Genomic DNA, 144,179 nt, shown 5'->3' on the forward strand with positions numbered 1-144,179 from the left:
AAATCAAGTTTCAGAAAACATTAGTCAGATCCTGTCCTGTAACAAGGCACTTCAGCAAGGAAACTGGTCAAGGGCAGGCTGGGGGAGGCAGGTGTATGTCTCTGGTGTGGAGCTGTGGTACCCAACTACCCCAGGAAAAAACCCCTGGGCTTCTCAGCCTGCAGGATTAGCACTGTGCTCATCATTTAGCAGGCAGGATTAGCACTATGCTAATCGTTCTCTGGCTGACGAGCATGTATGTCCAATTTGCTCTGATGGCTGGTCAGGGTCATCTGCTTTTCACCCTTTGTTCGTGGCATATGTGTCCTTTAATTACCCCAAAGCATCCGGGTAAGAGTTGAGAATGCTGATAATTATTTTTGAAGCCATCAGAAAAAGCAGAAGAAACTGCTCCCAAACTAATCTGTCTATTATTCTATTAAAAGTAACAAGCACGTTAGCTTCCAGTGTACTCTAATGGAAACCTTTTCTGTGTATCTGATAGGATGTTTCCACAAAGAATTACTGTTACCTTGAACATTATCAAGGCAAAATGAACCCATCATTCCTTAGAGGAATTTACATAAAAATGAAGCTATTCCACCCCCATATTGTAAGTAATACAGTAATCTACTCTTTATACTCCCTTGGCTTTTTAAGCCTTTTCTAAAGTGTTGTACAATACAATGCACTTGATTTAAATAAACTGTTTCTTGGTAAAAACAAGGAGACTGGTAGAGCTCTTCTATAATTGCATGATGTCAGAAATAATGGGCAGAATATTCTGTACATGAAAAGTGGCACAACTCCGTTGGCTTCAGAACAGTTTTGTGAATGAATACCAGAATCTAACCACCGTGGGGGTGATTTGTGGCCAGTCTGGGAGGACTGGGCAGCACTGCTGAAGGTGTGGACTGGTTCAGGTTTAACTGGAGAAAACCAGTGAGAGCTTGATCCTCCCCAAACAGGAATAAATTCTTTCTGCTACAATCAATAAAAGTTACTTTTATCCAGGAGAGGTCCAGAATCTTTTAATATGCACACTTTCTCTGTGCCTCAAAACAGCAACAAACAAATGCAAAACAATTCAGGAGAGAAACAAAACAGAAAGGAGTCGTTAATTATGATTTATAAATGTATTAGCTTGCTGAATATTCTAATGAACCAAAGCAGGAATTTAATTTCAGTGCTATTCAGCTGAGGAATGTTGCCAAAACCAGCACCTACAGAAAGAAATACCTGTCAGATCATGTTTTGAGATCAATAAAACATGTAACCTTCTAACTTTGATGTCATTTGCTTACTTTTAGATAAGTGAGTAGAAATGACAGGTTACCAGCACAGTATAGCTGTACCTTGTAAAGAATCATTAATACTTAATCAGTAGGGGAAAAAAAAAGGGCCACAATTTAGGCTGGCAAAGGGGTTTGTTAGAGCTCTGTGGCTGGTGGGGAGCATCTGGGATGCTCCCACAAAATCACCTGCTGACCCTGCTGGTGGCTATCACACTGCTGTGCCACCGGGGATGAGGTGGTGCTGAGGTATGGAGCCAGAATCTCTCCTTCAACCGAGGTAGCACAGCCCCATTGTTTTCGTGACACAGATCTCAAAGCGAGTCTGTGTTGCTGCCTGGAACAGCAAAAAAAAAAAATCTCAATTTTCAGCTAATACTGCAGAATTTTGGAAGAATTCAGTGTATTTGCAGAATTGGGTGGGGATGTCAAAACACAGAGGAAAAGGGACGTTTTTTCACAAATGTTATTTTTGTTTTACACATTACACTTTTATTGTTTTACGTACCTGTATATATTTTGACTTTGGCACTCTCTGTGCAATATTCTTTAGAACAGCCCTTGCATGAGCCGAAGGGGCCAGTTCCTGTGTGTGGTGTCCTGGAGGAGGGGTGCTGCTGAGCTGGGGGTGCCGCTCGCCGAGGTAGATGCTGCATTGACAGCCATAGATAAAGGTGCCTGTGCTCTGCTCAGCTGGAATTCAGATGCAATTCCCTGTATAGCAATGACATCTCGGGGCTGGGAACACGAGGATATAGTCCTGAGAGTTTCCCCGCATCCAGGTTCAGCAACAGAAGCTTCACGTTGGAATAAGTGAGCTGTTAAAATCGCAAATTAATTCATGTGTAAAAGTGCCCTTTCCTAAGGCACTTTGTTTGATGGCAATGATAATACTACTTTGTATGATGATGATAATACTTTGCATTTCTTTGGCATCTTTCATCTCAGGATTTCAAAGGGCTTCGCAAACGTAATGAATCGTGCCTCACAACCCCCTTGTGAAGGGGATGAATGACAACTCTCACTACAATTGCTTTGTTACACAGACAAATTTTTAGTATTTCTGTCGAATGGAGTTATGGTATTTTGTTTGTTGAGAAGGCAGTACTTAAGTTTTTTATATATTGACAAGTCTGCAGATTGTTTAGACAAAATTTCATTTTGACTTAGTTATTCTTTGCTTTTCTTGATAGTGGATCATCGTTCTGTAGACTGGTGGGGTTAGGAATCTGATGAGATTTGCTGTTCTTGTTCTCTTTCCACTTGCCACTGCTAGTATTTCAAAATATTTCAAAAAATACATTGGAAACATTCTTTATTTTGAACGTAATGTCTTCATGTGGTGTTCACTTCAGTGGCCAGTTTGGCCCAAACCACAAGTGTCTTTAGAAAGAAGCCACATGAAATTCTTCTGGGCACTGAGGTGAAGTTCCTGCCCAGTTCTGAGACATCATCAGAAACTCTTCTATTTTCCCTCCCACTTTGAGCTGGTAGCATGAAACACAGAGCACCAGTGTATTGAATGGCTTTCCTGGGTTGTGCATCACTATTTCTGTAATCAGGGCAAGCGTCTATTTTTGACATACAGATCAAATATTTTTATTATTTTTCCTGAGTGTGCCTTACAAAGATTACAAAACACTAGAATGCTTTTGATTTCCATGGAAGAACCGTATTATGTAATTATAAGCAACATTTAATACACATATTTTCCTCTTGTTGTGTGCATTTCCATGATTTTCTAGTTATATAAGAGTTTATAACAATGGATTATCCAATCTTCTCTCTTGGCTCTTTGGATAGATTTTCAAATACGCGCTTTCGAGGACTTTGATTACAATGCAATATTTTGATAGTCAATGAGGCTTACCTGTTCATTCCATCCAGAAAATGCATAATGGTGTGATAACCTCGTTATCTTGAACACCACGCTGCTTTTAATAGAACTTCTCTAAACCATCTTCATCAATCTTCAGATGTCATGTCATCTGCACCACGAATAAGTTGAAGTTTGTGCTCAGACTTGATTATATCATTATAAGTGTTTGTTTTTACACATTTTAACTTCTGCCTTTTCACATTTCATTGCCTTTTACATATCTAATATGTATGAAGATTGATAAAAATAGGCTGTTCTTTTTTTTTTTTTTCTGGGAACATGTAAATTATAAAAAGATATTTATTCTGGATACGTTATCATGAGAACCCATCTATAAGCTCCTGGGGAACAAAGTCACAAACAAAGTGCTTTATTATCAAACCAGTGAACGTCATAATCTGAAAGTTCAGTGGAATGTTTCTGTGCACATCATTATCTTATAAATAGATACAAACAATGATAGGTGTTCTCATAAAACTTGTTTAAACAAAGTAGAGAACTGATTTTTTCCATTTTGCTAGCTGAATGAAACAATTTAAAACTTTAGTTTTTCTCATTGAAATGAAACTCTTAAATACTTTTGTAGTTGAGCTAAATGCTGTGTTCTGTTCAAAGAGGGCATTACAGGTAGGTTTTAACCATTAAGATTTGAAAATTTAATTTTAGCTACATTTCATTTTGGTTTACACTTATAAATAACATTTTCACATGTTTTGTTTACAAATTATGGAAACAATGTTTTGACTTTTCTGAAATGTTTCCCTTTCCCTGCACACTGGATTCAATATCAATTTAGCAATATTGTTAAACTATTGTTTTTAAAACTTCAATTTAGTATTTTGACTAATAACAAATAAAACTTGAAGTAAATCTGTTATGGAAATGAACATTCTAAACTGTGGCTGATAAAAAGACATGCAAATTAAGGCCCCTATTAAACAAGGCACTGAATATTTTGTGCTGAAAAGAAATAGTGTTTTTGTTAATTGGGATTTTAATTGGAGATTTGCAGAAGCTGAAGTGGCAAATGCTTTGGGAGGTGAGAGACTGGGTGCCACGAGGGCTATTTGATTTAGGACAGAGAGGTGAAATGCAGGGAGGCCAGGGATATAACTTCAAGCCACACAGACTAGGAATACTATACTGCAGAAATAATTTGTATTTCATGGACTGCTTAGGAATGTCATGTAGGACATGCTTCAGTACATGGTATAAATTTAGGCACTTTTTTATTGTAATGAATAAAAAATACCAGTATTATATTTCCTAGTGACAACTAGATTTCTAGAGAACGAAGTTATATTGAAATTTGAATACTTTCTCAGGTCTTTTATATCAGGCTCTGCAGCCTCTATGTCTGATTTCAGACCGTAATTGCTCTGAGCAATAAAAGTAAACTATTTTACTCTGTGTATGCATTTCGGTTCCATTTTATTTCAGAAAAACTGCTCCATCATTGTATGAAATGTGAACTGAAGCACCGTTGTTGCATCATATCATGCAAACAATAAAAAAAATAACTTCTCCAATAGAGAAGATGCTTTCTTTAAGGTTTTTCCTTGGACTAACTTAAGATCAGTAAAATTTGGAGACTTCCTCAAATTAGCCCATTATATAATGTTTTGTGTATATTATCTATATGTAGTTTAGATTATTTATAATTATTTTCTTGATATCTTTAAAATCTGCATACTTCAGTTACTGCAGCAGATCCCCTGAAGAGGATGATCTACAGTACTTGATATTCAGGGTTAAAGGTGCAAAAACATGTGTATTTATATTTTGGGGGGGGGGGGTTATTCAGTACTTTGTTGTACAGAACCATTATAGTTGTATTCAGAAAGAACACGTGTATCTGCTCAACCTCATAGTTAGTCATTTTGTACATTTATGCATAAATTAGCTTGAAAGGACACACCATACTCCAAATTGCACAAATCTCTTACCTATAGATGAGTACCAAACCAGAATTTGCTGTTTGTTAATCAGTTCTTTGGGATTCTCATTTATTCAGGAAAATTTATCAACCAAGCCCATGACTCTCAGAGTATGGGAAGATGGATATTGTGTCCTCTTGTGCCAGATGAGAAATTAATTTGAATGAGATGAAAATCATCGTCTGCCTCAGAAATTACAGATTAGATCGTTGCCCTCATCTCACTGATGCTCTTGGAGTATCCTGCAAATAACAGCTACAAAGATCTAAGAGCACAAACCTCCAGACAAAAATAATTTTTTCCTTTAAATTCTCTAGGAATGCTGTTTAATGACTGAAGGAAAGCAAGATGAGGCACCAGCACTGGAATCAATATTCAGACATGGAAGAGCTGAGTATTAGTCTTGTGCCCAGGAAGAAGCAATAGAACTCGCACCAAGATATTGAAATGGCTTCTGAGGTGATTTCAGGGTGAGTCTATCACGGGCGGGAATTAGGCAGCCGAACGTGAACTTTGATATCAAAATACATATATCTGTGCTTTAAATCAATAGTCCACCAATTTTACTGAATGAGTAGCTAGAGGAATGGCATAGATCTTACCTGGTAAGCGAAGCCCAATGAATCCAGTAAGGTAGGTGAGCTCTCAGCAATGCCCCGGGAGTTCCCTGCCGCTCGCTCGCAGCCTTGCTGCTTGTTACACTCTTCCATGATGCTCAGTTTCTCTGCCAACTTCCAGGTCCTTAAAACAGGTTCTTTTGGCAGCTGCAGATGCTCTTATCAGCAACTGCATTTGAAATTTATCCAACTCTCAGACAGTTGTAAAATCTTGCAAATTGAAAATCCTTGGATCCCCTGGGATATCGCTGTTTAAGATCATGTTTAATCTCCTTTTAATATCCTCTCAGCAGTTTGATCCTGATCTTACAGTGATGTAAATTCAAAGTAACTCTCCTGAAGCCAATGTAAAATCTAAGTAAGCCAATGGTGTTATTTTGGATTTATGGCAGAGAACAGAATCTGGCATAGCATCCTTGTGTTTTAGCTCATTGAAATAGCAAGCGTAAAAGTTTCTGAATCATGTACTCTTCCTTCTTCATCTTTGCTAGCCAAAAGGTTTGCTTGCTTGCTTTGAGCTTGATCTGAAGACTAATGACATTAATAATTAATCGATTATGGTCTCTAGCTTCTTTACCTCCTCCGTTTGCGTCTTTATTTTGCAATCCCTGTAGAGTTTTTGTTAACTTTTCAACAGAACAGATACTGAAATGGTACAGGAACAGTATTAATTTAATTGCCTGAATCACTGCAATAAAAGAAAAAAAAATCTCCCTTTTCTCTGCGTGATCAGGAACTTCAAACATTTGGCATATTTTTAATCTTGGTTTTGTAGGACACTTGTTGCCATCACTGCTACGAATTTTAGTATTCCAATTACACAGCTAAAAGGTCCATAGATCCAGTCTTTTTTAAAATGTGTGTGTAGCTCTTGGGAACATAAGGGTGTCATTTATCAATACTGATCTTAAATTTACTGGGTTTGATATTCCTGAATTGAAATTTTCAAGTACTGTGATCTACCACAAGCAGTGCAATCTGATTGAAACTTCGAAACAATGCCAACAACATTATCATGCTGAAAAAGAAAATGCCTAGGCCGGTATTATAGTGGCACATACTTTACATATGGCATCATAAAAATCAAGTTTTAAGAGGCAGGTCCATGACTTTATTCGTAGAAGGCTAGATGAAAATCCATTGAAATAGTTTCAAAATCTTAGGAGTCTACTAAGTTTCTCATTTTAACATCTTGTAGGTATTCTCTTGACATTTTAGACCAGTATCTCGATCTGTTCTGGACAGGTCTTGGTGCCTGGTGTGGGATCCAGAGTAGGCAGCAATGGAGGAGAATATCCACTTCTTTCCAAAATGCCACAGAAGGCAGCCCCTTTCCGGGGAGATGCTTAGAAAAGCTGGGAGAGGCAGAGTAATAAATACATCCCTAAAAGCAGAAAGCAACTACAGAGAACCTCTCAGAGGTTACTACACGGGAGAGGGATGCAGGTGCTGCTTTCCATGGAAATGAGTTCATCTAGATGCTAAACAATTTAGTGAGGGCTACTTGCACGTTCCTAGGCTGCAGTGGTGGAAAATGGAGAAAGATGAGGCTTTCTCTGAGTAGGTCTTTTGGAAATGAAAGCATTTTCCATGGATTAAGGGCTCTGCAGATCCAGAACATAGGTAATTTTCTCCAGTGCTCCTTGGAAAGAGCCATTCAGATGTGTTAAATTGTATGAAATGCTGATGTGAAGCATTTCTTTGTGTTGTATAAGCTGACCATAGGCTGAAGAGGCCCAGTCCATGTGGAAATTTGCATTAGTTTCTTTTTTAAATATGCAGTTTTTCTTCCTTTGTTGATTAAATGAATGGCAATGGTGTATTGGATTTTCAGATGGAATATGTTTTTCTCCTAGTTGTAGTTGACAGTGTGGCAGCATAGTTTGAGCAGGTTTTCCACGATTTCTTAGCACCCACAATATTTCACTCGGAAAAAACCCTGACATTGTTTGATGCATTAAGCATCTGTGTTAATCTACCTTCTGATTTTGAAAAATGAAAGGCAAACGGGAGCACATCTCAGCTATTGAATCAACAGGAGATTTGTGTGGGGTTTTTTTCTCAAAAACTGAAAAAACGATCACCAAATATACAGAACAAATAACTAAAAGCATCCAATGACCAAGCAACAGGAATGCATTATGAAAAGGTAGTTTTCTCATGAGTGTCATAAAATTCAGTCGGGACAGATTTTTTTAAATAGGGAAATATCAAAAATTAAACTGGCATTCAGGACGTAAGTCATATAAGAATTGTTTACATCAGTTTCCATGGCTGTTGCTGTGACGTGGTGCCTGTAGCAGGGGTGGTGTATTTGTAGTGGCTGTTTGACTGTACAGATATGTGGTGGATCCCTGTGAGGAGCTGAGCTGTGCACCTGGAGACTGAGCAGCCAACGCGTGTCTTCTCCTGGGCGCTGACTGGTCAGTCAGTGGGGAAAAGGAGCTCATTGAGCCCTTTCCTGCCTGGGGATGCTGGGGAGCTGTGGGGCCTGGTCTAAAGCTCACAGAACTCAATGCAAAGCCTTCTCCCCTTCTGTAGTCCTTGGACATGCCCCATTGGAACCTCCCATCTCATGTCCCTTCAGATGTAGGATCTTAATGTTTCTACTGGTTTCTAACAGGTGCCTTAAGGACACCACTTTTTTCATAGAAGCTTTTTAGGTTATCTATCTAGAGACGAATTAAAGATAAATATATGTCTGAGCTTTCTGAAGTAAAGCCTATCATTTTCAAGCATGTGTCTCATCACTTCTCTGAGTGTGATTTATAACCCTTGACCTACTTGGATGTGGAACTAAAAATGCTATGCAAGATTGAGTTTATTGGAAAATACAGGGAAAAAAAAATATTGCCAGATTCTTTAAATAATTATCTGGACTCAAACAGAATGATACCTTATTATGCGTAGGATTTAAACTAAAAAATCCTTTATTTAGTGATCAATGAAATTTTAAACCATGTGGCAGATTTATAGTAAAGCAGTGCCATTTCATTTTTCAACAAGTTTAATAACTGAGATTGTTTTCGTGTTTTGTGATTGATTATTGTGTGAATCATCTAATGTTTTTAGTTATGACTCATCTGACAAACTCTAAAGTCTGTTATATTTTTATCTTCTGATAAAAGCGATATTAAAGAATTATAATCTTGTGGACTTTAAATAGTCAAGAACACCTATATTTCTTTTTATAACTTTCTTACTCAAGCTCATTAGAGAAAAGTCACTTAGTGTTTCTTGTGCAGTAGCAGATAGATGTTAATGCAGTGATAGCATCTCACTTGGTTCAGTATTACACACGGCTTGAAGGAGAATTTATGGCTAAAGGTTTATAGCTTTGTCATTATTTTGCTGGTCTATATACAACAGCTCAATTTATAATTGTTTACCAAACTCTTGCAATCGTGATAGTGATTGATGTCCTGGGTCTGGGTAACGTGGTTATTCATACAGTGATGTAAAAATGCCTTTGATTATGGTCTTGTATGGCTAGATAAGTAGGTACCGCCTCATAGTGCCAGGCGTAGCGTGGGGACACACACAGAAATCACGAATAACAATCTGAAATACTTGAGGCACACGCTGGGCAAGATTGACTATCTCAAGCTGCGGGCATTAAATGAAGAAAGATCTTTGTGCTAGATAAGCATGACTGCCTGGTGTTCATCAGAACAGAAGGGTTAGCAGCTGAGATTACAGGAACATCATTCTCCTTTAAATCTTCTTGGGCACAGTTTGGGCTATTTGCAAACTGATGTTAGATATACTCAACGTACATGTAAAGAGCATTTGCAGCAGAGCGGAAGGACATTCTAACAAGTCAAATGTGTATTCTTTAAACAAAACACAGGAAAATGGGGAAAAAATGCAAAATTGTGAAAACAATGTAATTTTTCTCTTAGCTTTTAGAAGAAGCGTAATCATTAGTTGTACAGCACGTCCTGCACAAAATAAGGGACACTCAGAAATGGAATTAAGAGAACTAATTATTACCAGCTATTTAGCTATGCTATGTTACTATCAAGTGATGCGTGTACAAGCCATGCATGCTCTCTAGTAAGATGCAGTGATTTTTTTTCAGACTTTTTTCCTAATAAAATAAATTACATGAGCTATAAGTTGAATACATTTGGAGGCCTCATCCTGCTCGCCAGCCCATGCAGACGGTGCTGTACACACAGACGTGTGTGTATACGTGTATATATAAAAATGCTTTTCTTCCTCTTAATGCTCAGTGTCAGAAATAAATGTGTCGCAAGTTCCTAACTAAATAATACCTTGTCTAAATGAGAAATTTAATTTTCTGATCTGTATTTCTAAAAGCCATTAGCAAAAGACATTGATACATTAAAAAGTTTATGAGGTCTGTCTGACTCGCCATTTAGGCCTTTTTTCCCCCTGAATTCTTTTGAGCTGTAATTTTTGGATACTAGGTTGGAACTATAAATGAGTTTATAGTTGCAAATTTACATTGGTCAGCAGACCCTTTGCATGCAGCATTTTTCAGTTAATGTCCTTATGAGTACTAGTCTCTGATCATCTACTGCAGTATTGTAAAATTCACCCAGCTGGTCCTTGAGCCTTGGTTGCGTCAAATCTGTAACCCAAGACAACCAAAAAGACATCTCAGTGCCTCTGGAGATCTCTCAGGCTTGAGAGAACCCCTGAGAACGTAAATGTTGACTGGATCAGTCCTGCCTGGTCTTCAGTACATCTCAGTAGAGCTGAGGAAATGGGATAATGAGTAAAATAGTCCCAAAAGATTCTGGTGAATTTGTCGGGGTAAGGTTGTCTCAAAGCTCAGTGACAGAAGTGTCTAATTGTCCATACTCAGTACATGTCAAACCTCTTCCTTAGATTTTATAAAACAAGGTAGCTCCCCTCATCAAAGTCTTATTAAAAATAGACCTAACTTTAAAAGGTCTCTGAAAACTAGAGAAGAATAGCCTTCTATTGTACTGCAGCCTGAATGACATTGGACTCAGTTCTGTTGTCTTTTATGGATGGGCAGGTGCTTGTCCTGGGGCCTGGGTCTGGCCACTTGGGTCTGACTGAAAATGAGGATTTTCATCTTCATCACGAAAACGAGTTAAAATGTGAAATGCCATCAAGGCCAGACTCTGTCAGCAGATTGATGGGAAGAGCTTTGCTTCACTCTGCTATAGGAATGAGACCTCTGTTTGTAGGGAACAGGGAAAGGAGATAACCAAGCCCAAAGCTGGGTTCCTCCTTGGTACACCAGGCACATCGGTCCTGTACGGGAAAGTACTGCCCTGGGCATCCCTTGGAATAGGTCATTCAAGCTGGTGATTTCTCAGTGTAGCTCCTGCACTTACTAGAAGCTCCATGTGCACATCTGGTATTTAAAAACCAAACTCCTGCCTAGCACTGTTTATAAGATTGTCCTATTTCTGTAGTTTGGTTTGGTTTATGCTGTAATCCTCCTCCCACTTCAAAATTTTCTTTTTCTATCCAGGTGATTAATGCTTCAAATATAACCCACTGGTATAGACAAAGGAAGTTTTTTGCCTTGCTAACTTTTACGGAGATAGTTTCTGTATCAGTTGCTCTGTGTAGAATTTTTTTAACCTTGGTGTTTTTGCCTTTGTTTTAACCTTTCTCAAGTAAACACATGTTGTTATATTCTCACATTCGTACCAGACAGACATTTGTTATTGAAAAAAAACAGCTTTAGATACCGGTTGCTCTGAGCTGTCCATTCTTCATTGTGTAACAGCCTTCTTTCCTTGCCACACAACACCCAGTTTTCTTGAGTTTATACTCCTCTTATGCGCTCGTCTTCTCGCTGTGCTGGTATTGTGGCTTCTTTTAGTTTCCGGGTTTTTTTGTAATCATTAAGAGCAGTATTTTTCTTGCCTTCTATCCTTCACCCTTCACATTTTCACATAGGAAAGAAATTTTGCTTTGTTTAATTAGGAAAATGGCCCCAAAATCGAAGGGCATTTTGGACAAAACCTGTGTTCAGACTACGTGGAATATCCTTTATTATAAACCTCCTCTTCTCTTTCACTGTCTCTCTTGCATCTTCCTAAAATCCCAGCTCCTGCGGGTAGCAATATGCTGTTCCTGTGCCTTTCAAATCTCTGATACTTTCCAGGTGAGAAGAAAAGTGAAGGAAATTGCAGGTCTGTTAAAGGTGGCTGAGAAGGAAGAGAGGCTGTCGGGAGCCGTGTGGGGAAAGGGCCTGGAGGAGAAACAGGGTCAAAAGATGGGAAGCAGTTTCTTCTTTCGTACATACTGCTTAGATGTGCTCAAGCTATGGAGTAAATGGGACATTGATAAATTCTTTTGAATTATGAAAGGCTTTTTGGAGTTCAGTTTCCAAAGTTCACAGTTCAAGCTTTTTCATGTGCCCTAATAGACAGGTCCAGCTTAAACTTCTAATATACCTGCTTATGCTTATTTCATGAACTCCGCTGCATTGTTTCCTAGAAGAATGATTCAATTAGCAGAAGTGCATGTACCCCTTCAGATGCTTGGAAAACAAATCAGCCAGCTTATTTTCAAATGATAAATGGGTTAACTTGCCAAGCAATGAGCAGAATTTTAACAAACTTCATTCTGCAAGCCCACAGTAGATACAGAAACCTTTTTTTAGTTTTCGCAGATTTGTTATCACAGATGTTCTTAACCTAAATATACGGATATGCAAAAACAAATACTGTTTAAAATATGTATAAACTTCCTTTATTTATGTCTGACGCTGATTTCATTCTGACACCAGGTTTCGAGCAGCTGTAAGTGCGAACCCCAGCCCTCGCTGTACTCCCCCGCTGCTCCGCCATGACTTCCATGGCAGCAGGACATTGAGGGCCTTGCTTTTTTGGTTTACATCTAACATTTTGTGAAAAGAGGTGTGGCAACTCTATTTAGAAAGGTTTCCCACCAGTTAATCTGATACTGACCACATTGAATTTACGTTGGCTTCAACGCGCCACTCGTAAAGTGACCGTCTAGTGTAAGTCTGCATGGATGAGGAGTCACCAACCAGCAGAAATAGTCTGCAACAGTGGAAATTTGCAGTGGTGTGTCCTCTTTTCCTTGACTTTGTGTATGGTCGGAAGGTAGGAATAGTAAGGTTTCATTAATTACTCCCTTTTAACACGCTGTGAATGCTGGTGGGTGGGATTCAGTGGAGCCATTCTGCAGGTGTTCTGGGATGCCCTTCCTCCCTGCACCCTTCTCTGCTGTGTGACCCACCATCCTTTCTTGTGCAAGGACTCGCTGCAATAGTCCTCCCTAAATGATGGCAGGTTAGTTTGGAACTGCCTGAATGGAGGTATTTAAAAGATGGGTAGACATGGTGCTTAGAGACATGGTTTAGTGATGGTTTTTATCAGAGCTAGGTTGATGGTTGGACTGGATGATCCAACCTGGACAAGTCTATGATTCTATGAATTCTATGGCTAAAGGGAATATTACAAATGTCATCATTTATCAGCATCACATTCTGATTTTGGTTTGACCACTTCTCATTTTCTGTATCTAACATAAAAAGTAGGACTCCTCTCTGATTTGTCACTTGTTGTAGGTAGGTTTTCAGCCTGAGCAAGCTGTTAAGAACCCTTTGGTACATAGATAGCCATGGCCAGCTAGTGGAGCTAGTGGCCTGTCCCAGTTAGAGGGACTTCTTTTCATGGACCCTAAATGAACTTTTGCTATAGATAGCCTGTTAAATACTCAATTTTAAAATGGCTTATGGTAGGTGAAATTAATTCCACAGTGGTTATTAATGTAATCAGACTTGGGACTTAGCCAGAGGTGCAAACGTATGGATTTCAACAGGAGTTTTGCTTTAATTTTGTTTGCAGATAGGGACTGTCTATCTATAGATCCTATAGGAAGATGAACAAATGAGAAAAAATAATAGCAGAATCTGATTAATTTACACCGAGATTTCAATGCAGAAGGAAGGGAGGAAACAAGCCACTCACCAGATCAGATGTTACTACACCCATTTGTTAACGTGCCTCCTTGAATGGAATTAATGAAACCTTTCATTATAGATCAATATGCTCTTTGAGTAGAGAATATTATGGGTACCTATTGTATGTGCTTAATTAGATTGAAATTGCTTTCACATTTCCTTTATATTCAAAAAAATCTGATCTCAGCAGTTTGAAAAAGGGAATTGCAAAAGTCATCCCCTCCACTGTGCTGCTAAAGCCAGTAAGAGAAGGGAAAAAGGGAAAAAATCCTCAGCCAACTGCCCAGCTCTGGGCTTCAGCTTAGTGGGAATTTTGGCAGAGCTGCACTAAGTAGCACTCATTACCGTGTATCCATAAAGAAAACAAATGGTAATTCTCATACTGTCATCACGGGAGACTGATGGTGTCCATTAAAGGCAGTAAGTTTGGACTGGGACTGTATGGAACTGTTTTGAGACATATTTCCCTTTTTCTCATATTTTCTGTCCAAAACCGATTTCTTGACAAAACCGTTCCAAATTAACGTGCATCACCCTCCTTGCTCAGCTGCGCCTCCCCAAAAACATTGCTCGAGTGATCCTTTACATGTTTTATTTCTCAATGGCTGTTTATTACTCCTTGAGTTGTCTATCAAAAACCACTCCCCAAAGTAGCTTTCTTAGCACCACAGCCCTGGTCCCAACAAAACAAAGTCCTTGCTACTTCAGTACCAATTAATTAGCTGCCTGTTTCCTCACACTTTCAGCTCAGCCCAGGGCATTTCTGGGTTTCTTCACTAGTTTCTCTTGCCTGTCCCAAGGCTCTGAGTTTCCCCTCCTTGCTCAGCCAGCTGTGCCCAGGGGGTGGCCCTGGGTGCGGGTGTGGGCCACCTCACCCGTTCACCCTTCCATCCCATGGTACACACGGGGAGTTTGTGAACCCCATTGTGAACTCTCAACGTCTCTTTTAAGCAAATTCTAGCCTTAATTCTCCAAGGCTGTGGAGCCAGGAGGCTCCTGCTCTTTCCCTGGGGCAGGACATCAGGCAGGACTTGCTGCTCCACCGCTCTGGGAAGTTCAGTGTCCCCCGGCCTCCTTAGGATGCATTGTTTATCAGCTTTCCTCCTTCCAAATGCTTTGTTTGTACAGGGGCAGCTTTTGTGCCAATTTTTTTTTTTTTTCCTTTCGTTCTTTCCTTCTTTCTTTCTTTGCCTGGAGTTATTGGCAGAGCTAATTAACCACAGAATATAAAAGCCTTGTTCTTCGGGGCCTAGTGGCGTGGTGGCAGAGCAGCGTGAGTGCTGCCTTGTGGCGCAGGGGGATGGAGGCTCGGCTGGGTTGCCCGAGGATGGGCACATTCTCCTCACAAAGAGGCACCTCGTTACTTCCAGCAGCGAATGCAATCCCTAATTCTTGAGGGGCTGAACGTTCCATCCTTCCTTGCTCTGCTCTGCGCTGCTCCACAGCTACCCAGATGGCACCGACGGTGCTGGCAGCCACCTCGGGGCACACGGGTCGTGGTAACCGTGAAGAAAGCTGAGGGGTGAGAGGGGACTCGCAGGCCCGTGTGTGTCTGTGTGGGCATGGCGTCCAGCCTCTGGCCTCGGGTGGGTACGTTGACTCAGGGAGCTTCTCCCTGGGCTTGTAGAGCTCAGCCCCACCTGGGGTTTTCACCTGAGGTAGTGAGAACAGAGAGAGGGAGAGTGGTGGCCCTGGGGCCAGGTGTGTGTTTGAGAAGCAAAGGGTCACCCCACGGCCGCCATGGGCCTGGGCAGAGGGGCCTGGCCTCGGCCTCTGAGCTGCAGCAGACTGAGATTTTCCACATCCACAAATGCTTGGGGAACTTTTTCTATTTTTCTTTTTTTTTTTTTTTTTCTTTCCTAGACAAATGTCTGCTCATGACAGGAAACATGACTGGGTTGGGTATAAAACGCTCCTGCTGTGTGTCCAGCGCAGGCGGTTCCTCTCTCCGCGCTGCGGGGCAGGGGTAGCCCCCCGAGCAGGAGACCTCCAGCGGCGGGGGCCACTGCTGGCCCCGTCTGGCGTGGGTTCCAGCCCACCCGTGGTGTCACCGCCGCCTCCGTGGGGTGGTCCTGGGCTGCCTGCAGGGGGGTGGCGACAGGCAAGGGACAGGCAACAGGGATGGGTGTCCCGGTCCCGCTCACAGAGGTGCGTGTGGGGCTGTGGGGGGGGCAGAGCCCACCCGTGGGGTGGGGACAGGGCACCCTCCCTGTCCCCAGGGCTGGCCGGGCTGGGGGCAGAGGGTACCCTGGGCTCCTCGCCCCCTCGCTTTGCCCTTCCAGCCCCCGCAAGGCATCAGAGGGCAGGCAGGACGCGGCCCCCCGCCGGCTGCGGGGTCTGCTCTCCTCCGGGCTGGGGGGAAGGGAGGAGAAAATAGAGAAGAAGCAACAGCCTCCAGCTTTTCCCTTCCTCTAATCTTGCTTCACTCCCCCTTGCTCCCTCTCCCTCCCTCTCCCCTTTCCTCTCCCCTTTCCCCTCCCTCCCTCTTTCTAATTCCTGCCACTAGCTCGGAGCCTCATTCAGCCGCCGCCGCCAGTGGAGTGTAATAGGCTGGAAGATGCTGCCGTGTCTGCTCAGCGTCTACTTGTGAATGGGACTTGCCTCCTCTCCCTCCTCCGGAGGTGGCCACGGGAAGCAGCCAGCCCCGCTGGACCCGCAGGTAAGCGGCGGGGCCGGAGTTGCCCGGGGGGGCGAGCGGGGCGAGCGGGGTGCGCTGCCGCTGGGTGAGGAGGCGGCTCGGCGGAGGGGAGAGGGAAGGAGCCGGGGAAGCGGGGGGAATGGTGGTCTCCCGGAGCCGGAGGATACGTGTGTGTGCGCCAGAAACTTGACAGCAACGGCGGGGCTGGGGACAGCCAGGTGTCAGGAGCGGGCTGCCGGGCCAGCGGGGCTGCTGCCGGGCGAGGAGCGGGCTCTGCCGCAGCCCCCGCGCCGAGGGGACCGGCGGCTCCCCGAAGGGCTCCCCGAAGAAGGGGCGAGAGATTCTCTCCGAAGGGAGAGAGGAAAAACTGTGGCAAACGGTATTTTTTTATTTTATTTTATTATTTTTTTCCTGCAGCCCCCGCGCGGGGAGGGGGAGGGCGAGCGTTTGGCCGTTGTAAGATGTTCCTCCGGATAAGCAGATAGCGAAAGCCCCGAACTGAAAATCTTTTACTTGCGCTGTAGCTCCCAGGCATGAAATGGATATGCAGAAATTAGGAGTGCATGAAATGACGGATACTCTATCCAGAATAAAAAAGGGGAAGACTTTGATTTGTATCTTTTTTTTTTTTTTAATTTATTTTTCTTGCTGGCTTTCAAATGCATTACTATTCACAAGGTACCAAAATGGTATCTGTCTCTAATACGGGCTAGTCCAAAAAGCGTTAGACTCTTGGGTGATACGTGCATAAGCACATCCCTAAGAAGGGTAAAATAGATCAGGCTGCAGGTCCCCATAAATACCATTAACTTTTAGAATAAAAGTGCTTCCTGTGCAGTCCTTTGGGAGCACATATAGCAGTCTGACATCATGATACAAATGCCTTTACCTTCTATAGAAGTCCCCCTTTATTGTCTACTCTTTTAAATATTCATTTGGTGAGGAGAGAACCAGTATGTGCTAGGGGATCTTCTTTGTACCGTTGCTGCAAAGGACAGTGCGGCTGTGTAACACAGTATTTACCTACCAAGATATCTGTGACAAAGGAACCTCTTTAGCAAATGAGGTCACTAATTCAGAAATTGGCCCTTTATAAGGAGAATGCTCGTTTCTTTTTCACGTTCCAATTACTAGTAACTCCCTGGGAAAGACTTTCTTCCTGTTGATTTTGTGATGGTGATATGGTAAGAATTTCACAGACTCTGCACCCCTTTATTAAGAAATTAAATATTTTTAATTATTTATTAATGAAACTGTTGAATGAGAAAAGCACTAACAAATTGAGAAGCAGGGAGGCACGCGCTCAGACGTTACTGAATGTTCATCTCTTTTCCCCCTCCCTTGCTCCTATGCTTTTTCCAGTGCTTCCAAAGTCTGTGTGATTTCTCCAGGTAAATACTTTGTTCTCTTTTTCTACACTGCTTAACGTATGCCAATAAATAAATTTGCTTTCAGTGTAGAAGTTCTGCAATAATTAGTCTGACATCTGCCTCAGTCAGGTCGGTCCACCGAGATTTGGAACACAAATCGATGGCTGTACTCAGTGCTCTGGATGATTTCCTATGGAGAGATATATAGGAGTCTATGGAAGTGGAATTGCAGATGTTTGCTTATGAGCAGCGTTTTTGTAGCCGAGCGGCACAATCCATGTTGCTGGGAGATGGGCAGTGAGAACAGGAGCGGGGCTGAGAGCAGAAGGTTTGAGCTTCATACCTTCACACACAAAACATTCTTCTGGCTGATTTCTTAGTCTACTGCGCTCTAGAAAACAGAAGTGAAGGGCTGCACTTCTAAAGCTGTTCTCCTTCCTCTTGCAGAAGAAGAACAAAATAAAGTTACAGAACTAGGAACAAGATCTTCAATAAAAGAACTGGAAATTCTTTAGGAAAATTACCTCAAAGACATCTTTCTTCTGCAGGCTCTTGTTCTTAGGCCCTGAAATAGGACTCTTTTATTTATTTTTTTTCACCTCAGCCTTGCAGTAGAGCATCAAAGAATGAGCATGGCCAGAGAATGCTATTTATAGACTTGTCTCCATCAGCTTTAACTTTGCTAAAATTTTAAGTGTTGCCTGTCCAAAAAAAAAATCACTAGGAACTAGATTACTTCATTACCAGAAATGCTGCCATAATAGGGTGTAGCAAGAGATGAGATAAGTCACTGCAATTTATCGTCAGCAGTTTCACAAGGAAATATGGATGGAAATGGTTGCTGGAGAGACAGGACAGCTAAATTAATTTTTCTTTTGCATAACAATATGGGGAAACTACAAAGATCAGTGTGATTTCTGTGATTTATCTGATAAAATGCTTTAAAATAGATCACGTGATTTCAGCTTCAATTAATATGCTATTCTGACAACATTTGACATATTTAATTTAATTTAGTGGAAGAAGCATATGTGAAGTTCAGAGTTCCAGCAGACTGAGACTAACATTTTTTGCTTTCTGCAAATGCTGTAACGAAACAAAGCACAACTTGAGAAACAAATGTTTTATTGCTGAGATTTCCACAATAGAAGTTACTTCTATAGCTCAGAAGTCTTAGAAATTTAAAGTAATTTCAAACTTAAAACTGCTGTCTCCTCTCTTCGGTGGACCCCCTAAACCAGTTTTGAATCCATTTTGTGAGCTGGATGTTTAGCGAAATAACTTGTGTGTGAGAAACAGAGGTCTCATCTGGAATCAATTAATTTGAAACAGTTTAGCAACGTACTTTCTAGACTTTTTTTGTGTCTGAGATTTTCTACTAGCATTTAAAGCTCAAATGTGTAGAATTTTCTATGCTATCCTCATTTCTTTTTTTTTTTTTTTATATATGACACTTTGAACTATCATTAGATAAATCATGACTGTGCATATGCAAATACTGAGAGTGCATGTTCCAAGAAAGAGTGAAGGTATAAGAATACATGAGAACTATACCTGACAGTTTGCAATTTCATGTGCTGAACCAGATCTTCACCTACTGTAAATCAGTTCGTAAAAGGCTAAGTGGAAATTTTTTTACTTCTCTGACTTACAACTCATAAAGACCTGTCTTAATCACACCAATGGCTAATGACCAAACTGCATGACAAGTCAATCTATTTTTTTTTTTTTTTTTAATATATGACACTTCAGTTTTCATTGTCCCCTTGTTGGGGCCAACCCAAAGCTTAGGGAAATAGATGGAAAGATGGCCATTGATTTAAATGTTGTTTGGATCAGGCACTTTGACCATATGAATTAGGAAGACTTACTTTACGCTTCAGTATTCTCATTTTCTGTTGTATGTGTGTATATATATATATTACTTTATTGCTTAAGGAGCACAGAAGTTATATACTTAAACCCTTATATAGTAATATACTAAAACTCGTGTATACTATTTTAGGAGAAGAGGTAGTCCTGTGTTTGGGTTTTGATACTGGAGACTAGGATGCTCTTAGACTGTGAAATTATTGATTCATTTAAGTGCGAGCCGCCTATGCCGAATTATTAAACCCATTCATTTCCTTTTCCTGTGTAAGTAAGGACTTTAAAGTCATTTAAATATCACCGAAGGGTAGCACATTTGCAGGCGATGCTCCCAGAGGAGAGATGTGACTCCAGGAGCTGGGATTTGTGAAAGCCTCCTGCTGCTGAGCCTTGCCTTTCCTTCCCCCTCACTCAACAGGTCGGGTGGAGGTGGTGGGGCTCGGCTTGTGGCCATGGGGCTGCTGCTGCCGGCTCTTGGTAGCCGGGGGCCAGCGGGATGGCTCAGCCCGGGGCTCAATGGGTGGTTCAGCCCGGGCTGGCTGGCTGGCTCAGCCCCAGGGGTGGGTGGCTGAGCCCCAGGGGTGGGTGGCTCAGCCCAGGGCTGGCTGGGTGGCTCAGCTCGGTGCCGGTGGCTCAGCCCAAGGCTGGATGGCTCGTCCCGGTGCCGGTGGTTCATCCCGGGGCTGTATGGCTGGCCCATCCCGGTGCCAGTAGCTTGTCCCGGTGCCGGTGGCTTAGCCCGGGGCTGGCTGGCTGGCTCATCCTGGGACTGGATGGACGGCTCATCCCGGGGCCGGTTGGCTGATGCCGGTGCCGGTGGTTGATGCCGGTGCCGATGCCGGTGGTTGGTGCCGGTGGCGGTGGCTGGTGCCGGTGCCGGTGGGGAGCGGCGTTGGGCCGGCCGGTCACTAGAGGGCAGTGATGCTCTTCGGTGCGGCGGCCCGGCCGCTGCTGAGGCGCGATGAAAAGCCGTTTTGTTCCCGCCGGCGTCGCCGTCCCTCCCGGGGGAGAGGGATTCGATCTCGCTGCGGTCCGGGCTAATGCGCGGGCGGTTTGTCGGGATTAACATCTTCCCGGGCAGCGGATCCCCTTACTTTCCGCCTCGCGTGACCCACCTTGGCATCCGCTGCCAAGTTTTTGGAATCGTGTAAGTTCAGGCTGTCTGGAGAGTGGCACAGCTGGAGCCTAGGTGTAAAATAAGCAGCTCAGTCTCACTCAGCGGCAGTGATTTGTGAGGGGTTTGGCGATCTCTTTCTTCCTTTCTCAAAGGCGGTGTCAGTTCCTGCTATGCCAAGTGAAAGGGTTTAAAGAGAGGAAAAAAAACCAAACAACTGATGTGGCGAAACAAAAAATATTTCTTTCAAAAATATTGATGTGCTTGAGAGATTATATAAAGACATCCTTAATAGAATAAAAAAGGCATACCGAGCCAAATTGGTCTAATTTTACCCATAGACATCTAGGTCAGTGGAGCTTACAACCCAAGAACTGAGAAAAGTAGGTTGGTCCAAATAGTTTCTGTTTATCCCTGTAGCACCTTGGAATATATAAAAAAATTGTTACAACCCATCATTGCAAATACATTGCAAAGGGCATAGGTGAGAGTACAGATTTTAAATGGTTGCAGGTTTGGAAGGAGTCTCGTTTCCACCTGCCCTGTTCTGGTGTTCCTCCCTAGACATCCACTTTGGGGTATTGCAGGCTGCTGGGCTGCACGGATCTTTGATTGGACTCACAGACCAATCACATTCCTGTGTATAAGAAATACATACTGTGAGTAACAGATTGCAGAATTCTATAGTGTTGTGTTATATTCACTTGGGCAGAATCGCAGCCAGAGAAGGTAATGTGTCTAATAGAAATCATCTACAACTTTGATGCCAAAAATGGGCAATACAATGTCATAATAGTTGTACAGCTTTCTGTCAACTGCTGGATTTAGGATATTAATTAAGAATTATCTTAGAGTGACAGCTCTCGGTGAGAGAGCACCAAGAAAATGAGCACTGCTTTGCTGAGGACAAGGTGTCACAAAGAGTAGCCCAAGACCCGTTAACTGCCCATCCTCTGTGCTCCAGGGCAGGGAACAATGTCCCTTAAGCTCTTTGATGGGCTCAAGGTGGGTGGAAAAGTTAGAGCTGCCAGTCATGTTCAGGGCCCTCCAGAGAACATCACGCATGGCTGGGACATTAGCAGTGCCTTGCAGAAGCCAGCAGGAGTTGAGAGACAAATATCTGGAGCAGCCAGTCCGGCTGCTGAGCGGTGCCCTTGGGGAAGGTGACATTCTGGTTAATTTTGCCTGACAAAAGGCATAAGGCCTCCTTCCATAACTGCTTGGGTGGTGCGGTGGCTTTCAGGCATCCCAGTCCCACTGAGCTCTCTTGGCTCCATGAGCCATAATTTAGCTCTTCAATTTTAAAGTGCTGGCTCAAGCAAATTCTAAGGGTGTTTTGTGTTGGTTTTTTTCTCCGAAGTTTGGCAATGAGTAAGAGCCCTCTCCCTTCTGAATCAGCAAGAGTTCATCAGAATTCTTAATTGTAATGCAATGGCAGGCAGAGTTGGAGTAGTAGAAATCAATGTAAATGGATTAGAAGAAAAGGACCAAGTAACTGAATGTAAAAGAGGAGCCAGGATTTTCCAGACTGATTGGTGAACAATGCAGCGATAGGTTTCCAAATATAATTCATTATTATAATGAAGATTTAATAGTTCATCAACAGGTAGTCTGCAGCTACATCATAGATGAACTAACATAAAAATGCAATTGTGGATCATAAAGAATATAGAACAGACAAAATTGAACAGAACTTTGATACATGTATGTAAGCTGTAGGAAGTACCCATCTAGACAGTAATTACACTTAAGCTTTCATTTAATTGTGTTGGTAGGATCTGACACTGCTCCAGTGAACTCCCAACAACACTGTGGAGACACAGGCCCACAGAGGCAAAGGCTGGTGTGATGAGCGGAAGGAATTATATTCAATAACCCTTTAAAACACAATTCACAGCATTTCCGAGATCGTGAGCTTCACAGCACTGAGTGTTTAGCTCCCTTGTCTTTGTATGGTCCAATTAGTGCAGGTTTCCTAATCACAGAGGCTACCCGAGCTTGGTAAGTGAAAAAGTTTCTTGGCTTGATGTGACTCCCCTTGAAGAGCTGCTCCTTTGGTTCTCTTCCTTTTATATAGTGCCATCATCAGATATTCCATGTGAGAGTATTACATTTAAGGTTAAACTGGTGCCATAGAAACTCTGGTTCAACATAATTTTTATCCCAGTGAGGCTGCTGATATATATTTTTAAATAAAATAAAACTTCAGAAACATATTAATTGGTCTCAGTGGTTAAGTTAAATAGTTAAATACATGCATACATATCATTCTGCCAAGGACAAGTCATTAGTTCAGTATAAACCAGAAATGATAGCTCTATTTGAATCAGGAGACTAAACCCTATTTCCATTAATGCTAACTGTTTTATTAATACATGCATGTGGCTGCATTAAGTCATAAATTTAAATGGTCTGTCCCTTCTTGATTTAAAGTAATTATCTCAGAGATCTTGGCTGCTGAATGAATAACTGCGTTACTCCTTTCAGCTTTTATCAACCAATTTTTTATTATTTTTTTGTACATAGACATTGTAAGGCAAACAAAAGAAATAGAGTTTGTGCAAAGTTGACTGGTATTTGAGCCAAAAATAAATGTATTTTCATTATCGGAACAGAATACCTGTAACTATACCAGCCCCAGACAAGGATTCTTAGATCTTTTTGGAGTCACATAACTCTACCTGTCTACATCTTATGTTCACTTTATGCATATTTATGTATATTTTCAGTCATATACTTAACATTAATTTTTGTGTGTTACTGTGAAATCGTAATTGAAGCAACAGGTTAAAAATGCAACCTTTAAATTGTTTGAGAAAAATTGACAGTCAACAAGTTTATACCTAATTTTTGGAAATAATAATTTCATTTTAACTGAGAGAGATCCTGAGGTCAATACAGGACTTTGACTAGCACTTAACAAAATAAAAAAAATCTTGTCTCATTAGCAGTAGGAAACACACTTGAAATGTTAAGATTAAATCTTGTCCGTTTCAGAACAGTGGTTCCAGCAGTCAATCCTACCTTTCAGCAGACTTGACCACAGTTTGGTATTTCTAAGTATCACTCGGTTCCTTCTAGATCACCATTCAAGACAAGATTTTAGCACGTTTCTTCATCCCAGGGGACTTTCTGGTCAGGGCAGAGCTTTTTCTGAGGAATGACCAAGATTAAAACAGTTGAGTGCTGCCAGGTTAATTCAGTGTGTACAGTGTGGTGATCAAACCCTCCAGCTCCATGCTGCATGTAACCATCATTATTTAACCACAGAGATTACCACACCCGTGTAACTGAAGAATCACTGAAACATTTATCCAATGCACACAGTGGAGAGATATTTTTTAGGATAACGTCTCCTTTCCATTCTCTTTCAGCATATTTTTCTTGCAATTGAAATTACGGTGAGGATCTTCAATATACCACATTAGTGAAAGTTACTGTTCATTCAGTTCCAAACCCAATTTCTCCAGATATAAGAAGTTCCAGAATTTTGAAAAGCAGTTGAATAAAATTTTTACTTGGGGGCTCTGATTCAAATAGAAAACTTTGTCCACCACTGATTGTTGCCTTTTTATTTGTTACCGTTCCAGTTATAGCTGGTATCGCTCAGAGAATACGGCTGATTAGTATGCATTTCAATTCTTTTTAGCACGGTGGCAATTTACATAGCATTTCTTCTTCTAAAGCAAGAAGAAAACTTAGCAGGCATTGGCATTTACATACAAACAATTTATCATTTACATACAAAAGGGCTGATTAGGTAGACGCACAAGTGACTGTAGGCCAGACTTAGGATGGTCATCATAGCTCTTTCTGTTCTGAAAATTGTGAATGTTGCACTGTTTATATGGAAAAAAGAAAGGTTTTTATAAACTATGAGTATGCAGTTGTGCTTCAGGTTCTAAACTTGAGAATCCTCTTTGAGATCTCTGGTGTGTGGTTTTCTTTGGTTATACCCTCGTAGCAAAGCTCGTTTAAGATGATCCCTTCCTCAGTGGTTCCTGGTCCCATACTGCAGTTCATGGTCCACTGGTCTGTACAAAGTAAGTTGATTTGGAGACTTCAGAGCTAACTGGGCTCTCTGCATGATCTGGGCTGAAATAAAACATACAATATTTAGGGTTACTGTCTATACAGCCTTGATAAGACAGGGCCTCAGCTCCTCAGCTCATAGTTCTTGATTCTCAGGTTTCTGCATTATCATCTTGAGTTCATTGAACTTGCTTATGTTTGGATGATACTTTCTTGGGCCTCGCTTTATTAGCTCTGCTCCCCCTCTACAGCACAAAATTCAGTGAACTTTTCACCTTCAAAGTTTCCCGTGTTTTGATGAAAACTTTGCTCTGCTGTGACCTCCGTTTTATCAGGTATCGTGGACTCTTCTGGCCTTCCTGTTTATTTTCATGTTTCTGCTTTACTCAACCATCGCCACTTGTCCTCAAATGGGGAGATGTTCTTCTCTGGGTCTGGCTGACCCAACACTTGCCTTCTCCTTTAGCTGTTGTTTCTACCTGAATTAAACAAGGGCTTCCCATCCCCGGGCTGCCGTGCAATCATACCCCTCCTTACAGCCTTGTAGTTACCAATGTCCTGTTTTTGATCCATAAGTAGAAGTTTTACTTGCTTTGTGTCCTGGTTTGTGTTTGGCTAGGTGTATGTCAGACTGCTGGCAGCACTTAGATATCATAAAAACTAATTGTTAGTACGTTCAATGACTTCATGTACATTGACTTCGTAATAAAAAAAATTCCTAGTTAAATAAGGTGACATTAGTGTGATCTGAGAAATAAGCAACCTCATGAAGAGGGAAATGGAAAGCAGCCACACTGCCTCACTAGACTGTTTATATACAACACACAGATGTCATATGTGTATTTAGGAGGCCCGGGACATGCCCACCCTATTTAATATATGCTTGGAATTTTGCTACTGTTGTTAGCCATCTTTTTTCATAGAATCATAGAATGGTTTGGCTTGGAAGGGACCTTAACGATCACCTTGGGCAGGGACACCTCCCACTAGACCAGTCACTTAATGACTTCTTAAATGTAGTAGACAAGTTTAAACTATTTATCTGACGTTTACGCTCTACTGGTTAAAATTCTGGCTGGTTCAACCTGATGTAAAACAGAGAAACTGTATTGGAGTCTGTGGAGTTACTCAGTTGACATTGATCTTATTGAACAGTATCCTTGATATGGAAATTTTAAGTAGTTTTGGTAATTACATTAACTCATGTTTTTAAAGAGAGTTTGTATGGAGGTGTGCGTTTCAGGGCTAAGCCAGCTTTTAGTCCTGCTAGCACGAGGAACACCATCATATGTAAGAAATTGCACTAATATTTGTTTAATTATCCAATCCAACTGAACAAGAAATGAGTTTGGCCGAAACAACCGAGTTTATAGAGAAAGTGCCAGCTCTGATACTCACCAAGATTTGACAGTTGCTCGTTTTCATGACCTCAGCTTTTTTTCAGGGTGAGCTAGAGGTCGGAAAGCGTGCTGGCTGTAATTACTGCCTTGTGAGGTTCTGTAGGCCATCCTCACAGCAGACTTGGACCAGATTGTCTACATGTATCCCATTACTGATGAACTGGGTACAGATCTCTGGTTTCTTCTCATAGCTCTTCTGTCCTGATTCTGACTGTGGCCAAATACAGTCTGTGGAACGACTTAGCCTGTATGAGATTTCCCTTCAAAAATGAATGACTAGCAAGTTATTTCTTGGAAGCTGCACATATTGTGAGAGCGACCAAAAATGAGACTCTTTTATTTATATTTTGCAAAAAATTTACAAAGAGAAGAAAGTAATGAAAATTATATTAATAATGTGTACAAAAGACTTTTCTGTTGGTATTAAATCATTTTGTCTACTGGAGGAGAGAAGAAGAATGTTTTTTGCCTAGAGGTATACCCCATCTGGAGATTAAATCCATTTTTACTAGAAATGAAATCATTCAAAACAAACTGCAGAAAAGCTTGTGTTTTAACTGTTTCCATGTGCTTAAAGAATAGACTATATTTAACCCATGAATGCCTTGGGCAGTTTCTTCCTTTGAGTTAATGAATGCTAATTGCTTCTTGAATTTGAGATCAGCAGCTCCTCCTTTTCATGTGCCTCAGTAAAGTTACACGGAGCATTTTGAGTCACTCAGATATGATGGTTTCCTGTTTCACGTGTTAGTTATCTATGCAGCTCCTGTGACTTAATGGAAAAAACATAAAATTGTATTCACATTGACTTCCTTCCTCATTCTCACCAGCTGATTATGCGCATTTCCTCGCTGAGTTTTCTAAAAGACACCATGTTTTATTTTCCAACCAATTAGAAACACACCACATTTTTAATAATGTATTGAGTGCTTTAAATGTATGGACACTAATTTCTATCTACATCCTCATGCCCCCCCAAAAATTTGGCTGTTATCTATAGTAAGCCAGGCATATTCATTATGCTTTCTTAAGCCTGGATCCTCATGAATTGAGATGTCACTCTGAGTGACATGAATCCTTTCTGCAGCTGTGCCTTGAAGGACAGATGCCTTTCTACCATGAATGATACTAGAAAAAGTCCTGTTGAAAAACTGGTTTTCCTCCTCCTCAGTAGCCTGGTGAGGTCATTTCCATAATCCATGGAACTGTTGCTAAAATTAGGGGGATATTATATATATCTACATATATGGCTAAGTTGTTGAAGCTGTACAGGGAACTGAATAAAAGATCCCTATACATTAATTATGTCTTCTAATTATGCCCTTTTAGTAACCTTCTCATGTCCCTAAAGAATCCCAGAATGAATGAAGAGGAGCATAATTCCTCATTTATGGAGAGGAATTCTTTCAGTAATTATATTCAGAATTGCAAATCAGCTGAGAGGACGGGGTCTGGTTGGACGTCTAGTGCCCGTTGCGTTTCGCAGGCAGCGTGGCCAGGACTTTGACTCGTTAGTGGCAGAGATGACTTCATCCAGGTGCTTGTGTTTGAGGAGAGGGAAGAATGAAAAGCTTGAAACTCTCTACCGTTTTTGCTATTTTGAGAGCATTCTTTCACCTGACTAGAGGAGCATGTGCCCACTGAGGTGTCTTCTGGGGGAAATAGTTGGAAAGCATGGAAAGCGAAAACTCATGTATTGCAAAGGCTTCTCATAAGTATTTTCGTGTGTCTCTATGACATGCCATCTAAAGACCCGCTTCCAAAGCATGATATCAAGGCAAGTTAACTTGACTGGAAAAGGAATTTTGGCTTGTTTAGGGAGGGGGAGTTTCAGCCTCTCAATAAGCATCCCATCAGGTCTGGGGTACAAGGATCCTGCCGGACCTGCTCTTTTTGGAGCAGCATCCCCAAATGATATTGTGGGTGCTCACTTTGCAATGGTAGAGCATTGCATAAAATCCACTCCTAGTGGCAAAAGGGTTAAAAACATATGGGCTAGTTGTCTGCCTGGAGCTTCAAACAGCCACATTCTACATCAAAAAGGGACTGCAGCAACTCCTTGATCAAAGCTTCAGGTAATTTAATTATTTGCCTTCATGAATCAAGGGGTCCTTGAACAAGCTCAGGATGTCTGGATATTAGAATATGGGAAATTTATTGTTTCACTCCTTCTAATATTCCAACATCAAAGAGAGCTTTTTCCTATAAACAAAGCAGTCTGAAGTCAAAGAATTCAAGCAAAACCTAGTGTGGAGAGATTCGTTTTTCTAGGATCTTTGTGAGCTGGAAATTAAGCTGGTTCCTATGAGGTGAGATATTTACTGCTGTGATTCTTTGTGTTTATTTTATATAACTAAACATCTGTACCAGATCTTGCCAACTGAAATGCTTAGCTCCTATCTTCTGTAAGTTCTCTTAGTTGATGTTTTTTTCCTGTTTCTCAATTTGCCGCATTTTTTCATGTTTTGTTTTGCAAATCTTGTGTTTGCCAAGCTCCAAGGGGCTCTTTGACCACGTCATGCTTTGAGATTCTAATTAGCACAGTGTGACGTAGACTGTGTGCCCTAATGGGGAGGAGAGAGTCCTGGAGCTGATTCCTCCATGAATGTAGGGTGGTGGCAGAAGCCCATGGTGGGAAGGAAGAGCGCCCAGTCCCAAGCGCTCCCTCTGCTTCTCACCATCCGTGGCAGCCACATTAGTTCAGCGTTAACGAAGCAAAAATGGACTGGCATTTTTAAAACCCTAAAGGTTGCAGAGATGTGCGCACTGATACAAGACGGGATGCTCAGCCTGCAGAAAATAATCACTGTATTTTGAGGAAAGATTAATTCCTTTGTATCTTTCCCTTTTATTTTTGCGTTTTCTTCTCTTGGGCTCTCAGATTTCCTTTCATAGTGGGGGCCCAACCCCTTTTTTTCCCATGTTCATGGACGAAACATAATATACTAGAATTTCTTATGGTAAGTGCCAGTCTTAGTGTGTGTGTTGTGTGCTTATCTGCTATGTCATTCCTGCATAAAAGCTCTCTCATTGCCTGTGTTGTCCTGGTTCTGTACGTGTTCTGTTCGCGACCTGCAACAATCCCGTGTGTCAAACTGCTGCTGAAGCCAGGGAGATGTCTCTGTGCAGAGAGCTTCCTTCTCTCTTAGCAGGAACAGAAATACATTAGTGGGAGACAAGTCAGGAGAGACGGGAAACAAATGCAGTTGCTACATGTGGTGACAAATATTTCTGAGAATAATGTAAAAGTTATATAAACAGAAAGAAAATGAAATGAATTGGTTTATCCCCCCTTCTCATATTTACCTGCAAAATAATGTGTGCCACAGATTTCTAATACTGCATATCTACAAATTTTTTCTTTAAAAATGCTATGGAAATTTTTATAGAATGCAAAATTATGATAGATAATCTAATTAATAATCTCATATAACACAGTAAATATTTAAGACAAGATAACAGTGCAGTATTCTGCAATTCATTGTCATGCTGGTGAGGAGCTCTGCAAAGTATTTTGTTTAAAATGGTGACATGATGCTTGGAGAGATGCTCCTCTGCTTCCTGTGAAGAAGCTCTGATCTGCTTCGCGTATCAGCTCTCTGTACAACAGCTCTATCAGCCGTGTGTGCTGCGGCTCCTTCCAGTGAGGTACGGGCTGAAATCAGCTATACTCGGGTGTAAAGATGTGCCAAGTTCCCACCATAATTCCCAGGTAACTCTGTTATTGGAAGAAGATGTTGTTTGTGTCAAACTTTTGAAACCACTGAGTCTGATTTTTGAGTTTCTTCAATTTGCACAGAAAACTTTAGGCTTGAAAGACTTTTCTTTTCAGTTCTATTAACTAAACGTTGAAATTATTACCGTGTGATAATCTCATTCCATGTTTTCCAGGAGATCAGCCAGTAGAAAGGTAATTATTTATCTCAAGGTGAAGTTACATGGTTGGTATCACACCTAATCTACAGCAGGTTTCAAGACAGCAGTATTATAGTCAGCCAGGAAGTATTGCCAAAAAAGTTTTGTGTGTGTGTATATATATGTAATGTATATATATTTATATACACATATCTATATATAGATAGAAGACACACCCTTCCTGAAGGTCTGCAGTAGTTTTCCTGTGAAATCTCTGCTGTTAAGCAGGACCATGTACATAAGATTATGGAAGCCTTAATTTAAGCCATGGAAACACTGTGGTGGTGTGAGTGGTTACGGTTACATTTGCCAGGGAGCGATGCAGTGAGAGTGCACATGCCTGTGCCATTACCAAAGGAGGAGGAATTGATTAGCAATAACACACTTCATTAACACTGCACTTTCTCAATCATTGTAATTGTGGCTCTTCCCCTAAAACATCAAGTGGAACAGGTTTCATTTCAACCAAATCAATCTAATGTGTTAAAATTTACATAATTTCCTCTCATTGCGTTTATAGAGCAGCAGGAATTTTAATTTGCATTGTCTGTATAGTCTATAATCAAAGTGTTAAGAGCACAAGGTTTATTCATTATGTATGGCATGTGGTGACAAATTTACATAATAGGCTGCATCTTGCTGAAATATTCCTTCTTCCCCCACCCCCACCTTTGCAATTTTGGCTATAACTTATTTTCTATAAACCTGTTAATTCAATTACACAAGCCTTTGAGTTCCATAGAACATTTGTTCAGGGAGAAGTGTCCTTATAAAAATAGATCAGTGGATAAAATGTCATGCTGAAAGGTGAGAAGTTGGAAGGGAAGGCATTGAAAACTGAACCATGTTTCCTATTTTCAGGAGAAATTTGGTCTAAAACCACAGTGTTGTGTGCTATTGCTCTGTATTTGGCTGAATGGAAAGGTACCGTTTGGTTTGTGTAGTGGTAATTACAATATAGAGCCTCTCCCATCAATGTTTTCCAAACTAAGTTAGGGACTAAAAAGCAATTAAGAAATTAAGATGATGTAAATGAAAATCTCCATCATTGATTGTTGCCTGCTAAGGCCAACCTTCGCTTTATGAAAATAAAAGTGCTTAACAAGGTATTTTTTTAATAGAAGATTATTGTACTTTAATAAATAGAGAAAGAGTAGAGGATTTTGATAGCATTTATAGCAGCTAAAAATACTATCTAAATGAGGACTGTAATGCATCTATTGGTTTAGATACTTAGGTCCTCTATAGGGTGTCACGGAGCTACTGTAGCAAAAGATCTATCATGTAGATGATTCAATTACTGAGTTTTATATGTGGCATCCATCAGATACTTCCCTTTTCCCTTGCACTGCCCAAGTAAGGATATTCAGGCTAAAACATAGGAATATACATTTATTTGTATCATGTCATACTATTTTATAATGCAACAGTCTAAACAAATATATTCCATGTTCTAGCATGTACAGAAACTCAGGTAGCACAAGATTTATCTACCTTTGACCAAAGAAAATCTCTGTAGAACCTCGTAACAGAAATGCAGATAGATGTTGATAGTCATGGTCTTAGTGAGATGTTGTGTAGGCAGCTGTTTCAGTCCTTTACTGAAACATTCATAGAAGTAATTTAATTAATACATAATTAAACCCCTAATCTGATGTTAAGAGTTCAAAAACCGTCATAGTGTATCGTATTTGAATTGCATTTTAGCCCATGCTAAGAAAAGGGGCGTGGGTGTATTACATGTGTGATGACTTGCATATTGGAGTTACATAAGTATAGGAGCAGACACAAATCTGACATTTGTGAATATTTCAATCTCTGTATGAAACTGGAATGAAACTTTGGTTTATATAGTAACTGTTAACATCCAGTGTGTGCCAAAATGCCTCTACACAGCGTTATGTCGATGTAGAGGCAGCAACTGCAGGTGTAAAAATGGGAGTGAATACTGTAAGTTCACATGAGTAAAGTTGTAGGATTAATACTTAGTCAGATGATGCTCAGTAGGTTGAGAGAGGTGCAGAGGACAAATGTAAAGCCAGGTAACCTTGAGAGAGAGAGAAAATCCAAGGGAAGGGGAGACCCATTTTGCACAGAATGCACCAATAAAAGGGCCTGTTAAAGTGATTATGAAGCTGTAACACTGGGCACTGTTTTTAGATTTTCTGGCTTTTCCCAACAGTTACTGCATGTGCTGTGCAGTCCTTGGAAATGCCAGCTCATTCTGCTCTCCAGCCCCTCCCACCAGGACTGTTTTGTCTGCCTTCCATCTTTCTTTTCTTCTTTCCCTATTTTCCTGCCATTTCTCCCCATCCATTGACTATACTGTTTAAAAATTTGCAAGGAACTGTCAAGAGGGAAAGGTTTATAGAGAGAGGCATGTAGCAAGGGCAAGGAACGTAGTGATGGTTGTCATATTCCCGGAGGTAAATGATGTATATGCTCAAAAATTCATATTCCTGTATGGACCCATTCCCATTGTATGTGCTGTAGAGTAGGGGGCACGGGAATGGGCTACAGTTTTTAAATTTTCCTTTCTATACCCAGTGCCTGCAAACTGCATGAACCCCAAACTGATTTTGGGAGCTTTGCAGGATATTCTTGTCACATGGAAACCTCACTTGAACTGCACCTGGGCTTGGACTCTGAGGTTTCCGAGCATCAGCACATCTTGCTGTTGATTAAGCACCAGCTGAAAGGGTGCCAGTGGGAAATGTCACCAGAGCTCGTCTGTCTGAGCTCCGCCGGGCCATCTGGGGGGAGCCTGCCTGGGCGAGAATGGCTGTTCCTCAAGGCCTGAGAAGGAGAGGGGAAAGGTGGAAATAACTGAGGGTTAGGTGTGATGGCAGTTTATGCCATCTGAGGATGTGTCCTCTCTGGGGAATTGCACCTGGAGGTGGATGGAACCAGGTGAAGCTCCATGTTTACGTCTCACATAGATATATATATATGTATAAAAATACCCAGTTCAGTGTGGGAAATTCCACTTCATGCAGTCTCACCTCGGAGTTGCCTTAGTCCTGCTGCCACGAGCATTCTAGGAGACAAAGACCTGCTGAAGCCTAAGCAGAAGTACCCTCAGTCTGCCACTGCCACGGGAGAAAAATACAATAGTCACAGAAATATATCTTAACCAGCTCTGCAGATGCGACGTTCAGCAATGCACCTACTGCGGAAGGTGCTGTCCTTTATATCCTGCTTCATTCCATTTGATATATGGGTTTTCTTGTCCGTGGCTTCAGCAGCTGTCATGTAGATCAGGCGTCAGCTGAAATCTGTGTTTGTGGCACTCTCTATGAATAAGAAAAATGTTTTTTACAACGCAATAAGAGAGATGAAAGAGAAATCAGATAAAGTTAAAATGGTTTCGAAGTTTAGCAAGTTGTCTCTTGACATGGCTACAGAACTTGGACAGCCATTAAATAAAATAAAGAGCACATTTATCAGTTGAAATAGCAGATTAAGATATTTATTGTAAATACTGTGATGCTACAAACGAACAGGAACACCTTTTATTTCATGTTGGCATGCAGGCAGGAGAGGAAGGGAATGGTTCACCTTTCTCTTAGGTGTCACTGTTTGGGCAGGAGTTAGGTGGGCTCGGATCAGGCTCACTGGGCTTGTTTTTCAGTTTGTACTTTTCTTCTTCTGTAACATGGAATGTGATCTTTTTAATTAACTTTTTAAAGTTAATTTTTAATGAACTTTTGTTTTTTAATAGTATCATCTGGGGTTTTTATATAACAAAAGTGTTCCAGGACCTGTGCCAGTGGTGAAGCCTGTTGCTTTCCCAAGCTCTCTTCTTATGGCATATTATAGAACTTTTTGGTCTTGTATTGCATGTCGTAAGTTTATTACAGCATTGGAACCTATGTGCTGCATATGCATGGTTGTGCTTTTGAGTGGATGTGCCTTTCTGAAGTTCTTCTGCTTTGCCTGCCTGAGGTGGCTGGAATCAGAGACTCAAAATGTCTGGTGCTCCTCTTCTTTTTCTTCAGTAGTACAACACCTTAGCCATGGAGACAACTTTTTTGCTTATTTGTATGATAACAGAAGCCAGAGCAGAAACCCCTTGTTTTAAGTAAAAATATTTACAGGGTGCTTTAAAAAAAGTTAAAAATATTAATGTTGACAGCTTTCAAAGGAAATAGATCAGCTTCAAATAGACAAAACATTCCACTAATTTAGTGGTTCTTTTCCTCCTTGATCCTGTTTCAATTCAGGGACTATACAGAAATCCAGTATTTAATGGGTTTTTGGAAACTTGGTTTTAAATCAGGGAAAGATCAGCAATATGACATTGCCGGCTCTACAGGAAAAATGAAATGTCATGTAACTGAAATAAGTGCTACAACTCTTTGTGAGGCAATTTCTGTATTTTTTTTCCCTGCATGATTAGATTTTATAAGTATCCTGCTGTGTACAGGTATGTTCTCATCTCCCCATCTAGGCGTGCAGGCTGATGGGCTGTCCTCCACTCTCGGATGACAAGCAGCCAGCAGCAGTTAATGACAGCATTGGAATTTTTGGCACCTTTTTTTACACTGCACTGACTCCATGCTCACAGGATAATTATCTCTCAGCTTTGCTTTATGTCACCGAATACAGGACATGCATCAGTGCTCCTTCGAGAAATTTCCAAAGAATTTATCTGTGGAACTATGAATTCTAAGTGCTGGAGGGAAAGGCACCCTTGACACCCAGTATGACTCAGGCAGGGGTATTACCGACACTGGTTTCTTGGTTGCTCTTTTCTGAAGTGCTCTGAGTGAAGTTTGGACAAGGTGTAGCGTTGGCTCGGGGGATGATAAGCAGCTTTATATGTTCTTGGGTATCAAAGGAATCTTAGCACGTATTTATGTGGAAGGCTTCTGTCCTTTTGAGGATGGATTAACATGCTTAAATATAGGCAAAGGGAAGGATCCTGAAGGTGTTGTACTTAAAATTTCTGTTTCATGTTAAGTTCTGTTCTGCAGCAAACTATGTTTATGGGCTCCATCGTGAGAGCTGAAATAAAAGATAGAGTAAGCAGCGCCAGTCGGGAAGAACATAGATCTTCTTTGCTCCATATGCACTCTGTCAAATAAAATTTCTTTTTATTCCTCTTGCATTAAAGAAGACAGAGATAAAATGAATCCTTATTCTTGACTTTTCACCCCCATATTACTTAGGCTTTCATCTTTTCGGTGCCCGGATCCTTCTTTTAACCCATGTCTCTATTGCCTGTTTTTAAATATACTAATACCATGGATTCCCTTTCCACATTCTTGATCTGCTTGAACTCAATGAGATTTTTACTGCTGAACTTTCATGGATCAGGTCTGCATGTCCAGAGTGCCACATACAGTGGATTCCCAAGCTCAGATTTTCAGTTCAAATTTTCCAGAACACTTACTATGGGGATCCCCCTTTTCTTGTTGGCTTTCTTTTTTTTTTAAGCTGTGATTCTGATTATTTCAAGCATAATTATGTACTTCAAAATTTTGAGAGTACAAAATGATTTGCAAAACAGTGAAACGGGCAGATCATATGGATCTTATCATCCTCAGAAGCAAATGCAATAGTCATCTTTCGAAGAGGCCATGGCTTGCTGCAAGGGAGCTGAGTGAAGAGGATTGAATTACTTATGCCAGAATATTTCCATGGCACTGAGCCTAAATGGTTGTCAGAAGAGTTTCTCCTGTTGAATGATCGAGATAAAGCTGCTACAGCCCTTCCAACTCACTCAGCTGTACAAGCTTTAATTACCTAAACCTGGACTGAACCCACTAAATCAGTCTGGTTCTTCCGAACTGCCATCGTTAAATAACCCCCAATATCAGCCTGGGGTGAGCTGTTGCTTCTGAAGCCAGGTAGAAGAACCACTGTTGGAATAGGGATCTTTGAGCAAGGGAATACCAACACTTTTCATTAAAGCTTCAGATAATAAGTAAACAGAGTGTGAAATTTAAGTTGTTTGTTAAAATTATCCTTTTCAGATTTATTCAACATCTTCCAGCTCAGAGACGACAACCTTTATTTTCAGGGTTTTTTTCTGTATAAAATAACTCTTGTGCTCTTTCAAATTAAATATTACATGATTGTTACATTCTCACAGAGCCTGAGAAAACCAAGGAGCATATATTTGATTAATTGATCTCTAATGAAATCCATAGTCTTGTCCTTACCATTGAAAAATAAATTTTGTGAAAATTCTTTACAGTAGATCAGACCACAGAATGTTCCCTGTATTTCATTTGCTCTTTTCCACTTATTTTTTTCCAAGAAGTTCAGTACCCAACTGAGGTCTGGTTGTTTTTTCCCTTAGATTTAAAATGGAGGAAATGTAAATATTTTATTTCAGCAGTAAACTGTTCCTCAAGGAGGTGATTAGAGTACCACAGAATGAGACAAAATTCAGATAAATCTGGCTGTAATAGTCTCCCAAAGAACTGTTAAGGTTTTCTTCCACCTATTTTCTCCAGATATTATTGTATAGAATTTCAGTAGATTTTTTCCTTATTCTTGAACTGTTATTTTTCTCCAGCTTCTTTTAGAATAATGTTACCAAATATCTGTTTCAGTTGTAGACCAAATAATGGTAATTCTTTATGCAGAAAAGAAAGGGCATTTACTACCTTGAAGTTATCGTTTCTTGGATGCTAAAATAGGCAAAAATCATAAAGCAACAGACTTGCTGTGATTTTAGATACTCTTTCCTGGAATAAAAAAAAAAAAAATCTAGGATTTTTAATTCAGAGGAAAATTAATTCCATCCTTTAGTATTCTTAGCAAATGACTCATGTAAGAGTTTTCAAAGTCATTAGCAAATCTTTCTTTTGCTAAGATTGAACTTAAGAGGAATTGTGAGCTCCCACGTCACGTCAGTTGGATTCAGAGGAAACCAGCTTCCAAATTTCTTTCCTTGTCTGCCTCTTGTTTCTGTACAGGACGGAGTAGATGGGTGTATTCAAAGCCATATGGATACATGGAGATGTAGGCACAGTTCCTGTGAAAGTCTTCTCTTTTGTGTAGTGTCAGTCGTAGCTGCTCCTGTTTAGCATGATGAGAACAGGGAAAATCCACTAAAATTAGACTCGTGGAACTACAGAATATAGAGGTGGTATTCACAGGTAAGGTGCCTGAAATTACCTCTTTTTTCATATTGGTATTTGTAATTACTCTCTTTGGTCAGGACGGTAGCATAAAACAAGATTTGCTTCAAAAGTAAAATATGTACCTTTTTAAAGAAATTTACTCTCTCCAAACCTTCTGCTCCAAGTTTGAAGTCTTTTTGTGGTTCAAAATTTAAAACAGAAAACATTTCTAGTGAAGAAGATACAGTTTTGGTCTTGTTCTGCAGTAGAAAGTGTTTGCTAATATAGTTATGCCAGGATATCTATATCAGTAATGATCCTTATTTTAAGCACAGCGTGTGTTGGCAAAGGAATGCTTTTATCAGTTCATGAATTAAACGTATCTAGCAGAAGTGACTTGTCTTTGCCAGCTGAAATACTTCTCAGTTTTTTGTCTTTCACCGTTGTCAGCGAGGAGGGGCTGAAACCATACATCTCTGACTGATGTAGGCTGGACCCGTGTTTTCAGGGTGCCAGAGAAAGTGAGACTCTGCTAATTTAGACACCTCTAAAGTTTCTGCTGTATTTTTAAAAGATATTTCTACAGTCATTTTAGATTACTTTAGAAAATGACTTATTTTAAAGAAATACTGGTATCACCAACAGAAAAAGGTGTCAGTGAGAAGGGATTTTGGGTCCTGTAGAAACTGACAAGAGAGATTGATAGATAGAGATTGATAGATAGAGTATATGGGTTAATGTCACATTTTCTAATCTAGATGGATCTTAGTAAAAAATGTGGCCTCTTCTCCTGCCATTGTGGGTTCTTCTAATGACTTGTTTTATGGCCTTTATCCAGGTCATTAGTCTCTGTACACCTTCCCAGGTGGCTGTGCCCGTCTCGTATAATATGTTTGCAATGGTTTCAGAAATTGAGAGCCTTTAGGGAAATAGGTCCTACTGTCAAACCAGGAATAATTTCCACTCTAAGCTATCTAATAGGTCTGAAGAGTTTTCTTACAGAAAAGTGTTGTGCAGGAGGCTAAAAACCTATGGATGTAACATACATACAGTACAACTGAATATGGCCAGCAGTGGCCTTCAGAGCTGCAGGAGGAGTTATGGTTAACCATGCACATTGACATTAAATTAGCAAAATTAAGTACTTCTTAGCTTGGGAATGTCACCCATTGCTGGTGGAACACACGTGTCATTCGTACGCGGTATGATACAATCCTTAGTGCTTATGGTTAAACACCATTTTTCATTCTTCTGTGTATTTTAAGTGCAAACTGTGTTTTCTCCAGACCAGGAGTGTTTTTCTCTGTCTGTGCCTGAAGGTATGATTGTTTAAGGAGAGGTAGGACAAACAAAATAAGGAAAATAGCTCTCAAACCCCTTTGTTATGGATGGGGCTTTGGATATGTCAGTTCCAGGTACTCGAGGATAGAACCTCGAAATTGGTACAGCTCTTTTGCTTCTTGCCCACCAAAGAAGCTGATGTTCCTGCAGCATTTTTCTGCTGTGCAAAAAGCACTTCATTATTGCTGGTAAGTGAGAAACTCTCAACGCCAAGCTCTCGTTCTTTCAAAATGGGCTGGCAAGTATTTGTGTAGGTCAGAGCCCTCGCGGGTTACGGCTGTGGCAGGTTAAGATGGGCTGGAGCTGCTCAGCAGGAAGGAAACGCTAAGGAAGATGTTCAAGCAGAGAAAAGGTGCAAGTGATGTGAGATATGAAAATTAGGAGCATTCCTTCCTATGGCAGCCTTTGTGGATTTATTTCCTCCTCGGCATTGTTGGTTTATATGCAGTGCATCTGTGAGTTTGTGCTATGGGGATAGGGTACAAATCGAAATGAAATACAGAGTGAGAAGCAGGTGACACTCAGTCTTTTAGTAGCTGGGAGGCTGAGAAAAGTGCTTGACAAACATTTTCTTTTTGGTAGTATTGTCCTTCAGCATGGATTCCTGTTCATTTTTTTGTTCCTTATTTCTCAAAAAATTACGTTTCATGAAAATGGGGTGCAGATTTGGTTTCTTTGTCTATATGTGAGAGAGAGTTCTACCTGAGTTTTCTATGTTCTATGTTTTCATTACTGCTCTGTATTTAATAGACTGCTTTGAATTCTGTTATTTTTGGTCACCTTTTCTACATAGAAAAATCCCGTGAATTAAGACAAAAAAGAAAAGAATGACCAATGCAGATGCTAGAAAGATACTTAAGGTTGTGAAAATGACAAAATAAAAGAAAATTGTACATTTTAAAGCACAAAAAACCAGCTCAGCTTGGGATGAAAGAAGAGGGATATACTGGCGCAGCGGCTGTACTGAGGAGATTCTAGCAATGGCATTTTGGCCATCCAGAAAAAGTTGTGCTCTTCTTAAAGACGTGGTCACCTTGGTCTTGCCTTCTTTCCAGCTGGAGCTGCTTAATCCTTAAGTTTTGTTGAAAAGATCAGTTACAAGATGTTTTATCTCCAACCAAAAACTACCTGAGAAAAATATGAACCGAAACTGTTGCTGAAAACATGCTGGTATTTAATGCAAGACAGTAAGAAGGTTAACATCAATTTACTGAATTGGAGTTCTTCCTTCCCAAGAGCGGGAAGAGTTTACTCTTGAACTGGATGTAATTTATTTGGGGTTGTACTGAGTGGTAACAAAGGAGGATGAAGCACTTGCTAAATACTGCTAAGGTGCTGCTAATGAGAATACAGACATCAAACGGAGCTGCTGCCAGTGTCTTGCCAGGATTACAGCGTAGGACGGGTGATACGTCAGGATTGTTGGGTCTCTTATAAACTCTACTGGTGAGTTTAACTTGTGCTTGGCTTATTTAGTTTTTCCTGATTTTGAGTATAACTTAGATGTCATCTGAAAAGCTCCCGTCATGTTTATTGTTTTTGTGTAGCAAAGCCATTTATATTGTTGGATAATGAAAATAATAGTTGCTTGAGCTGATATATTTTATTAGGCTTCGTATGAATGGAAATTATCTTGACCAAATCTGTATTTCAGCCCGAGTGGTGGGGATTACAAAGCCTCACTTGCGAGGTTTTTGATTGAGGCAGCCATCAAGTTTGCTAATAGTAGCTAATTATTGCTGAAAGTGGGACTGCAGTTTGTTTAGATTTGACAACATCCAGAAGTGTTGAGCATTCAACTGGACATAGATAATGAGAAATTCTGACTGTGATTATTACGGTTTATCCAAACAGATGCTCCTAACTTGCCGTAAAATCACGGTCATGTATCCTCCTTTCCTCAGAGTTTAGAAGTTAAAATTAAAACAAATGGATGTAACATTTAATCTCACATGTGACGGAGCTTTGCATGTTTTTTATTATGACATTTCTCCATAGTCATATATCTCCACAGAGTCTGGCTCACAACATTTATCAGCCATAGTATGAAAGGTTGAAACAGAAGTTAGCACATACTGTGCCACCGAGAGTCTGCCTTAAAAAAATACAATCTTGGGATGTTTATTGCAAATGGTTGAAATGAAAAGAGACAGCTCAGGAAGCTTTACAACAATCTAATATTAGCTAGGCCTTTTAATGTTTCATAACCCCTCGTAGAAATGAAAGATATGACGAGATACAGTACAGAGCTTTCCGAGAGCTTGGGTTCGCTGTGGTTGTGTTAACGATGATGGAGTGTGGAAGAGTGTTCAGCTCAACGGGTTATATTAAGAAAACAAAGCAATAAGAGCAGACGCTGCCCCAGAGGTGGCTTTGCTGGAGGAAAGTCTCCACAAGCAGCTGAAGCAGCGTCTCACGCCGAGCAGAAAAGGAATACAAATATTGACCAAAGAATAATATAGAAGCATAGGAGTTGAAAATGTGTTGCAATTATGAACTTGACAGTCAAGGTTTATTTGTCTGCAACTTTGTGCAGAAGACAGTATGCGTTTGGTGACTTTCAGAAGCAGTTGCAGTTTTTTAAAAGTGAAAAAAAATCATTAATAAATATCGATTTCATCAAAAGAATGGCTAATATGTTAAGGCACAAACAAGTAGCTGCCAAGAGCATTTATTTAGCTGGCTTGCATTGATTTCAGCTGGAGGTACATCAGGGTCTACAAAGAACAATATTAAACCACATCAACTTAATTTCCAGCTCTTTATTCCAGAATTGCATCTTTTAATAAAGCATTATGAATCCATTTAAAACAGAAACAATTTGTTTATCTATAGCTGAGATTTTTAAGTATTTTTTTATAGGAGTGTAGTTAATTTGTAAGAAAGAATTCACTAAATGAAGGTCATCTTCCTTTTCCATTTGCAGTATGTTCATGCAACAGTTACATACTAATATATTCACTGAAAATTAGTTAATTTCAGCAAAATATTCAGCAAACACTTGTGTATGTCATCAGCTTTCCTCATCTCAGTAGACTGCTTGCACAAGGTCACAAACGTGCATTGTGAGCATAATCGTCTTTTATTCTGGTATTTTTTGTGAGCTGTTTGATGCATTTTGAGCTGCGTTGATGGGATGTACAAGTGATGTGATAACCTTCAGTTTCCTAAATGGATAAGTGTAGGTTTTGAGTTAGGTTTCTGACATGAATATTAGCAATTACAAGTTGAAAGTCTGCTGTGAATAGTTACTTAAAATATGCTGTTTCAGCAAACGCGCTTGATAATCTGAATTGAGGGAAATATTTGCAGAAATAGAATCTGAAAGTGTGTGAGTCTGATCAAAAAGATTTAATATGAAATGAATATTTAGAGATACATTGGCAATATTTGCATAGCTTTTATAATTGCTCATGGGTGCATCAGAGTATCTTCGATTTCTTGTCATGTAAAAGGGGAGTGGATTAGATAGGGGTTAGTAGCTAAATACAGAAACAAACTCTTCTCTGCTTTCGGGTAATTGGAATTAGGTTCTCCTCAAGAGAAAACGGAGAGCTACAGTTGTCTCCAGGAGTCCAAAGCACGACTGCTCATCTCTGTCACACAAAGGCTGGCCATCATGAGCCCCCTGGTAATTCTTGCCATCATAATGTTGGCAAGAATGTAACTGTAATGCCAAGTGCTTGTATGAAAAATTCATCATAAAAATTCCTTTACAGTTCCCAGCTTTAATTGCTTTACAGCCTTGCCATTGAAGGCAATGAAAAGTTTGCCATCAAGTCTTCCTGCCTCTCTGAATGCATAAAACTTATTTTTAACCTTTTAGTTATTGTTACAAGCTGATGGCTTCAGCTCTCTGATGCCATTTTCTTGCTGACATTTGAGTGAGTCATCCAGTCCCTTTTATTCATTGTTTTGTTATTTTTCCCGTGCTGCTGATAGATCTTTTGATCCATCTGGCTCTCAGATTCTTAAGCTTTGAATTCAGCTGCCAGGTTGGGTGCTGCTGTGTTAGGTTAGACTGTATATTCTCAACAACTACATTTTATTTACTGCATCAAATGTGTGTTTGACTAAAATCTTTGCATCTGATTTGCACTGAGGACACTCCTTTCTTCATACCAATGTGTCTTCTGTAGAGTCAGGACCTTCCATCCTGGCCAAATTCAGCTCTTGAGCACAAATCTTCCCATCCCCAAGTCATCAGGGTTTTTACGTGGTGACTAACAATCAGTATTTGTTTGATTTACTGATTCCTTTGAAGCTACAGGTTCTTACTCATTGTAATGTTTGTTTTCCTGGTTGTGATCATCGCTAATAACTGCATCCGGAAACTCAGTTTTACCTTCCCTTAGTATTAGAATGTCTCATGCAGTTTATTACTGAACAGTTAAGAATAAAAGGTAATTTTGGATAAAGGTTAAATGTGGGTGGATAACTTTCAGGAAATGTCAAATTAATTTTAGTAAAATAATAAAAACTTTATTTTTGCAAAGCTGTATGAGATGTGACGTGCTGTGTTTCATAAGGATTTGCAAAGTCTGCAGCATTTTGGATAGTTATCTCTCTAACCAAATTTGGGTGACAGTCTTGTTGAGAGCATGGAAGTTAGATAAATGGAACTTGACTTGAAATTTCAATCTCTTCATTTCTAGATACACACAATTTGTAATGGCAAAATTTTGTCCTCTGACTCATTTTAAATTTCAGAATGTTTGATGCTTTCTCACAAGTAAGTGCATAAAAAAGTCATGCTACCTCTAGTTCTTAAACTTCCCCATCCGGAGATGTTCCATTTATTTGTGCAAGATGGTAAAATTAGATAACTTTGTTATGAGTCTATGAATGTGTTAGGGTAGATATTAATTAACAGAACAGTTTAGGAAAAGCATAATTTCTGGATCAGGCCTACCTTTTAAAAACCATGTCTGCTGTATATTTTGGGAAAAAACAAGAATGTTTTTATAACAGAGAATGGCTCTTGGATCCTTCTTTTCCATGCGAGACCTTCCATTTCAACTACTTAAATCAGTGATTTTAAATACCGGGCTATACAATTAGGAGGCAAGATTGTGGCCTATTTAATACCATGCAAGTGAAAGGGCGGCAGGAGCTCCTCGTTAGGTTGCTGTAATATTGAAGGAAATAAAAATTGAAGAAAAAAGGGTCTGCGCAGGGCTTTTACCCTGCCTTGTGGGGTGGGTTGCTGTGATCCACACCCGACACTGCAGCCCGGTCAGCGGAGCTGTCAGGTGAGTTCCATGGGTGGGTTAGAGTGAGTTTAACATTGTGCTGCCCTTTATTCAGGGCTTGAGACAAACCTCAGCTCAGATCTCTGCCTGCAATGTCATTTTCTTCTTTAGGTATAAAGGTATAAAGAGTGCCAGCAAGTGAGCTATTGTGCATTTAGTAGCAGCTGACTTAGAACAATGTCATCTGAATAACAAGATAAAGCCTTGGAAATCCCGTTTTTGTGCTGTGCAAATGCATACCTACTGCTATAGAAACATGTTGAGATCCTAATTCAAGTGATCTTGTGGTTCAAAATGGCAACAGTTCTGCATCCTCTGACAAGTTTGGGAAATAATCTTCATTTCAGTAATCAATTGGTCCTTTCTCTTTTCCCCCTTTTCAAATGTAAACAGACATCAAATCTGTTTGACCGGGAACCCCAGATCCAGCTATTGTGTGAAGGACAGTAGAAAATAGCGTGAAACATTTTGTAATACCAGCTTGACTGATAAACTGCTGTTGCTTTAAAAATATAATGTGAAAAATAGAATGAGAAAAGTTTGGATTTTGGCCAGAAAAAATTAAAACCTTTATGGTGGATTAAACTGTTTTGCAACGAAATACTGCTTTTCTCTGAAACAAGCCATTCCCTCATGCAACTAAATACTGCCATATGTTTAAATTCTTGCAGGCCTCCTAAGGCTGACCCAGAAGAAATGTCAACAAATGTTTGTGAGTCCTTGTGGCCTTGTAACATTTTCTTTAAAAAGTGAAGAATGGAACAGCAGGAGCTGTAACACTCCCACAGAACAGACATATGAAGGCATATGGCTAACATGGGAGCCTGCTGGCTCTTCAAAGCTTGCTGGCTTCATTCTTAAGGCTCCCTTTTTTCTTTTTTTTTTTTTTCTTTTTTCTTTTTTTTTCTTTTTCTCAAGACAGCTCAACTTGTCTTTCTGTTTCACAAGTTGCTCTGTTCTACTCGGCGCTGAGTTTAGGAAGGTTGGGGTCCTGCAGGGCCCTGACATGGGCTGGGGGAACGGTTCCCTCTGTTCCTGGAGGTGGTGGATTGGTAAATGGGGGTACAGTGACACGGGTGGTGTCCCCTGGGGACACCTCCGAGTCTGGCACAACCCCAGGGTATCCGTAGGCAGCCGCTCGCCCTGCACATAACAAGAGCTCAGGTAGCAATTTCCTCCCTCCCTGGATAGTTTCTGGGAAAGTATATTCTGTATTCTTTGCATCATAAACCCAGTGCTGGCTCTGATTTTGGAAATGAAAATAGATGATGTTTGTACCAAAGAGTTCCACTTAAGGTTCATTGCACACGTGGGTTTGTTACATGTAGCCATGAGGTTTGAGGTTGCTGTTATGGGGGAAGATCTGCAAATGCACAGGATCACAAGTTTTTTCAAAGTCAATGTGATTTCATCACATAAGAACTTAAGACATTCAATATAATTTATGCTCCTGAATCTCTGATGCTTGGGACTACTTTTTGTCTTCCCTGTAACTATCCTTTCCTGCAATTATTATTTTGAATTAATTCAAATATTTCTGTGTAAGAAAGTAAGGTAACTTCAGCTGGAGAAACTCAGGGCACAAAGAGACCTGTAGGGAAAAAAGGACAGCTCAGCAGCTCCACTTCCAACCGTCTGAGATTCATATTTCTGATAACATGCAATTTTATTTCCTGCTCCTGAGGCGGTTATTAACATCTGCGTAGCAGAAGGAACAGCTTTGCAGGTTTCTGTGTTTCCAGGGGCTGTAAAGGCACCGTGCGAGCGTGGGTAACTGGGGGGATTATCCTACACCCAGAGAAGGGACGTGGCGTGTTTGTGGATGTGCCATTTTTTAAACCATGAAATCTTGACCTTCTGAGTTAGAGCATTGTGTGTTTCTCAATACCACAAGATGTTGCTTCACAAAGTATTTGGGGGGATAATTTATGTAACCGCTCACAAAAATTGCGCTGCCTTGATGTGGGGGATTGTTGAGGTTTATTTTCTCAAATGTGGTTGAGGAAGTTCCTGTGCCCTGAAAAATAAAAGCATAAAACCAGCACATGAATAACATACAAAATATAAATGGAAAAATCCAACATTTAGTGGAGTTTCCATGGTTTATTCCTCATCCTCTCTCTTTCTCTGCCCAGTACAGATACAGTAACAAGTAAACAATAATGTAAAAACAATGAACATTTTGCGTGAGATTGACAGAATGATTAATTAGATTTCTTTTTAAAAAGGGAGTGGGGAAGCTTATTATTGTCATTTGAAACTTCTCAGATGAATTTTCCAAAGTGTTCAGCCGTAATGTAGCGTGCAGAATGCTGTCTGTTGGAAAGGACTCCTTTCTAATTACAGTTGCTGTGAATAGTGGCAGGAGAATTGGGAAGGTGTTGAAGCAAAGTTGGACACACTCATAGGTAAACTTAGTAGGTGACTTGTTTTTGAATAACTCATTTAGGTTGACACTTTTAAGAAAACAAAATCCCAGGTTTGTTTAGGTATGTTGAGTTGTCAGATACTCATAAGTCTCATGAACCTTGAAGATAATACCAAAGACGTGGGAATGTTTATATTCTCCAAGTGGAGAGCTCACCAAATTGAACGTGAAGTATGTAAATAGCCTTATTTTGGCTGGGTGCCATAGCATACATGTGGAAAAAGGTTTACTCTCTTAAGTAATAACTACATGGCTGTGTAATTCTAGTTTTAGAGCATGTTAACATTCATTGTGCGAGTAAATGAACTTGCCTCCACAATATCACTTTTCAGATACAGGCGTTAATTATTATCTCTGGTTGTAGTGCTGGAGCTGAGGAGCAGAGGGCATGTGGACAAAGTCTATTGTTGGCAGATGGAATCTCAGCCCACCGCAGCTCCACAAACACGTTTATCTCCGTGCCAAATCTGAATTAGCAGGTCTGATCTCAGGCTCGGATGCCTCAGCTCGCAGTAGGACGCGGTGGGTTGGGCACAGGGCTTTGCTAACCACATTTATTCAGCTTCAACTCTGCTTGGAGCTTGGGCAGAAAAAGCTCACATCTGCCAGCAATATACTGTGTAGATACTCCCAGCAAATCTGCCCAAGGCCACCCAGGAGACTGAAGTTATGGCCTGGAATATTCTTCCATCATTGTCCAATTCAGTTGAAAAGGAAAAAAGTTACTGCTGTATGAAAATTATCTCACTTAACGTGTTTCTTGATAAGCTTTTGGCAAATAGGCCTTTCCACGCTTTTGCTGGAGAGACACATTTCTGCACAGTAGGCAGACTTCTTTCATTATTATAAAGTTATCTGTGATTTTTATTAGGCATTAGGTTATTTCCATATGCAGTCTTCCCTTTTGTCTAGATGTGTTAACATTGGGCACTCCTGCTGAGGCCCAAAAGAAAGCAACAGAAACGTGGAGAGTAGCTGCATTTCTGAAATAATTTAGAATAGTGAAGGTAGGTTTTCAGCTTTAACCCACTAAGGTGTGTTTGTTTGTCGTTTGTTTTTAACTTTTTTATTGTCCTTATTATTTCATAAATATGTCGTCTTGGTTGGCTGAATATGAGTTTACTAGATGATTGCTAGTGGTATAGCACTCTGGAGCTCATTTATTGTTATTTAAAGCAAATGCCATTATGGTACCTAAGATTATCACCATTAGGCAAAACTCTCAATCGATATCAGTAGGAATTCTTTCCTAATTATGCAGTTTCTCCTGAATATGCAGAGCACTTGGTCTGTTGTTATTTGGTTATGCATCTTTCTATTTCACAATCATTGTTTTGAAGAAACCTCATAATGCACTTGCTCATAGCTTATAATAATTACACTACAGAAAATTAAAGTCTCGGTGGTATTTCGGAGGCATAATGAATAGCAGACAAATGTTAAATATTAATATTGTTGAATATTCTGGTTAATTTTGGCAGTGATCTTCAGTGTTACGAGCACTTTATTGCATGATGCAGCTGAAATACAGATCTGTATTTATGTTTCAACTCTCAAGGACAGCTAGGTAGGCATGTTACCAAATAACAAAATAACTCCATAAAAAACATGAGAAGTATATTGTGATTTCTAGACTGGAATATCATGGATTGATAGATGGCTGAAAATCATGTCATCCTTGCTATAAACATTGCTGAAACTCTGGAAAGCTGCATTATTTGTGAGTGGAAACCGCACACCAGGCATCATGAGCTGCTCTTAGTGCTTGCAGGTCTCCCAGGTTCTGTACTTACTCATTGAGATCTGCTGTATATTTAATTACCTTTTATAAAAAACTACACACTGTTGAGGATCACACCAAAATACCAGTTGGTCAGGGTTGTTCAATTTGTTTAAAGAGGCCAGGTTTTGGCATCAGTGATGTTTAGCTTGTGTGTCTGCATTTTTAGGCTTTGTTTTGTCAACACTTAAAGATTGTTTCATGGGCAAATTAATGTGTTTGACATTGCCTTGTCCTTGATTGAGAAGCCAACTGTGTAATGTCCTTTGAGACAACACAAAAGGAAACGAGGAAAAGATGACTAGGAAAGACAGAGACTGAATGCCTTTTAGTTGACCTAAAATGAGTTTACTATCCATTTTCCCTTCCTTCCACCCTCCCTAGATCCAGACAAGCTACGACCTGTGGGAGCTCGGGAGGAGGATGGGGGAGAATAGGGAAAGAGGTGTAGTCGGTCCAGAAATAAGACTGAATTAAACTTTTAACAAAAGCTTTGCAAATGTTTGAAGAGTCATGGCTGGGTTTGCAGGAGGCTTCCCAGAATGAGTCATGTATCTTTCTGGGATGACAGAGATATTCAGTGAGTTGAATGAGGCACACAGAAGTTCAGAAACCTCAGATCTCTGTGGTGACTTTGAACAACTCCCCTTTTCTTTATTTATTAATAAAAGGGAGAAGGTAGGAAAAAATGTCCCTAAGACCAAAGAACTCCATCTCTCTTGAGTCCCTTGGTCGAATTCTGAGATATTCTCCTTTATGGTGTGTCTGATGCCCCAGAATTATTCTTTCTTGGGTGTCTCCAGCAGACCTGGAACCAGCAGGATGATTTTGTAGAACATTTATATAAAGATATTTTGAAAGGTTAGTTGAAAATTTTTTTCTGTGCTGAGTGTCCCCTACAGCTTGGCTAATGGGGGCATTCAGCATATACTTCATTGCCTCTCAATTTTTAGGTTTTCTTTTCAGGTCACTAGAAGAGATTGATAAAAGAGAGCAGAAGGAAGCCAGAGGAAAGAAATAGAGAGCAGCCTACTGAAATTGGCAGCAGAGAAAGATCAGATAAATAGAGCTACAAATGGGAGTGAAGACAGTCTTTTGCTATGGCTTTACTCTAAAGGAAGGATCCAACCATTTGGGTTTAGTGGAAGAAAAGCACCAAAGAATATGAATAGGAAAATGGCAAGAGGAGGAAACAAACAAGAAAAAAAAAATTCTACAGGGAAAATTAGCCATAAAAATATTTCAGTGGTGACAAGATCCCACTCAAATAGCCTCTGACATCTGCTGCTGGTGGAAGCTGAGTTCCAGCATGACTTAGAAGGCTTTAGAGCAATTCTGTGTGCCTCTTGCAATGGTACTAACCAATTTTGTATGCTTTGTTCATATAATATATTTATCCAAGAGACAATATATATGAGCATCTTACTGGTGGTGGTTCAAGACCATAGGTTTAATTTAGTCTCTTAGACAGAAAATATAAAAAGTCAAGCTTTTAGAGGACAAATGAAGACTTTTTCCAAATGGAGGCAATTCAATTTACATACAGTGTGGTACACAGAAATATTTGTATATGCATGAGAAAGTAGCATAAAATATTTTTATTAAGACTTATATATGTGCATATATATCTATATAGGCATAAAACCATATAAAAAGTATCTATCTACTTGCTGTGGATCCTCTTCTTCCAAATTTAGTTTTTAGAAGAAACTCAGAGAAGTTGGGAGCATTGAAATAGAGGGCTCGATTTATGATATTTAAAATGACAGAACATACCTGCCTTCAGGCCTCCCGATCCACTTGTATTCTTAGTACCTGGATAGGATGGGACTGGAGCAGCATGAAGCTAATTAATACAGACTTCATCCTCAAGGGCCTATCGTCTGCCTTCAGGCACTTGTGACCCAAAAGCAAGGAAAAAAACGGAACAAGTCATATTGTATTGGGTGAGCACGGGCCTGGGCACTCGTGTGATGTGTGAAGAGCTTTGTTGAAGGGGGCTAATTTGTTCCTTGTGAGCCCACAGGAACTTTTACTGCTATTTAATTTGGACAGATGAGATTTGGGCTGTAGTCTGCAGTCTGTTAATATTCTGAAAAGAGTTAAGGCGTATTTTTTGGCTCTCGTGAGAGCGTGCAGCTATTCTGCTATTTAGTTTGTTAATTTTTGCCATCGTTTGTGTCTAACAGCTTAATATTCAGGATGGCAGGCTGCTTCTCAGTGCCCAGTGTTTGGAAGCAGCCGGGCTCACCGATTCCCTGCTTGTGGCATTGGGAACTGTGCGGTGTTAGTTGGTCTGTGGTGAAGGGATGGGAGCACCAAGGGGAATATTTTGGTAGAGGGTGTAATGTAAAATCAGAATAATTCACGAGAAAGAGAAACTGGCTGTTTATCTGCTTTAAACAGAGCTGTGTCGGTGTGAAACCTTCTCTTTTGTCCTTTTCTTGCATGCCCTCCCTTTCTGGCATGTCCTGCCTTCCACAAGGCATCCCCCTGGGTGGCAAGGTCCTTCTTTCCTTCTGGAGGAAGGTACAGGACGGTACAACTGTTTGGTTCAAATCGGGTTTCAAGCCTCATTTTATAACGGGCTTCTTATATGAAGCATGGGTTGGAAACTCAGCTTCTCCGGGACCGAACTCCATGCTGTAAAATGCAGATAGTCACACTTTCCTACCTCAGAACCAGGAGGTAATAAAACCAATCTGAAGTGTTCAAGTATGGTGGTGGTGGAAGCCATAAGTTAGGAAGTGTGTGCCACTCCGTTGCTGCTGCTCGGTGCAGGGGGCACCTTAGAGTCACACACGGAGCACTGCAGACATCCCCCAGACCCCAAAATGCCATCAGTCGTCCAAGTTGTTGACCCTGACCTGCCCATAAACCCTGTACTTGCCTATGTATGTATTTATAAGGGAAATTATACAAGATTGCCTTTTAATTCTTTTTGATGCCACGCTCGCCCTCTGTTTTGTTCCATTACTTTTCATGTTGACCGTCTTTCAGCCTAAGGTGGTAAGTCCTTAAAGCCTTCGTGTCCACACAGAGGGACCTTGGTCGTGCTGCTAATTTCAGCTATTAACATTGACGAAGTGACAGCCTTAATTACCTAAAGTAACTTGGAAATTGGTGCTGCTTTCAACGGTGGAGTTGGACCAGATGACCTCCAGCGGTCCCTTCCCACCTAAATTATTCCAGGATGCTCTACTGGTGGCTGCATGCGGAGATTGGCGTTACTTGATTTAGCTGCCAGTAGTAAGTGGAAAAAAGACAGATTCTCCTGGAAGGTGATTCAGAGCATAAGCTTATTTAGATGCTAAGACAATAGCTTGCAGAAGTAATTTATACATAGCCAAGGACAGTGCCCTCCTAGTCAAGGCACCCAGATCTATTTTATCTAGCAGGGTTAAATCCTGGCTTTGCACTAAGAAACTTAAACTTCAGTGAAGATCCATTTTTTTATACCTAAGCAGAGCCTGCTGACTATATAAGAATGTTGTGTGGTTGTGTATCATGTAGTAGAACTAGAATGAAACTATGAGAGCAGGCAGGAAACAGATTTTGTTGAAGACATAGTCCTGAATTACGAATTACCTAAATTATCATAATTACTTTATGCAAATTATATTTATACAGATGATGCAACTCAAGAGGAGGGGAGTTTTGGCGATGCATAGCAGAGCAAAAAATGGCATATGAGATGTCACGTTTAAACTTTATGTCAAATCAGAATATATACTATTATCTTTAAAACAGTTAATTATTCCCTGAGGACAGAAGATGAGCGAAAAAAAAGGTGATGCTCTGCACCCAAACAGTAGAGATACTTGGCTGGCATGTGGGAGGTCTGAATTCAGGCCCCTTTCCTGTGATTTTTATACTTTTTTCAGAGGTGAAACGTTGGATAGTGTGCCTTTGTTCGCTTTTAGAAATGGCTCCAAGGTTAAGTGGTGTGTGGCAGGGTCAGGCTGCAAATTCACGGTAGAACAGTGGAAAGCTTCACATATTCCTAAATCTTGGCTTCTCTCTTGTGATTGTGAGCTTAAACCTGTGTCATTTTTATTTTAAATGTTCTCAGACTCTTTTTTGCATTTTTAACAGTATTGTTGTTTATTGTGTACATTCTGAATATTTTTCCATTTGAATATCTGTTTAGTATGCAGGTTAGAAATACTTGTATGTTTTGCAGGCTTGTAATAATTAGACACGGGATAAAAAGCCATTCAGCCCATTTGCCCGGGCTGTGTAAAAAGATTCTTTCCATATTGGATTTGAATAAGTAGTTTATGATCAATAATTCAATCAAGAAATTTCAATTTCTTCGGTTTTTAATTCAGCCATACGGATTACTCTGGCACTTTGAATGTTGTCAATAACGTCAGTAATGTTTGCTTGAGCAATACTTTAGATTGGTAGGGTTTTCCTTAATAATTGTTTATTGTGTAAATTGTCTTTCCATAGTCACTTTTCTAGTAAATTGTAGTCAGGTAACTGTTCAGTGTGGGAGCTTGATGCAATGGAATTCTGACTATGTTAGAAATTCTTTTTGAGGTTGCATATATATATATATATATGGAATATTTTAGACTCACTCATTTCTGTGACAGCTGCCAGAATTTTCATTGGACTTGAAAAAAGTTGCAATAATCTGGCAACCATTTCACTTCAGAAAGTGATCCCTAATGCCTTTGCATCTCTCAGAAACAAGGAGCTAAACATATGTAGTTATAAATCCACAGTTTAAATCCTTTTATGATTGTAAGTGTTTTGTCTCTATTTCATTAAACTCTCAAATACGTTCCCAAGTTTATTTCTGTAATTGCTCTTCTGGAAATATTTAACTTCAAAAGCACATTGGGCACATTGTTGCTCCAATGTGAGATCTTTGCTGATTTCTGGTATTTTTCATCTATTTAGTGAGTGTAATGTATCTAGGTCTTTTTTATAGAGACAAGTGTGGAGTCAGTGTAATTCCCTGCAATCAGGAAAAGGGGAAATGAAGAGAGGGTAATAAATAGAGGTTTGGGGCTGGTTTGGGTTTCCTTTATTTCAGTCTCATATTTTGCATGCTCCTCGATTGTATTAGTTTATTCATTTTGTCAAACAGACCACAAAGCTGTGAATATTTATTTAGTTCTGTTCCTAATAGTTTTTCTAATAGGGAATTATTTTGGTACAATGAAAGACATTTGTAAATGAAGCAGATAAGCCCTTTGGCAGACAAGGAGTGTTTTGTTCGACACAAGAATTCTATTGTCCACTGCTTTAGTTGTCAAGAGCCTGGGGAGCCCAGGATTTATGATGATGTTACAATGGCCCTTTCAGAGCGCAGCCTAAGAAGCTGTGAGATTCCGTTCCTCTGCTTTTCAGACTTTCAAATCTTTTTATCGTGCAAGGACAATGCAGGATTCAGCTGCTTCTTAGGCCACAGGACTGCCCATTTAACATCAGGCATTGTGAAATAATTACCATAGTGACAATAGGTTTGGGGCCTTTTTTTTTTCCCCTCTAACTAGCAACATTTCAAAATTGTTGGAGTTGTCACTTTGTATAAACCGACTCTGAAGACATGGCCTATTCTACCCCCCAAAAAAAATCTTGTTAGGAGATTTGATTTAAAGTGCCACTGTGTCAGATCTCTTTGGAGCATTGGAACTGGTTAATGGGTGTTTCTTGGAGTTTTCTTGTAATTATAATTGGGCTTTGAAACAGCTCTCTGTAAATACAGCAGTTGTTTTTCTTTTGGCTTTTCTCCCCTTTGTAAAGGGGTTAGAGTTAGTAGAACCTTACTATTGAAGCCATATTAAATAAAAACAATATGCAGTAAAAATAATATCTGATACCTATGTATCAGTTACTCAGCAAATTATTTCTGTGCTGTAGTACTGATGGGAATCATTCAGCAGTCTTACGTCATGGTGTTCAGGAAAATTTTTATATAGGGAGGATTTTCTTTGCTTGCCTTTGATATGAAGATTTATTTGCTTTAAGTAATGATTAGTGCTACAAAAATATTGATTTGTAACCTCTCGTGCCTGTTTAAATGCAGCATAACTGGAAAAGGGAGCCTTTATTTGACAGTTAAATTATTATGGATGTGGGCATTTCACTGCCTGGTGGTCAGGTGTGTGTCCAGAAAAAAGCTTAATAGTGTAGCAGGTCAGGCTGAGGACTGGCCATAGCTATTATCTACTGTTTGCTGCTTTTAAAAGCAAAAGAAGAGCTTGAAAAAATTAGACCATAGGGATATGTAAGAGGGTATTTTAAGAAATACTTATCTAAGCAACTTCAAATGTCTTGAGGAAAAGGAATCTTGTGCTGCAAAGTCATCTGTAAAGATGTTGTCATCTCTAAAGATATTGGACAATTTATCAGCATAAGAAAGTTTATTAGGTTTTAGTCTTTGTTTTCATTGATTCATATGAATTGGGAATTATTTTAAAAGGCGTCCTCTATTAAAAAAAAATTTGCTTGCAAAATTACCATGGTGAACTATTTTTTGCAAGTAAAACTTGATTGCTTTAATAGGGGTGAAAAGTGGGTATAAAATGGAGGATTGATGTAGATGAGACAGCTTTAACAGTTAAATATGGCAGCGAATTACTGATTTGAATGTATCAACCCAAATTACAGAGGCTATTTTGCAATAATTCTTCCTAGAAATTCTCCATTAATAAATTTAAGAGTACTGGGCAATTTAGCCTGATTTCCTTGGCTGGGATGAATCCTGGTCCTAGGATTCATTTAGAACCCATGTAGGAGTCTGTCAGGGTATCAAATGAGCATCAGCAGAAGAGTGTCTGCATCAGGACATACCTGTAGATCACACCGAGGGTTTCTTTTGGGAATGATACTTTTTACTTGTGTGGGAACACGTGGTGTGTAACAGACAGGCTGAGGAGGGGCTGCTCTGTGGAACTGAGGGCATTCCTACCTTCCTCATTTAAATTCAAGAAAAGACTGACCTCAGCTGATAAGAAATTATTCAGCTGGTCTCTTTTCACTTCTGCACCCTTTATACAGACTCTCTCAACTCACTACCCCGTTTGTGAAAGAATTTTAACCATTGGGACAACCAAGTAGATGAACTTCTTCCAGGCAAAGACACCTCTTCCTCCTTTTCTCCTTTCCAGTGTCTTACCCTTGATATCCTTCCCCTACTGTAGTGGCAGTTCTGCTTAGTAAAATAATCTACTCCCTTCTCCATCATAATGGTAAAAATACTAATTTTCTAATATGTCTGTAGAGCACTTAGAACCGTTCAAAGCACATCTTGTTGGCTAATGGCATCTGCAGCTGTTAGTTTTTTCCCTACAGCGTGTCTTGCATTGGATAATGTTCCCAGAACAGATTTTTCCAGAGAAACTCTTTGTTTTTTCAGGAGATAACAAAAAAGATGTGAAGGAATTTTGATACAGCCTCCAGCATTTTAGTTATGGGAACATTCTTACAATAGCAAGTCTGTTAAGGTAAAAGCTGTTTATTAATTTTCTCCTTGGAATTCTAAGTGTTATTTAATTGCTAGCCTTTAAACTCTCTTTAGGCTACTGTGACAGTTTATAGGCCAGACTTCAGTTTTCTTTTATTATGGTACCAACATTGCATTGGATTTCTAACAAGCTTTTTTCATTCTTTGCAGCCAGAGCTGAAGGACTGGATGAGTGGCAGCAGGAAGCTCCCATCTGCATTGTCATCCTAGTCTCCTCAAGGGGTATTTCCAATGTCTGGAATATGCTACATCAATTGGCAACGAGTTTCCAGTGGGTGAAGGTAAGTGGTACCTCCAAATGTATCATCTTCGGAGCGATGTCAGATATGCATGGCTGGCCTCTTGTTTCTATAGTGTCTGCAATATTTGTGCAATATAGGGAATATTTTTGCCATGACAAATCCCTCACCTGATGTGTGCTGTCAGCCACTTTTCCTCAGGGACCATAGAGCTTCTCGTGACTGTCGTGACTGGCACTCAGGAGAGCTGGTGCTGCAGGACATGGCCTTAGAGCTGAAACCCTGATGTAACTCCAGTGTATTGTGTAATTGTTCATTTTTGTTAAAACTGAGGGATAGGAGGGTTGTTTTGTTTGGCTTTTTGCCCTAAGGGTTGTCTAGGACCATCCTTCCACGGCTGTAAAGCAGGATTTGATAAGCTGCATTTTTTGCATCACAAAATTTATTTTTTAAAACAAAAGTTTCTAGCAATGTAGCACTGAAGAACAAGAACGTAAGAAATTTTCTAAAATTAGGCTTCCAACTTGATTTTGCCAGTCAAAAAGATTCATGCTTTTCTTATTCTTACTTCTGATATTCTGATTAATTCCGTATTTGGTTTATTTCTCCTGTATTTTGTGCAATACCACTGTGCTTAATACAGCGGCTCAAAATTGTGTCAGAAAAAGAATTTAGTGCTGACTCTTAGGCTTCAGAGGAGGCAACTGTGGAAAGTGTGGAAATAGAGCAGTATGGAAAACCTCAGAGCTAAAAATGGTTATATCTGCTGCTCTGATGCCTTTAATTTTTCCTGTCTTGGGTTTCAGTTGTGCTATTACTGAAACCAGCGATTCCATGGGGGTGAGAATTGTCCGCTTACAGGAGTATCCATGCTTTTTTGACAATTAACACAGAAACAGATTAAATGTAATAGATAACAAATATGTAAATACTGCCGTTTCTGCAGAATCAAAGGCATGATCCCATCTGAATTGTCTGGGATAGAGAGTACAAAGCCAGGATATTAAAGCTCTTTGTCTGGCTGACTCATTCGCGGTTTTTACATTCAGTGCACTCAAGTCCTGCTTGACAGATGCTTCATTTCTGTGGAAATGTCCTTGAATGATGATAATCTTATTTCTGGCAGCCAAATGGGCCGTAGACTTAAACATCCTTGTGAGCAGCGAGGTGGGAGATGTGTTTCTGGTACCCTCCGACTGGTAAGGTGGACTGCGGCAGTCACCCTGGGCTGAGACAGAGTGTTTGACAGTGACACCAAGAGCATTCCATTCAATTTAGGTGGGAAATGAGTGTTTGGTTTGACTGAAGACGTCCTGGTTATGTTTCAAATGGGTATCGAGAAGACATAGCAAAAATATCTTAAATAGTTACGGATTTGGTTTCTCCGAGTCTCCCTCCATGCACAGTTCTGTGAATTCTCTCACCATTTCATCTCGCCTCTTCTGGCATTTTCTTATATCTCACTTCAAGGTTTAGTTCAGGGCTCTTTCTACTCTTCCTGTTCTCCACTTCAGAGCTACACTTCCAAGTGCATTTAATTTTTACAAATTAAAGGACTGTGAGGAATAACCTTAAAGGAAAACTTGAAGGCCCATCACTCTCACTAGCATATGAGATAAGTGAATTTAACAAACCGGGTCCCTATTCAAGTTTGTTTCATGCCTTATCTGAGAAACTGCTGTGTCTATTTTTGTAGGCTTTTTTACATTTCAGAGTTCAAGCAAATAATTTCTGAAAGAAAGCTTCCTGCAGAGTGACTGTGGGATGTTCCCCCTGGTTGGGGTGTGAAGTGCCTCCCTGCAAAAGAGGAGGAACAAGCACCGCTTTTGTTGATTATCATGTAAACTGGGCATCCATATGCTTCTTAAATTCTCTTCTCTTCTTCTGAAGGGTCTTTTTTTCTTAAATTGTTTCCAGCTGTGCCTGTTCAGAAATGCAAATTTCCTGTTACAGTATCTGGATAATCAAAGAGTGGGGAAGGTAAATATTCATGTTTAACTGTTGTTAATGACACAAAGAACACCAGGGCAGACAATGGCACTGTGGGTCACATCTGGAGCTAGAACATAGGCTTGGTCACACAGGAAGGTGGCCAGTGGCTTCCTTAAGTGGGAATATCCTGACCGGAGAATTCCTTCCTGTACTGCTTGGATTTTCTGTACTGAAATTCTAGAGGGAGTGAGAGTAGGCACAACAGATACATTTCTTCTCAATTATATTACCCTGAAAAGCATTATATATGAAGAAAGGGTCCACAGGACCCCCCAGAAAAGAATACTGCCATATTTTAAAAATCCTCTCATATAGGATGAGAAACATAGATTCACGTATTAGATATATAAATCAGTCTTATATAATGTATACCTTACCTCTTTCATATATAACATCCTTTTTACTATTGGTTTTTAATTCCTACGCAGTAAAGACTATAATAGGAAAAATGCAGTATTCCTGACGTAGAAAGTAGATTAAGAAGGAAATTGCTGTATAGTTTTGTTTCTGCACAAATGCCAGGGGGAAAGAAGATTAATTTTCAGTTACTTCGAATCACCCTCCCTTATTACAGTTACGGCACGTTTAATGAGGCCTGCATATCTGAACAGAAAGCATTACACCTCCAATTGCCTGCTTTAACCTGTATTATACGTCTCACTTCCCTTCTACACAAGCAGCCATTTATATAGGTGTTAAGACCTGAATTTTTGAATTCTCAAGTTCAAGCCACAGAATTACAGCCCCGCAAACACCTAGTGTATCTGCAGGATTAGCTTACGGGATGTATTTTTGGATGGATATTGGCAGTCTAAATGAAATAGGCTCACATGTGAGGGCAAAAGCTTTGCTTTTAGTAGGATGATGCTCCAAAGTGCATCCATTCCTTAGGTCCCTCTGAAAGTAAGGCCTGAGAGCAAAATAGTAAGGAGAGCAGTGTGTTTGTGTCAGTCTCGTATCACACGGTCTGTGGAATCGGATGGAGTCTGAATGTGTTGCCTCTGCTTTATTTGGTGCTCTTCAAGACTTGTTTGAACTAAAACACCTTTGGAAGTACTGTTAGAAGAGTTGTAAGGCATATATTCTGGTCAAATAGATAGCAAAGAAAAATGATTATTTTATTATACATTTAAAGACTTCTAAAAGACATTAAATGGGAAAATATGTTCACGCTGCCCTATCTCTTAAAGTCTCAGTATCTCCTAATATGGACATTTTAGATTTTCCTACCTGCTTTTTATAGAGAATTATTTCTATGAAGTACTGTTGCTTTGAAAGAATCTTGACTTTGTTGAAATGTGTAGTTTGTTGTTGGAAACAACTAACTTGTACCTGAGCTGAAATTCAGGTCTCGGTGACAAAAAGCTTGTTTTGGCTCAAATGCTGAGACTCAGGCAGCTCCTGAGGTTCCCCCAAGCCCTGAGATTTGCCGAAGCAAAGGAGAGATTGGCCATCAGAGGAGAAAAAGGCATTAAATGATTGATAAATTGACTAAAAAAACTCACCAAAAATCCAATCACTTGTGAGTCAAAACAACTTCAAATGTTTTGGGTTTAGTAGTAAAATATGTGTTCCATTAAAATAAATTTCTGATAAAATTTCCACAGTTTCCAAAAGCTAAATCAAAGTCATTCAGAAACAATTTTGGTAGGGATTTATTGAGGAAGCTGATGCTGGCTTTAACTATAAATGCTGTCTATAGTTGCCGTTTGGGGCTTTAATAATAGAACCAGCAATAACAGTAGCATTTATTAAAATATACACCATCGTGCCTCCAAGTACAAACACACATCCAGGGCTAGAAAAAGTAAGAATAACAGAAAACTACATTATGTGTCTTGTACATAGATATAAAAAAGATTACTCTGTAGTTAGCCATTCAAAGTTTCATATGCAACAAAAACTGTCTTTAATTCTATTTGGAAGCTAGTTTGCTGTCTCAAACATGGCCATGTTCTGTATGCTATAAAATAAAACAAGATTTAGTATACTTAGTTCTTTTGAGGTATTTAACCAAGCCCCTTACTGCACTGTTAGTCTCAGTTGAAGAAAAACTTCTTAGAAATGGCTCCAGTATCTTTCAGGAATACTTGCTAATATGATCATGCAAACATATGCAATTTATGTGTCTTTACTAATCGGTATAAACACTAATAAAGTCACACAAGTTGTGATTGGTAAAATCTAATGTAATGCAAAGGATTTTCCCCACTTTATTCCTGACAACCTGCATTTGCAACCATTCAGTTACTTTATTTTAAAATGGCTTTTCAATTACATTCTAGTGCTTTAGGGGAAAGCCTTTTGACAAAGGCATGACATAAACCATTTATATTGCAGCTCCATCATGGTTCCCATAGCTAAACTAGACTGGACAGTTCATTAAAAAGAAAAATTAATAGTACAAGGTTGCAGGGAAACAATAACAGATTATGACTGGCCTGTGGCAGCCCACTGAATTCATGTAGTGGAATAAAAATGATTCCCCTGTCTCATAAATGAAGGTTTGTTCCAAGGTTTTAGGCAAAGTCTATACTTCTGTTCCTTTACAGGAAAAAGCTATATAGTTTCTTGTCTATACTTTCTATTACTTTGTAATTCCTGCAGAAGATTAATAGGTACTCTTTTGGGATGGAAAGCACATATTTCATTATACTTTGAATACATAATCACAAACATAATCTAGAAGGGAATAGAACAGAACACACTAAACAGCTCCATCAAAGAAAAAAATAACCTTCTTGGAGATGGGCAGAGGGGCAAAGCGGGAGCAGAATCAAGACCCATCCCATCTTCTCTTATCTAAGGTGGTAACTGCTTTAGACCAGTCTAAAATCACTGTACTTCAGTGCTGCAAAACCAAAGGATTTGGGATTCAATGGCATTTCTTTTAGGTCCATTACCTCTACCTGTGTAGCATCGTCTGTGATTTATCTCTTGCTTAAGATTGTTCTTAAAGCTATAACCAAGTCCCTGTGGCCTCTTTCTCGATGTTACTGCATATTTTCCTAATTTCCTCAGATTCATGGTTCAGATTTTCTGTATAATTCTGGTATGTGTAGCAAGTACACATACGTTAATGTTGAAATCTGAGTTTTATTATGGTAACGCTATAAATTCCTGTCTCAGAAGATATTTCAAACAATATGGGCTCTGGGATGCATTAACCATTTCTTTTGGCCGGTGGCCACAACCTTCTAATGAATTTAATGGGATAACAGGAGAGGCCAGAAAAGGGGGAGTCTGAGCCAATGCAGTGTTTGGAATCAAATACAGGACTGACCCTCTGGGGTATTACCCAGTTCTGTTTATGAACACAATGCTTTTAGAAATAACACCCTAAAATACTGAAAAGTCATGGCTATGGGGTCTGATCCCCTTGTACTTTTACAGGTTTATAGCTACTTTTATGAGAGAACTTGGGAACTTGGCCTCCCATTCTGCCTTCTCTCCTCCCAAAATAGAAAACCAGAATATGTAACCTCCAAAGTCTGGTCACTCAGAGGGGCCTCCTGGCTGTCTTGGCTTAGTTCCATGCTCTGAGCTATATTTTGTGATCCGAGGCTCCACTGAAGCAAAAATAGCCAACCAACCAACCAGCCAACCAAAAGACTCTCCCTCGACCTCCTGAGCTGTTTTCGTACTTTGGCTGCGGGCAGCGTGTAGAACTCGCAGCGTGTTGGAGGGAAGATTATTTCTCTTAATTTTTAAAGGGAATTTTAAAGCTCTCCCTAAAGAGCTGTTCATCTCGAGAGCGGGTACGCGCTGCAACTCCACCGCTGTCTGCTCTCCTGCTGCCGTGGCCAAAGGTACCAGTTCCCTCTTCTCTGCCCTGCGTAAGGCACAGGGGAACGGCCCCGTCCCAGGGAGGAGTCTTTCAGGGAATCACGACAACTCACTCTGAGGAGAGCTCAACAAAGGCTGTGTTGGGCTGTTTCCCAGTCAAACCAGTGACCCAGCGGTTACTCGCAGGATGAACAGAGTAATGCAATGGTTGTGCATTCATGAAACCTCGCGTCAAACGGAATGGCCTTGTAGATCAGTAGTGATTTCATTTGCTGAAAAAGGGCTTTCATTTAACGAATCTAAAGATCAATTAAATATTTAAGTGGGAAAGCTTCCCAGCAAAGAACAGAATGGTAATGGCTTTTTTAATAACTGTGAAACCCAACTCTCCTCGGCAGAGGTTGGTGCTCTCTTGGCCCAGTGGTTGTCCATGCTCCTCATCTCCACACCTTGCACTTTCTTTATTGTTCTGTAGTTCCACATCCCATCCCCTTTTAGGGTGAATGGTGTGGTTTAGCTATAGTGAATATTGTCCTTTCTTTTCTGTATTATCTTTATAACTGGTTTTGTGTAGCTTCTGAGGTTGCATCCATTCCATGGCTGGTAGGTGACCCCTGCTGAGCAGTTCACAGCCCTGGGGCCTCCGCTCCTGTCTTGTACCTGGACTTTCAGATCTCCTATCATCCTGTGCCCCTCTATGCTGCATTCTGTGCAGGGGTCACAGCGTGTTCTGTACAGAATAGTGAATTGTTATCTATACATTACAAATATATACATAAGCCAATGGTATTAGATTAGATATTAGGAAGAAATTCTTTGCTGTGAGGGTGGTGAGAGCCTGGCCCAGGTTGCCCAGAGAAGCTGTGGCTGCCCCATCCCTGGAGGGGTTCAAGGCCAGGTTGGATGGGGCTTGGAGCAACCTGGGCTGGTGGGAGGTGTCCCTGCCCAGGGCAGGGGCTTGGAACTAGATGATCTTTAAGGTCCCTGCCAACCCAAACCATTCTATGATTCATTGATTCTATTACAACACAACACCCAAAGCTAAGCAGAAAACCAAAACAAATTAGGCAATAGTCACCTGGTCCTTAGAGAACCTGCTACAGCCAAATAAACTAACCCAAACCAAGCCCCAGGTAGGCCAAAACAAGTCCCCATGAGGTCTGTCAAGGCTCAGCAGGTCCAGAGGCTTGTGCTGTCAGCATCACACATAGCCCTTGGCGTTTTCCAAGCAATGGTAATGCCATTTCACTGCCTTACAAAGCTCTGCAATTATAGCAAGTTCATGTTACACACGGAAAATTATTTTTTACACTAGTTAATTAAGCCCCATCATTGAATAAGTATTTAGTAAACATTCATAATAACAGTCTTACTCTTACATAGTCATTCGTGTCACGCATTGTTGTTGGGTTGTTAGAGCTGTGTTTACAAATAGCATAGTATAGCAAAAGTGTCTGCGTATGACCTTCATAATGAATACTTCCTGCTTATTATATCTATTTATCATTCTTTGGGTCTGATTCTAAGCTCACTTACTGAAGCTTAAGCCAGAAGGCCTCCACAAAATTTGCACCGAGAATTTAAAAAAAAAAAATCATGGTAAGTTTTTTAAGGCAATGTTTACCCTGACAGCCATTACATTGGAACAAGAAATACGCCTGTCTGTTCAGAAAGATGTTCCCAGTTCTTGGATGAGTCCCCAGATCCACTTTCTCCAGCTGGTGTCTGTCTGGTGCTTTATTCTCTCTGACCACTGGATTTCCAGGAAGCTATTTTTGATTGTAGGTGCAGTACAAATGGTACCAAATCATTCCTTTTCCTTTTGCTCACTCTTGTGAGTTTTTTTGAGTCAGAAACACTGTCTTTTGGTCTTCAAAGTGGTAAGAAAATACAGGGTTAGTATAGCAGAGTACTGTATCACTATCCTTGGTGTGATATTGTAAAGACACCATAAACAAATTAAAATACTAATCTATATGGGTTAGTCTTATGCAACCTTATATTAGTTACTCTCCCATTGAGTATTCAGCATTATGCACAAAGGAAAACATACCCAGTGAGGTTTTGTATAGGCTTTTAAATGAAAAACTCCAGATTCTTTGTAATGTGAAAAAAACGAGCAAGCATCAGTATTACATTAAAATTCTGTGAAGTCTGAAGTACCAGAACAAGGTAGGGAGTTCTGTCAGTCTGTTCTGATGGTTAAATCAGGGGATCCCAGGGGCTACTTAGCAGGGCTATGGCAAATTTCCACAAATAACAGGGAAATCTTTAGCAAAGTTAAAAAAAACTTAATCTGAGAAAAAAAAAATAAACAAAACTCATTGTATACTTGACACACTGCAACTAACAATTTTAGCCTGACTTGTAAGCAAGAGGAAAAGTAGAGATGAAACATAAAATGACGTATTTGGAAATTACTTTGAACCATGAAAGCCCCATTTCTCTCTATCAAAGATGAAAAAATTCACACAGAGGAGAGGTATTTGATCTGATGAATTGCCATACACAGAACCTTCTTTAACCCGGTCTCCAAAGCCTCACGCTCTTGCAAACATGATGTATTTGTGCTCACATGGAGAGTGCCATTTCATACAGTACTCCTGCTCATTAGTCGTGGGCTTTCAGTCACCTTCATCTTGTCCACCAGCTACTCGCTTCTAACATGGTAATTTGAGCTTCTGGCTCACACTGGCTCTCGTGGGCTTAAGGCATATGGTCTTTAAAAGCTTTCTATTGACACAACTTCCATTTTCTTTCTCTGTGCACTCCCAAGACTGTCAGCAGTCATTTTAGTTTATTTCTTATTTCAACCGTCAAGTCGACATTTCCTTTACAGAAACTAAGAATGTCCAAAGTTTCTAAGTATTCCATCTTTCTTCCAATAAGTCTAACAAGTACCAACGTATTTAGAAAGATTATGTTTGGTGACAGACTCTCTCATCTTTCTTTACCCTAATAGTTCTTTTTCCAAAGAAAACATAATTACTCCAAGAGCAATTTATTTAATTACCATTATGGGAGACTTCAAAGGAAATTGGTTGGATTGAAATAGTGTTATCACCCTGGCAACTTTTTGAGAAGAACATTTTGGTAGAAAATATACTGAATGTAAGGGTATGTTTAATGTGAAAAAAAATGCTTAATCCTCTTCTTTTGACTGAAGCTTTCAGTCTTATAAATATATGTGTGTATATATATATACACACACGTTTGTTAATTATTTTTAATATTGTTATTGACCTCTTTTTTCTTTTATGAATATAAATTCTTTCCCCTGTACGTGCCACACATTAAGGTCATTCTATCCAAAAATTATACTGTTTCAGACCAGCAGTTCTACCAAGTGGTACCAAGTGTCAGATTCTTTTCCTGTTTCTTTTTCACAAGCCCATGTTTAAGTAACATTTTGCTGGTCTTCCTTAGGGAAAAACCTATCTGTTATTGATTTGGAAGCTAAAGCTTTACCTGACTGGACACATGTTCATTAACATTCAAGTACTTTTATACTGTCCCATTGGTTAAAAAAGGCGTTGGTGATGTAAGATGCAGAAATCAAAGATTGATGATCTGAGGTGCAGGTAAATGCCACAGGTTCTGATTATTGCACTCTTAAAGTCAAGACTTGCCCTTGACATCAGAGAAACGGTGGCAAAATGTATTTATATCTCCAAAGCATGTAATACACGTCCAGAAAAAAACAGTCTAGTTAAGCAAATGCCCATTTTTGCCCATTTCCCATAGCCAGCGTTCTGTGGAACATGGGTTTCTGAAACTAGGGCTTTTATGCAAGAGCAGCTATAGGTTAAAGGTATTTAAATTTTGCCTCTTTGGCATGATATCATGGCACCAAACATTGTTCCAACTGTAGCAAGGCACTGCCTTAAAACTATTGCTATTAATGGTTTCTTTTAGAAGGACAGAAATGAAGTGTTTTGTCACAATCACCTGTAATTACAGGTCAGAAATAGTGCCAGTCCCTAATCTCTGGGGTGTGTTCGTGTTTCCTAAGATCAGTTTGAAATATGTAATGAGCAGGTTTAACTCAAAATTAATTACATTCTTGCAAAATATACTGAATCATTTGGCCTTTTTTGCAAATGTATCATTTGCATGAAAAAAACAAATGTTAATCGCAAGCTGACAAGCCTGTCTTCTTTGTGCTATTTATATGCTTAGCATCTAACTGCATCACCTTAGCACCTCTGGTTGCATTTTTGTTTTGTATCATAGTATTTTGAATTGTATCTTTGTCCTTATAGCTTTGGAGCACTGAAATACAGATCTACAGACCTGCTTTGTGCTCAGAGCAGGTCAGGCTGTGCAGGAAGCCAAAGGGAAGGTTGTACCTACTGAAGGTGCTGTTTTCTTTGTGTTTGTTTGTTGTGGTTTGTTGTTTTTTTTTTTTATTAAATGAAAATCTTCTATGGTGAATACTTACAGGACATCTCAGAAGATACTCATGCAAATATTGTTTGAATTATAATCATCTTGTGAGTTAATGAATTGTAAATAATAATACAGATTTGCAGTTTCAGTGCTTTCAGTTCTAGCCTCCCATTAGGTACTTCAACAGTGATGGTCTCCTTTATTAGAGCTATTGATGCTGATTAGGAATGTGTTTGAATATTCTGATGTTATTAGCTTATTGAGCCAAAATAGGTCTTTTCACAGACAATCTCTGCCTGTGACAAAACAAATTATTTATACAAAAAAATCTCAAAGTGGGTTTTATGCTCTCCATGGAAGAAATTTGGACTAAACTGGAACAGTTGAGCAAACTTTCAAAGAGAACTTCCATGTGCATGGCTGAAGGACCTGAACTCTTCCCTCTGCAGCTCCATGAAAACTGAGAAAAGAAGGCTCTTTGATGAGAAATTTAGCTCTCACCTTTCTTTCTCTAGCAAATGAGTTAGAAAAAGAAAGAGACTCTTAGTAATTCACTAACTTGTCAAGTTTTCTGAAGATAAGTGTTACAGAGAATCTAATTACGTGAACCTCTCCAAAGGAGAGTCACACTGGTTGCTAGGCTTAGACAGGCTGCTGGCGGGGCGGTTTGCGTGCGCTTCTCAAGTGGCAATCTTTTATCAAAAACTTTCCTACTTGAGGGAGACCAAATTGAAGGGCACCAGGGGATCGAGCAGTCTGGTAGAATGATACTGGAAGTGGAAAAGTGTTTTCTAGAGGAACACATTGGTCGTACAAAGACCACACAAGATGCTCTAACAGTTCGTCATTCCAGCAGCGCTGCTGAAGCTGCCTCTAGAAATGAAGCTGTAAGAGGAATATCAGGGTTTATATTTATATGTCTGATTGCGTGGAGGCTTTCAGCCCTTCAGCAAGAGACTGTAGATCAGAACAGAAATGGATTGCGTGTTGGAGTTCCTTCTGGTTTGGGTTGGTAGCTGCGCGGGCCTGCCTGTAGTCATTAGTTTTTGATGGGTTTTCAGTTATCACTCTTAAATCTTGCCTTTCTGTCTCATTTTTGGCATAAACCAACAAGACCATCACTCACAGCACAAGTGCTACTTAGCCATTCAGAAGTATAGATTCTTAGAGAAAAATAATCTTCAGGGCTGGCTTAGCGTGTAAGTCCAGCATTAGTAGTTGGAAGGAAGTTGACTTTCGTTGTCATTTGTATCCCCCTTGTGCTGTCGTTTACAGCCACTTAAATAATAGCAATCTGTATTGAAAGTGGCGTGGACATTGGCTGTGGCTACATTGGCCTTTGAGTATACAGGAAATTATGAGAGTTCCAGTTTGTCTGAGATGCACAAGAACACAATTACTATTTAAAACAAACTCTACCAAGAGCTTAGTCATTACTTCAAATGACTCTATCAATCACCGTGTTCTTTAATAAGACTACCTTTCTTATGCTACTTGTTTTCCTGTAGAGTTTAAGCTTAAAAACAGACAGCCTCTGTCACATTTATCTTAAGTGGATCTCCCCAGGGCAGCAAGTAAATGTAAAACTCTGTTTACAGCCATTTTTCATTTCCCAAGCCTTTTAATATCACTCTCTCAGGCTTATTTCTGTGTCATTCACTTCATAATGTACTAAGTTGTCTTCCTACTTTCTCCTGCTTTGTATGAGGTACACCAAATGACAATTTAGTTCTTCTTGAATGAGTACAAATTAAATCAAAGCCTGGTGAAAATACTTTCCTTCTGTGATGATTTCAGAGGTGGATACTGAATGATATATCACATCGTATTAGTCAGGAGGTTATTTTTCTTCCTCTTTCTTGCAAAATTACTTCTATTTTCAAAGAGCCATCATTTTATGGTTTTGTCCGTGGTTTCCTAATACTGATTCTCAAAGCTGCTACAGGGAAATATGGCTACATTTCAAAAACTATTCTTTGGAGCAGCTGGGGATTACTGGCTTTAAGCATCTCAGTAATCCAATACTGTGCTATAGAACATAATTTAAAAATGCAAAGGATTAAGATTTCCTTTCATAGGATTCTACAGAACTCAGAATAGGATTCTACAAAACTTACTTAGCATTTTTAAGGTAACTTCTATGCCTAAAGATGAAAATCGCCAGTTCTGTAAAGACTTTATTTATCTACTTAGTACATTCAAATCTTGCCATGACCTAGAATCCCTCTGCAGTAGGGTATGCCTAGAATCCTGGCATATCATCAACTCATGGAATGGTTAGAGTTGGAAGGGACCTTAAAGATCATCCAGTTCCAACCCCCCTGTCCTGGGCAGGGACACCTCCCACCAGCCCAGGTTGCTCCAAGCCCCCTCCAACCTGACCTTGAACCCCTCCAGGGATGGGGCAGCCACAGCTTCTCTGGGCAACCTGGGCCAGGCTCTCACCACCCTCACACCAAAGAATTTCTTCTGAAGATCTAATCTAAATCTCCCCTCTTTCAGTTTAAAAGGGTTACCCCTTGTCCTATCCCTCCACTCCCGGGCACAGAGGTAAGACTGACATATATTATATTATAGACATTATATATATGCACTTAGCTCTGCAGAACTGCAACCTCAGATTATAGTCCTTTACAACTGCAAAACAGAAGAATATGAATTGGAGGAGTGTGAGGTTCTCATTATTTAGTGGAATAACTAAGAGAACTTTTTCCTCAAGTATCTTTAAATATGAAAAATTTCCTTTTCTGGACTAAATACTTTTGTCTCATAAGACTAATTATGTTTTGTGAATGACACAAAAGACTTTATATCAATTTGCATTCAGATGAGGGTTATTTGCTGTTCGCTCCAGTGAGACCTGAAATACGCTTCAAGAAGAAGAGAGATTGGGTTTTTGAGAAGGGCTCCCAGGGAGTTAGTTGCTGGCGGTCTGTTTGAGAATTACACACTGGGAAAAATGAGATTTACCAGTTACATATACAGCATGAAAATCTTTTCCTGTATCAGAGATCACAGCTCTTGTCTTTTAAACAAAATGTTTTACATTAGATTACTGCATATTGGCCTTTAATGCTTGATTCCCAGTACAGACATACAGGCATTATTAGTTTAATAGGTTTAGTCATATTCCTAAGGTCAGTTTGCTGGGTATGGACTCCTTTAGATTTTAATTTTCCTATTTTGTCTGTGATGAGTAAGGGCCGTGGTCCTGGCATGAGGGGAAGCTCTGCTGGTGTATGAACAGAGCTCTATGTCCTAGTGCTGCCCTGGGAGAAGGGGTTCATTGGAGGAAGCAAAAATCCATCCTCTTATGGGATGCTTTCCTGACTGGAAAGATAAGCATAAAGCTGCTGGGGTGCAGCTGAAAGGCAAAAAAAAAAAACCCTGGTGCTGTCTCACCCTCCAGTTCCCTCCTTCTATTTAAAGCAGACCTTGCAAATGATGATATGCCACTGTTGCACCTTTCTCAATTCTGCGTATCATCTAAGAAGTAGCTCTATCAAGGGAAAATCAGGCATGCTCTAGTTCCAGCGAAAAAAGGCAGGAATCCTAATTCTAGTCTTGTCCAGATTTCGGGTACCTAGGATCTCACACAAAGCCTGGGGTTTTTTTAAGGACAAAAGTATTTATTTTAAGAACTGGCTTTGCTGTATGTATGATGCAGACTAGATGTGCTGTGTGGCAGATCTTGATACTTTGCATACCAGTTTATCGTAAATACAACGAGATGCCTTCTTTTCCACAAGTATGTCGTGCAGTGAGTCTGAGCTAAAAACTATTCAAAGATTGGTCTGATAGTGCAGCACAGTTTAAAATCAGAAAACAATTGAGAGAATTAAGTTAAATGTGGAAGGTACTGATTCTAGGTGGTTTATCTTATTTCATCAACAAAAGGGACCAGACTATTTGTTAACCTTTATGTACCGTATTCTTGAAATCAGTCAAGGAAGAGGACAAACCTTTGTTAAACAGGAAAAAGGTAAATTAAAAAGAGATGTGAGGTTATCAAGATGTACAAAATTTATGATTAGGGCTGAATAGTTTTTTGCTGCAAGAATTCGTATCCTTCAGAAATATTTTCATATTAATTTATATAAATTTCTTGAAAATACTTTGGTATCAGTTATTTGAATATAGCAATCTACCAGAGGATAAGACTATATGCCAGACTGAACTCCTGCCTTCACACTGCTGTGCGTGCCCTTACCAGTGCACATGGGTAATGAACAGTTGGGCACAGAACTATTCCACATCCCTCAATTCATGTATTTTATTAAAAATTCCCCAAGTAGTTACACTCATGCTATGCCCTGAAGATAAACCAGTCTGGGCTCAGTGGGACTCGACTGATGATTGGATCTGGAAATCTTTTTCCTACCTTCTTTCCATGAGAACTGCTCATTTTTCCTGACCCCGCTTACAGTATTGGAGGAGGAAAGGCTCTTGGCCTCCCATCTCAGTTAGACCATGGAGCGTGAGCCCGGGGCTGCTCAGAACAGCCCTGCCCCAAAAGCAGAGAAATGCCCGTTTCTCGTTAGCGTCGCTGTTGCTGATTGCAGGGAGCAGAACCCCTGCCTCTCCCTGCTCCGTGGGCAGCGGGGGCTCAGCCCAGAGCACTCTGAACTCCACAACTAATATGATCCAATATTTATTCTGCCATTAAAAAACTATTCGTTTCCTTGTCTGACGATAAAATTATTGTAAAATAAATCATTCATCTTTTCAGCTAATTCTAATTACAGCTAAAATCTCATTTGGACTGGGAGTTTGCTATATTTACTTGATACTTTTGCAAAACATTTCAGAACATAATCATCCATTATTCTATTGCTACACTGTGCTCTTGACTGCTTTCTGCCAAGTGTATTCCTGAGAACAATTGCTATTTTAATGTATCATCCAGAAGTTATGGCCTAGACAAATCGGAAAAATTGTTTAGTCTATTATAATTTGGCATATGGTCATTTAATAGCGCGCAGGAAGTCAGCATGAATGTTTGGGATTATTTTTGCTATAAATATAATGAAAGAAATTTAAAATTGGCTAGACTTCACTTCCGCGACTGGTCTTGTCATTAAAATAATCTTTGCTGGCTCTTTATTTTTGTCTGTTACTCATCCTTACACAGTCCTTCAAATTGGTGTGTGAAGTTTAGTAGGGAGACTTTTCAGAGCAGCCCCTGGGAGCTGGGGTCACCCCTGGAACCACCTCCCTGCGGGGTCCCTGCCCTACGAGGGTGCCTGGGGAGAGGGAACTATGTGCTGTCGAGCGGTCGAGCCCCTGGCTCCTCCCCGTGCCATAGTCTGTGGACATGGGTGTATCATTTTTCAGGTTCATGAGAGATGTCTTCTTAATTAGTTGAATAACGTATTTCCATTAGGAATATTGATGGATTTTATTTTCTAACGGTAGAAGACCCGTAGCAACCACACGTACAAACCATAGCCATATCACCTGTGATGCCAGAAGTGCCCGGACAGCATGTCCTCACAGTTATTTAGGGAGATTTCTGTGTCCATGTGTCCATGCTGTGTATGCACCTCACCCTGTATGTAGTTTTTCAGCCTGTGGACAGATGCAGTGTAACATCTCTCACTCCTGCACACCTTACGTGGGCAGCGTTTGGGAACCTCCTTGTGTTCTCGTGCCTCTTGGATGGGGTTTGATCTCCTGTGGTGGCTGCTTAACTCTTCTTCTCCCTGTATTCCCAGTAGAGCTATTGTTCAGTACCAAAATTGCCAGTGTTTGTGTCTATGCAGGTAAGACATGGTAATGGAATTCTTTCCTTTGAGAAGAAGGTCCTTCTTAGTTCAAACCTGGCGTCTGCTACGTTTAAGGATGTGGGAAGCAGATTTTTTTTTTACAGATTTCTTAGGAAAACTTAGGATTTCAAAATTACATGTTCTGCAATTCTGACCAACAATGGAAAAAAATCAGGATGTTGCAATTTGGTCACTGCCCAGGGAGCTTCATCTTGCTGTGGCTGAGGAGTACAGTCTATGTGCAGAAACAACAACAATGTTGAGGATATCTCCAAGATTGGTTTTTTTTGTAAAAGTCTAGAACTGTTCCCAGCAGATGTGCTGCAGAGAATCTGCAGACACTTTGAGCAGGAGTCCAGCCAGCTGTGGCGATTGCTGTCCTCACATCTGTATTCCATGCTCACTGGATTAGGAGGTATTTTTCCACAAGAGAAAAGGAATTGCTTTATAAATTGATCAGCTCTTTTCCCGTATCTTCTGCTTGAAGAAGTAGGAAACTGTAGGCTTGGAGCAGCTGAGGTAACGTTAAAATGTTTGAAACGTTTTAAGTAGATTGTTTTGGAAAAAAAAGGCTTCCTTTCTTGTTAATAACACTGCTCCGCTCTTTGTTGAAGTTTAGTTTAGCTTTAACTTAAGAGCATCTCATGCACCTTTCTTTTTAGGAAGAAAGTAGTTTGTAAAAAGCCAAACTGTGGTCGTTTTGAATGTAAGTAATTTCATAGATGTCAGTGGAACCCTGTAGATTTATTCTATGAGCTTTTCTTATGCTGATGGGAGTCAGAGGGCTTCCTGCTGTGGCAACCACTGGGCTACTGCCGGGTGAGAACTTGGGATGGGGGGAGGTGAGGGGGGCAGGAGGATGCCGGGGACCTCATTGCTGGCAGCTTGAGCTTTCATTGCAGCCTCTCTAGCAGTAGGTCACTTAGTAAAGAGCCAACTTGGTATCGCTCCCATCGAGTCCTTTCCCATTATAACTCAAACCATACCATAAAACGCCTTTGTGATTAATTTTTTTATAGCCCAGGTGGTGGATCAGAGGTAATAGTTTCTCTTGAAGACATGTAGCCTTCCTGCTTCCTCTCTATACCTATATAAGCAGAGGAGAAATGAAAAGTAGCCAACAATTTTTGCTTTTAATCCTTCTTAGGAAATTAAGCATGGATATGTGATTAATGTTTTGTTTCCAGCCCTGCACACTGGCATAGCTGATAACCAGCAGTGTGTGTATCAGCTTGGCTCTGCCATTATTGTTAAGCATCTTTATAAACTGTTTACCGATTTACATAACGGTATTGAGAAGTTTGGGAATAACGGTCATATTTGTTTGCTTATTTTCATTGTTGAGATCATTATGTGATGTTAATGAAGAATAATTATCAGTGAGGTTAATTTTCCAACGCATCCAAAATCTATTATTGTAAGCAGTTTACACATAGGGTTTTTATCACACAGCAAGTTTAAAATCGCGCAGCTGTTGAGGCAAACCTTCCTGTTTCATTTCTGTGCTGAGCACGTTTGGAGCTCAACAGCCCAAGAGCCCAAGCACCAGTAAGTGCTGCACACGAGTGAGGTTCTGTAGATCCCCATAGCAAGTCTACTTGTCCGGCCTAATTATCTACACTGGGCCTGGCATTGGAGGCTCAAAGGCCACCCCGTAGCAAACCACATCCCAACCAGCAGTGCCATCCCTTCACTGAATGCCATTAGGACACAGGCTCAGCGGCCTTAATACGTACAATTTGGTCACATCAATACATTTCTGTAGACAAAAGAGGTAACTGAAGAGCCTGCTTGCTGTGGGGTAAAATTTACACCTGCAACAAGGAGGTAAATCCAGAGGTGTTTATTAAACAGGACAGGATAACTCATCTACGTCTGTGAGATAAGTAGAGAATTCGATGGGTTGTATTTTAAAAAGACTTACTATGGTTTAATGAAGTTAAATGATAGGGAAGCTTGGGAAGTAAATACTACACTTCTAAAATTTTTTAAATTTTTTCTTTGCAAAACTGGGGGTGAAAACAGTGTCCTTTCCTTTTAGAATTAACCATTATCATAATAATAACTAGTGTTGAAAGGCCTTGCATATTTAAGCCACTTCAAGTAGAGAATTTGATGGGTTGTATTTAAAAAGACTTACTATGTTTTAATGAAGTTAAATGATAGGAAAGCTTGGTAAGTAAATACTACACTTTTAAAAATTTTTCTTTGCAAAACTGGGAGTGAAAAGAGTGTCCTTTCCATTTAGAATTAACTATTATCATAATAATGACTACTGTTGAAAGGCCTTGCATATTTAAGCCACTTCCAAAATAGGTTAAATCTCAATTTTCAGGTCCTTTTAAGACCTGCCTTACTTTTACCTCCACAAAATTAAGATACAAAATGAGCTCTAAAACCACAGACCTACTGCCCCACGCTTCAAACACACATCTTGTCTCAGAATAAAAGCATTTTTCTGACCAAAACAATAGAAATTGTGTTCTTTGTCATGTCTTCCATGCTATGAGTTATCTGTGACATCTTACAACAATAGTACAAAATTAAATGGATACACCTAATGTTGTACGTAATAAATAGAGTTAGGAAAGCCAGATTATGTGTGACTTTCATTTAATTCATGATGCTGGAGCTGTTTTGATGTTATAATTGAGATAAGTTCCATTTTCAATAAAATAAAAATTAAAAATTAGCTTTTTTTAAGGAAATAAAACCAAATATTTCATTCTTTATTTATGAATTATTTATTTATAAACCCCTTTGTATCCTTTGTGTTGGGTGTGTATTTTGATGTAACTGTGCAAAGGGAGGACATGGATGGTCAGGGTTTGAGAGAAGCATCCCAAGGTGAGTGGGTGTGGAACTAGTGAGCTCTTCCGCAAAACTGGGAGTGAAAAGAGTGTCCTTTCCATTTAGAATTAACTATTATCATAATAATGACTACTGTTGAAAGGCCTTGCATATTTAAGCCACTTCCAAAATAGGTTAAATCTCAATTTTCAGGTCCTTTTAAGACCTGCCTTACTTTTACTACTCCACAAAATTAAGATACAAAATGAGCTCTAAAACCACAGACCTACTGCCCCACGCTTCAAACACACATCTTGTCTCAGAATAAAAGCATTTTTCTGACCAAAACAATAGAAATTGTGTTCTTTGTCATGTCTTCCATGCTATGAGTTATCTGACATCTTACAACAATAGTACAAAATTAAATGGATGCACCTAATGTTGTACGTAATAAATATAGTTAGGAAAGCCAGATTATGTGTGACTTTCATTTAATTCATGATGCTGGAGCTGTTTTGATGTTATAATTGAGATAAGTTCCATTTTCAATAAAATAAAAATTAAAAATTAGCTTTTTTTAAGGAAATAAAACCAAATATTTCATTCCTTATTTATGAATTATTTATTTATAAACCCCTTTGTATCCTTTGTGTTGGGTGTGTATTTTGATGTAACTGTGCAAAGGGAGGACATGGATGGTCAGGGTTTGAGAGAAGCATCCCAAGGTGAGTGGGTGTGGAACTAGTGAGCTCTTCCTCTGTGGCTGGAGTTACAGAATGTGACAGAGGTTCAAGCTTTTCTCATCTTCACATGTGCTCTGCTACAAATACTATGTGTCAGAGCTCCTTATTTCTCATTAAAAAAAAATCATTCTGATTTCAAGAAGATGGTAGCATGTATTTCTACATATGCCTGTATGAATTGCAGAGTAGTACAGCATGTTACAGTGAAGGCTGAAACAAACAATGTAGGGACCTTGTAAAAATTGGCTGTTCTGTTAAGATTGAAGGAGAATATAATGGAAACCCCAGGGATAAGTCAAAGTGGACTTTATGATGGATTGGTGGCTGCTGGAGGTGGAGACCTTCGTGCAGGTTTCACTGTATTATGCAATTTCAGCTTCAAATATTAATTCTGACCTAGTGTTTTAGAAAATATTAGAAAGTAAGAAATCAATATAATTCTGGTCATTTAACTCACAGGGAAAGCAGGAATAAATAGCTGAATCAATTGTTATATTATCAAAAGTATCTGAATATGTTTGTATTGGTTTATGGCATTTATCCTCACCTGCACAAAGCCAGCAGAACTGGCAATCGATGCTGCTTCCCCGCTCTGATGACTCGATGCTCAGAGGGAGGCAGAAGGGGCTACTTCAAGGGTCTAAATGGAAAATGTAGGTCCTTGGAGTTGTGTCAGGCACTGCTCCTGCCCAGAAAAACACAGGGGGTTATTTTCAGCATGAAAATCTGTTGGTCATGAAAAGGCCTTTTCACAGGCATGTGTTGAAATATTCCATTCTTGATAAGCAAGTATCTTGGTATCTATCTTATATTTAAACCTATGGCTTAACAGCTTATATCTAAGGCTTATATCTAAGCTCCAAAGAGGGCTTAGACATAAATTAGGTATTTCTACAGTTACCTTGCATCTTGGGCTAAATCTATTTGGAAGGATCATGAGAAAATATGTTTCTCTATCTTTCAACTTCCAAATGAGTGCTCTGATGAGCAAGTCAGGAGATTCTGCAGGGTGTAGTTACACGTAACAAACACCTATATGCTCATTACTCATTATTTCATAATTCTTAATATATTTTAATCTTATTATCTTTATATTTTCCAAGGTAGCCCTCATTGTATTTTGCTTAAGAAAAAAAAGACTGCACCTCGAAGACATAAAAGAACTGACGATCCTCTCCGTTTTACTTTCTTTCAGGAATTGAGTTGGGAAGCTGCAGAGCATTAAAGGGATGTGCTTAATGCGTGGTGGCATCCTATGTGCAGGACATTTTATCTAAAGCTTTTCAGCAGCCCCAAACTTGTTGGCTTCCAAGGTGGAAGGGGTAGATCCTTGGATACTCCTGTGCCTACAAAATAACCAAAAATGAAGGAGGACAATTGTTTACACGCTGCTCTCATCTGCCTGGGCATGCTGTGCTACAGCCAGGCCATCACTGCAGAAAAACTGAACCACACACGGCCATCGCTCCATGGGCACCACGAGAAAGGGAAAGAAGGGCAAGTTCTGCATCGCTCCAAAAGAGGCTGGGTGTGGAATCAGTTCTTTGTGATAGAAGAGTACACGGGGCCAGATCCTGTGCTCGTAGGAAGGGTAAGAAAGAATTTCTTTTTCATTCATCAGTTAGTAGTAGGATTTTGTGAGTTGCTTTTTTTCTTGCCATTACTTCTCTGTTGTATTACCTGCTTCTTGAGCAGCTACTTACTCACCTAGAATTAATCGTTTTATTGAAGCTCAATTAAGGTGCTAAGCACAATACTACCTAGGAGAAGACAGATTTTTCCCTTGGCCTCAGCAGTCGTTGAACAAAGGTGTGTAAGCACAACAGCAAGAACCACAGCAACGACTTGAGCAGCAATAGGTCTCAAGAATATGTGGTGTCGTTCTTGGGTCTTTAAAAATAGTAATTAAAAATGTAATGCTTAACCAAGCAGCTCAGTAAAAACGTACAGCTTAACAGGTACCTCCTCATCCTTTTAAGTTATAATGTGAGGGTCCTTAAAGAAGGAGAGATGAAAATGTTTGCACATGTGTATGTACACACATCCCTGACTGGTATTTTTAGTCTCTTACTGTTTGACACTACCAGAATATAAATACATAAATAAAACAGTATTTGCCACTTTAGAAATGGTCGGCAGGACTGTGTTGACTTAACCCCAGCACAGCAGAGTGGAGAACAGGCTCAGTGACAGCAAATACCATTCTGGCTATTCTGGTTTAACAGTTGATTAGGATTGTGCAATTTGTAGATGTCAATATAAAAATCAAGAACTCTGTAATTTGGTTCAATGTTTCTCTCATTCATCAAAGTGAAGTGTGCCCTGGTTGTGAAAGTCAGAATGCTTAGTAAGCATTTGTTACTTTCATATTAAAGAGGCTGTAAGTAAAAACTAGTTGGCAATGACCGATTGGCTCATTCGTTCCATCCCATCTGTCACTTCACAGCTTTTTACATGCAACCCAGTAGAGTATGAATAGGATGAAGTGCACAAAATCTTGGTAAAAATTGCTCTTTCTTCCAACCAAATTTGTATACAGAACCTGTTATAACTACCTTCTCATGAATTCATAAACACATACGTGACATGTATACCATCTTGTTAAGTTATGTCTGTTTCTCATTTTGTAGCTTCATTCAGATATTGATTCTGGAGATGGAAACATTAAATACATTCTCTCAGGTGAAGGAGCAGGAATCATTTTTGTTATTGATGACAAATCAGGGAACATCCACGCAACAAAGACACTGGACCGGGAGGAGAGAGCTCAGTACACCCTGACGGCACAAGCCGTGGACAGGAACACTAACAGACCCCTGGAGCCCCCTTCGGAATTCATTGTTAAAGTCCAGGATATAAATGACAACCCGCCCGAGTTTCTTCATGAAAACTACCACGCCAATGTGCCAGAGAGATCAAATGTAGGTGAGTACTCAGAAATGCACTTTGGTTCCTGGCCTTATGGAAGATGTTGCTTTGTCAGTACGTGTTGGCTTTGTTTAATTCCTATTGTCTAGAATTTGGGGAAGTAAAATGTACTTCGTGCTCAGCCAGTGACTCAGTCAATTTATCTGATTTGCTGACCAAATGAAACCCCGCTCAGCTACTCACTGTCACGGCTGATGTGTCTGTAGATGGTTCCTAGAACAGGACTATTTCTTCCTAGGAGGAACGTGAGGGTCCCCTGGAATTTATGGAGTGTGAATCCTCTGGGGTAAACATCAATATCATTCCTTTGGCAGCCCCGTGTAATAAAGCTAAGGAGTTACTGCCTCGCTCTCTATTCCATTTTCACGTCCTGTTTGAGCTTGTGTCTGTCCCAGAGATTTTCTACTGCAGTGATTTCTCTGAAACTTACTGAGGAAAACGTAAAAGAAAACTCTATTGTGTGGCTGTCTAACAACAAAAGCAATATAATGCTTAAACTACTGAGAAAGAAAAGCATAATGGTACAGAGTGACTGCTGACTTTTATATCTTCACTGTTTAGAACATAAATCCACATCACAGCTGGTGACAAATCTTTTTGGATCGTATGAGTCTATTCTGTCATATATAAATTGCCAAGTAAATTTTTTCATTTACCAAACCTGGAAATAAAAAAAAAAAAGTTAAGAAATAGTTATGCCGTGACTGAAAGCGTCTCTGCATGGTTCCCACAGACGTGTTTGCTTCTGACTGTATTTCTTCTGTGTTTGCTTTCCATTTTTAGGTACATCAGTTATTCAGGTAACAGCTTCAGACGCTGATGATCCTACCTATGGGAACAGTGCCAAATTGGTGTACAGTATTCTTGAAGGTCAGCCGTACTTCTCGGTGGAAGCTCAAACAGGTATTATTGAGCAGTTTATTTGAGTAGGACCTCATAACTGGAATACATTAAAATGAAGAGCTAAATCTGTTGACTGAGGCAGGGCAGTTGGGTGTATCTGCTGGTGCTTTTGAGCAAAGCTTCCCTCAGTCTCTGGTGATTCCAGCTCAGCGCTTTCGCAGGTCGGTCCCCTGGCATTTGGCAGAGCTGCTGGGTACACACTGGAAAGATTATACTATTTCCTTTGTGATACGGTATGGTAGAAGTGGCAGTTTCTGTGCTGAACTGTAATTCTCCAGGGTTGTTCCATGTTCATCTGTGTTAAATATTTGGGCTACTTCCCTTGCACGGCATGATGCGCAGTGTAGGGAAAGCACAGTCTGCACCATCACTGCAAATACTGCTGTATTTCAATGCAAACTAAAAATGTAGTATCCAATTCTTCACAAAATATAGTGTGTAACATATTTAACTTGTGTTTATAGGAATTATCCGAACTGCCCTTCCCAACATGGACAGAGAAGCTAAGGAGGAGTATCACGTTGTAATACAGGCGAAGGATATGGGAGGACACATGGGAGGCCTCTCAGGGACAACCAAAGTGACAATTACACTGACAGATGTCAATGACAACCCACCAAAGTTCCCACAGAGTAAGTAACCATTAAATCCTTACGTTTACTATTAGTACCCGTATCTGTATAGTATCAGGCATATTCAAAGCTTCAAAAAGCAGTAACTGATGGATTATCGCAGCACACGTGTGAATAGAGAAATAGTATTGACACATTTTTGCTAGTAGCATATAGAGCTTCAGTATCTGGATTATTTGCTTTGTGTTGCAAAATGGGAAGTTTTTTAAGGTCGAGATTAGATTACAAAGATTCCTAATCTTGCACTTCATTTTTGAAACTACTAGAACATGTTCTGTTAGAAATATAGCTGTGGTATGATCAGGAGACATAGTTTGGACTTCTCTGTCAATGGAGAAAGAAGCCCCACTTCTTGAGGCCTCTCTTTTCTGTTAAACCAAATCAGTCAAGAACAGTAGACAATGTACCTTCCCTGCAGCAGGGCTGGGAGGAGCTGGTTTACTTCCTTTTCATAATGACAGTGTGGATGTAAAAGAGACTTTAAAAAAAGCAAATGGCATTTACTTCTCTGCTCAGACCACAGGAACTTTAAGAAATCATTGTGGGGAAATAGGAGGATAAAGCAAAAGTCCCGATGTGCGTTGTGTAGGAGCAGGTTCTTGTGTGCAGTGTGCTGTCCTCACCCAGCCTGTGGGCAGCAGAAAGCTCCCCAGTTAGACTTAGGGTGCTTGAGAGCAGTCTCCCAGTGGCCTCCTGTCGTGCCGTCCAGAACTCCAAGCTCATAGGTGTTTGCAAGCCTAGTTCTGAGAGTCACTTTCAACAAACAAATCCACTGTGGTTTTTGATAAAAATGGACAAAGGAAGGAGATCTACTTGATGTTCTTACACCTGTGCTTCTCAGGCTTGAGGTCTCTTGCTTTTCTGGGCTTCTGATGAAAGTGCTGCAGTCTATTAACAGCTCATGACTACGGCCTTCCTGGTCTTTGAAAGACCTTCAAGTGCCTGAGCATCATTTTTTATTTCACAAAGCCTTTTCATTTTAAGTGTTGATGTTTCATCCTATACTTCTATAAACACTCTCGGTGAATGGTGAACGTCCCCAAGGTTAAAAGTAAAGACTGGACACTGCTCAAGACTTATCTTTACCCTTGCAATACAAACCTAATTTAGTACAATTACCTTTTGAAATTGATGGTTGAAGTGTATGACTGGTGGTCAAATAAGTAATTTTTTATACCTGTGCTATTTACTTTTCACATATAAAATTAATCAGGGCTGACATTAACAGATTCAGTCTTCACAGTTGGGTGGAAGTACATTAATGGGCCCTCACATCTGTTGTGCATCTCCTCTCTGCGTGGGGTGGGTTTGTTTTGGGGAGCAGTCAGCACCAGCACAGCACACCCTGGTTCTCCTCTGAGCCACCGCTGTGACACGGCCATCTCTATCAGCTCTTCTTCCAGTGTCACTTGTGCAAGAGCTGAAATGATACACCCAGTCCCTAAATGTATAAATGTCAACATTTTCTTATATTCTAATAGGAAGTATTGAATCCTAGAAATCGATTCCTCCTGCACACGGCCATCTCTGTCAGCTCTTCTTCCACTGTCACTTGTGCAAGAGCTGAACTGATACACCCAGTCCCTAAATGGATAAATGTCAGCATTTTCTTACATTCTAATAGGAAGTATTGAATCCTAGAAATGTCAGCTTTTACATACCTCACAAACACACCTTTTCACTTCAAATCATAACCTGGGACCCCAGTACGTGGTATTTTGGTAAGCAGCTTATTCACATAATGGATTTTCTTCTACAAATTCAAGCCATTTAACAGAGTGTTTTGGGACAATATTTAAAGTTATCATCAGAAATGTCAAATAGCAGTTACTCCACCTAATCATTCACACCCAACTTAGAACTGTAATTTGCAATGCTTTTTAACTCAAGACCAGGACTTGACCTGTTTATATGAACATCCAAGTGATTGACTTTTTATTCTTCTTTTCCTTTTCCTTTTTTTTTTTTTTTTTTTTTGTTCATTGCTCAAACCCTCAGTGAGTTATGTGCTTAAATTCTGGGGACTTTGTGACTGGAGTTAATGACCTATTTCGATGACATGTGCCAATTGTTTCTGTGGGTAATGAGCCAAGTCCCTTCCTGGTGTAAGTCTCCTGATGCTCCTAGGGTGCTCGTGTAGCAGCAAAGAGTGATTATGGAGGGGGAGATAAATTAGATTATTTTATTTGTTCATGCTTTTTTTCCCCTAATTTATTAATGCTGATGAAGTGGCAGAAAATGCTGACATAGGGTTTGTACATTTAGGATCAGGTTATGTTGTCTGAACTCTGGAGTGGGTTGGGAAAGTCCTGGAATGAGGAGCTTGAGTGCTGCCTGAAGGAGAACTGCTGGAGGGAGAGGTTTCTCCAGGAGTGGGATTGCTCTCCTCTGGTGACCTGACGGCGCAAGGAAAAACCTGTGGCAACACATCTGTGGGATGTTTGGGGATGGTTTTCCTATTGGAGTTTGAGGAGGGAAAGGTGTTTCTTTGTTTGGTATGGAAATCTATACAAATTGGTATTTTTTGCCATGTTAAACTTTCATAACAATCACTACCATAGGTTCACGCTCCAAATTAAAGCCATAGAAAGCCACAGCAGGAAGGTCTTCTCCAATTTGTTGTATGTAATTTGTGGCTCCTGAATGAATGGGCAGAAATGCTTCTGGACTCTATGGAGTTGAAGGTCATATCATGAGTCATGTGAAAGGGAATCTTCTTTCCATGTTTGTAATAACATTTCTGTTATCCTGATGTCACAACACTTTCTGCATTCTGCACGACTGGTTGGCTTTTTAACCCCGCCCTGAACAGAGAGACACAGATGTGAGGAAGAAATTTTGTATAGATTAGCAATGTGTTTTAAGATTTCACAGATGACTTGCTTCTCGGAGCTCTTCATAACCCAACATTCCTTCAGGGGGTTTGAAAATGTAAAAAAATTACTGTGTTTATTTGGAACTTCCAAGTCCAGTGAGTAAATATACAACTGGAGAGCAGCCTGTGTACTGAAGGCAGATGCCTTTGTTGTTGCTCCAGGTGTGTACCAGATGTCCGTGTCGGAAGCAGCTGTCCCGGGAGAGGAAGTAGGAAGGGTGAAGGCCAAAGATCCAGACATTGGGGAAAATGGCTTAGTGGCTTACAGCATCATCGATGGAGATGGCGTGGACATGTTTGAAATCACAACGGATTACGAGACTCAGGAAGGCGTTGTGAAGCTTAAGAAGGTGAGTAACACCTGGTAACATGGGGTATTCTTTGCTGCTGACAGAATAATGGATTACCACCTCAGCTTAAAGTATCAGTACATGCAATTTCACTGACTTTGTTTCTAAAGCTGTGATTAACTGTTAATATTCCATTTCCCCATTACCTGAATTGAAATGGAAGAAAATAACCAAGAAGAATTACATAAATAGTGTACAGTGGATTAATTGCACAAACTAAATGAATTCATTATAAAAAGTCACGGTAAAATACAATGCCATCAGCTTTGTTGTTAATGAAGTTTTGTCCCATGGTGCCCCCTGTAGCAATTCCAGGCACACCCCCACCTCCAGGAATGCCTCCCAGCTTGGGGTAGACCAAGCCTGGTGTTTTGAGGGACTCTTTTCCTGTCCATCACCCTTTTGTGCTACCTGGAACACCGCATGAAGAAAAGGTTAATTTCCCCACTAAAGATGATTTTCTCCGGGATACAGCAAGCAAAGAAGACAAGGACTCTGTTGTGATATTTGGAGTGCTTTCCTGTGCTGCTCCATACGTAGAATGTAGCTCCTTCCCTTTGAGCCTTTATTGTCTTTACATACACACATCTCAGTCCAAGCTTGTTGAGAGATGCTCACATTTGTTTCATGCCATCCAATACCAGGGCACTGCTTACTGCTTTTAACACTCTCCTTTCCCTAACTGTGGAACCCATTGTCATCTTGTTCCTCACAGCTCCTCGATTTTGAAACCAAAAAGTCCTACAGTCTGAAGGTGGAGGCAGCCAATGTCCATATTGATCCCAAGTTCATCAGCAACGGGCCATTCAAGGACACGGTGACGGTGAAGATATCAGTGGAAGATGCTGATGAGCCACCTGTATTTTTAAAGCCCAGTTATATTTTTGAAGTACAAGAGAACGCAGCACCCGGTACCGTGGTTGGGAAGGTACATGCCAAAGACCCCGATGCTGCCAACAGCGCGATCAGGTACGCGTCCTGAGAGCAGGCTGCTGCTTCCTAAGCGTTAGCTTTTAGAATTGTTATGCAAGTTATTAAGATAACGTGCTAGATCTAGCGTAGTAATATTCTAAATTCACCCAGAATATTAATAACTTTAACCATACAGCGTTGGGTTTATGTCTTGTCCCATAAGCTACTGGTTTCTCAAAGCCTGTATCACCAAGAAAGCAAACCGTGGCTCCATCTACCTAAAATATACTTAAGGACGTCTGTGTTAGACTCTATTCTACATTATATTTTCTATGAAATATCCTATGCTGTTATCACAACATGTTTTTTATCAAAAGATAGCAGTAGATGTTAGATCTATGCTCTAGATTAGAGATTAGATTGGGCAAACATTAAGTATTGCTATGACAAGCACATAACGCACCTACTTCCTGCAGCTGTGTTGGGCAGACTACTGTTCGGTTATTTTTGTCTGTCATGTTTTTAGTTTAAATTGAATTATGAAACTCTGTTTTGTGGTATAGTTGACATGTTAAAGAACTGCGAAAATTGCGATTTGTATTAAGCTGTACAACTGCATAGATAATGGATAATATTTAATAATCTGGTATGATCAGTCAACATTCTGAGTAATCCAAAGATCAGAAGGCTTACAAGATCTTCATGATTAGTATGAAACAGAAGAAAATAAAAATATCTCTCTCAGTAGGTATTTTTATCATGTTTTATAAGAGAAGAAGATATGTTGAGAAGAGTATTTTGGGCCTTTAATATAGAGACTTCAAAGAACAATAATTTTTCACTTAGTACAAACATTTTGACGTAATATTTTTTCCAAAAGTAGAAACCAACTGGCTTAATCTCCTTTAAAAAGAACTGCATATCATCCCTTTGATAATGATGTTAAGGGTAACAATAAGTGTACTACTAACATTTATTTTAAAATAATAATGATATGGGACAAATTTGGGTACAAGAAAATACAAAGTCCTTCTTTTATCTAATTACTGACTTGCAATCTTCTTTAGATATTCCATTGATCGTCACACTGACCTTGAAAGATATTTTATGATTAATGCAGAAGATGGCAATATCAAGACGACAAAAGCTCTGGATAGGGAAGAAATTGCTTGGCATAATATCTCTGTCTTTGCAGTTGAAGTCCGTAAGTATTTCACTGAGATATTTTATAATCAGTGGTATAAATTGTGTAGCCTTCTAATTGTCTCCATTTGATAAGCTACGAGCTGGTTTCATTTTCACCTAAAAACACAGCTGGGATTTTGTTTGTTTTGAGGGGTTTTCCCACTTGGGGTTCACTGTGGGTTTGCTTACTCCCACAGACAAACAACACCAGGAAGCCAAAGTTCCAGTTGCAATTAAGGTCGTTGACGTCAACGACAACGCTCCCAAATTTGCCGCAGCCTACGAAGCCTTTGTCTGTGAGAACGCCCGGAGCAATCAGGTACCTCTGTGCCCACCACCTTCCTCCTTCAGGGGGTTAGACCAGTTTTGTGTTGGCAGCTCCAGTGAGTGATAGGAAATGAATGTTTATTTTGACATTTTAGCCAAAATGCCAGGAGCACACAGAAGGGTGCTTTCCTGTTTTATGTTATTTTGTTTTATTTCGAATTGCTATCAAGGGTTATAGATCCAGTGCTTTGTGCACTGAGTAAGACCTTGGGTACCCACCACCACATGGGCAATGAAGCTGTTTGGGAGCAGCTTTCCCACGTAGAAGCCTTTTTTGGATATTGGGCATCTTACTGGAGGAATCCCAGTACAGTGCTTGGAGGGTTTAGGCTATAGATTTAGGCCTGAACCATCTGTGAGGAAGAGGGGGTTAGAATCAGATAAATCATCTGCACTTTGGGAGTCAGTTGAGCGTTTTGGAAAGGACATTGTGCCAACTCCCTCTGAGCTGCTGAATTTTCTGCATAATTTTATTTAGTCTACCAAGTTATCATTAGCACATACTTCTATACAGGAATGTCTATACTGGTGTACGCTTTCCCATCTATAATTCTGTGTTAAATGTACTATCAAATAAAGATTGCCTGTTCTAGCTTTGAGTCTGCTTTGTGTTTATAATTGCATATATTTGTTGAGGTATTTGGGGGGGTTCTGCTATTTCAAAATGCTTTGTATTCAAGGGATTTCTCAGAATGTTTAGATGTGATGTAACCAGAGACGGAGCTGTTTGTTTACAGAGTACTTTTCTTTTGCAGCAATTTATTACAATTAGTGCTGATGACAAGGATGACTCGGCCAATGGACCAAGATTTATCTTCAGTTTACCACCTGAAATTATTCATAATCCAAATTTTACACTCCGAGACAACAGAGGTTTGTGTGAAGATTCCCTCTATAATAGTGTCCAAAGAAATGACAAAGGAAAACTAATGGCCAACTTAATGTCATGCAACAGCCTTTTCATTAACTTGGACAGAGTGTCTGTTTTCCAGAGATTTAGGAGAGGGAAGCAGAAAAAATACAGCTTGAAATACAGGGATGTTCTTGAAATAACATAATATTTGTTAACACACTTTCATTTTCTTGAATATATATTTTAAATTACATAATAATACCCTACGTGAAAATCCACTGCCATTTTATCTCCCAGGAAGAGGGTAAACAACACTGACAAAAGCTTTCACTAAATGCAATTGGCAGATCTCCTTGATTTAGAGAAAACTTACCTGCTAAGCTAAAATTAGCCGAGGCAGGAAAATTGCTGGCTTGCTTGTCTTTGTTCACCTTTCAGGGACCAGATTCCTAATGGGGTAAAATCACTGCTGCACACACCTTCGGGGGGAAACACACCCAGGTGGAGTGTGTGTCAGGATACGGGTGTCCTCATCCCTTTGCCAGTTTTCTGTTGGTGAAAAAAAAAGACAGATTGAGTGATAAGAAATATTATATATTATTATATTATTCTATTATTAGTATTATAGAAATATATTATTTATTTAATTATAATCAATGTGATATTCTCATTCAACGTTCATTTGTTATTTTCCTGCAGAGGGAACAAAGTGGTTGAGCTTCTAAGAAATTGATTTTAATTAGCAAGTTTTAATGTTTGAAGGAAAACTTGAATGTTTTCTGAAATGTAAAACTCTGTTGAATTGGTTTAAATAATGAATCCAAAGGATTTCTTCCAGGCTGCCAGACGTACAAAAGGCAACGTAACCCAGAGATGTGGTTTCAGTAACACCTCCTTGCTCTCCAGTGTTGGGCTGTGGTACACTTTGTATCTCTATCCCACCTGACGTGAGGGCAATTATCATCAGAGTTCCCAAACAAAATTTCTGTTATTCTTGAGGGATCAAAGTAATACTGTTGCCTAGTGCTTGACACTTGTACATACACAAGCGATTCATAAAGGATCCAGTGGAGGGGGGATACTTTTATTCTCTTTAAAGCAGTAAAACACATTTTATTAAAAATTGATGAATATATTTTTAGAGAGAAGTAAATAAAAATGTATTCTTTGCCTGAGGCCCTGAGGCCAAGTTTCTCTTTAAAAGATATTTTATGGTCAAACTGAAAATGGATTAGATTTTCTAATCTAACAGAGGAAGCACAGGTCAGAATTGAGATGCTGTGATAACGCTGCAGGCAAAGAAATGGTGTTATGGCTCCTGACTCCAGCCCATTCCATTAATCCTTCATTTCCATATGCAGCAAATTCATTCTTATTTTTAATGACAAATATACCCAGATAAGAAGGCTTTCTAATGGAAGTGATGATGTACCTGACAACATTGCAAAAGGTTATTTCAACAAGACAGTATTTAAGGATTTAGTTGTCCTGTGTAATTTTGTGTTTAGGAAATGAATAGTGTCATGGAATCCATCAGTTTCCATCCTGTCTTTCCCTCATATTTGTAGAATCCTCAGTGCAGTGATGTTAATGCAGTTAATTTTACTATCTCTGTTTTTTTAAGAAGTTATAGTAGAGAGCAAAGTGAAAAAGTTAAAATTCTATGTGTTTGTTTTTTTAAGAAGTTATAGTAAAGAGCAAAGTGAAAAAGTTAAAATTCTATGTACTTCCATATAAGGAAAACTTCTCAGAGTGAGTTACCATTTGCAAGTCAAATAATTTACACGATCATTTATAATTTCTTTTTTTCACTTGTAAATCTGAGGAGTCTATAAACCATGCCACCACTTTCAGAGGGAATTGCTAGTTTTAAAGAAAAATGGCTTTATTAACTGTGGAGAACAGTTAATGAAAACCGCAATGTTTGGGTCTATTACAGAACTTTAAAGTGAATACAGTCCCATAATTATCATTTAATAGAGTTTCTTTCTACCAACTCCTAAAAGTAATCACATACTGCAGTAATCCAAAAAAACCTAATCACATTCTACATCCTATTAATAGCCTACTGCGTTACCAAGTTTTTCAGCTGAGACTATCTTCCATAGAAAACATGAGATAATGGCTTATCACACGCTGGGATAAAATACTGAATTACTTTTGCGCTGTTTACTTACATTATAGCACGTAAATAAACAGCCTGTGTTTGCCCAGCCTCGGCTCAGTTCTACTCCCACTGAAGTCAGAGCTTCAAAAAGAGCAGTAGAGGCTCACGACGCTTCCCAGCAGAGAGATGGGGTTTTAGAAAATGATTTCAGACAACTGGACCCCTGAAATTGTTTAGGTTGCTTGCTCAATTTATACAACTGGACCCCTGAAATTATTTAGGTTTCTTGCTGAATCAGCACTCACATTCTGATCTGGAATCATGAAATGGTTTGGGTTGGCAGGGACCAAATAGTTTAGCAAATCAGGGCTTTATGAAGAATGGAATTCTATTTGTTCCTCCACTTAAATCAGTGACTACAATCCACTGCTTTAGTAGAAACATGTCCTCTGGCTCTCAATTTCAGACCTCTTAATGAAGGAAATTTGAATCATATGAACATATTCCAGAGTTAAGGGAATTTTTTCATGGGTTATACATGTTAACAACCCCCCAAAATCTAAGACCATGGGCAGGGACACCATCCACAGTCAGCTGCTTTACTCTAGAATCCTCCTTACACAATATACATGTTAACAACCCCCCAAAATCTAAGGTGCATTTGCCTGTATTTAGAAGAGAAATTGGAAAAGCATCAATAAGATCATCAGAGTAAATAAAAGATGAAAATCAAAGGTCAGGAAGATCACTCTAAATATCACCATAAAGTAATTGTGAAGATTTCATGGAGGCTATAGGTAATCTTCACTTTTGCATACTGGAAATCCCAGACAATAAGAGCTGGAAAAATGAGAGCTTACCTATTTTCCTGGGTGGTGTTGAGATGGCTTTTTTCTTCCTTCTGTCTCGTGTTACCCCCGTTGTGTTCGTTGGGACCGTCAGTCAAGGAGCCCCCATATGTGTTAAGTGATAGTTTTAAGCTGGTATTGACATTTAACTTCTGTTCCTTGGCTTACAAAATGCCATTATACCTGGATTACAGTTATACTCCTGGGACTTGGAAATAATGAAAAAGCAAGGATGAGAATATTAGCCAGGATTATATGTTATCTTTTATCTCAGTAAAAGAGGTTTTTTTCTCTTATGTATATTAAGTTTCTTCTAATGTGAGAAATGAACATAAATAGGAAAAAAAGAGTTTAAAAAACGATCTTTTAGGTTTGATAATGTGATACTCCTTTTTTAACCTTTAGCCAGGCATGTAGACTGGATTTCTCTTTTAACAAAAAAAATTAAAGCAGAAATCACTTCAAGTTAAACCATATAAATCAGCTGTTGGATCAAATTCAGGCTTAGTGTAATGTAATTGTCTGCAGTGGAATTGGCCAGGCTGTGTAACAACTGAGTAATTTGCCATCCTTATCTTATTTCTACTTAGGAGTAGTATCTCAGCTGCCAGAACTCAAGAAAAATACAATGATGCAATACAATATAATATAATAAGCAATGCGTAGCCCCCAGACTAAATACACCAATATACGATACGGCTGGTGTTTCCTTCCCTGTCGCCCGCGCAGCCTCCAGGCACTCCTAGCTCAGCCCACTAGTAATGGTCATATTTTTTGCCACAAGAATAATCTGTCCTATTGTGATTTTTCATTTAATAGAGCACATCCTTGTTCTTATATTGAAGAAATGAATTATTAAATGCATTTTAGAGAACCCTGTGGAATAGTTTTAGTCTATATCAATATATATTAGTTCAAGTATTAGTTGATAGGTTAATAGATACTAGATATTACATTTCTATTTATACCAAATCGTTACTAGCCCATTAATTTAGAGTCCTAAAATAAGATTCCTATCACACAGACACGGATGTCACTAAGGTCCTTTAAAAAATTGTGCTACAAAGCCTGGCTGGGCAGATGTGGCATGTAAACATTGAGGAGGTTAGAAGGACTCTGAAGAGAGACAAAGGGTACCTCCAAAAACCACAAGCAATAAATAATCAGATCTTTATCGGCTTCTCTGTCCTTAGCAAATATGACCATCACGTAAAGGAGAAGGTAACAAACTGCTTTCTATCCTGACATTATTTTTGTGAGATTTCAGTGTCAGAAAGACTAGAGCTGTGTCACGCCGAGGTGACCACGCTGGGCATCAGGTGTGGTGGGCCTGGCAGGAGAGGTGCACCTATGGGGAGGGGAATTCATTTGGCACATGATGAACAGATCCTAGGACAGTCCTCACAACAATTCCATCCCTTCCAGTGTGATCTGGTGGGAGAGCCAGGGCCCTGGTGCAAACATCCCTCTCATCCCATGAACTCACCTGTGCCCACCAAACCTGGGGGCAGTTTCAGACCTTGTCCTCCATCAGGGGTGCTGCCTGCACGGGTGGGTAACGTAAGGCAAGAATCCTTCTCTTTCGGTATAATTTATTCACAAACTTTCATGGAAATGGCAGTGATTAGATCATTAAGAGAGGTTTTATGATTTGCATTATTAAATGCTGGAATTTATGCTGACTCTTCAACAGGGAGATGATTAATTGTCTGCAGTGCCCCGAGGCCATAGTAACACGGGTTCTGTTGGAGGTGAGCAGCCCTCCCTTAGCAGATAAAAAGACCATTCTTTTCAGCTTTTTCCCTTTCCACTATATAGTTTAAAATAAAAGAAAAGGTTGCGTGAAGTACATTCTCATCCTAAACTAATTTTTGAAGGTCTGAAAAACCATGGATACGATTGCTTCATTTTATTTACTTCAGGACATGTACAATTTTATAAACTTTGGTGCAATCTGTGATCTGAGGAACCAGGAGCACAATAAAGAACCGCTGTTGGTGTTTCCTCACCTTTGTCACCTTTGAGTTGGAAGCACTGTCCGTTTCGTCCCACCGTTTCGTGTCCCACGCTTCCCTTTCCAATGCCTTGGTGGCAGGAGGTGTGAAGGAGTCTCCAAAATGACCTTCTGCGCAAAAAAGGCAGTTGGGGCTCCATCCTGTGCCCCAGGAGCCCCATGGCCAGCACCTGCTCAGTGAGAACAACGGGAAATAGTGTTAGAACAAGGCTGTGAACTCTTCCCCACAGCCATGTAATTCCAAACCTGCCCAGACACACTGTGCACGTGTGGGCAAGCTTTCTCAATTCTGGTTTGGGTGAAAAAACAGGTTTTTATAAAATACTTTGGTATTGGTACAAATAACACTAAAGCATCTGCAAATTCAGAGCCATTGTAGCAAGATGCATTTTTCCAATATTTACTAAGCGGATGACTTTGTGGAAAAAAATAATGATGACTCTCTCTCTTTAAACAGATAACACAGCGAGCGTTCTTGTCAGACGTGAAGGTTTCAGTCGCCAAAAGCAAGATTTGTACCTTCTTCCCATTGTGATCAGCGACGGGGGCCTCCCCCCCATGAGCAGCACCAACACCCTCACCATTCGCGTCTGCGGCTGCGACACCAACGGCTCCCTACTCTCCTGCAACGCCGAGGCCTACGTCCTCAACGCCGGGCTCAGCACCGGGGCGCTGGTCGCCATCCTGGCCTGCATTGTCATCCTGTTAGGTAAAAAAAAAAAAAAAAAAAAAAAAAAAAAAAAGATAAAACCTACCGATAGCGTTTCCATCCAACCTTGTAGATCCCGTAAATATTCTGTGAATTTTTTTTTTTTTTTTTTTTTTTTTGCATTTTCTTCCTGTTAGGAAAAAAAAAAAAAAAAAAAAAAAAAGTTATTTGCTTACTACTCTTCACTTCTTTGTGTTAAAAAACTTACCTTGCCTTCAGCTCCAAGGTGGATAAATTAATCTTTAATTCCTTAGCTTTTATTTTCAGAGGTGGTACTGATTTGCCTGGCTGGAATGCAGTATGTGATAACTGCAATAGCAAACACCGAGGTGTTTGCTAACACCAATAATAATAATAGCAATATTATTATTAACACCAATAGCAGCAAACACCAAGTCGACGTGGGCGCAGAGAACGTCCTTTGGTGGCCTCCTATCAGTTAGTTGGGGGGCACTGTCTAAAGGAGGTCACAACACACAGTTGTAGGTTTTGTGATCTCCCCTGGCTGAGAGGTTCCTGACTGAGGTCAGTTGGGATCAATGGCTCTGCCAGCTCCTTCCCTCAGACTCCCCTTGCAGTGAAGACAAACAAATGGCTCCAAAGACCTGCTCTTAAGAGAGTGCTGTAAAACATTTCCTGATGATTCAAAAATATTTATATAAGATGTTTTAATTTGCCCATAGTAATTTATAGTCTTTCTTTATGTATTTTAAAGTTACTTTATAGAAATTTGAAGTGAGAAGAAAGTGAACGACAAAGGCATGTGTTTTGAGGTCTTGCTTAAAAATAATTCCATTTTCATGGAAATAAAATATGGAATTAGAGTTGAGCTTTGGCACACGGGAGAGAGCAAAGACTCCTCTTTGCCGTGTTGCAGACAGACGTGATTGGGCTGCTCAAAGGCAGGGCCACAGCCTTCATGCAGCACTGGGGGCCCACAAATGAATTAGTCTTGCAGTAATGAGCAATTAGTAGGAGCAGTGGCATTCAGCCCAAACAAAAAAACCTCAAACCAGTATGTTCAGGTCCGTGTACAAACATCAGTGTTTTTCCCCAGCCAGGTACACTAAAAATGCAGATGTTTGCAAAAATGAACTGCAGCACAAAAACTGAGGTTTCAGTGAATACAATAATCTATTTATAAAGCAGCTACTGTTTGAGAGTGCTAACTGGCCTTTTTTTTTTTCCTCTTTAGTCATTGTAGTGTTGTTTGTAACACTGAAAAGGCAGAAAAAAGAACCTCTGATTGTTTTTGAAGAAGAAGACGTCCGAGAGAACATTATTACTTACGACGATGAGGGTGGTGGAGAGGAAGACACTGAAGCCTTTGACATAGCCACTCTGCAGAACCCCGATGGCATCAATGGGTTCATTCCCCGCAAGGACATCAAGCCCGAGTACCAGTACATGCCCAGACCGGGGCTCCGGCCAGCGCCCAACAGCGTGGATGTTGATGATTTCATCAACACCAGGATACAGGAGGCTGATAACGATCCCACGGCCCCTCCCTATGACTCTATCCAGATCTATGGCTACGAGGGCAGAGGCTCAGTGGCTGGGTCACTCAGCTCCTTAGAGTCAGCCACCACAGATTCTGACTTGGACTACGACTATCTACAAAATTGGGGACCTCGTTTTAAGAAACTTGCAGACTTGTATGGCTCCAAAGACACTTTCGATGACGATTCTTAACAATAAAGTTTAAGATTTGGCCTTAAGAACTGTGTCCCATGTTCTGAAGAATCCAGAAGAAATGTAAGCAGGTATTTTTTTAAAAATCAAGACAAAATCTCACTTAAACATTTAAGTTTGACAGAGAGGATTCCTTTGATAAAAAAGGACATAAAAGGGGTAAATACTGTGAAGTACCTTTTCCTACAAAAGGCAAATATGGAAGTTGGCTGCCAACTTCACTAGAGGAAAAAAACCCACTTAAGAAATACAAAATATTTAAATGAAGGAAAATGCTAAAAGCGAACCTACAAATAAGGGAAATCTTTTATGTATTATGAACATCTAAATCTTTTATGTCAAAGAAGCTTCCACAAATTAGAAAAGATAACAGTTCTGAGCTGTAATTTCGCCTTAAACTATGGACACTCTATATGGTAGTGCATTTTTAAACTTGAAATATATAATATTCAGCCAGCTTAAACCCATATGATGTATGTACAGTACAATGTACAATTATTATGTCTCTTGAGCATCAAACTTGTTACTGCTGATTCTTGTAAATCTTTTTGCTTATACTTTCATCTTGAACTAATACGTGCCAGATATAAAAACTCTGTCTTGTTGCAGTGGGAGGCGCCCTATTTCTATGTCATTTTTAATGTATCTATTTGTACAATTTTAAAATTCTTATTTTAGTATACATACAAATATCAGTATTCTGACATGTAAGAAATGTTACAGCATCACACTTATATTTTATGAACATTGTACTGTTGCTTTAATATGTGCTTCAATATAAGAAGCAGACTTTGAAATAAACTGATTCTTTTTTAATTCTTGTTCTGGTTATTAAGCATATAAGGAAAAACATAGTGTTTCTAATGTCCCATTTATAGTTCTGACTAATTTACTACAATTGTGACCTTTTAATAGCCTTATTTATTATGTGTTTGTAGTTGGTTTGTTGCCTTGTTAAGTGATTATTTAAAAATCAAGTACATTTTACAAATGTTTTTTAGATTAAAAAAAAATGTAACGTCTGGTGAACATTTTGTACCCTCTCTATCTACAGCTTGTGGCTGCTCCCAGAACACAGTAATAATCTCCATATAATACTACTGTGTTTTCTGGATTAAATTAAGTGTAATACTTCTCAGTATTTCCCATGTAATATGCATTTATCTTATATCTTAGAAATTCCAGAGGTTTCAGGAATGACTTTGTAAGTGGCCAGGAGTACTCTGTACTTACAATTTACTCCAGGCTTGTGAATTTCCCTGTCTGTGCTAAGCTTCTGCGGGTTCTAGAGACTTAAATCTGACCCAGTTTAGCTGTAAGTTCCCTAAAGACTGTTCTACCTGACAATTACCTTACCTGAGTAGTAATTAAGATTCTGGCACTTACTTTTTTTTTTTCTTTTGATTTTTTTTTGGCGTTTACTGCAGTAGAATAGCATCGTCTACTGATAGGAAGACATTTTAATTTGTGATGACAGAAATACAGAGTGCTTTCAGAGTTGTCCTTTGTAATGTATGTTTTTAATCGAAAAATGATCTATAACTTTTTTTATATTAGTTCAGAATGAGCAAGGGATTGGAATACATTCCACGCATCGACATTTTCAGCATCTGTGTACAGCTGTACTTCTGCTAAATTTAATATAGTTTGCTGTTTAGGGTCAGAGATCAGCAGCTGCAATATGGGAAGAGGCAATAAATAGAAATGATATACATTTTTCTACGGTTCATTTTACAGTCCCTGTCCTTCATTTGCAGTCAGGTTCCAAACTGCCTGATCCGAGAGGAAATCTGATTTGTTGGTGTATTGCTTTTCTGAAGACCCCCCATATATGTAGTTAGATTAAAATTTAACTCGTTAAAATTATGAATGACGTTTCAGCTCTATATTCATAACATATTCACGTGTCCCATTATATCCCTATGTTTTATAAGGCACAGTTTGCTAAATCAGCAGATTTGCTCTACAATGTTTAATGTAATATTTCACTTTATTATAGCTGTATGCATTCTATATAATTCTATAGTTTATTATTAACTTGGTTCAAATTTCTTTGGTTGTTGATTTTTCTCTGTTTATAATCCAAAGAATATTTTGCTAGATTTGCACATTTCTCCATTATAAATTTAAATAAACATTAAGAAATGAAATGAGTATCAATTTACAAATTAACAAGTGGAAATAAAGTAAAAAGAAAAAAAAGTCATTTGTAGGACTCCATCCTCATTGATGCTATCTGGGTTTATTTCAGTATTGAGCAAGTTTTAGAGTTAATAACTGCATTTTCTACATTTTTATGTTTAATTTTTAAGAAGGACATTGTCAACTACCTTTTTTAATAGTTTTAAATGCTTTGAGTTTTAGTCTCTATTGTTTGTAGCACTCTCGTAGATGCTTGGAAATAAATTTTCTTTCCCTGCTGGTTTTGTCCTTTTTCATTTGATTATTTTTGCCGTTTCCCAGCAAATATGTACTTATCGTAGCGCTTTATTAAGTTAAGTTAGTCTGGCTTCTCTCAGCCAACACTACCTCTGAAATGCTGGGAATTACACTCATCAGGTGCCCCTGACACCAGCCTGTGTTGGCCTTTATTCCTGTTAAACTTCCTGGGAGTGTTGCCACCAGCCCAGCGCCGCCGCGCGGGGTTGGAGTTTGTCGCGTTGTTCCCCAGGAAGGGATTTGGTTGCAGGAGTTATTTTAGCACAGTCTCTCTCGCTCTCCTGACACAGCTCGGGGATGGACGGAGCCTCACGGCCGGGGAAGGCAACCCAAAGATTAATTACGACTTCAGCAGGTTTGAAGACAAACCCTAATTAAAAGGAGCATCACCACGCCTCAACCAGGTAAGGCAAGGGACAGAACCAAGCACAGATGATGTTTTAGCCTCTGAAGTCCTGCCTGAGACAACATTTGGACATCATTTGGAGGGAGGGACACAGCAAAACCCCTCCAAACACCCTCAGTAACCAACAGCGTGGCCATCGTCACCAGGAGGGATGCAAGGAGGGACACAGCAAAACCCCTCCCTAACTAACAGCGTGGCCATCGTCACCAGGAGGGATGGTTATTTGAGCGCTGAGCATGCTCCTGTTGGCAAAAACAGGTGACCAGAAAACTCACATCTGAGCAAGGCTGATGGCCCTCCCTCCTGCCTCACCTACATCCACAGCTCTTCTGTACCCGGCTGCTCTCCTCCCTGGCAAGAAGCAATTAGGTATGCAAGCTCTGTGCTGGTTGCTAAGGAAACTCCTGAAACTTCCCCTGATAGGGAAGAGGAGGGTTTGGTTGGGGTTTGTCAGATCACCTCTGGCATGTTCTTGCCGTTATGTCAAGTGGGTTTTGACGCCCGTTATGTCAAGGGGTTCAAGCTTGTGAGCCACCACCAGCTACATCATCTGGTGCAAGACCGTGCCTCAAGCCGATACGGCCACAGATGAGAAAGGCTTTTAAATAATGTCCCTATTTTCTTGGCTCCATGTTGCTGACTGACCAACAAAATGCTGAATTTTACCATGTTGGTGCTGGGAAGCTTACAGGAAAAGTGAAGAATGAGAATTTGAATCAAGCTGACTAAGAGGCAGCCTTAGCCTTTTGGGACCCAAAAGCCTCCATGTTGCTGACTGACCAACAAAATGCTGAATTTTACCATGTTGGTGCTGGGAAGCTTACAGGAAAAGTGAAGAATGAGAATTTGAATCAAGCTGACTAAGAGGCAGCCTTAGCCTTTTGGGACCCAAAAGCCTGGAATTCTTTTATGACTTCCCCATCCAGCAGAATTCTCAGCATTATGTGTTTTTGATGAAAGACTCAGTTAAAAAAAAAAAAAGAAACTGATCTAGGTAGCCCCTGTGCAGAGTTACACTTTGGTGAGTGACTGAAACACTGAGCTACTGTAACCAAAGCTGAGGTTAAAAAAGACCAAAGAAACTGATCTAGGTAGCCCTGTGCAGATCTGCACTTTGGTGAGTGATTGAAACACTGAGCTACTGTAACCAAAGCTGAACAATCACCACCAGAATCACATTCTGTATGAAAAAACCACACAAATACACAGTAGAAAGGAATGGCTCGGGTAAGGGACCGAGTGAGCGTGTCAGAATGAGTTTGTCAGAGGGAGGTCTCCGGAGCCTTGCTATTGTCTTCACTAATTTGGGCTGAGACTGGGGATAGACCAGTGTGACCCAGTTCCATGCCCAGGCATGCTAGTCACCAAGTTTGCTATTATTTCATGTCACTCATCTCAGCATTTGCAAGGAGACTGTCTCAGACCCTTGAGTGACCGAACTGGGATGGCTATGAATACCCAAGGCACAAGAACAATATTAATCAACAACTCTGAAGTCTTCTCAACTGAGATCTATAGATTTGTACTCACTTGGAAAATGTGCTGCTTGTAGCTCTCCACAAAGTCCTGGGCCTTGTTTCCAAAATCAGATCTTCTGCCATCTCACAGCAGAGCAGAGAAGTGCTGACACTAGATAGAGGAAAAAAAATAAAATAATAAATCACTCCATGGTTTTTTTTTTTAAAGCTCTTCCCTGAATTTTAAGACATGCTTAGCATTTTTTGTGGTTAGCGAAAGAGACTCAGCCTTTGTGGTTGCTTTGGACTGAGGTTACTGATTGCTTTTCAGTATTTTTTTTTTTTTTTGAAACAAGTGAAAAACATGTTTATTTTAATTGACCAAATCCATATGCTGCTCTCCAGGCCTCCCTGCAAGTGAAGGCTTTATTTTGTTGTTGTTGTTGTCGTCGTTTTCTTCTTTTCCAACCTAATTCATTCCATGACTCCGTGACTCACCACTTTGGCTGCCAAGACACTTCTCCTCCCGCTCTATCACCATCAGGCCTTGCAGAGCTGCTTTATAAACACGAGGCGCTGCTGTATTGTTCCCTGGGATACTTGGAGCCCTTAAGAGGGCCAGGAGGGTGGTGTGGGTTTTTTTATTTTATTTTATTTTGGCACTCGGATGCTTTCACTTCCACAAGTACAAAACCTGGCTTTCCCTGTTCACGTGCTGTGCTCAGTGCCCTGTCTGGGGTGGTGAGGAGTGATTTTTCATGGAGTAATAAACTCCCCCATTGTTGGCAGGGCGGCTTTAGAAAGCCCCATTGTCCCCCCCCCACCAAAGGTGGCCCTCCTTCCAGGAGACCGCTCTCCCTGCTGCAGCCTGAGCTCATATTTTCCTCCTTCTTATTAGCGTACTGAAGAAAGTCATCATTAATCAAATGCAAGCACATTTAGCAAAGTTCAACGTGTATGAAAAATTTATGTCAACCTTTAGGCTCTATGACAGCCCCAAGGCTTCACTTAATAAGTTCTATAATGACTTACTGTTAATGGCCGATTCACATTATCTCTTTGAGGTCTGCTGGGCCTTTCAGTAACATTTGCTGGTATTGATTTTGGAGCTGTTGTGCGTTACCCAGATATAAAAGCAAAACTGTTGTTTACGTTCTTTGCTTTCTAAAATGGAAAGTTGGCTGCATTAAACTATAAAAACTCACAGAACATACTTTTCTCTCCTGTTAATTTATGTGGCTCTAGTACAGCCAATAGTGAATGAAAAAGTAGCTGCTTGGGGGCGGGGGAGGGCCTGGCATAAGCTCCTGAAAATCACTAGAAATTTGACATATCTTGTCCATTGATTTAGCAGAAATCTCCACTTCAAAACCCATCATCAGACTATCTATCACCCTTGCTAAGAGGCTCAGGAGAGGTCAAAGGCAGAATGGGTGACTGCCCTAGGTTCTGCACTTTTGGTCGCTAATGAATCACATTTAATCTCAGACATTTAGTTTTTTTCAGAATTTTAGCATCTGCAGGGAGAAAGAAATTCAAAGGGAAAGGTCTCTGACAAGTGAGCACTGCCTGTTTCTGTGGCTGTACACCATGCTCCAGCACATGCTTTTCCACTAAACACAATCTCTCAAGACTGTTCAGAACTCATAATTGTGGTATTATTTTCTAAAGCCCAGCTCCTGTGATCCCTCACTATTTAGCACGATGTTTACTACTGCGAATAAATGGCTGCACTCATAATAGTAAGTATAATGAGGTAACAGTGCTGTAATCTAAGTGCTCCCCCACTACTGGGAGCCAGTATCTGGCGCTGTGTTGAAACATTGTTAAATGAAAGGACAGAACACTTTCTGTGCCTACACACTCTGCCACCGCACTGCAGACCACGCTGAGTGCCCGGTGTCATCTCAAATTCCTTTCATGGAGACAAATTCCACCAATAACACCTAAGCCTCTCACCAAACAGCATACTGTTTTTGTCACGGCCACCCAAAGAGGGCTGATTGTACGTTTCATTCATGTAAGTAACAATATGCAACTGTAGTAAAGAGGGAAAAAAAATAGAAGAGGGAACTAAATAAAGCCATAGCACCTGCTTTAAACCATTTTGAAAATCCAGAAGCAAGCAGTGGGAGTGCATTGTATTGAGATCTACTGTAGTTCACCAGCAAGGTCAGCACCTGCTAGCGAGCCACTAGAACAGGTACATCAAAAATCACAAGTTTTTCTTTCTTGCTGCCCCCTTTCCCATCACACTCACGAAACTGAACTCTCTGATTGCAGAGACGCAAGGTCAGAGCCCTCCCTTACACAGACTCACCAGCACCTAGAACATGGATACCAGGCTTTTTATTTTTGGATGTGCCTGATGATCCGTTGTAAAACCACCTAATGCTCCCTGGAGCCATCTGTAAATGCCTGGCATGGCTTCTGCATCACCAGCTTCACCTTCCTGGTGCTGGACCAGGGGCTCAGTGGTGGAAGAAGCGGGCGAGTGCGTTCAGAAAGCTGCTGGCTGCTTTTCAAGTGAGATCACAGTATAAACAAGCTATTTATCACCAAACTCTTTAAAGAATTAAAAGCTGTGCATAACCCTGCATATTCCAAGGAGACTAGTGCTGGTAAACTGCTCTCAGCCACAGAGGATAATCAGAAACTTTAGCAAGCAAGCTCTGCTGTTAAATCTGCTTCAAAATAAAAAGGGCATCTGTACTTGACTGTAATAAAAAAAACTAGTGCAAAATGTCTGCATGATAATAACAGAGACCACAGTTTTAATGAGAGTTGGGGAAAAAGAAAGACTAGAATGTCTGACTGTTTATTTGCCCTTGGTGGATTACGAGCTAATATGAAAGTCCCTGCTTTTTTTAGCATGGAGGTCAGCGTGGAGCTGTGCTAATAAAAGAGCATCAGACTCCCACTGCACCTATGAAATTCAGAACCTAAACTAACCCTTCCAGAGCGGTGCACGAAGCCTTATGCCAGCAATTCATTGCACAAGTGGCCCCTTCCCATCACAGGTACAAGAGGTGAGCCAAATTTCACTAACAGCCAGCCAGGCTGTTTATTTGGCACCGTGGAGGTTACTGTAATAATAATGATCTGCCTCTGAGAGCCCCGACCACGTCCTTTCCTGTGACCTCCCTCGTAAGCCCCAGGCGTTATCATTCTTTGCTACCAATTTGTGTTGGCTGCAGAGTCTAAGGGCAAAATTTATGGGCTATTCCTGTGCACCAGGAGCTGGAACACTCACTCACAGAGGAGAGACCAAGGGCTCCCTGCCCAGCGCAGGGGGCAACCAGGCTGTCCTGGGAGCAGCGTGGGTCTGCTGGCCATGGAGCTGCATCTACCCAGGGGACAGCACACTGCAATCAAACCACCAAAAAAACCACCTCTCCTCTGATGAGGAGTCAGGCCACTGATGATGAGCAGGATTTCTAGGAAGGTCACCAGGCAATAGGAGAGGTGCTGCAGCAAAGGCAGCAGGGGAGAAGGAGGAGCTCACCTTAAACCATCCTCGTCTCCCTGCGTTTACTTCAATATTTGTCCAGAAAGCTCTTTCAGGGAAGAGCGGGAGGAGAGAAGATTCAGGCAAAGTACTTCGTTGCTGATTGGTAGAACGTCATCTAGGGAGAGAGACAGAAGTCTATCAGACATGATTCTATGATTGTAAGATAATATGAGTGTGAATGAAGGTGTAAAAAGGACATGGTTCTCAGTGCTCATCTCAGCCCCCTCCTTCTCCAGCCACCCCTCTGGCTGTGTTGCCACCAAGAGAGACCCGACACCAAAGCACAGACTGGGGAGACAAATCAAGGTGGGCAAAAGGTTTGCTTCTATGCTAGAAGAAAGAGGGCTGCTCTGAGGCCCTGCAGATGGGAACATCTCCCTTCAGGAGGTCCTGCAGATCTGCTGAGGGTGCAAGAGTCAAGACTACTGCTGACTTCAAACGTCACCTTGCAACTCTTAAAAATCCCTTTCTTTCTCTCATAACCCCATTGAGCTTTAAGAATAGTGACAGACCCCTAGAAAACGAGTCCATTCTCTGCTGGGTCCCTTTCCAATCACGTTGAGCCCCAGGACTCCCCTGTTGGCTTGGTACATCTCTGCTGTCATCGCAGTGGTGGGGTCAGCTCAGAGCTGTGAAGCATTATAGATCACTCACAAAAGCTTCCCAGTTCCTCACAGCTGAATGGCAGTGAAGTGGGATGTCCAGCAGGTAAAAGACTGTTGCACTTAATGGGCCAAATTAAGAGTTATTTATCTGCCAGTTTCCATCTCTCTCTCTCTCTCAGAACCTTCAGAATTATTCATTTTCTGTCATTTTGAATCCTGTCATCATTTAAACTCAGATGACTTCATTGTTTGCATTGCTTTATTGGACCTGATTTCTGACACCTGAACTCCTCACCTCTCTGAGGGTCTGCAGGCAGAGTTCAGCTTTTTTAACTCTATTTGTGCTACTCACAGGAAAGGACAGGTGCTCCATTTCGTCTCTGGGGTTTTGTCGGTCTTCTTCCTTGAAAGATGCAATTCTCTTTCTTCATCTCTTTTACATTACATTTAAAATGCATTCTGCTTGCCACCCCGAGTACTCCATTAATGTTCTTGCTACAAGCATCCAGAACTCAGTGTATTACTCTCTGTAAAGAAAATTTACGGTACAGGTTTAATTTGTTTCAGTTAAAGATCAGTGTTGTCATGGAGGAACATAATATCACTATCAGCAGTTTAATGAAAAAGTAAGATAAATACTAAAGCGTTGCTCACTTCTACAGGTCCTTCTGGTTCATTTGCAAAAGGTACAAGGAGCATAGATGTTGCCTAAGGCATGAGGGCAATGTTTGTAAAGTTTAGGGGCCATATTAATCAGAGATAAGGCCAGAGGGATCACCAGAGCTACACTAGGGAAAAAGGTGGCCATATGCAAATTTAATGCAGAATAGTCTCACCCTGCCAAAAAAAAAGAAAAAGAAAAATGCAGAGGGTTTTAGGGGCTGCCAGTGCATATTATTCAACTTTCATTAACTCTCCTAAGAACAGGCCAGAGAATTGAATTTGGATTCTTGCTGCAATGCTAAACTGCAGCCCATCTGTTTTCCATCCCCGACAATGGATAGGCCAAAATTTAAGCAAAAAAAAAAAAAATTTGCTCTAAGCTTTGAAGGTTTAAATAGCAGTTACCTCACAAATCTGGTGCATCTCCCCTCTTTCCGAGATGCGTTGCATAAGAGGGTTTTGTGTTCGGGCTTCTCAGGCCCGTGTTTGAACACTGCTTGAAATGATTCAGGAGTTTTGCTTGACAAACGGTTGCTGTGATCCAAGGCCCATATGGCTTGTTTTGGAGTGTGTAAAGGTCATTGCTTCTGTTAATACAACTAGTACAAATACTTCCCTGCCATCTGACGATGTTCCTCCTTATTCAGATTGGCAGCCATCCCCCCCCCCACAATCTGGAATTTCCTTTCAACGTGGGTTGTTGAAGTGGAGATGATAACAGTTTTAAAATCAAAGGTTGAATGCTTCTGTTGAGTTATACTTGGAACCGACCATGTTCTGTACAGTGAGAACATCCCATATGGAAAGGACATATGTGTTGGATACAATAATACATAAATAGTGGATACAATTTTATATAACCCTTATATTCTTATAGCTGTTACATATACTTCTGCAATGAGACAGGTGAAATGGATGACTTACTTTGATACTGATATTTAAGTCCATATGTCGAAAGCTTACACAATAAATAGGGAGGTTTACAGACAGATTTAGTTTTTCACTATTTTTCAAACATTTGTGTTGACATGAGACACCCCTGAAAATGCTGCTGAGATGTCCTTACACGAGAACACTGTAGACATCACCATAACTTCACATTATGAGATCCACCTTGGATGGACACACACACACACACAAATATTTGTAAATTGTCAACTATACACCACTTAACCTCATTTTTTTCCTGGATTAGCTTGAAAAAAAAAAAAAAAAAAGATAAATTTTCAGAGGAACAGAGTAGGTGAAAAGTTTCATAGAATGTTAGAGCTAAGATTAAAAGAATCCTGACAACTGTTTTTGTTATGCAGTTTCTGCATCGCTAAGGTTTGGAGCAGGGATGTGGAGCCTGGCAGGAGGAGAACCACGTCATCCCTGATCTACACTCAGCTCTCCCTAAGAAAATCCATCCAAGTGTAAAAAACGTAAAAGATTCAGAGGGGAGGAAAAAGAAAACCAAACCCAACCCAGGCTCTCAGTGTGCAGATGCTCAGTGAGGACCTGTTAGTACTTGGCAGCCAAGTTCTCTGAAGAGCCTGGGCAGCAAAGTCTCCCATCCTCTCCTTGCCCTCCCCAGGCTCAGCATCAGCCCCCTCTAACGAGCTTGAGCCTTGAGCTGCCTCTGAAGAGGGTTAAAACAAGATGTGGGAGGGGTCAATGTAATGACATCTCTGTTTATTTTAAAGGCATCTAAACACGTTTTCTTAAGAAATTACAGTCACTCTCTGAACCTCCACTGATCAGGGTCAGAAGTCAGGGAGGAGTGACCATACATTTCAAGCTCACAATAAGTCAGCTGCAATCATTCTTTTCCTCATGACCACTGTTATTACTTTAAGGCATTAATTTACAGAACTTTCCAGATATTGTGGGAGTATTTGTTTTCCCTCTTGTGCCTGAAACACTAAAACTAGTTTTGCTGGAATAATTTTTTTAAAACACTATTCTTCTAATTTTTCATCTTTTTTTTTTATTATTATTTTTCTGTCAGTAAATAGGAAGCACTGACATGGTGTTATGAGAACCCTTTCTTAGGCTTACTTTTTGGGGAGAAGGTCTGGGGGAATATGTTGTTCTCTTAACATCTGTTCCCTGGAAATGAATCACCTATCAGCCCAAGAACCTAATGGCTTGTGGCCATGTGGCTATTAGAGTCACATTAAGCACTGAAACGTAGCTGCCTCTTTCCAGCAGCACTCCAGTGGCCAACAAGCCTTATAAAAACAATCCACACACTTATGTTATGCTTCTTCATACTTCTGATTAAAAATTAGCTGAGTGTTTTAACTGAGCTGGGTGCCCATGGTATATAAAAGAAGCATTTAAAAGACTTCAAAGCTCTGTTGGTGCCCAGTGGGGGCTTCAAAAGAACCCTACATATGAAATGGTCTTTTTTTCAAAGCATTTCCTGAGATCCTCCTTGTAAAAGGATCCCTGCTCCATGAAGCTATTTTAAAGTTTCCATCTTCTTGTGGAACTAAGCAATTTTTTTGTTCGCTTGTTTGTTTGTTTTCTAAGTAATTGAAAATGCTGTGAATCAAACAGGGTGGAAAAAAAAATAATCCTACAGTGCATTTGAATGGCCAGAGCCAGGCTATCAAAGAACAGATTAATGCTGCAGAATGGGAATATTTTAACCAGCACGACCACTGCAAACTGAACCCCACCTCGCTGGGCTCCCCCCAGCACCGGAGTGATTCTTTGCACCCAGCAACTCATTCTTTAATCAACAAATTTACAGCTTTGCAGACCCAAGAAAATGAAAAAAAAACCAAACCAGACTACTTCAGAAGCACTTACAGGCTGAGTTACCTAGAAAAAGTTAAATTTCTTTCTTATAGCACCCTAATCACAATCAGTATTGACATGGTTAGGCCTTTACACTAGGTCAGTGGGGATTTTCACACCCACCAAAAATAAAAGAGGAAACTTCCATAGGTTCCCCCTACAAACCCTTAGGGAAGTTACAGGGGGAGCTACAAATAACCTTCTTGCACCCTCCTGCTGCCTCCCCCACACTCTCAGTGTACCATCTCTGGTGCTCACCCAACCTTCTTCTGTCCCATTTTTTCTGGCAGAAATCTCTTTTTATGATTATTCTTTTATCTGGTTTAATGAGATGAAATGATAAAGCAATAAGAAAACGGACTAAATAACATTTCCTGGACGACAACCAAATTGGATGCAAATTTTTACTCACTGTGACAACGACCCTTGGTTCTTACCCAGTCTTCAGAGCACTGCAGGGAGGTGCTACCATTTGCTGATGCAGAAGTTCCTGTAGCCCCTGGAACAGTGCATGGCTGATTCCACAAGTCATCCTGTGCATTATCTTTTACGTCTTTCCCTTTAAAAATATTCAGAGATACTGTGAAGCTTGTTCCACAAGTCACTTCCAAGTAAAAATGTGTTTCTACTTTTTATTTAATGTACATATCATTCATTGACTCAGACTGACACATGTGCATATAACTTCAGATTTCCAACAGATTACTGTATATTTTGGCAGCCTTCATTTATTGCTATTAAATTACTTGTGTTTTTGTAGGACTGAGTAATTGTATCGATAGCCCTTAAACATTGCTCCTATAGCAACTGCTGAATTTTGAGGCGCTTCAAGTAACCAGAAATTTAAACAGCAATATTAAGACTTAACCCACTATTAAAAAAGTAATAAATAGTGTAGTTGAAAGAAAGAAAGAGAGAGAGGGAGGGAGAAAGGATGGACTTACCAAAATATATTGGTATATATGCCCCCATATTTATATTCCTTGAGGCTGCAGAGGAATGGAAATCTGACTCTAAAGGCTCAAAAGACCTCAAAAAAAGACTCTACGTTTATTATTTTTTAAATCTCAGGGTTTTCAGCTCATCAGTTTAGTAGGCCTGGCTCACTGCTTTTGATCTCTTGGGGTTGGCAGTTTGGGAAGCAGATTTCATTACAATAAAAGAACAGGTGCCATTCACATTCTTAACTTTTTTTTTTTCTATCACTGCATAATATACATCTGTCTTACTGATACAATACAAAACAGAAGCCCTGAGCACTCTTTACTGATTATTCCACAACATTTTTCTTAAGAGCGGGACTGTTCCCTTGTTCTGGTCAACCTCTAATTAACAGAGCGATAGCATCACTGTACAACTGTGCAATTCCTATTTTAAATAATGTTTAGTGTGTACTGCTGCCCTTTTCTGTCAAAGTATTACTGCGTGTTTTGGCACAAAGATATCTGCATTTCTATATCTTCTACCAATTTTACAAAGGTTTTATAAGGCTTAATGAATGGAAAATGCTTTGAAAAGCTGTAGATAAAAGGCAATTTTGAAGGCAGTCATTAGTAGTAAATACCCTCATCAAAATTTCTCTCGCTAATCCTTTATCCTCTAGCTGTGCAGGCTGTGCTGACAGCACAAAACCCCCAGTCCTCCAAGGTTATTCTAATACTAACTTACAGACGGCAACTAGGAGAGTCACTTATATTTATAACTTTGCTGGCACCAATGTCACCCTCTTACCAACTTTGATCACTTTAAAGCGTGCCACCTTAACACTACAGAACAATAGCAAAAAGAAATTCATAGGCTCCCTAATAGTCTCACCATTAAAACTAATATTGTGTAACTGGAAATCAACTGCTTCAATTAATGGGAATATATGGCTTCATTTTGTAGGCACAACCTTTACATTTGAAAGTTCGGTGACATATGGGTTCCCACTGGTGCTATAATTACACCGTGCCTAAAAGTCATCATTAGTTTAAAATGTGGAGGTGCTGGTTTTTTATAATGAACAATCTTGTGCTGGTTAAGAGTGCTCGAGTCTTTTCTTTTAGCTCTGGTTTCAATGGAACTCATTCATTTCGTTCTCAGTTCCCCCCAGTGGCTGCCACGTACCCCTTGGCGTCAGCGTGGGACTGCCAGGCTGGCAGCCCTGCCCGGGACCTGCACACCTACAATGGGCCTCTTCAAAATGGTCTATAATTGCAAGACAATGGCGTATTGTTTTTTATATGGTGAAGGGTAATGTCCTTTCCAACACAGTAATTAAATCTCTGCGCCCCAATAGTCCTCCTCCTGCAAGAAGGTAACAGGAACAGGAATGTTCATCGTGGGTAGGAGGCAAAAATGAGCCTAATTGAGACAGGGCCTAAATGACTTCAAAAAACGTATGGGTGAGACACTGGTGGTAACCTGGAGAAAGCAGCCATTGGAGAAGCAAGAGACAAAAAGGCCCCCCCCAGGTGCCTGACTGCAGCTGGTGGTTACCAAAGTTTGCAATAGGAAGGTCATTTTTAACAGTCGTTCTTCTGTTCAATGCCCATATATAAAATTGTGGCGCCATGAGCAGCTGGCTGTGTTTGATCAGGACGCTGCCCATGTTGCCCCCAAACTAAGTGCTTGGCTGGCTGGGTTTGTTATTTTTTTTTTAAACTGAAAAAAAAAAATGTTCAATTTGTCAGAACAATGTTTTTAAAGATTTGGGGGGCCAGGAATGGATTAGAAGCTCACCAGAGAATGAAAGCATTCACTTTGATCTGCAATGCACTTCATTTTGGATTTCAGTATTTTAAGAACACCTTGGTATGGTACAGAGGGAAAGTTTACATACTCTTGAAATAAACTTCCAAATGAAAACTAATGCAAATGGAAACAGGGAGATGTGTTTAAAATCTGTCAAAACTAAATGTTTTCATTTTTATAAAGTTTTGTGGGGCCTTTTTTTTGGGGGCATGAATATTTCAATGAAAGCAACTTGTGACTTGAAAATGCACATCAATGCCAAGTGTCTGCATTTCTCACACAGTTCTAGTAATAACCTGTCTTTTGGTTGTGTATCTTGACAGCTGTGGATCTTGTAGATCCTGTAACCACTTCATTGCCTCAGACAGCCACTTTAACTCTGAATAAAAACACCCCACACCCAGTCCCATTTCCAAAGCAGCAGTAGAAAGGCATCAACATTGCTGAAAGCAGAGAAATGTATTTATTTGCCCTCCCCAGAGCACTAGTATCTATGAAAGACTTGGAAGCCTTCTTAAATCATGTGAGCATGAGGTCAGTGGAGATGGAGAAGCATTTTTTTGACTAAGCTACAGATGATAACAAGAACTGGGGAACACTGATCAGCCTCCACTCCCTGCCTGTCACCCTCTCTACAGAGAAATTGTCTTGTCTCCCATCATGTACTAAATGATCCTGACCAGTCATTTTTGTATCTTCTCTCTCCTCATCAGGCAACTACCATTTGGCCAACAAAGCACTTGGGTTACTGTTTCCTGTAGCAGAAACAAGAACAACCAGCACAATACTGCTTGTGAAGGCCAAGGCTTGGATGTAGCCTGAAATGTTTAACACTCGGGTGGAAAGCTGCAGGAGGGCCATGGCAGGAGTTTTGATCATGATACCTGTGTTTGGAGGTGTCTACGGTGCTCCTCCCAGGTGGGCTCGAAGCAACTTGGTCTCTGCTTCTTCTCTGTCCTCTTTGCTATTCATTATTTCTTGTGTCCACTTGGCTATTATTCTGCTTCGTGTTACACGTGTCACGGAGCGGATTAAAGCAACCAGGCTGATGGAAGAAGATGTTCCTACGGTGAGAGAAGGGCAGGTAGGAAAACTCTGTGCTGTGACAGACCGTGGTGCAGCCAGGGCTGTAGGAGACCATGGTGCAGTCAGTCAGGCAGAGCCGCTCGCACAGACTCCCTACGGGATCCCACAGGATCGTGTCTGAGCTTCACTCTGCAGGAAGCTATAGGAAGGGAAATGTTCATGACTCACTATTCCTGTCTGAAATATTTGCGTGCAGTCTGTGCACCCCTGGTTCACGCAGTCTGTGAGAAGTCCCCCTAGCTATTTGAGCCCCGTGAACACTCCTTCCCTATTTCCCAGAGATTCCTTTTCAATTAAGGAACGCTGCCGTTTGCTTTGATGCGTGGATCTCTAACTACTTACCAGCTTCACCCAGCTCCCCCATCGCCAGCTGGGGAGTGTTTCCCCGGCCCACACATCCCTCCCCAGGGGGCTGGTGTCTGCTCAGCCCTCCCGCACGCTCACCCACAGCTCCCCAATGCCCCCGGCCCCCACGCACCTCCCCGGCTCCAGCCCCCGTGCTCACACCCCAGGAGCACAACAGATACCCACTTTTACCACATTTCACCTGGTATATACAAGTAACACCCCGAGGACAGTCATTAGGCAATGTTAATTATGGCAATCAGCCTACCCAGCCTGACCTAATTATAAATAATTAGCTTATCCCTTTATTTCCAAACCTCTCTCCCTAGTGAGACTGCACTTTTAAGATTTTTAAACTAGCAAAACTCCCCTCACAGATTTGCTTTTCAGTCCTAACAACCTTGACATTAAAGGCCTAAGCCCACGTGGTCAACTGCTCCCAGACCTGGGGATAAAGAAACGGCCCTTCAAAACTTAAGGAATTACAAGTGTTATTTCTTCAGCTATTTCACTGGTGCAGGGTATCAAGTGGGATTTTTAAAAATAGTTATAGACAACAACATTCAACCAGATGCCCATTTTCCAGAAGGAAAAAAAAGGAAAAAAAAAAAAGACGTAAATGCCTTTTTTAAGCATTAAGGGCAGGACTATAAAATCCTATGCTTTTGGATTACAGTGATATCTCTCAGCACCATTGTAGTGAATAAAGTAAACACGGCACAAACTATCATTGTTTGCAGTTACGCCATGTAGCAAATAAGACCTTTGCTTACAGTACCCTCTGGCCATTCTTTCTGATTATAGTAATGACAATAGTCTGAAATAAATTAATTCATTTCCTTATCATGAAAGAATGCAATATTTTTATTTTTGATGCTTCAAGCAGCAATGATTTGTCTCTGTAAATGACATTTACTAACCCTCGACTGTTGTTGAAAGCCCAACTCCATATGAAACTACGTTGTTTTCTAAGTTTATGATTTGTTGCTCTCCTGTTGCATTTTGCAAATGAGTGCCACACATGTGAGCTGATGTAACTGAAAGATTTATCCTTGTAGGTTCAAAACAGCTCCCCAAATGACTCTTCTAAAAAACACGCTCTGAGGAGCCTTCTAAGTCCTCCTTCTTGGCCCAAGGAAACACTTTTTCTTGAGTTCCTGGAGGTGATGTTCACTTACATACACACCTCCGTGCCAAGCAATGTACACCTGATGTTTCACCCTTTTCACCCGCAAAGCACTCTCAAATGCATCAAAATTTCCAACTTTGAACACTAAGTCAAAGCTCATTAAAGCTAAATTATTTTTTCCCTCCAATGATTCCCAGGTTCTCCGAATCAAACCCTGTTTCCAGGAGTCTCTCAAGGCTTGTGCCTTTCTTTGCAAAGTTTAAAGCCACCTTTACACACAGCATTTACTAATAGTTAAATATGTAAATAACAAATCTCTCTGCTTAGTCAGAAATGAACCAGTGTGATGGCATTTTACTCAAGAAAAATATTCCAATGACTTCAAATGGAAACTCATCCCAAGAAGCCTACTTGCTTTATACCATGAATTCTAAACATAGCCTGGGGAACAGATAAAACTAACCTAAAATACATTTTTTTCCATTTTCTTGTGAAGCATGTGATTCTGGACACTTCCAAAGGCACGGTGCCAGGATAAATGGATGACTGAGCCTTGCAAATTCCTGTGTTCTGTTTAATTTTACATGGAAGAAATGCTAGCAATGTTCTTAGGTCATGGAACCTGCCTTGCTACAATAGATGGCTTGCGCCAATTATCACAAATAACATGCATTTGCAGATCAGACTACTCTAACCACTCTATCTGACTTTTCCTTGCACCACTGTAATGTGAGCATTATTTTAACTAAAGAAGGTCTGTACTGTTGGTTGCATTGGCGATACTCCTTCCACAATGGAGAAGTGCACTTTGTTTAGCATGGCAAATTATGATATAAAAAAATGAATAAACAAAACCCTCATGACAAAAACCCTCTGTTACGGATGATAAATTAAAGTATACTTTAAAAAACCTCTCGACAAGCAAAACTTGACATGCTTTAAGCTTCATTTCTCCATGGATTATTATTCTTGCTTTTATTCTAACCCTTTAACATTATCTGTCTTCTCTCTTGTTTTCACTTGAGCACTACAAAACGATCCTCCACTCTGTTACTCCCCTTTGCAGACCATTATCCAGCCCCAGAGGAAGCTGCCTATCTCTCGGCTCTTGCAGGAATTCCTCCGTGCTGCTAACCTTTGCCTCCCTCGCAGAAAGCACAGCTCTCTGCCAGACTCGGGCTGTCTCTTATCTCTCTGATCCAGGCAGAGGTGTCAGAGTGTCTCAGGGAGCCATTAATCAATGGCCCCCCCTCTGCCATCAGCTCCTTAGAAGCTCTCCCTGAACCTGGAGTGCTTTTGGAGGTCTACAGCAAACAGGGCAAGAAGCTTTTACCACTGGTATCCTTCATAGATCATCTAACCCGATTGATGATAATACTGAGAATTAAATATTTATGGTTTAGAAGCATGGGAAAGTTTTGAAATATGTATTTTAAATGTATATGAAAGGAGTAATGTCAATGCATGCAAGATGCTTTACATAGTGCGTTCTACCCTGCTGTAAATGCTATCTTTGTTCTTGCATCGTATTATTTCATCTAAAGCTCATATTCAGGAAGTTAAAAAACAAGAGAAAACCCACAATAAGGTGAAATAGAAGGAAGAAGCAGTCTCAGGCTTTTTGACTATTTAACCATTAAAACAAAGAAACAACCTGTCATGTTTCATGTTGCTGAAGTACCACTTAAGGCAGATGCTACATATATATCACAATAATGAATAATTTACTATGACCATATCATCTAGGGATATGATCTCACTGTCTCCTCCCCTTCCCACAAGATCTGTAAGTACCCACAACGCCTGATGGCTTGTGGCTGAAAGACCCATAGATACAGAGGCAGAGGACATGGAGACTTTTCAGTTTTATGAACTGCATTTTGGTACAGAAACCGCCATCCATCCTAAACAGGCCAAACACTACTATTATTATTCATTCTATTTACCTTAACGATAGTAAAGCAGTACCTCTGCAAGGTTAAAGTATTTTCCATTACTTCGGAAGAGTAGTGACATTTCTATAATCCAAAATGTGAAGTCCTACATATCCTAGATATGAAACCTGACAGCATCATCTTTTATTCCCATTCTAAGCAACAATTTGCATGAGTGAGCGTCCCCAGGATTAGTTGCATTGTTCAAAAATGTCCAGGGCTTGTTTAGGATTAACAGGCTGAAGAAACAAGACATTTTTAAATTAAACTGCTGGGTTTTAAGGAATGTTTCCTTAATGGGTCATCACAACCCTTTTCTCCTGACTGAATGGATTTTTCTAAACCACATTGTACTGAGAAAGTCTTTTCATGTCAGCTAAAAATACAAAGTATTTGGCTATATGATCTACATAAACCAAAGAAACACTACTGAATATAAGAAATTTTCTTCTGTGCAGGCCAGCATAAAGTCTATGCCCTACATAAACGCTCTGGGCTGCTGCTCAGAAAGGCCGATTTCACCTAGAATTATGAATTTAGACACAAAATACCAAACGTATGAATTAATTGCTCATAGGTACCATTAATTTTCTCCCCTACCCCTTTCTTCATCTGTCTAATAGTAAACTTCAAAAAGTGAGCCCAGGAAACAAAATGGCAGTATCTGAGGTGAGGCCTGGAGACAGCCCACGGCCTTCCGGGATCTCAGAACGAGAGGTACAACTAGGCCACAAACTAAGGCCCCCTCAGTTGAGAGCACCATTGCATTGCTTTGAATGTAGCACACTCCCTCCTATTTTGCTTTAAATCACATTTCCCTCCACAGCACTTAATCTTATTATATGAGAAATTTGATCATGCTTTCTGCATAACCAAGACATACTTTTACAGTTCTGAGCGAGTCCTCCAGCTCCGATGGCCTGGCAGCGCCTGCTGGGCCTCACTCCCCGTCACTGGGGCTCTCCCTTCCAGACATCATTTTGGCAGAAGGCTTCCAGCACCCACTTATCTACAGAGGAGGATCTGCCCGTCTGGCATCAACAACAGCTCCTTGTGAGATCCCTATCTTTTAAGGAATGGCAAATGGTAGGATCAGCTTAGATTGGGACAAGTAAAGCGGAGAATTATCTGTGTTTTTCCTCACTTTGGTGAGCTCATGTTTTAACTTCAACATTCCACCAGGGAAGTCTGTTTTTAATATAGGCAGATAGACAGCACGATAAACTTAACAATGTTATAACAAGGAGAGCAGGCGCAGTTTTATCTTCCTGGGAACTTAGTCAGGTTACATATTTAGCCTTTCATTTAAGCATTTAAAGCTGGAGTTTGAGTAAGCATCACGTCTAACTGCTTTATGGGCCTGGGTTTGGGAGACTGGAGAACGACACCAAACCCCAGGAGCTGGACAACCCTCTTTGTGTCAGATCAACAAAGGAACTTAGTTTCAGCGCTGGTAAAACCAGAGTAAAATGGAGAGAAGAGGGAAGGCAGGGCTTTGTCTGGCTTCAGAATACCAAAGAGATGTGCATAAGATCACACATCATCAGTTGACAAGGACAGCCCAAAGAACTCGGGCTCCTACATCCTACTATTCTGGTTCTATTCTAATATTCACTGAGGTTGCACATATCTATAATGCTCTGCCTATCCAGTCATGTCGGTGTCTGTGCTGAGGTCCATAGGTCTCAGCAGTTTTGAATCAGCATCTCAAGATAGTCAGCGCGTGCCCACCTTAATGCATCTAGGTCTTTCAAAGATTTTGTTGCAGTTTAATGTAACTGCAAAGAGGTGGAAAAGCAGGGCGGAAGAAAAGAATATGGAAAATTCTTTTTTAATCTGTTTATCAGGAATTTCTGACAATTTCATGCGTGGAATGACAATGGAACAAGATATTCTCTAGGAATATCCTGGCACTGATACAAAGAACCCAGCATACTGACAAATCTCTCTGTTAGCACTGCAAGCACTGTAGAAATGAGAAAAAAGGCTAAAATTTCATCTCCAGGTACAAGATTATTTTTTTTTTGCTACAAACAATCAATTATTCCTCTCTCACCACCAATTACATCTGAGTTGGTGAGAAGGCACTTAGGCACTTTGTGCCTTGAAGGTATTACCTTAAACCCGAAGGTACTTTGTGCCTTGAAGGTATTACCTTAAACCAACAGTTAATGTAAAGCCTTTATTTGCTAGTGTTTGCTACAGACAATCAATTATTCCTCTCTCACCACCAATTACATCTGAGTTGGTGAGAAGGCACTTAGGCACTTTGTGCCTTGAAGGTATTACCAGTAACCAACAGTTAATGTAAAGCCTTTATTTGCTAGTGACAATTACAGAAAAGCCTCTGTACAGTATCTGGGACCTCAGTATCAATCTCCCCCCGCTCCCTCCACCACAGAGAAGTGTTTGTGCAAAACCGAGACCCAAACAAATACATGAAACCAAATCAGAGATTTTCTGATTTGTGGTGACCAGATGTTAATATCAAAATCTAATTAGGTTTCAGAAATAAAAGAATACCTTGTTAACTAAGCAAATTCCTGCATCAGAAATGTTAAATAATATGCTTATCTAGTGCAATTAAAGGTATGAACAGGCAACCTGATGTCACAACAAATATCATCTAAAACCTTCCTCACAGGCTACAATACGCAAATAAAATACTCTATTCTCACACAGTATTATCATAACAAAAAATATTTAGATACTTTCTACAGTATTCATAAAATTGGATAGGTGGCTCAAATCATCTCTGTTGGAAAACTCTTGTTTTCTGTATGCTTAAGTTTTCCTATAAAACTTAATTAGAGATTAGATGGAAGGTATTTCACTAACCTCTGCAGCTGATTTTCAACCAGTGTCAGGATTTTAGTCAGAAGCAGTGAGCCTCATCACTGAGCAGTGACTTAAGCCACATAGGTTTAAACCAATGGGAATGAAGATGTTCTGGATTTTGTTTGCTAAGAATATCAAACTGTATATCAAGCTTTTAGCTGAGAGTTTTGATACCTGCTGTGCATCATCAATCAGGAACTGGGTGGTTCAGTCCAGAGAGGGAAGCAGTGTGGTCCCATCAGGGAATCCAGAGCAACACAGGGCTTAGATCACTGAATGATCAAAGTCTTCAGGACTTGCAGCCTCTGAAAGAAGACAGGGAGGTGAAATACAGCCTTAACTCTCTGCTATCAGCTTTGACTTCCAATCTAATTATAGATAACTTGGGGTTAATAACCAGGTCTATTTCTAAATGCATTTTCCTCAGTTCATTTTTATATTACAGTTCTGTAGCCTTTGTTACATGAAGTCTGCAGAGTTATAGTTGTATAGAGAATAATACAACCAGGAGTGGAATGAGTTCTCTTCCATCCTACATCACACTAACTAAAACCAGGCAGCGTATGCACAAAAAACTTAACTGGATTCTTCAAAGTTTGGAAGAGAATCCTACAATTTTGGCCAATGTAGTCAGAAAATATCATTGCTTCATAGCTGTTGCTATTATATAAAGCCAAATTATTATTATTACTATTTTAGATTCAGAGAACATGAGGATAGTTTCTTGGAAAAGAAAAATGTGCGCTTTTTTTCCCCTTAAATCTATACAATGTTTCTTCTACTTACTGAAAAATCCAAGAGGAAAAGTACAGCAACAGTGTGGCTGCAGCATTTGCTGTGACTTAATGTTAACTGTGTTGAGTTTGTAGCTCTGCTGTAAAAAAAAAAAAATAAAAATCACACATTTTGTTTGCATATACTGTAACATTATTTGGATTTCTGTTGATTGGAGAGAAGTGCCTAAGCAATCCTCAATAGATGAACAAAGCTGATCAACATTTTCCACAAATTACATTCCCCCAGCATTTCCCTTTCTTTTAATTGCACTATTTCTTTTTATTGCACTGATATTTTCCATTAGTTTTTAAATGGAGCAGATGTTTTTCCATCAGTTTGGGATTTTTCCTACCAAAATATTAACTTGTCTTTTCAGTCTTGTATATAATGGTTATGGCTGGTAAAACTTTACAAAATAGCTTTCCTTCCTCATGGTGCCAATGTTCTTCAGCCTGATGCTATGTTTCATTCCTAGAAAAATCTGTCATTTGATAGTTAAAGAAAGTATAAGCTGGTTTTCTTTCAAAAAATGCATGATTTTTGTGTTTTAGACCATAAGTGATATAAATCGGTATAGCTTGACTGATTTCAAGAGAGAGATGTTAGCACTTGCTAAGGCTTTACCTTCTTCAGGTTTTTCTTGAAAATGCTTTTGTTCTAAGCAGCAGGAGATGAATATTCATGATGCTGACATTTAAAATTGGTTAAGAGCATCTTACACAAAGTCTTTTCATGGACAAATATCAGAGATTCATCCCACCAATATTTCTCTTTACCTCCTTACAATCCACCCCCAAACCAAACCTCACATTTCTCTAACTCTGTTCTCTTCTCCGTTTATTTAGGGGAACTGTACTAGATGTATCCCTCATCAGCTATTGACATCCCCCAAAAAATTAAATCTGCCAAATTACTCCATGATAAATTGTTCTTTTGCTTGAGTCAGGCAGACTAAAGCCTTAAATTTGCAATAGAAACCCTAGTGTACTTAAGAACACTCATTCTCATTTAAAATCCAGCACACATTCTCTTTTCAAAGGATTTCTTTCAAAAGGACCATTCTCAATCTACTACTAGTTGCTTCGAGGACCTATTTTTCCTTTAAAATTCATGAGTAAGTTGAAAATAAAATATTAAAAAAAACACCATTTAAAAAAAATGTATCTACATAATAGAAAAAAGACTCTTAGAATAGAGCAAATGAAATTATCAGTGTTGTCTATGAAAGATAACGAGGAGCTGATTTTGTAAACATTCTCAGCATTCCCAGAAATCCCTCTGGTTATTGATGGCTTGTATTCTGGCTAGAGACACTTAAAACTTCAGAGGCTTAAATACTTTATTTCCTTTCTCAAGTCTTTAACATTCCTATTACATGCCTCTACGTTATGTTAATCAGAAGTGCTTTTACACATTATAATTTTCAATTATGCTTCAATTTTCTAAATGCATAAATAGTTATGGTATAATGTAAAACTCCAAAGGTGTGTGAAAATGCTAGATCAGAAAATTGTATCATAATTAATTGTTTTATAAAATACCTTCTTTTTCATTATAGATATTAAGTATCTAAATACTTGAGGTGAACAGTAGGTCAGGTCATGAAAAACTGCTGAAAACAGTCTTTTTAAAAGTCAATGCATTCTAATAAGTGATGATGAGAATATGAGAGTGTTCCAAGCTGCTATTCACAGTTTGTTAAACCAGAGAGATAAAGTTCCTACGTTTTATCTAATGTTGCCAATGACTCATTAAGCACATGAAGAAAAATATCAAAGGCAGAGATGAGAAGAGGTATAGCAGTTTACTTAAGATTTTTAATGTTCTAAATATATTATCAACAGGAACAAAGATGAAGAGCATCTCCATTTTCCTAGAAACATGAACTTAATTTCTTCCAAATGCATAAAGTTTCTTGTAGTGACTCTTTTGTGGACTGCTTTTCCTGTGGTGTCCATTTTATCAACTCTATACCTGGCTAACTTTGATTTTTAGGTACTGAACTTAAGCTTTTGACAACTCCAGAGTTAACTATTTTATACACGCAGAGAAAAGTCAATGGGAGTCTAATTTTATATATTTGTCTACACAAAATAGATACAGAAATATGGTGTTCTTGAATGAAAAACTTATCATAAAGGTTGATAACTTTTGCCCTAATAAATACAATGTGAACTTGATAGCATTGTTCATTAAAATAGTTTATGTATATTCAGAAAATTCTAATTATTTAACTTGAATAGATTGGTATCTTGAGCTTGAATTGATAAATCTTGATGGAGATTGAGGTCTGTAAGAGCACCTTGTTGTTTAAATTGAGAAGGAAGGAAATAAAGGAGGAAGTTGGCAAAGGAAGCATAAAAGAGGTGTTTAACAGCCAATCTGGAGGGATCATCAGCCAAGATAATCTTCTTAGAATTCAAATGTTATAAAGCAGCCAGATGTTTGGGCAGAAACAGAAGCTGAAGACTCTAGATGCTTAGAGATTTACAGGTTTTTTTTCCTCCCAGTACTATAAGGACTTAACATGCATATAGTTAATATTCTCTTGCATTTTTAATAGTAAAACCTCAGTCTCAACTGTGTTATATCAGGAGGGGAAGGACTTTAACTTCTACCACAGACCTGGTTTCTTTAAAAAAGAGCATTCACATAATGGATTATGTTGCCAAAACCATATCTGTATTAGCAGTAATTTCAAAGCACATCAAGGCTATTCAGTCCCAACAAGGCTCAGTACAGGAATAACAAGTGATTAATTTTATTTCCTGTCCTGGTTTCAGCTGGGAAAGAGTTAGTTTTATTTCTAGTGATTGCTGTGAAAGGAATGTCAGTAACGCATATTGTTTTAGTTGTTGCAAGGCAATGCTTATACTTTTTGAGGATTCTTTTCAGCTTCCCATAGATGCTGAGAAGCAGCACAGACAGAACAGAATGGCCACTGGAATATTCTGTCCCACAGACATCCCGGGCAGTACAGAAATGGGGTTACCCAGGGACAGGAAATCCACAATCACTGCGTGGGATGGTGCCAATTCACCAGGCAGTGAGACTGACCTGTGTCATCATTACTAGTGTTATTATTATTACTGTTTTCTTCTTTTTGTTATTGTTTTATTATACTGTCTTTATCTCAACCCACAAGATCCTTTCCCTTCCCCTCCTTTTCTCCCTCTTCTCCCCTCCCTCCTGGGGAAGGGGGAGAACTGCGCGAGCAGCCGGGTCCTGGCTGTGGACCACAACAGATGACAAACTGATTCATTTCTTGGGTCCTGGCTGTGGGCTGGGGTTAAACCACAACAGATGACAAACTGATTCATTTCTAAGGCAATGCTTATACTTTTTGAGGATTCTTTTCAGCTTCCCATAGATGCTGAGAAGCAGCACAGACAGAACAGAATGGCCACTGGAATATTCTGTCCCACAGACATCCCGGGCAGTACAGAAATGGGGTTACCCAGGGACAGGAAATCCACAATCACTGCGTGGGATGGTGCCAATTCACCAGGCAGTGAGACTGACCTGTGTCATCATTACTAGTGTTATTATTATTACTGTTTTCTTCTTTTTGTTATTGTTTTATTATACTGTCTTTATCTCAACCCACAAGATCCTTTCCCTTCCCCTCCTTTTCTCCCTCTTCTCCCCTCCCTCCTGGGGAAGGGGGAGAACTGCGCGAGCAGCCGGGTCCTGGCTGTGGACCACAACAGATGACAAACTGATTCATTTCTTAAATTTTGGAAGAAATAATGAGACAAACGTATCTGATCCCTGTAATGTGAGGATGTATGTGTTGAAATCCCAACCTTGGCAGAAGAGCTCAGGCATTCTTCCTTGATCCCTTCTCCTTAAGATCTCTTCTTTAGAGATCCAGAGCCAAAGGATTTTCTGGACTCTTTCAAGATGAGTGTCTCGAGGTGAATAAAGTCTTGGCATTATGTGAGCAGCTCTATTGGAGAAAGAAGTAAAGATATGAGAAGAGTCTTGAACGGGAAGTATTTTTGTTCTAATTGCAAATTTCTCCTAGCACACTGCACTTGATATAGATATATATTGTTTATCATAGTTACATTGTTGATACATTTATCTTTCTTTTCTCTTGCCAATATTACATTACGATATTGATTTAAATGAAGACTATAACCCGTTGATTAGTCTGTGCACCTAGATAAATCAATAAACCTCCCATTTGCAAAACTTAATAAGAAGGTGGAAAGAATTAATGTTAGCTGAGGTCTTTTGACTAATAAGTTTTTATCATTAGGCATTGCCACAAAAATCTCTGTCTTTGAGCAAACAATCTTGATTCCATATTGGGCAAGATTTCTCCCAACTATAATTATATGTAGGCCAACCAATTTTATGTATATAGGACAACCAAAAGGAAGGTTGGCTGTAGACACTTAATTTGAAGGGTATTATTTTTAGTCCCACTAAGGACTAGTGGCATGAAAACAATTAGGATCTTTTGTCAAGTTAATTAAATTTTACTAAGTGTAGTAATCTCAGTGGGCTTAGTACACCAGAGGAAATGCTAATTAAAACTTAAATTCTTCCTGGTATAATAAGGAGCCCTAACTCTAGTAGCAAATGAATGTTTTGCATACTGATAGATATTCAAACACTGATTTTTAACTTGATGAGGGTGAACCCTTAAACGGTTCAGATCTGCTGAAGGCTCACTTGAGAACACCAATAAGTATGTTACATCTTGGCAAAATCCACCCAAGGAACATTAAACAATCTGGAAAGCCTGCCCCTTTCTTAATAGAAATGGTGTCAACTTTGCAGCAGGGTCCAAATGTAAAGCAATTCAAACACAAAAGAAATTTCAATATTTAAAAATATGGTGCAAAATAAAGAAAATACTTCTCCCAATGATTACTTATTCTAGTGACTTGCTAAGCAGCAGAGACTTAATGAGGTGTGTTGACCTGTGGCAGGTTCAAGAAGACTGACTGTGCGTTTTTCATTCGTGCCATTTCATTTTCAATGCTCAATCATCATTTGATGCTTTTTTACACCACCTTCTTCATCGTTGTCTAAGGGTTAAAAAAAACTTCACATTATGCAATAGTAAAGCTTTTGTCTTAGTTTTATGCTTCTGTTTTACCTTTTAATTACCTACTAAATTCAGACATGCAAAAGACATTCCTTCAAAATGACAGTCACCAACCCAGAAAATCCGTTGTTTTGAAATTTTAACTCGATTCACAAAGGTAAGCAAACGAGAATGATAGTTAGCAACCGTTTACCTCCTTACCAAGGTTGGGCTGTAATCAGCACGTACGTCATCACTCTGAGACAGAAAGCAGGGCTGGTGTGAAGAGTCCTCTCTTCTAGAAGTGTGTTGTGCTCATCTTTGCCAGAATAAGACCAGTATCACATGGCATATTTGCTCTCTTGCACTCTAAGTGCTGTGAATATTGATGAAAATCTCTTTGTCGGATGGCTGACTACTTAAATTCATCTGATGTTCTTAGCTTGTAGTCATTTGGACAATTAATGTTCATCTTGCAACCATTCAAAGGAAGGGTCAAACCTCGGACAGGAGGATCTGTAAATTACAGGAGTTCTGCCTGACCAACACACAGAGCTCTTCACCGGGAAAAGGGCGGCTGCGAGAGAGCGTGCACAGTGCTCTGCCCTCTTCTGTGGGATGATCCTGCCTCTCACATCTTGTGCCTCTTTATCCTTGTGCCCCTGGGACAGGGGACCAAAGGGTGGTTGCTTCTCAGCGAGGAACCACTGCACATCCCAGTCGAGGATTACCTGGGAGCCTTGGCATGTAAAACCAGAATACTCAGTTCTGGGGGAAAAAAAAAGTAATGGTCAGAGGGTTAGAGGGTGACCTTTTTCCCTCTAGTTTTTCTTTCCTTGCCTAATACTGCATCCTAGTCAGATGTGAGTAAGGAGGAGATACACCAAAGCCATACCACATCCCCATGGTTTCCCATAGTCTTCACTACGCAGGAGGGTAACATCTACCAAGACGGTCATCAGAATGGATTCACTCTCCTGTAATAATATAAGGGAGAATAACAGTTAAAAACAATTCTTTTTGACTTAAAAGCATAAATAGGTATGCTGGGTATAGTATTGGGCACTGCAGAAATGCGAATAGAGTTTGGTAATCTCCAGCTGTGCAGTCCCTCTGGATCAGACATCAACACACACCTGGGAGCAGGAATTTCCTTCGTGCACTCTGTATTCCTCCAAAATGCCTAAAATTTCTAAAAACGCCTTCTGAAATTTCTCCCCTCATTCCTTCCACAGTCTATCCAGACTGTATTGCTGCTTTTGCAGTAGTGTGGGCTCTACCTATGGATCTGACCTTTGACTCATTGCAGATACCTTTTACACACAGAGGAGCTGCAACACATCCCCCATGAAACTTCCTTAACAAAGTGCTTCTGTCAGAATTCATGCAAAAAACGATGCAGAGCTCCAAAGCAGCCTGCAGAGAACCATTTCTGGAATCATTCTCCAATGTCAGACAGACAAAACAGTAGAGGGACAGCATTTGCTGCAACAGATTCACTGGTGCCTGTTCCCAGGTGCTTCCAGCCAGTGGGAAAACAACAACAGAGTCTACAGTAACCACTGAAAAATAATGAACATTTTAGTCTCTCTTATTAGTGTGCCGCTCAGCATAACTTAACACTGACAAATTCACAAAATCTTTGGACCTTGAAAGTTTGAGACAACTTTCCTTCAGAAATGGAAATATGTTTTAGATGTGCTTGGCAGACGGGCAGTGGATTACCAAATGCAATACATAAGAAAAACGCACAACAGCACATATATCCATCTTCGAGCCTGACAAGGGAAGTTTAAATTATTGATAACAGACTTGTAAACATACTCTGGTATCTTGCAAACCCAACTTACTTTCTGATGTTTTCTGATGGCTCAGTTATTGAGTCTTGTCTTCTCAGCAGCTGAAAGAAGGCAATGTGTATTTCTGCAATATCAAAGTTTTATGTCAGTTAGGTTTGTCTGTGACGAACTACCAATAAGAAAAGAAAAGGTTTGATAGAACTGTAATTCTTCTGTTCCTGACACACAGTACAGAGTCTTTTCTGCTTCACAGCCAACAGCTCCTGTCCATACTCTAACACAATAATTAAATCAATAAAAGAAATACACTTGCTATTGAACTTCATTTTAAAAAGCAAAACCAACAGCAAACCTAAAGTATTAAATGAATCAAAAGAAAACCACTGTGCAAATAATGATTTAAAAAAATATGTCACCTTGTACTTCTCAGAAAGCCATCCATCAGGAGTACCATCCATATCCATCCCAGAATAGAAATGCTATTCAAACACATTAAGAGAGAGAGATATATCTCATTTTTTCCTGCCTGACAAGCTCTGGCAGGACACCACCTTCATTCTCAACACAAGGTAATTACATCACATCTCTGACAAGGAATAACCACCACCAAAGCTCCATGTTCATTTGTGGAGAACGATGTACTTTTGGTTCTACTTCAATATGTATTTTATGAATTGGGATGTGATTATTTGTGTGGTTAATTTTAAACAAAAATGCAAGTGTTTAGCCACTTTGGCATCTCAGGCACACTGTGTGTGTCGTGGCAATTGTGCAGCCCAGTCAATGACTGTCCCACTGTAAAAATGTGCTGTGGAAGAACCGAAAGCTTTTTCTTCCTGTGCCCCCTGCCTGTACTTAACCCCGGAGAGAACAGGGAAGGTAATAAGGACCTGAACAAAGAGCACATTCTGAGAGCACACACACGCGACACGCCGTGATGCAGCCGTGACTGAGCTCTGAGTTGGGGCCAGGCTGAGAGGAATGTGTCACCACCAGCTCGTCCCACTCTGCACAGGGGTTTCCAATAAACTCTAATTTTCAGGCAAGTAATACAGGTCGGATGGTTCTGGCCAGTGCAAACAAGATTTTGACACAAACAGTTCCTTGGTCAGCTACTGTCCATACTTGTATCACCTCTGCTTTATATTTTCTGAGAGACAGAGTCTTGTTTTTTTTTATTAGAATTGTCATTCCAGAATATAAATCTGAAAGGGCCATCCACATGCTGAACGACGTTTTTTTCATTTCTCTGTTGCTTCCAAGGCATCTGCAATACTCTACTATTCTTAATGTTAAGTATTCTTTCCAGACTCCAAGTTCAATATTATGCCCTTCAGATCCCTCCTCCCCCATTCTTAATTTTCCAATTCATTATAGCATTATTTTAAACATTTATGATGGCTGTGCTGCTCCTCAGATAAATGCAGACCAAGAAGAAGGTCTGTCCTTTGGCTGCTAAAAATGAAGCTGTTGAGAAAAGAAAGAAACCCTGATGACTCAATCTTTTCTTATATTCTAAAGCACAGACAATTTTATTGCAAGGAATGGTATGAATCTTGAAATTTCAGCAGCAAACTTGAAGTTCCCAATCTAGCCTCCTCTTTTTTGAAAAATTCAGGAAGTATAAAAGCTATTTGAATGGCATCAGATCAGTTCAAACTACAGCTTCTGAAGATGTGTGTTATATTATTCTTATAAAATCTTGGTTGTTTTCTCTTTGCTGTTTTCTGGGATTCATATATTCGGAAAAGAAATACCAATAGCAGTGTTTAATGGACAATATGGGAAGGCACAGGAACTGGCACGTTTCTAGGAAGTTTCTCTCTGTCTTTGGGTACCAGACACTCACATGGAATGACATTATGAAGCTTATGGAAACACACCAGATGATTTTGCTCTTTAAAGATAGGGTATGTCCTGCTGTTTTACCATTTGATGGTGAGCAAGGTTTTTGTTCTTCCTGAGAGGTAAAGAAAACCATGTTTTGTGTGTGCAGCTGGCAGGTGTGTAATGTTAAAACTGGAGATTCCATGTTTCCCTACTATTTTTTACCGTTTCTATGTTGCACACTCAGATTCACAAAGGTCATGTTAATGCTTCATTATCCCACATTATTGCAGTAACCACCAATTCAGTGAGGAAACCAAGCGATAGGTGTCCTGGTGTAACTGCACTGACAATTCCTCTTTTTTTTTTTTTTATAACTCTCCCCACCTAGATAGAAATCAAGAGCTCATTTTCTTATAAAAGTGATTCATAACAGCAGCAAGAGGAAGAGAACTGTGCTGATGACTGATCATCCTAATATATTAAGTGTTTGCAAGGATACTGAGCTGTCTAATGTACTTAGTTATAATCAGATGGTAACTACTGCGCTTAAGTACTTTAATTTACCATGGACTACATTTCATTCATTCTCTGTGATACCATTGCTTTTAGGAGAAGAAATTTCAATAATAAATCAACATGAGCACATCCATAAATTCAGCAGAACAGAGAGATTATAGAACCTTGGTATCAGCTCAATTTTCCAGTCATATTCAACTAAATGTTTTCTACCAGGAATTGTGGAAGGGATCTAGAGAATGGCTTCATTAACAATCTGTGTTTATGTATTTAAATTGTACATTTTTTCTGAAGCTACAGTCCAACAGTGGAATCTAGCCAGTAATCATTTGTTAAAACTATCCAAGGGTTTGAGAGCAGCAATCATTTATCCGAGTGAAGATTGCAAAATGCGTTCTTATACTTCCTCAGCTCCTAATGGTGTGGAAATTGAAATTTTCATTTTTGCTCCAGCAAACGTATATAATATCATTAATGATCACCTTCATTGCTGTGTTACATCTGCTTCTACCAGTGCTCAACTAATACCTCCTGGCCAAGAACCAGCAATTCCCGTTCAAAGGGGATTTACTAAGATGTTTTCAGCATCAGGCTCACATGCAAGGCATATTTCAGCTCTATTTATAAAATATTCAAAACTGAAACTACAATATCTGCATCTGGTAAAGTCTCAGCAAGATACTGCATGGAAATATTTGCATGATAACACCGAGAAAAGGTTCATGACAGAGACGATGCTTGCAGGGATAGATGCTGCCAGATGGAAATGAACTGTATATTAAAAGAATGTGATTCCCCAGCTAATGAAACCAGTTATGTTATAAATTCTCAGAGCATACCAGAAATCACCAAACCTGAAGCCTGTTAAAGAAATATACTTGCAAACAAAAATTTAAAAAGACTTTAAAACTAGTAAGGGCTAAAACTTTTATCTGGATTTATCTCCTGGTTGTGCAAGTGCCTTCTCGTAAATTAGGCAGCCAAGCAACCATGCTATTAGATAACTTATGCATTTTGAAAAACTTACTAAATACACATTTTTAGTGATGTGAATGAAAAACAATGTTGCATGATGTTTCCATAAGAAGGTGGATGAAGTTGTGGTCTCTTAATGAAAACAGCTATTGATCTACACCAGCATCATTAGCAACGTAGGGATGTGGCACCCAGGGCCAAAAATGGAAAGCTTTGCTTCCATACTTAGATTTTTAATATGCAACTAACACATTTCTGCAGGAGCTAAACCTCAGCTTTATCATATGTCATAAACCCTGTTCTCATAATTCCTACATCTGCGATATCGCATCTATTTTTGCAAAGACTTAACAGAGTGCATTTAAAGCTAAAGGAATTTTCACCTCTAAGTGAGATATGGATTCTTGTGTGGTGAATGAGAAAAACAGACTAATGAGAAAAAAACCTGGCTAAGTGAACTAAAATAAAAACCTCATTCTCTTCTGAATTAGATTAATTGATGAGATTATGTTTGCAAAGGTAAGTACTGAGGCTAGGACCTGTTCTTTAATCTTCTAGAAGAATGTGACGAGTGGGTGTTAATTACCATTCTACATGCTCTCTTCTGCTTGTAAGAGCTTGATAAGTAGAATGTTAACATTTGTTTCCCACTTACATTTTATTGTCTGCCCAGTTTCTGTATTATTCATTCTGTTGTGTTATTTTTTGAACAGCCATACTTATAGTAAAGAGAAATAGGAATGTGTTTTTCTTGCTGATGGACAGGAGCCTTGATCAAGGCCAGTATTTATTTATACATCATTTTATGTTACATAATGAAATGTAACTGTAGTGATAAGTATCTCTTTCATGTAGATATTTTATGTATTAAATAATATATATTTAATATATTAATATTTAATTTAAGCATCAAGAGCAGGTTGGACAGGGCTTTGAGCAACCTGATCTAGTGGGAGGTGTCCCTGCCCATGGCAGGGGGTTGGAACTCGATGATGTTTAAGGTCCCTTCAAACTCTAACCACTCTCTGATCCTGTGATTTCAACTATCAGAATTAAAATGCCTTCTTTAGCTCATATATAGTGTCAATTTTTGCCACAAACAAAATCAGGCTGAACAAGAGAGTATATAGGCAGTATAGTTTACAGCTAAACAAGGGACAAACCTCAACTACATAGTTGGGACTTGTTGCTGATCATCAGTGAAGAAATAGGAAAAAGACTGTTTCCCTAAGACACTGGTGCTTTATCAACATCAGAATAAAGTGCACACACACACACACGCAGAATTACAACTGTTTTTAAAATTTTTTGAGTATGTATAAAATATTTCATTACAAAGGTTCCAAAATATTTTTACCATCTTTTAACTCATTTCATTTCCAAACATCTGTACCTACTGAAATGCAGGGGCAAAATAATAAAATATAATCAAGTGTAAAACAGATTTAATGTCCAGCTGGTTTACTGATGTACAAAATTATTTTACATTATAAACTCTTTGATTTTTATATTGTCGAGGAAGAACAATGAAAGCCAGCATTCAGAGTGAGAATTAGTTTTACTTAAGGAGAGACTGATCTCAACAGACAAAGTTAGAAGCAGAAAGTAGTATGGACAATATAGATTTAGGATTTCAATAGTAGACTTTTAAAGATAAATAAGATACCTAATGATATGTGCTTGAAGTTTTTGAATCGTCTACTCTCACTGCCTTAAATAAAAATGAAGCATTTAAATAAGCATCAGGTGTAGAGGATTGGATTCACAGAACAATTTGTGCGTGGCCAAAGCAGACTGGGATGCGGTCACACGTTAACTGGTGCTGACAGTAAGGGAGGACTCCCTGACCGGGATGTTCTGCTCCTCCCTGTCCTCATCTCCAGCCTGCAATCGAGAATCCTCTCCTACATCCACCCCAGGGTGAGTAAAATCCCGTTGTTGATATAAAGGAAAATTAACCCACTTCCCACAAAGCCAAAACCAAAGAAACCATTGGGGGGTTGTAGCTCTGATTCGCCTTCCATCTAATATTTCTTCTAGGATATGAACTACCCCGTTCACAGACCTTCTGGGGCTTCTGTGGTGCAGTGTCTCGGGCAGGGGAGGTATGAACTGCCTTTTGGACCGTGCCATCCCACATTGCTCCTGCCCTGTGGTGGGGGCCCTGCAGCAGCTCCCGTTTTCAGGAAGACCTTGGAAAGGCTTTTCTGAAAAGGGCTGGAACGGAGTCAAAATGAATAATAGCTTGTGCAGCCTCAGAGCACTGCTGGAGCCACTAAGTATTAACAAACAGAATTAACATTTACAGGTTAAAGATCTGTTTGGTTGGTGGTTATTTTTCAGCATTAAATATAATTTACAGCTGGCTGATTTATGGGCCCGGAGTCATTTAAGATATTAAACAGTACCTAGTAGCTGCTTCATAGCTGCTGAGCAGCTTCAAGTCTTCCGCTCAGCTCCCTGTGTCATCCCTCTTAAACAAAGGGACCATTAATAAACCGCTCTGTGCAGAACAAGAAAGGACTGAGTACTGCAGCCTCATTTCAGAGGTAATAGACTTAATAATGAACAAATGACACTGGAATAGTTTGAGGCTATTATTTTTAGTAATGTATGTGCCTTGCTACAGCTCTGTATGTGGTAAGCCCAGCTCAAGAAAAACATTCCATGGTTATTCACATCACAGTCTATTTTGTGATACTTTTCTGTAAAGAGAGCCAGACAAAGGCTTCCAAAGGACTACGTGCCAAGGTCAGAGCCAGTTATTACTTAAGAAAATATTGTTGAAATCGATGAGAACTGGTGTAGGAGGGGGAGGAACTGGGGCAGTAGTCTCTCAGGGTTTCACTCCACATCTGTCTTTAAAATAGAGACACAACTCACACTCACTCTTAGCTCTTTGTGTATTGTTTGAGCTGAACATTTGGGGGTGGAGAGTGGAGAGAGATATGCCTATCTCAGGATTTCTTATAAACCCAAAATTTTGGCAGACATTATAGAAAACTTTGGAATTACCAAATATTTCAAGGGAACTTGGGTTAAGTAGAGTGAACTTGAAAGCACCTCCTGGGATCTGCATAAGGATTTATGGTAGCTATTTGAAACCAAACTAAATATAGAGATTTCGCATAGTTCCAACCCCAAGTCAGACTAAACTGGCAGTTCAAGCTGGGCTCTCCTTTGAGCTTTCAATTTTGTTTGAATCTGAAACTCTAAGCATAACTCAGGAGATGCAAACATATGCAGACAGTTTCCCCCTGAAGTGTTAACTGACTTGTGAACCAAAACCCAATTGAACTCCAGTCTATTTAAAATCCAGCAGGCAAACACTTAGCTCAGAACAATTCTTTATTCCCTTATGCACATAAAAGGAAGATAAGATGGTAGCACAGTGTCCCACCACACAGAAGCATATTTAGAGAACAATGAGAAAGTCTCTGTGCTCCATAGAACATGCTTCGAGAGAGGGTGTCCGTAATCTCCTTCAACGTATCTACAAGCTGTGATTTCATCTCTGAACACCAGAACATGCCCAGATCATTGCACTGCCCACCTCCAGTCCTTGTACTTCTCTAAGATGACTCAGTTTTAAAGAAATCTTGGGTAAGGGCCATAATGACCATCCTCCTCCTGCTCTTGGCTGCCAGACCCATGACCTCCATGGTGACACCTCAGCAATAAGTACAGCCAAAAATGCTGTAACACTGCCAAAACCCTCCTTAGAAAACAAAATCAATGTTCAAAATGAAAGTCTTTCATAGGAAAGCAGAAAGGGGTGACTTGAAACTTGGTTTCATTGTGTCTTGCCCATTATACATAGGCTGAGAAGCCAAAGCTGCACCAGCCACATCCATGCAGACACTAACAAGAATTAACACACGGGCAGCACTACAACTACACAAGACAGTACTCCTGCTGGGAAGAAGGGGAGGACCATTAGTCAAGAGCCTGTGGCTTGTACCAAAGAGGACATCTGCCCAGTGACTGTTCAGTTCAGGCAAATTAACAAGCGAGTGTGCTAATCACTAGTGTGATTAACTGCCTACAGGTAGAAATAGGCAATCCTCACAAACGCCCAGAAAGTCAAGGAAAGATGAGAGGAAGAGTGAAGATAATGTCATTCTACGAAAGAGAAATCCCAAAGTCTGAGCTGGGATGAACTTCCTGAAGAAAGAGGAGGACTGGATCTGCAGAGGGAAGCAGCAGTGCAACGACCATGTCAAGAGACACCCAAAAAATGAGCTCAGCCTTAAGGCTCACCGATATTCCTGTCACTGCCTGGCAATCCCTGTAACCGAGAGGATCACGCTACGGAAACCACCTTGTCCTCCACCACCAGCTCTTGGATGGATTCTGTCTTCGGGGCCATGGTTTGAGCTCCACTTGTGATGGAGGGTCTGCAACCTTAAGAACTGTTACAAAGCAAAATTCATTACCATCATAATTACCATTCCTATGGTAACAGATGGGCAGCTGAGATTACCAGAGCCTTATTTGTTCAAGGTCACACAGGAAATCTACGGCTGAACCCTGGTTCCAACACAAGTCTCCAGAGCCCAAACCAAATGCTTTAAGCACAAAGCCATTCTTTTTTCCCTTCAAGAGCCCAGCTGGCACTTTGCTTCCTGAGTGCAGCAGGTAGGGGCTGACATTCCAAGTCCTTTCAATCGATATTATTAGCATAGAGCAACAAAGACATGTGGAGTATTGGCAGCCAAAGGGATAAGTGATGATTGTAAGATAAAGTGTTTGTATTTCCAGCCATCTGTTTGCAAATAATCCAAATTATTATTTTTAGGATTGCCGATTCTGTCATAGCTATATTTTTGGTGCAGGGTGGCTGTCTTCTAGTACTGGAGGGCTGAGAAAAAGCATTTCCTTCTAGTAGAAAACAGAAACACTAAACTCCGTATACTTCTAATGCATCCTGCTGATAAAATACAAGAACTTTACATTCACAAGTTTCTCATTAAACATAACCACAAAATCTGGATAACAAAAAATACCATAGTGCATTAAGAGAGCAAAGGCACGGATGACACGTTTATAGGGTCTTTGAATGCAGAAGCTTTTGTTTTCCAAGTTGTAAACATCTCCTACTGGAATCAGTGCAAAAGAAAAAGGGCTTTCAGGAGCAGCATCCCTTCCCCTCCACGTGCAAGGTGCCTCACACTGCTCTGCTTTCGCTAACAGTCACACAAGTAGCAACTTAATTCCCACCAAAACAAAACTCTTGGGTGTCCAAGCAGCATAACAGATACTGGTTGTGTCTCCTGATGGGCTACAGGAAAAATAACAATATCTGTAGGGGAAGAGCAGGGAAGAGCCGGGAGGGACGGGGGGCTCAGAGGATGGGACAAGGCAGGGCGATGGAGTCCTGTTCCCAGGCACACAGAGCATCTTCCTCACGCACAGAAGAAAGGGCCGGGCAGGAGGCAGCTGCTCTGCACCCGAAGGAGCAGGTCAGTGATCGAGGACAACCTGTGGCTGAGGCCCAGCGCAGGGGGAAGAAGGGACGTCCCTAGCCGCTCAGATTGGTTAGAAACTTCTTGTAAAACACAACTCAAAGACTAACTTTTTCTAACTCCGTGCAACTGTTTCATTCTACTAGACTACAGTACCCTCTACGTGTTATAAATCCACAGAGTTAGTTGCAAAAGAAGTTATACATTCTGATTTATTATCTGCTTTGGCTCAATCCAACCGGACTATACATTAAGGGGGGGGAAAAAAACCCCATGCTGTCTCTGTATTTATAACCTTGTCATTTAAACATTTGGCAGCCTTTCAGCTGCTCCATATGTTCACTGTATTAAGCTTTACCATAAAAGGAATTAAGAAGCAAAGTCGAAAGAAAGCTGATATTGTATGGTTTAAAAGTCTGGCAGTAAAAATAATAATCAAGGAAAATTTTCAATAACGGCCATTCGTGGTACCTCTGCTACTTCAAAGGCCTTGTAATGAAACACCATCATCCTTAACCATTGCTGGCAGACTGTCTTCAGACAAGACGACTCAGAATACACACATCAAAGCTACTGTTAAACCTTGTGCTTAACATAAATAGAAAAAACTTTTTTCAGAAGGTGACATCGGAAGGAGACAAAATTAGAATTTCGAAAGTGGGAACATTCTACACCATTTGAGGGGTAGGATAAAACACTTTTGGAATGAAGTTTGGAAATGGATAGCAGTGGGTCTTCCACAATCCTTATGTTATAATTTACACTTACTGGAGTATCATAGTATGTCTGGAGACAAGCTAAATTTACCAAATTCACATCATAAATACATTGTTAAGTGTACTTCCATGCACATTTCCCTAACTGATATATCAGCACCTGCCTGCAGATGGGATACCTCTTCTCCCAAAACTGAATTCTTTAGGCAGAATTCATAGCAAATGCCCTGCTAAGAAAAATAACAAGAAAAAAACTACCCAGGCTGAAGTTTAATCTCCCATCCTTCAGATTTGTACCAGCTGGTTTAGAAGTTTGTGGTTGTTACTCAGGAGTTGAATCTTTGCGCAATCTTTGAGATGCAAAATATTTCTTTACCATCAGCTAATTCCACTTTTTTAGTATCAGACAGGTTCTTTTTGAAATATACCCCACATATAGGTCAGGAGAAGTTAAAAAAACTCCCATTTCTAGGCCAGCCTCTCCTCGAAGCCCCATGGAGCTTCCCGAGAAGTCGGGTCCTCCATCTGCAGACAACAAATCAGAATTGTTTCCTCTATGAACCTTTTTTCTACTTCAACATTGGAATCAAAAGAGGCTCGTAACACAGTTGCCATTAAAATCATCTGTGACCACATGGAATATAACTAATCATTAGTAGGCACAGTTGCTAATCTTGCACAATAATCCTTTGCTTCCTTTGGACAAACTGAGCCCGAAGCACGATCCTAATGCTGCACAGACGGGAAAAAAGAAAGAGAACTTTTTACAGTACCTTTGACTGGGAGTGGATAGAGAGGACGCATAACTAAAGGAAAATCCAGAATTCTTTTGAACTCATCATTTTTTTTCCTCACTGTGAACCCCCCAAAACACTTCCCATCATTTTCTATTATTACCCACAGTGGAAGTGAAGAGTTGAAACACAGAGTTGACCCACCATCCTGGACAAGAGCTATCTAAATTCCTGTATTTAATAGCCAATCATTTCCCATCCCATTGCCCCCTTGCTTGTGCCACTTGATGTGCCTTTCCTCAGTGCAGATCGTCCCACATCGAAAGCACATAAGGTCTCCAAGGAAGTTTCCCAAATAAGACTTGCTCTGGTCATATTAAAACAATATCACCATGAAACAGAGGCAATCAACCACCACTCATTGTCAGAAGAAAAACCACATTTTACATGAATAGTAATAAATCCCTGAAGTTTAATGCCTATAACAGTGGATGGTGTGGATCAGTAAAACTTTTGGCACATTGCAAAATTCTGTAACCCAAGAGATGCAGAAATGGCTATCCAGCTCTATTAAGTGTCATCCCTGAAGTTTAATGCCTGTAACAGTGGATGGTGTGGATCAGTAAAACTTTTGGCACATTGCAAAATTCTGTAACCCAAGAGATGCAGAAATGGCTATCCAGCTCTATTAAGTGTCAAACAAATTCCAGTTGCCTTGCTATCTACTGCCTTATTCTATGCTTTTCAATATTAATTTTCTTGCGTGAAATGTCTAATTATCCTTCAGTATAATCTATGCTATTCTTCTGGCTCACTCAGCAGCTCGTTAAATGGAGTGATCTTTTGTGAGAAATTTCTGAATTATTGTCTTAAGTGACTTATACGCAAAAAAATAAAAGAAAAAAAAAGCCTCATTTTCAACTCTTCCCAATGGAATTGATCTGGTTTCTATTAATCAAAGAATTCATAGTTTTGTGGGCATTTACATGTATTTTTTCAGTGTGATTATGGGATAATATTTAATGAACAAACTGTGTCTGATGAGAAAATCATCACCATCATCTCCTGACCATGAAATATATCAGGAATAAGTATGGCATAGGAAAACAGCGCTGATTTAGGACCTACAGTAAAACTGCACAGCACATTTGCAACCTTTTCTGTTAATGTATCTGAAAAAGAAAATCTGCCTTTCTCTATAAGGTATCATGAGGTAAATATCACTGCAAGACTTCATGATGTGAGGTGTTACACAATCATAGACTCCCAGAAGAGTCTGGGTTGGAAGGGACCTCCAAAGATCATCTAGTCCAACCCCACCGCAACGAGCAGGGACATCAGGTCACTCAGAGCATCACCTTTGATCACAGCATGTGAACAGATATTGGTACATGTGGATATGACTCATTACTTCAAAGGAAATTCTTAAAAATTAAAGCAAATGCAATCTATCCCAATGTAAATCACTGGAGCTGCAGATAAAGCAGAACTGACAGATCAGGAGCGCTCTTAATACTTATGCACAATTCATTTTTCTTTGGCATGCCAAAACACTTGGGAGTAAATTGTTGTTTTAAATACTTGTATATTCTGAAATTCAAAGTAACTTGTCAATGAAACATGAAATTTGTCAGTACTCTCATTACCTCTATGCTCAAAAATTCATAAATAAATAAATACACCTTCTTGATGTTAAATATTTATCAGTCTTGCTTTTTTTTTCAGAAAGACAGAATGATTTGATAGTACATTAGTAATGAAAGGTGGAAAAATAATCAGACTAAGTAAAAATGCTTAATTCATGAGACAAATACACAGCACAGTTTTAGTAATTAATAGAAATTCAATGTCTTATCATATTATCACTGTGAGTCACTGTCTGTCTCAGCTGGATCCAGGAAATACTTAAAAGAGATAACACAAAAAATAATTCATGAGTTCATACTTTTTATGAAGGCATAAGAATGTGGCTGCACTTTCAAACTGTCTGCCATTTATTTTGTGTAATTAATATGAATACTTTCCCAAAGTTGCTGTTTTGAAACCAATGCCCTATTGTTCATTTAAAAAAATAATACTGAGCTCCATCGGGGACAACTTGTGTATACGTCCCTCTGTTTCGCTTGTATGTGGACACATTTGTATCTCATTTATAAAACAAGAAAAAACCCAAAATGTATCCAGCTGCTGCCTAAATTTTATTAGAAGACTTTTTGTGTGTGGACAATTACTGACTGATGTGTTTGACAAAACTGAATAGGAATTCAACTGTTACTGAGAAAGAATAAACTACACAGCACTGAGAAGCTTTCATAGTGCTCTTTGCACTAAACTTACTGCTATAAAAACAATTTACAGGGCACCATTTCGGTCATGGAGGAACTCTAAATGAGACATAGAATTTATTATCCAAGTAAGATGCAAAGTGTGTTTTCCTTTTCCAAATACTATCTTAAAATATCAGAGAAGTGACATCTACATAAAAGTATTCCTATCTCCCAAAGATCAGAACAGGTCTGTTTAAAATAACCTAAGTTGTACCAGCCAGGCTCAGTTCTACGCTCAGAAAAGCACAAAATCTTACTACTTCTGCTCATGTGAAATACTGTTTTGGGGTGGGAGAAACCAAGCTAATTAAATAAGCTGATTATGACCACAAAGACAGCGTTACTGGCATAAAAGCTCCCTTTTAATATGGTTAGTAGTCAAAACCAGTTCAGCCCTACAGTAGTACGTGCATCTGAGAGGTGGCATAGGCACAGGAATGGGAGGTGTCTGGGGACCTTCAGCGTGTGCCCACAGACCCCTGCACACACCCATCCCATGCCCCTTCCATCCAGGCAACCCCACATTTCACCCCCGTGCCCGTTTGCTTATTTTTTAACTACTTCCAAACAACAGTGCATCAGTCCTGTAGTTGTGAAATACCACGAGGTCGTACAACAGAAAGACTTAGAGTTTGCTATCAAAAATAGTGATCCAAACTTTGATTCTTAACGGAAATAACCATTGAAAAACGCATATTTTCATTAAAAGACAATTACAAGTTTAATGTGCTGTATACAACTATTTAGAAAGAGCAGGTCTCTACTGACAGAAGGTTGTAGATGACTCTCTGCAAGTAAAAATGTTTAAAAGGGCATAAGACTTTCCCACTATGCAACCGACAAAAACAGCTTTTCCCTTGAGTTCTGTACTTACTAGCATGGAATTGCAAATATAGATTGTTAGAACTGGGAGACAGTATTTCACCACTGTTTTAACAGCACGGCTTTGCCTTCTGCAAACAAAGATCCAGGGGCTCCCTACTCCATTATGCTACACAAGACTTCCTAAACATCTGCAAACCTCATACAAAGAAACCCCTACGTTTGAAACCAGTAGTTTAGTGAGTAACACAAACTCTGATGAGTGTAGATGATTATTGTACATCAACCCCGGAACAATAAATTTCTACTACCATAAATAAAACATAAATAAACATAAATAAAAATGATTGATAAATAGCCTGAAAGGCTTTGAAAAAACATCTGATGGAGTGATGTGGGCATTCTGGTTTTTTTTTTCCAACAATAATTGAAGAAAGAGTAGAACTCATTCAGATGTCAAAAGCTGAGGACCACACTCTGATTTGAATTTGGGTGGCAGAATGGAAAAATACTGGAGAGCCACACTGCTGTAATTGATACCACAGGCAGAGCAGAGCAGATGGTGGGCAACTATTGTCCTCATGATACCTCCACCAGCACTCACAACCGGTTCCTACACTATTGGTAAATCTCTTCTAACTCTCTCCCCCTCCTCAAACTGGATTCACAGCAATGGCCCCTGTTAGTATCTGTTTGCAGATAAAGCCTATTTCTTATACGGTTGCTTGAAGATAATTTAAATTGCCTATACCCTCAGGCTCTTAAATGTAATCAATACCTACTAACACCACGGACTACTAATCAAAGGGGGTGACATATTCTTATTTGACCTTTATGAGCAAAACCTCTTAGTGATGACACTTTGCTGCTTCACATCACCATCTTGTTCCAACATTATTCGTCTTTGGAGAAACTACGAGCCCATGGAAATCAATGGCATAAAGGACAGAATTTCCTCCCTGAAGTATGGATCCAAGACTATGCAATACCCACAGGTTTGTAAGCAGGGAAACTACACTTATGTTTTAACTCAACAAATAGGTTAACATCCAAGCAGCTACTTCTGATCACCCATTTTTGACTGACCCTTATGCCTATGACATCAGTGTGTTTCCTAGAGGCTCTCCTAACATTTATATACTTTCCATGCCACTTTCACCAACAGTAATTAAAAACATATAGACACCCACAAGCAGAATTTGACCATGTTTTACACAGTCTTCACATATGAACAAAATGTGCCTGTGCCTTTTATAAACACAACAAAATTGCAGAATGTCTAATGCTACAGCTGAAGAATTTCTTTTAGGAAACAACATTTGTCTAACTTAATAAATCATGTAATTTCAATGTATAAGTCTCTTGTAGATGTAGGTCCCAATTTTTTTCTGAAACAATGTGCATTTGAGCAGTTGGGGCACAAAGATATAAAGAACAAGTGTTTTCTTCCCAATGTATAAAAGCCATCACAGCTAGTCTTTTACTTTACTTGATGACTTAAGTAGAACTTAAACAAGCTGTTAAGACAATATACACTGGTCGACAGAGCTCTTTTGTTTTATTTCTTATGATATAACAAGTCTAAACAACCTCTTACATCTAAAGATATAGTACCTTGAATTATACTTAATAGCTCAGTAAAATGCAATACATCATATCTTACTCTATATTACGGACAATGTTTATATTCCATTGAAGTATGTTCTTTTATTTTCATAGTGTTTCTGAACTGCAATACTTCTGCCAAAGCAGGATAAACATTTTTTTTTACCTGAAGTCCATGAATGAAGTCTGAGCATCAGATTCCCACTTGGCTACGTTCTGCTGGCGACTTTATGCGCTGAAAAAGAATCAAACAGTCAAATTCATGAAGAAATCATACATTTTGTTTACAATTAATATTGCCCAAATCATGCAAATCCACAACCACATTATACCCAATTTTATAATGATTCATACACTATCCAAGCTTGCCAGGGTACAAATTAAATGTATTTCACTTGCAGAGTATAACCAGAATCACTCTCCTTCTGTGCATCAGTTTGGCTCAAGCATTTTTTGAAACTTCTCAGTTCTTTAAGAAATTGTATCCTCATTGGCAGCTTTTCTGCTTACAAACAGTTAATTCCACTCCCTTCATGTCTTCAGTGGAAGAGCAAAAAAAAGTCAATAGTGCCGTATTTGTACCACAACAGAGCAATTAATATCTGTGTGATAATGACATACCCTGTTGTTTACACAAAGCCTTTTGCAGACAGAGAGTGCAACATCTGAGGCGTTTGAGCAGCAAACCCTGCGAGGAGGAACACTGTGCTGCAACAGATGGGAGAGAAAAGGCCAAGCAGAGGAAATTCAAACCTCCCTGGATTCCTCGCAGACGTCTGCAAGAGGAGTGCTCTGCTGGACCTGCACTGGGACCAGTTCATGCTGCACAAGGATGCATTTACAGCAGTTATTCATTTATTATTGCCCTGTGGAATGAGCCACAGACGGCATCAAACACACTGCTGCGCAGCTCAAACACTCATCCTTTGGCCAAGACACAATTTTATTAAAACATACCATTAAAATTACCCGATGGCCAATACGTTGTGAATTTTACAGCCATATCTCACGTTATTCTACGAGTTCTCTTTATTTCCACATTGAAAATCTCAAGGTAATCACAGGAAGAAAAATAACCAACCATATAAACAAATATTATCTTTTATAACCGCAAATAGATCGCATCCCTAAAGCTGAATTACTGTGCATCTTATTCTGGATTATTTTGTGCAATTACTCCTTTGATTACCAGTGTGATAATGTTGAGATGAGTTCTCAACCTTTCAAAATGAGACCTTTATACACAAATATGTTTTGGAGAATAGCAAATGATTTAATAGTCCATACATAATAGTAGCAGTAAAAATTGTAGCAGTCCTATAATTGAACTAATGGAGAATCTGATGGAAAGACAAGATAACAAAGGAGAAATGATGCAGGAAAAATTGCTTCGCTTTGAGTCCAAATGGTAAAAGTAGCTTGAGAAGCCCAGGATTTCATGTGCAGTTAGTTTCAAAAATGAAAGATTCGAATATAATAAAAAGACATTATGTAACACATGGCTAAAAAGAAATGAAAAAAGACAGGAATATTCCACCTCTACTGCCATTCTTTAAAATTACTGCTATCAGGAGGCTTTCACAATTTTGGAAAACTTGCCTGAGAAGTTGTTCTTCTCCACAGAAGAAAAGTGTCTTAAAGGGTATGACATTCTTTATCTGGTAAGAGTAATTTGAAAAGTTATTGAGCATGCAAAAAAATATAAAATAAAGATGTCTGATTAGGGATGATAAATTGGATGCTAGATAACAGTAATGAAAGTCACTGTAGACAATACTCAGAATAAAATGTCTTCTGTATGATTTTCATGTTAAAATGTAAAAACTCCTCCCCCTATAGCTTCTCTTAAAATTTCCTATTTTCTTTATCACTTTATCTTATACAGTGGATCAAAGTTTTATGATACCTGGGGTCAAATATTTGTGGTTATAAATAACGCCATTACTTTGCAGGGACAATAAAAAGCAAATACACCACAGAGTAGGCAGCAGATAGGCTGGTTTTGGATATTTCTTCATTGTTCTTCTGCTAAAGAGTCTGAAGTCAGATTTTGCTATCGCCAAACCTTTCAGGGGGTTGGCTTCAATCTGCAAACCTTATTAATTGTTGCTGAAAAAATAATGTTGGAGGGGCAAAGGACAATGGAGGGAATGAGAGGTGTTTGCCAGAGACAGTGTTGATATTAATGGTTCGTAGTCAAACCATTCATCCAGCTCCTCAGTAACACCAGCCTCCCCTAAATAAAAGGGATAAAATTTTGTGTGCGTATGAGACGATGCCTGTATTGGAGCTGCAGTTTCCTGTGCCACTTCCTGAGCATACAGATGAGGTGCTGCTCTCATCCTGCTGCTGAGAGGGCTGCAGCAAGACTCTCTGCAGGTAAGCACGGGCTATTTAGCTATGCATCTGCTGCCACAGTAACTCCAGCCGGGACCTCTCCAATTGAATATGTTGCTCCTCTTTCAAGGCACATGCCCTGTTCGATGGACACCTTTACACAAAGACACTCTGCTCCTGCTGGTCTTGACAGGTAGCACAGGCTTCCTTTTCCCAGTTCCAGGAACAACGTGGAGCTATTTCTATGTGTCATGACAGCAAAAAAGCACTGACAGGTTAATACTCCCCTAACCTTATCTAACAAGAATTAACGTACGGTGCAATTTGTTCCATGGACTTCAGGTCTCATACGACATAAAAATGTCAGAAACCTCTTCCTCTGCAGCAAAAGTTATGCAATAATCCTGCTCTCTCACCTGCTTCAGCTTGGGAAACATGCTGGGTTTTTTGGGGGAGCTGCTCTCTCTCCAATCTCACCTCCAGGCAGCCCATGTCCCGCAGTCCCACCGGTGCTCAGAACCATGGCGTGGGGGCTCCTCTCCTTCCCGGGGGTGACAGGTGACTGAGAGCAACAAAATAACAGCAGGTGACACACCACCATCTGATGGGACTTCAGCTTTAAAGAAATGGATCATTTTGGTAACAGCGGGTAGAAGTAAGAAATTACCCAGAGAAAAAACACACAACTCCATTCTACTACCACTCAAAATAAACACATTGTCTGAAATTTCAAAGGAAAGAACTCTTCGTGCCTTTAAGTTCATCCTATTGAATAGCTACACTCTTTAGCTAATACACCGGGATGCATCACGCTGAAGAGCTGTGTTATGGACTCAGGTGAAATTCTGTCATCCAAACAAGCCAAGATTATAATGTTGCCTATTTTTTGTGAATTAATTCAAGCAAAGACCTGCACACATAAACTTCACATGCTGGTGCACGTTACAACTGCGCTAGCTCATGTATAAGACAATATCATGTATAAGATAACTGTATTCTGCTATTTAGGGACCCAAAATATTACTGAAGTGCTGGCTGAAGTGACACCAGTAGAATGGGAGCAAAATTTTTACTAGAAATGGGAGCAAAACAACAAAAAGCAAGTAGATAAAAATTACACAACATGTAAAGAATAAAAAAGCTGATGTTTTCTTGTCTTTTCCTTTACTGTACCCTCCTCTATTAAAGTCACTGACGCGTGGTAGACTGAGCACAGCACTTCAGTCCATCTTGACCACAGCTGCAGCAACCTGGCACGCAGGGGTTTGTGTCTGCTGGACCAGCAGCCACATCTCTTTTGCAGAGATTATCCTCAGCTGCTTCATCGTGCAGCGTTTTCATGCCCACTGGCATGACCGACCAAAATAAATCCCCTTCCAAAGAGGATCACTGACAGCAGCAGAGGCACCACTGGCACGTCCATCCTCCAAACGAAGCAGTAGGAAGTTTGTGTTCCCATCAGGACCAAGCAGCAGGTTGTTTGGGCACGAGCAATAGACACAGGATCTGCTGATGCAGCAGACACAGACCCCCCCAGCTCTTGGTGCCGAGGAGAGGCTTAGGACAGAGAGGCTCCTTAAAATTCTGTGTCACAATCACTCTCTTCACCAAATCATGTAAAACTGTACCCAAATATTGTCTTCATTCAGGTGTATTATATGACCAGATGTTAATTAGAAACGAAGTACTTACTACTTAGATGATTTTGAAAATAGCAGTATAAAGCTGCCTAGAGCTGCGGTGATCCCAGGAGCCACTTCTGCTTGCATTCTTCATGCACTTCTTTAAGCAGTTACGAATTTAGGGATGTCCTTTGCTGATTTACAGGTAATAATTAAGCACCTGAAAAATACCCTGATCCCACCACAAGCATTTCATTGTTACTACAAACGATGGACAGGGAAAAACCACTAATAGCAGTAACAAGATTTCATTACATCTGCAGGTTGTTTGCACATCAACGCATGAACCTGGGTAAAAGTCTCTTAAATCTACAATATGGTTTTTATAAACAATGTTTATGAGAAGATTCTTTGCTTTAATTACGTTGTTTCAAAATGCATCAATAAAATGGATGGCCTTTTGCATGTTAGCACCATATACATCTGGAGTATAAAATACCTTTTTTTCTCTTTTGTTTACTTACGCAGAATTCAACAGAACAGGAATGCCCCACAGCCTTCCTTTGATTTAATACCTTGGTACAAGGGAACTGGCCAATAGCATTCAATAAGTTAAATGGCCGTGAGTCACCAAGGGACATCAGTTGGAGATTTTCTGGTCTAGCACACACAATTCAATGAAAAAAAACAACAAATCAGTTAAAGAGGTGGCTGGGTTTTTTCCCCGTTAAATTAAATACCTCTAAAATTCAGATTTTGCTCAGTTTGGTTTGTGGTCTGTTTATTTTTTTTCCCAAATACTCAGATAATAAATAGAATGTCCAGGAACAATATTTTGACTTTATCACTTTTCATTAAAAAGATAACTTATCACAATGAACAGCATGCAATAGTCAAAGAAGTCTGACACCTAGATCCATGAGAGTTTTTTGTGATTAACATTTTGGCATACAGACCATGTACACCAGTTGCCTAAACATGGATCTGACCACAAAAGCCCGTGACACATCTGAAGTTTTGGAAAGATACTTACGTTTTCTCTGAACTGGAAACCCACACTGAAAATACTGGCATCCTAATGTGAAGCCATTTACAAACACTATTTCAGCAGCTGCAAAATATTGAGCTTAATTCTACTAACACTGTATCCAGTAGAAAACATGCAAAGGGCATCCTGAAGACTACAAGCAATGAAATCAGCTAGTTTGCATAATGTCATGATGGCTTTTAAAACAGATTTTTATAATACTAAGAAGGAAGAGCTCATAAATGTATTGATTATTCTAACTTGAAAAAAAAAAGAAATTTTCCTTTAAAAATTTAAAAAAATTAGTTGCTCACAATAATCTGCAGGAAGATAAGCTAAAATTGTTGAGCAAAATAGTAAGCAGTTAAACAAAACAAGCATTTATTCTATGTATTAGTGCCATAAAGGAGGAGAAAGTTACAAACTTTACTTCAGCGTCAATGCCGGTTCTATTTCAAATCCTGTTAATTCAGGTAAACAATATTGTCTATTTTGGTTTATGTTTTGTCCGTCTCTGTCTTCTCCTTCAGAAATAAAGATTACATAATCACCAAAATTAAGTTTGTTTTTACTGTTAGTATTTGCCCCTGTGGCATACTGGAATGTGAGACTCTGTTTATTATTCCGGGTTCACCTGAACAACTGTGACCTACTGGTTTTCAATAAAAATTGTTTGAACGTCCATGGTACCATGAGGATGCATCCACAATTTCTCGTGAGAATGTCAGGAGGACAAGTTTCCACTCGAAATGAAAGAGCCTGCAGGGAAATAAAAGAAAATAGAAGTGAATTTTACACTCAGCCATTCTTGCTCCATCTGGTTTCCCCCTTCATATTCAGAGGTGACCATGCAACCTCGCCATCAGATTGATCTCTATCACATATTGTATGTTTAAAATCTTTAGAATTCTGATACAGAATTACTGCACAGATGCTGGGTTGTGATGGAGGTTAATAAAAAAAGAAAACACTGCCTGAAAACAGATGTTTGGATTTTAAAGCACAAATATAGCTGACGCTTGGCAGATAAGCCCAGATTTCACCAAGTCTAAGGGATAAGAGACAAACATTCCTCCTTTAATCTGATTTGCTCTACTCACTAGTATTCAGATAAGATAAAAGCATAAAAGATCAAGGTCCCATCTTCTGAACAATTAATCAGTGGCTTTTTATTTTCTTCTATAGCATCTGCGTATCCAACGGAAGGCAAATCTCATCTATAACTGGGATTCTAGGATTTACGCCAAATTGCTTGTTTAAA

General features: G+C 39.9%; 1 protein-coding gene across 1 annotated transcript; it reads left to right on the top strand.

Annotated features, from left to right (window-relative positions):
• Window positions 1-15,668: 15,668 nt before the first annotated feature.
• CDH11 (cadherin 11, type 2, OB-cadherin (osteoblast)) lies at window positions 15,669-95,809 on the top strand. The gene is made up of 14 exons (XM_014942404.1): window positions 15,669-15,800; window positions 16,159-16,311; window positions 55,501-55,631; window positions 76,250-76,645; window positions 77,685-77,979; window positions 78,766-78,885; window positions 79,350-79,517; window positions 82,555-82,742; window positions 83,458-83,711; window positions 84,722-84,858; window positions 85,037-85,158; window positions 85,922-86,039; window positions 91,446-91,697; window positions 92,893-95,809. The coding sequence occupies exons 4-14, from the start codon at window positions 76,418-76,420 to the stop codon at window positions 93,387-93,389; spliced, it is 2,379 nt and encodes a 792-aa protein (XP_014797890.1). The 5' UTR covers window positions 15,669-15,800; window positions 16,159-16,311; window positions 55,501-55,631; window positions 76,250-76,417; the 3' UTR covers window positions 93,390-95,809.
• The last annotated feature ends 48,370 nt before the right edge of the window (window positions 95,810-144,179 follow it).

The sequence above is a fragment of the Calidris pugnax genome, unplaced genomic scaffold (genome assembly GCF_001431845.1).
Source record: "Calidris pugnax isolate Ruff unplaced genomic scaffold, ASM143184v1 scaffold28, whole genome shotgun sequence".
NCBI classification, from domain to species: Eukaryota; Metazoa; Chordata; class Aves; order Charadriiformes; family Scolopacidae; genus Calidris; species Calidris pugnax.

What these genes read in the sequence shown, in the direction of transcription:
- CDH11 (XM_014942404.1), top strand. Translation starts at nt 76,418, where the DNA reads ATGAAGGAGGACAATTGTTTACACGCTGCTCTCATCTGCCTGGGCATG. An exon ending in ATCCTGTGCTCGTAGGAAGG is followed by an intron (nt 76,646 to 77,684) that starts GTAAGAAAGAAT and finishes CTCATTTTGTAG; the next exon opens with CTTCATTCAGATATTGATTC. An exon ending in GCCAGAGAGATCAAATGTAG is followed by an intron (nt 77,980 to 78,765) that starts GTGAGTACTCAG and finishes TTCCATTTTTAG; the next exon opens with GTACATCAGTTATTCAGGTA.